Here is a 144,179-nt window from a genome sequence, read left to right on the forward strand (position 1 = left end):
AAAAGATATGATAAAAACAAAACGCGTGAAACTGATTATTAGCGCCTTACGCCAAGCATTAGCATCGAGTTTTATTCTCGTTGAAACTCTAATTCATTTATTTATCCATCCGACTGTTTTTCTCTATAAATAGACTCTTAAAATTTTATTTTCAATCATCAATTTCCATCAATTCTCATCAAATATCATCAATTCTCTAATTCTCTCTTTCACCAACTCTCATCAAGAATCTCTTGATTACACTCTCTCTCTCTTTTCTAAACAAGCCTTTTGCATACAAAATTCCGCATTCACAAGATCTAGAAACACCTAGCCAAGTTCGAAGTTGCCTTCGCCCTAGACATGAAAGGTTTTAATTTCTGAAGGTTTGGTCCCAAATCTCTATTTCAATTATTATTTAATTTATTTTATTTTATATTTTTCTTGAAGTTACTAACGCGTGTATTTTGTTATTAGAAAGAGGTGCGAGGCATCCAAGTAAGTGCTTTAATTGATTTTATTGATGTTATGATATAGAAATCTTGCTTGGATTGTTATTTTGATTCCTAGTATCATGTTTAGGATGTTCCTAGTATCATGTTAGGATGCTTTCTTCAGTATGATATTTAGGGTGATTTGTTTATATCAATTATGATTTCTAATTGTCAGTATAAGAAATATATTTCTACTAACAGCTAGAGCTTAATGACAAATATATATATTTTCTCTCTCTAACATTGAGAGTTTCTCTCACTTCTCGTGAGCTTTCCCCAAACAAAACCCTAACCCTAGCTTCTCTTCTTCTTCTATAGTAACTCTGCTCCTCGTTTTTTTATTCCAAGACAGCTAAAAGACAAGTATCTTTAGTTACTCCTCGTTTATTGAGGCATGCAACTGCCTTTCCCAGTTTCCTATGCCCATAAATCTTTCCTTTATCCAAAAATCTTTCCAAAAACTTCTCATATCCCCCCTTTTTTTTTATTAAGCCAATAGAATAGAGTTAGTGTTTACTCTTCTTTATCGAGCCCAACAAATAGGATTTTTAGTCTACTGGGGGAAGTAATCGTCAGATCAATGAATGCTCGTACACCTGTTCTACATGCATTCAACCTTATTGTGTAATCTGGGAGTTTTTCGGGTATAAATCAAGGTCTTGCCCGAACTTCTTACACATCCCTGTCTTCTCTACTTCCCTTTCTTTTCTTCCTTAATTCCCTCTGTTTTCTTCCTGCTATTATGGAGAATAATCAACCTCCTCCTCATAATGGTAATCTAAATCGACCACACAGAATGGGTATCCTTATCACTCCCCCTCCAAACTTTAATGCCCTAGGTGTTATTAACTTCAACCGATGTGTTATTGGGGTTTTCATAGGCCCCAATCCCCCATCAGTTGCTTTTGTTCAGCAAGTCATTAATCAGCGATGGACCACACGAGGGCATGTGCGTGTGCACCACTCGGTTGATTATTTTCTTTTTTAATGTTTGTTTCCAGGTGACATGGAAGGGCTTTTGCGACAAGCAACAACAACTTTTAAAGGGCGCCTTATCAACTTAAGGAGATATGATATCACCCTCATACCTCAGCAAGTTAACTTCTCTACAGCTAGCATTTGGGTCCGTGTTTATGGCTTGCCTTTCCAATTCCTGATGGAGGCATGGGCGCGGAGGATCTACTATCACCTGGGGTATATGGACCAGCTGGAGCCTATAACAAATGGGCGGTTACCTCAAACATCAGAGCTACGGGCTCTTATGGTCATTGATATGACTCAGCCCTTGATTCCGGGCTGCTATGTTCCGGTACAAGGGGGGCGGGTTATCTGGGTATATTTCAGGTATGAAGGAGTCTATCGATTTTGCAAGTGATGTGGTAGGGTTGGGCATAACTCCTCTAATTGTGTCTTAAGAATTAAGGTAGCTGCTAGGCGGCTTACCCGCCGTCTTGAGGCTATTGAACGGGATGGTCTAAGGGTGTTGCACGGGCCCTTAGACTACCCCTATCACACTAACTTCATTTAGGGCTTGCCAGATGTATACATGTACCGCAACCAAGCTGTTAATCTCACGAAACTAGAAGAGCCAGAGGACATGCCTCTAAACCAGAGGAATCAATTCGATGATGCCTCTGACTCTGATTTCAACTCGGATGATAGCAACGACACTGTTTATTTCACAGGTTCAGGGAGTTCTAGTGGCTCCGAGGTGGATGAAGAAATTGTGAGGGTGCAACAAACCACTCAGCAAACTGTGAGGGTGTCCCCGGGTAGACGCTTGGGGCTACGAAGGGATCCCTATGCTGAGTTCACAATGCCAAATTTAAATAACCCACCTTCACCCCTTATTAGTGGATTGTCTTCGAACACTCGAAATGATCAAACAAACCCTTTTCTCACCCCCTACAACCTCTAAAACTCAAACCCAAATCACAACTTTTCACTGTCCCCAACGTACTCCCCTATAAGAACAAGCTTCTAACAAACCAGAGCCGAGGATATGGCTCATGTCTCTCACCAATCCCCCCCTTTTAGGCCGGCTATACCTCCTCAAAACTCAAACTTTCCTTTATCAAATTTTGAATTAGGAGAATCCTCAGCTGCGGCGGAAAGAAGGGGAGAAATGGTATCTCAGCAAAGATCGCTCTTTGAGGTTCTGAGCATTTCAACATGGGCTAGTCCAGACCTTCCACGGCAATCAGGGGATGGGTCAAATGCCGAGTGAGGAGCCGATTAACTTGGCTAACCCAAGTTTGGGGGTAATCTCTGAGACTTATGAAGAGTTTTTAGAATCTAATCATATGAATTTTGTTGAAGCAGAAAGAAGTCTAGTTCGCTCTCTTGCTAATTCGAGAGCGAGGAGAGTGTACCCGGATTGTGCCCGTTCTCTGTTCTTGCCAGACTCCCCGGGCAGCTTTGGAGAGGAATTCCAGAACCTCCCAATGACGGAGTTCGACCCGCCTAATTCAACGGTTTCACAACCACCTTCACAAGATGTTAACGATTTTCTGAAGGATGTGGCTATGATTGGTGTGCGAAAAAGGACTCAAAGTGTCGAGCTATCTCCGCCTAACTCCTGTAATGATGAAAACATATGGGAAAGCTCTTATGAAATGGGATGGGCCGAGAAGAAGCATCTAAAAACACTGAATAGGTTGGTTGAAAAGGGAGGCTTTAACATATGGAAAAGAGATAAAAATGGAGCATTTGAATTCAAGTCGAAGACCATGTTGACACTGCTCGTCAGTGGGGAGTTAAGCCCCAGCCGGGCTTCTTTAGGTGTGGAAGAAAAAAGAAGAGGGGTGCCGCAACTTCCTCAGCGTCTTCAAGTCCGTCCAAGAAGGTGAAAAGTGATGACAAGGTTTCCTCAAAGTTCTATGATGACTTGGAGGACTTTGACATGGAGGTCCAGCAGATTCTCTCGCACTCCATGGTGCTTGACAAGGGTGAGGTGGCTGCACCGGATCAGCCCCCAAGTGACTTATGAAGCTTCTTTCATGGAATTGTAGGGGATTAAACGACACACTTTCCCCTACACACCCTTATTTAGTGTGGCTTATTTCTTCTAAATTACCTACGTTTTTATTTTTATCGGAAACCAAGATGCAATTTAGTAGTGTTAATGATTTAGTTGTATATTTCACCCCAAATTTTTCTTGTGGGGTGGATTCGGATGGGTCGAAGGGGGGTCTAGCCCTTTTTAGCTGGTTTTTAGGTAATGTTTCTTGTGTTGTTTCATCTCCAAACTACATCTTGTGTAAGTTGGAAGAAGTTAATGGTAATATTAGGCATGTTTTGTTTTTGTACGGGGCTTCAAAGATTGAAGATAGACCAAAAGTATGGGAAGAGGTGCTTTTACTTACACACTCCTTTCCATTTGTTTTGATTATGGGAGATTTTAATCAAGTTGAGTTCCTTGATGACAAATTGGGAGGCTCCCCTGTGATCAAAGGATTAGATGCCTTCTCTGATTAGCGTTTGCAAAGTGGTATGTTTGAAGTACCTTTTGCCGGTCCGCGTTACACTTGGTCGAATAAACGACTTTCGGATCAACTTATCCTAGAAAGGTTGGACCGAGCCTACTGCTTGTCTTTTTGGCTCAACGAATTTCCGAACGGCAGAGTTTTCCATGAGCCGATCACAGTCTCTGATCACGCAGAAATTTTGTATGATACCAACCCGACAATGATCCGGCCGAACAGGCCTTACCAAATGGAGCTTTGGTGTCTTTCTTTTCCGGCAGTCAAGGGTCTTCTTGATGATGCTTTTGATGCTCCTTGTGCAGGTTCAGATATGTTCAGACTTAAGACGCGATTATCTTGGACCCGTAAGAGTCTTAAGAAGTGGTTCCTTGATAACAAGCATACCAGGGGTGTGAACTTGAGGAACCTAACCTCAGAGCTTCACAATCAGGGGTCTTTTATTACTTCTCTGCAGGATGGAGTGGCTTATATCACGGCAATTAATGATGCTTTGCCCCTTAGTACTATGGAATTCCATTACTGGAAGCAGCGCCTCAAGGATAAATGGGTTAAGCAAGGTGACATTTCCTCTTCTATGATATTTAACAGAGTCAAAGTTAGGCAGAAAAGGAAGGAGATTATTACTTTGCGCAATGATGCTGATGAGTGGATTACATGCCAAAGTAATATTGAGCTTCTTATTAAAGACTCCTTATTAGATGTTTATAAGTTGGATGATAGTTTTATGGATGGCTTGGGTGAAAGGGTGGATTTAGTTCTGAGGGAACTTGAAATTCCTTGCTTATCGGAGGAAAACCGGGAGGATCTTTTGCGACCTTTCTCGCACCAGGAAATAAGAAAAGCTATGTTCTCTATCCATAACCTCAAATCCCCGGGCCCAGATGGGGCTATTGCTGAATTTTTCCATCAGAACTGGGACAAGCTTGGTAATGATGTTACAAAGGCGGTTTCTACCTTTTTCTCGACAGGGTATCTTTTAAAAGAGTTCAATGCCTCAATTTTAGTGATGATTCCGAAGGTGGATACACCATAATTAGCGTCACAATTGAGGCCAATTAGCTTATGCAATACTATTTACAAGTGCATAGCTAAATGCTTGGTGAATAGGATGAAGGGGCTACTTCTAGAGCTAATTACGGAATACCAACACGCTTTTGTTCCTGGGAGATATATGGAGGATAACATTCTCCTAAGCCATGAGCTGTTACACCTTCTCAATACTAATAAGGGGCAGGTGGAAAAAGCGGCTTTGAAACTTGACATGTCAAAAGCGTATGATAGAGTCAACTAGACTTTCTTACTAAAAGTTTTGCTTGCTTATGGGTTCCCTCAGCGATGGGTCTAGTGGATCTCTTGATGCATCTCTACGATTTCATACAAAATTTTAATTAATGGCCAACTTTCGGATAACTTTATTTCGGAGTGTGGGTTAAGGAAGGGAGATCCGTTCTCCCCTTACCTTTTCCTATTTTGCATGGATATCCTCTCAAGGATGCTGCTCATGGCGGAAAACCTATCCTTATTAAAACGGTTGAAGGTTACTAGACGATCTCCCTCTATCTCTCACCTTTTTTTCGCTGATGATGCTATGATTTTCTTTCAGGTGACGGAGGAATCGTGTGTTAGCTCGATGGACATTCTGGCCAGATTTGGGAATATTTCGGGTCAGCACTTAAACTTGAGCAAATCTTTTGTTAAGTTCGGCTGTCATGTTCTCCCAGCTAAGGCGGAGAGATTCAAAAGCATTCTCAAGGTGGGCTACGCCCCAACCATGGATAGACATCTTGGTGCACCTATTGATTTAGGCCGGGTTAGGAAGACTAGCTTCCATTATCTGGATGATAACGTGGCCAAGAGGATTACGGCATGGGGCTCTCTTCGAATCTCTCAATCGGAAAAATTAATAGTCATCAACTCGATTCTTATAAGTATTTCATCTCATGTCATGAAGTGCTTTAAGTTGCCTTCTTCGATTACAGGGAAAATTGATTCCCTTATAGCGCGCTTCTGGTGGATAGGTAGCGAAGGAAAAGGGATCCATTGGGTGAAGAAGGATTCTATTCACCTACCAAAAGGAATGGGAGGTCTAGGAATCAGATCTATGAGCCACTTGAATGACGCTTTGCTTTTTAAATAGGTCACAAGGATGCATTGCAACCCCCAGTTACTTGTTTCTCGAGCTCTCCACCCTAATCACTCCTGCATGATATGTGTTGGGCGTCCTGTTCCCTTCTTGAAGAAAAACCCCTCCTGGGGTCGAAGAGGTTTACATAATGTTGCTAATACTTTTGTTTCAGGTTATGCGTGGAAAATAGGAAATGGAGATTCTGTAAAGTATGCTAGTATGCCTTGGGTTAATGGGAAAATTCCCCTCGTCAACTCAAATCAGACTCTTAGGGGGATCGCTCAAGGCCGAGTTATAAATTGATCATGCAAAAAAGAATAAAATGTGAGCAAAATGAAAAGAAAAGGATCAAGCATTACCAGGACGATGGAAATTGTTAGGATAATGGGAGAAAGAGAGGGGTAGTTGTTCAAGGTTGAAATGCAACCAAAGAATAGTGGAATGCCTCTATTGTCAGACAACTGTTTGAGTGGGATACGGCGCAGCAGATACTGGCCATGGAATTACTTGCTAATAGGGAGGATGACTTCTTATTTTGGAGCCATCACCGATCGGGGAATTATACAGTGAAGACTGGTATGCTTTCCTCTCCCTTAAAGCATTGCCTAACCAGGTGCAAGGTCAACACCGTGAACTGTTTAGACTCATCTGAAGGCTTAACATTCCTCCAAAATGGAGCCTTTTCCTGTGGAAAATTTATATGAATGGATTAGCTGTGAAGGCTAATCTCCATCATAGAGGGGTTCCAGTAGATGAAGATTGTGAATTCTGCACCAATGAAATGGAGTCACTGCAACACTTATTTCGGTTATGCCCTATAGCCAAGTATGCCTGGAGATCCTGCTCTCTGGCTATTTGCTCTGAAATAGATGAGTCTACTCCGATAGGACAATGGATTCAGAGCTTTATCCTGCTTTTCTATAGCGAGGATGGTTTGGAAAGTAAGCGACTCCACACCTTTATTGGCGTTTTGTGGAGCCTGTGGTTAACAAGAAATGAAAGGGTTTTCAGAGGGGACCAAAATTGGATAGGAACCCTCAAGAGGGTTTAGGAGGAGTACAACAAGGAATTATCTACCTTTTCAAAACCAGATGATAAGCCTAGAGGTAGGGACAACAGCAAGGAAGGGGAGACTGGCCCACCGCCGGGTTTTCTCAGGGTCCATATAGGGTCCCATGGGAAAGATATCTCTCAACCACTAGGAAATGGCCAGGAAATAATAGTTATAACTGATGGTTCCTAGCAAAAACACACTAACACTGCTGGTATGGCTTGGACGTCGACTGTGAATGGCTACACTGTAATTAACCGTGGAGGATATTTTGGAAAGGCATCTTCAGCCTTACAAGCGGAACTTATGAGCTGCCTTGGAGGTTTAAGGTGGGCAAAGGGTGCAGGCTACTACAGGATTACAGTTTATACGGACTCGACAACTGTTATCCAGCTCCTTCAACGGCAAACTACTACAGATATTTCTCTTCTCTGGATTGTCAAGGATATTAGGTCAGCAGGAGCTTGTTTTGAAACGTGTGTGATCTAGAAGGTTAGTCGGGAACAGTTTGCTAGAGCTCATGATGTGGCTAATGACTGCATGGTGAACCTGTTCTCCTTTGGGGATAGTTAGGTTGGTTTGGTTTTCTTTTAGTGCTTTGTTGTAAATATATATATATATATATATATATATATATATATATATATATGTATATATATATATATATATGTATATATATATATATATATATGTATATATATATATATATATATATATGTATATATATATATATATATGTCTATATATATATATATACATATTATGATTTCTATGATGCTTCCTATTTTCTTTCCTAATAGCATGTTAGTATCATATTAGGGTTAAATATTTGATCTTTATTGTTTAATGACATGCTAGGGTTGTTATTGATCTTGTTAGTATCATGCCTAGATCTTGCTATTATTATGCTTTAACATGATTATGATTTATGATTATAATTTTATTATGATGATAATTATGTTGCTTGATATATATTATATTTATTATTATTGCTTGATCACGCCTTTTATGCATGTTTAAAGGGAATTGGTACTTGTAATCACGCTTAATAAGATAATTAATAATCTTGTTTAGGGTTAATATGATTATAATTCAAGTGATCGTGAATAATAGTTTTATTTGTGCATTAAATTCAACCAACATAGATTAAACAGGTTTAACATTTATCCTATTGATTGCATGTTAGTCAGAAAGCACACATGAATACGATCAGAATAAAGTAGAGGCATATTATTAGGGCAGTTTCAATCTCTTTTAGGTTAGATTTGTACCTTCATCCACGAACTACCAGTCATGGTTCCAGACCTATTGGAGTTGACGATCTCCTGGATCGTTAAGGGGTGTAACCTTCACCCTGTGAACGGTTTACATGTTCCTAAAACTTGTTGGCGACTCTTTTACTCTATCTTCTTTCCCTTTGGACGCCACCGTACTTAAGTGTATGATCACAGTGAGGTTCAAGTTTGGGATAATGCTTGAAATATTCCCTACAGTTTTTTGGCAACTCCACTGAGGAGGATTTCTATTTTAATTCCTGAAATTTATTTCGGCAATGATTTAGAATGAGTGGATGAGACTCGAAAAGTTCTAAGTATTTCATGTGCGTAATTTTGATTAACATTATTGTCATATGCATAAAAAAGATCTCATTGGAAAGACCATCCGTAATGAGTTAAAACATAGGATTTTTACACGTAGGAAATTTGAGGAATATATTTCACAACTAGGATCTAAATAATGCTACGCGAAATTGGATAATTTTATCGAGCACAGAAAGTTGCTGAGGTATGTAGGAACTAGCGTCAGAAAACAGAGTTTAGCGCCACTAATTTGACTCTGGCGCCAGGCGACAACTTCTGTTGCCAGGCGCCAAGCCAAATTGTTGGCGCCTGCCTCTGTTTGCTGGCGCCAAGTTCTTCCAATACCGAGCCAGAAATATGCGTTCTAATTTTGACCAGTTTTTAGCACTGTTTGCTCGATCCTACTTCCTGATTGAGTTTTTCTCACTTTTCTGAAACTCATATGTGTTATACATATGGACAATACCCTCTGTGAATTCATGCTCCATCTACCTGATTGAACGCTCTGTGCAACAAAGGGTACATCCGAGAATGTTGAATTCACCAAACCATGGAAGCGAGTTTTTCTTAACTCGCGGTGTCCCATCCACTCGCGCCAACCCTTCATGGTTAGGCTTCCACGCGGTGCATCCGGACAATTAACCATGCACCCTCTTTGACTAACCCATATCCCGAACTTTAGAGAACTAGAGCCATGGTTAGGTTGCAAACTCATTGCATCATGTTGTGACTACTTGACTACTTGTGCATCTCTTATTTGTGCATAATTATTATGTGACTAAACTAACCGTTTGGTTTGACTTGTGTTTGTAAATAAGTCTTAATTAATTAATTAATGACTAAAGGACTTTGCTTAATTAATTAATTAGAGCTAATAAATATGTCTAAAATCGAGTCATAGTTCCTTTAAGTCAACCCGGATTTTTATTCCCGTTTACTGCACAAGCATCAACTTGTTTTGGTCATATCCGGAGTTCTATGAAAAACTACGAGTTGTACAACCTATGGATCTGTAGCCCCGAGTTTTATCTTTAATTTGGCGTTTGTTTCATCCCAATCAAAGTCACAGATCAAAAGTTATGACTAAAGTACCACAGTCTGTCCAGTTTAATGCATATACATGAAGTCTTAACTTAGTCTTTGCTTGGGTTTAGTCACATAGTCTAGCCACATGGTCATGACACAAGTCTTAACATGTCACTTGCACTCACAATAAAGCACCCACTAATATATATATACACCATGACCATGTCTTAGGTTCATGCATGAGTCGGTTTTTTCCGTTATTTGAGTAGGGGGTACATTCTATTCCTAATTTTTTTTATATCTCTTCATCTACATCATCTTTTCATTCTCTACATGCTTTCTCCATATCACAACCTTCATTCTTCCTACCTTCTTCCATCCATGCATGTTGAATCGAGTTTGAGTCATGTGATTGACAAAAAAAAAATGAGGGTAATGATGAAACAAATGCACAAGGCAAGCTTCTCACCAAGATTTCATGCTTTCTTCTTCTTTTTTCAAACCCTTCCCCCAATAAGTCTAGCATAAGCACCCTTTATCCTCCTTGAATTTATTTCTTAAAGTTTGATTTTTACCCTTCACTTTTTAAATAAAATGAGCATTTATTTCCTTGCATATGATCATTGCATTGCATTGCATTAAAAAAAATAAAATAAAAATAAAAAAATCATTGTCGAATTAAGCACAAGGTATACCAATGATTTGAGGCACCCCTTGTAGCCACATCATATTGCCTTTCACCCTTCTAATTTACAATCCTTTCTTCATAAACCACTTTGAGCCTCGTCTAACGATAGACCTTTCATTTTTCAACCTACATCTACCTAACTTTGGGATGGGATGGTGTGTAACTTATGCAATTTTAAATTTCATAAAAAGCTTGGGTGTATCAAAGATTAAAATAGCAATAAAAAAATAAATAAAAGTGTACAAAAGGGCAAGTGTTCCAATGTCTTTGATATGAAAATATCTTTGATATGAACACGTCTCATATTGCGTCTCTTATCAAGTGCTCGGTACCGTGCCTGAGAAACATGAATGCCAAGTGAGTGATAGACCGCATGATCGGGATTGCCCACACTTATTAAAATAAAATAAATGCTAAAGCAAAAGAGAGAGCTAAAAAAGAGTTAAAAGCCTCAAGCATAAAAATATAAAGATTCAAAAGCAAAGTTGTTGCACACCTAGGGGGCTTATCTAGGGTCTTGAGCCTTTTATCCCCTTCTTCTTCAAACTTTAGCCTAACCACGTTACAACCCTTATAAAGACCTTTTTGAGGTATACACACACTTGTGCGAGGTTCGGCTAGAGCTACGTTCGGCTTGATTCCTAACGGATACGTAGACAACCTCACATCGAGGTGCGGCCGTAATAAACATGCATTCATATTCACATTCACACATCATGGTCATATCAAGGGATCTCCTATGCTCATCCCTATCTACTTAGAGCTAGACTTGGGGGCTTGATCCTTACATCATTATCTTACCTAGCATAAAGAGTCACCATCATTTGACTCTTCTTGAAATAATATTTTCCCACACACTTAGCCCTTGTGGCCTAACTTTAGTATCACTTTCACACACTGCACAAATACCTGACCAAATATACTTCCCTTAGGAACCCTTTGTCATGAAATCTTAACACAACGCCGAAACATGCCTTGTCTCATCAAGATCAATCATCATTGCATCACAGAGTATGAAGTACTTAGCCTCCGCGCCTAAGTCGCCTAAATACTTTCATTATCGAGTCAACTAGGATAGTTTAAGATGTTACAATCCTTGTACTGAGAGAGTCAACGTTAACGGATTAAGCTCATTCAACATGCACCTTTGAAAACTTCGCTTCTTTCTTTTTCGTGTCTTTCTTTTTCGGGAGAAAGTCGGTACCCTCCACAAAAATGATGGAAAATTTTTTCTTTTTTGCATTTTTGAGTCCCACTATCGCAATACAATGCACACACGAGTCATGTACACGTTGAGTCATGTCATGATATCACCTTGATTTGAGTCTAACACACGTGTCAAACACTTTGAGTCGAGTCAACCTCGAGTCAATCACAGCGAGTCAAGTTCATACCTTGAGTCACGACAAGTCAATGAGTCAAGCAACCCTAAACCTTAGGTCAACCCTAAATAAAGATAAGCAAAGTCCTATAGTCAAAGATATAAATGCAGGTGCATCCTAGCAAGCGAGGACATTCTCAAATTTCTTTTTTAAAAAAAACCGCGAATATGACACAGAAGATTCCTCCAAGATAAGAGGAGTTACATGGATCAGTAAATTAGAGATGAAGAGCTTTAATTTACAAAAGATTTGAGCGAATTTGGTTGAAAGGAAACGACCAAGCTCAAACTTTGGAGCAAAACCAAGCAACAGCGGCAGCAAGAGCAAAATAGGGAAGACCCGACTCTAGCACCAGACGACAAGGCTGTCGTCTGACAACAACATCTAGCGTCTGGCAACAGAGTTCAGCGCCTGACTCTAGATCCTAGCGTCTAGCGATAGAGCCATTCTTGACGTCATAGATATTTCAGCAGCGACAAAGCTCAAAGCCTCTCAGAATGGTTATTTTGACCTGATACAGCAATTTCGGGTTCCTTGGTACGCCAGTTGTAGACACCTAAAAATGTCTCCCCAAAACCAAATCCGATGATGAACAACTTTTCACCGCCATTATTGGTCGGGTTGAGTATTTAATCTTGGAGTGCATAAATACATATTCCCATTTCATAAACCAAACCAACTTCTAGCCCATTTCCTCAAACCATAACTTATTTTCCACTTTTCGTGTCTTTAAACCCAAAATAATTCATTTCGTGTCCTTTAAAATCATTCATTTCGTGTCCTTTTTATAAAAACGTTTAATATAGTTTATTTTGGTCCATAATCTAGGTCCAATGCTTAAATAGTTGGATGGGGCTTGAAAAGAGCTTTCCAACGATATATTATAGGCCCAAATCCGAGTTATAACGAATAAGTTATGGACAAAATACTAAACATAGCCCAAACCGAACCTAAGCCCACCTGACCTACGACCCAATGATCATGTGGAGGTTTCAAATGATTTAATCCAATTCTTAAACCAATTAGGATTAATTAGAAGCTTCTATAAGTTTCTACAAGATCTTAATTATCCGTTTTGAAAAGATAAGATTAAAGAGTTTGAAATTGAATAAAACTTCTTTTTTTGAAAATCCTATTTCTATCCGAATTGAAAGACATTCAAAGATAGACAAATATTATTTTCTTGCCTCATAGTTTTTATCCAAATTTTATATGGTTGGATAGCCCTTGAAACCATCTTTCCAATGATATATTATAATATCAATTCTGAGCTATAACGGAAAAGATATGAATAAAATGTCAAACTCTATCCAAAACTGACACCGTCTCACTATTTCGGCCATATATTTTTTTGTACAAAATATTTTAATCTGATTTTAATTAGGTTAGAAAGTATACTTCAAGAGATTTCCAACGATATCTTATTTATCTTATTCCGATTTCTGGATCAAAAAATATGATAAAAACAAAAACCGCAAAAGTTGTTGTCTATTGCAAGAGTTTTAATCCGATTCGAACTCGATCTTTTCTTGATTCTTCGACCCTCTTTTTTCCCTATAAATAGAGGTCATATCACCCCTTTTTAAATCATCAACAATCTTGATAATAAAATAATTCTCTTCTCTCTCTTTAGCCTAAACACTAGCCTCCCCATTCTTTCACTATTCCTTCCTTTAAGCACTCCAAGGAGTCTATACTAAACCCGAGGTTCCGTCCTTAAACCAAGGCGTGAAAGGTATTAATAACTGAGGGTTTGGACCAAATCAAATCTATATTTATTTAATTTAATTTTCATTTGTTTTATATTTTTATTGAAGTTACTAACAGTTTATTCATGATGTAGTAATTTAAAGGAACGCGCGGAATGTGAGTAATTAATTAATTTAATTACTCTTATTTTATTTTAATATTGCTAGTATCATGATTAGGTTTATTTGATTTGACTAACAATTTATTGTTGAATTGCTTCCAATATTAATGTTTATTCTATTATTTTTATGATCACCATATTGCATGATAAAGGGAATATATAATTGAAAATTCACGACTAATAAGATAACTTGGACAACCGGTTTAGGTTCCTTTTAATCTTGTTGCTTAATTCAAGTGATCTCAAATATTTTAGAATTATATGTTGCATTAATATTCAACCAATTCAGCCTAATAATAGTTTGGATCAAATTTAATATTTGTTTGCATGCCTTTGAGATCGCAGGAATCATTTTTCACTATAAGAATCGAGTAGAGGCCAATACGGGCGAATGTGACTCCATGACTCACTTCGTACCATCATCCCCGATCCTCCTTTCATGGTTCCGAACCATATGGAGTTAGTAATCTCGTGGATTATGAATGGGGTGTAACCTTCACGGGTCAATCGTTGTTGCCTATCGTGGTTGCCTTTTATGATCCGTGAACGGTTTACAAGTTCCTTAAAAACTTGGTGGCGACTCCCTACTTTCCTTGTCCCTAATCGTGTCCCTTATCGTATTATGTCAATTCCCACTTCCTATGAGTGCCAAGCATATTCACCACATGCTTTAACGTAGGCGCACTTCGAACGACGCCTACACCAGTTAGCCCCTATAAGCAAATTGACATGATTAGTAGTCAGCTCGATTATAATCGTAGTAAGTGATTGACCTGACAAAAAATCGTCTCACTTAGCTTAAGCGCCTAAAACACTGGCTCATTACAAGCACCAACGTATCGGTTTAAAAGCAAGCACTTAAACGACAATATTTCCAAATATGGATTGCCGCGCATTCTTCTTAAACGACAATATTCTCCCCTCATTTGCACTTGTTTGGCCCTTTTTCTAAGCATTTTTACTTAGTTTTGCTTCCTCTTTTCTTTCTCCTTTATCTTCCCTTTTCTTTGTCTTCTCGCTTTGTTCTTATTGTGATTTTCATGCTTATGATTTGTAGGAACCATCGAGATTTTCAAGAGCAGGAAGCTAAGCTCAAGGGAAGCTGAGGAAGCATGATTCAGAAGAGGTTCGGCCGAACCTCCTGAAGGTGTGGCCGAACCAAGGTGTGGCCGAACCTGCTCAGTGGTTCGGCCAAACGTCGAGGTAGGGGCAAGATGAAATTTGGCAGTTTTACAGGAGTGGCCGAACCACAGGAGTTCGACCAGACCAGGATCAGGGAGGTTCGGCCGAACCTACCCTGTAGTCCGGCCGAACCTTCCCATTTTTTCGGTCAGACCTCTCCTTTTATTAGCTGGCTTTGTACGGACTATATAAGTCCCATCTTAGAACGTTTTGGAGACTAGATTAACTTAGTTTTAATTTTTCTACATTTTTAGCTTAATCTAGAGAGAGAAACACTATTAGTCTTCATTGGTAGAAAGCGAAAGTGTGGTTTTCTTCATTGATGAACTTGGATTTTGAAGAAGGAGTTTTGTTCAATCCTTTGTAGACCTTCATCTTCAATTAATGAGTAATCTCTTACTCTTTCTCTTTACCTTTGTTTTTTATTTTGCTTATTTGCTTTGATTTTTCTTCTTTGCTTATTAATCATGTTGATGCTTATTGATTTGATGATTGATATTGTTTTCAATATGATTTGTGAGTAGTCACCTAGCCAAGGGTGTGGGGATGGTGTAGTTGCTAATTGTTCATGCATATAATGTTGGGGTTATGTTAATGGTGATTAAAGTCTTTGCATGCTTGATATTCTTTGGTCTTTCTTGCAACTGCACATTGTTAGTTGATCAAAGATGAGTCTTTACTAACAAGTAACGGAAGTTGACTTAGTTGAGATTCATTACTATCGATAATTCTTTGTTTGCACCTTCTAATATATGGTTCTAATGTGGAAACATAGAGGCTATGTTAGGAGAAACCAATTGACCCTAGAAGACGGTTAGATTGGACCCCTTTACTTGGGTATTCATGCATGTTTAGTTTACCATTGATATGCTACTTTGTTATTGCATGATCAAGCGTCAACTTCACCTACCCATTTCCCTTGGTGCCTAGCTATATTAATTTTAATCCATTTCGTTCTTACTTTAACCTTCTAGTTATTCACACTTCTTGTTCCGAGATAATGAATGCAGTGCTTAGACCCTAGGTAATGAATGCAGTGCTTAAGCATTTCTCCATGTGGTTCGACCCCTCTATTTACCCTATACACGTATTAGGTCGGTAGAGCGTTATAAATTCATTTTATTTAGGCGTAGTCACTCAACGACACGATTATTGCCTTGCCAAATTGGCGCCGTTGCCAGGGAGACGGTTTCCATTGCTATTTCATTGCTTGTTTGAGACTGTCTCATCTTTAATTGGTAGTGTTTGCTACTTTTGTTACTTGTCAGTGCTTACGTTCTTCTTAGCTTTGTTGTATGAACAGAGGACGAACCCGCTCAAGATCTTTGATTCCCATCGATCCAGAGCTAGAGAGGTCTTTGTCCCTACTTCGAAGAGAAGCAAGAGCAAGGAGTAGAAATTCCCACACTCCAGCGAGAGGAGTAAGAGAATTAGAAGATACTCCACCCTCTTTACCCTCAAGAGAAGAATTAGATAGCCCTAAATCATCTTCGAGTTCAGAAATCAACCCTTTCCCAACCTATAAGTTTGAGAGTAAAGAAGGTTCTAAAATGGGAGAGAATACGCCTTTGAGTCGTCTTGGGGCCCCCGAAGCTTTTAGAGCGCAAAGTGGGATCCTAACTCCTACTACTCAAGCCAACAATTTCGAGATCAAGCCTAATTTGATTGCCTTGATTGAGAGGAAACAATTCTCGGGTGGAAAGTTTGAGAGTCCTCATGAGCACCTAAAAGAGTTTGAGAAATATTGTGACACAATAAAGGCCAATGGAGTGACTCAAGAATATATTCGCCTCAAAATGTTTCCATTTTCGCTAATTGGGAGAGGTCTAGAATGGCTAGAGAAGGAGGTGCCCCCTAATTCTCTCACGACATGGGACCAAGTGACTACGGCTTTCTTGAGGAGGTTTTATAACCATAGGAAGACCGCCGAGGCTCGGTCTTTGATTCAAGGTTTTCGCCAAAAGAGTGGTGAGTCTCTAAGTGCGGCATGGGAACGATACAAAGAGCTTCAACGTCAGTGCCCACACCATGGGATACCCAAGTATCAACTTATTCACACTTTCTATGGAGGTCTCACACCTCAAGGAAGAACAAGCCTAGACGCCGCGGCCGGTGGTCCAATCATGAACAAAGGAGAGCATGAAGTGGAGTGTATTATAGAGGAAACCGCAAAGCACTATGATGATTGGTACAAAGGAGAAAAGGATGCTACTTCTAGCAAGGGCGTTTATGCATTGGAGCAAGCCAACGCAATCAACAACCTTTCTACCCAAATCTCCAAAATGACCAAGCAAATGGATTAATTGATGAAAGAAAGGTCCAACCCTCATGGTAATACCTCCCCTTCAACCAAGGGAGGCAATGGTATGGATACTTCCTCCCCCTCTTCTTACAATACAATGCCCCAAGGATGCATGTTTTGTTCTAATTGTGAAACCTATGATCATGATACCTCTCATTGTGTCTATGCTTCTGAAGTTCAACCCCCTTCCCATGAACATGATGGTAATATGGAAAATGGCAATGCTATGAATTTTGCTCCTAGAATGGGAAATGTAGGAAACTTGAGGCCAAACTCCAATCAAATGGGGAATTGGAATCAAGGTGGAAACTGTGGTTGGAACCAAAGTGGTGGTGGTTATGACAACCAATACCATGGTGGGGGAGGCCCTTCCAATTTCAATGGAAGAGGCTACTCTAACCAAAGAGGGTATGGTAATCAAAACCAACAACCTAATTCCCGATACCATGATCATCAAAATCAAAATTTTGGTGACCAAGGTAACATGGGAAATAATCAACAAAGCAATGTTCCTAACCAAGGCACCGGAGGCAATAGGGGCCAATTTGTTTCTAACTATGCCCAAACTAATAGGCCTCCGGGTTTCCATCAACCCCAACTTCCTCCACCTCAACAACCTCTTCAACTTGAAGCCCCTCCAATAGATCTCGTGATGGCTAAATTAGATGCTCTTTTAAAAATGTGTGAGGAGGATCAAAAGAAACATGAAGAGGCCCAAAAACGAACCAATGCTCATATGAAAATTCTTGAGACCCAAATTTCTCAACTTGCATCTAATTCATCCCCTTCTTCTTCTTCTTCTTCTTCTTCTTCTTCTTCTTCTTCTTCTTCTCACATCCCAAGTCAAGGAGTCAACCCAAAACCTTTGTATGCCGTGACAACAAGGAGCGGGAAGGTAGTAGGGAGTGACCCTTTAATTGAGGAAGAACCCCAAGAAGAGGTGGAGTTAGAGAATGAGGGTGAAAAACCCAATGAGCCATTGAGTGTTGCAAAAGAAAAACATGTTGAGGTGCCCAAGGAAAAAGAAGCCACCCCCTTTGCCCTTAAATCGCCAACCAAGAGAGGAGAAGCTACCCTTTCCACAACGATTTGTGAGAGCTAAACTTGATGCCCAATTTGGGAAGTTTTTGGAATTCATTAAGAATTTGCATATTTCCGTCCCTTTTGTTGATGCTATGAAGCAAATTCCCCACTATTCCAAATTTTTGAAAGATCTTTTGAGTGGGAGAAGGGAGTGTGAGACGGTGAGTTTGACCGCCAATTGTAGTGCAATTCTTTCCAACAAACTACCTACCAAATTGAAAGATCCGGGTAACTTTTCCATCCCTTGTTCTATCAATGGCATTGAATTTGATAAAGCCTTGTGTGATTTAGGAGCAAGTGTGAGTCTCATGCCCTATTCCGTCTACCAAAAGCTTAGTGTAGGAACCCTCTCTCCCACTAACATTACTCTCCAACTAGCGGACCGTTCCGTTAAGTTCCCCATGGGCAAAGTTGAGGACATTCCCCTTAAGGTAGGAAAGTTCACATTCCCCGTGGATTTCTATGTGCTAGAGATGGATGAGGATAAGAGGATTCCTATAATTTTGGGTAGGCCATTTCTAGCCACTTCTAGAGCTATCATCGATGTGAAGGAGGGGAAGATATCCTTGAAAATTGACAATGATTCTATTGAGTTTGATTTGAACAATGTCATGCAACAACCCTCCTCAAGTGGTGAATGCTTTAGGGTAGATGTTCTTGATACGGTTCTTGATGAATTTTCTCGCTCCCACTTGCATGCTACTAATGATCCTCTTGAAAGTGTGTTGTTGAATGAATCAAAGATAGGTGATCACAAAGAAGACATACAATTCTATGAGGATTTGCTTGAGGAAAGCAAGAATGAGTGCAAGGGCGCGAGCATGGAAGAAGAGGCTCCTTACATTCATGACCTCTTTTAAGTTGAAGAAAGAGAAGAGAGCCTCAATGGTAAGGGAGCACCAAAGGTAGACTTGAAACCTCTACCTTTGGGCTTGAGGTATGCATTTCTTGGTCCCGATGAGTCTTTCCCCGTGATTGTAAATTCTAACCTAACGGAGGAGCAAACCTTCCTCTTGATCAATGTTTTGAGAAAACACAAGAGAGCTTTGGGTTATACCATTGATGATATCAAAGGTATTAGTCCATCTTTATGTATGCACAAAATTGATCTAGAGGGAGATGCCAAACCCGTTAGGCAAAGGCAAAGAAAGCTTAACCCTTCCATGCAAGAGGTTGTGCGGAAGGAAGTGGCTAAGCTTCTTGATGCGAGAATTATTTACCCAATTGCTCATAGTGATTGGGTATCTCCCGTGCAAGTTGTGCCTAAGAAAGGGGGCATGATGGTAGTGAAAAATGATCATGATCAACTAGTACCCACTAGACTTGTTACCGGTTGGCGCATGTGTATTGACTATCGCCAACTTAACACAAGTACATGCAAAGATCATTTTCCACTACCGTTCATTGATCAAATGTTGGAAAGGCTTACAAGGCATTCCTTCTATTGTTTCCTTGATGGTTACTCGGGATTTTTCCAAATCCCGATTGACCCCAAGGATCAAGAGAAGACGACTTTCACATGCCCCTACGGTACTTATGCGTATCGTAGGATGCCTTTCGGGCTTTGCAATGCCCCCACAACATTCCAACGTTGCATGATGTCCATTTTCAGTGATATGATTGAGGATGAGATAGAAGTCTTCATGGATGACTTCTCCGTTGGAGGAGCCACCTATGAAGATTGTCTATCTAATTTATCTCGTTGCTTAGAAAGGTGTGAGAGGGTTAACCTCGTGTTGAATTGGGAAAAGTGCCACTTTATGGTGGGAAGTGGGATTGTTCTTGGGCACAAAATTTCCCATGCCGGCATTGAGGTTGATAGAGCCAAGGTTGAGGTCATCGAAAAACTTCCTCCTCCCACCAACGTGAGGGAAGTGAGGTCTTTTCTTGGCCATGCCGGGTTCTATCGGCGCTTTATAAAAGATTTTTCAATGATCGCTAAGCCTCTCACATCCCTATTGCAACAAGATAAGGAGTTTGTGTTTGATGATGCTTGTCATAAGTCATTTTGTAGGTTGAAAGAAGCCCTTTGCACCGCTCCTATTGTCCAAGGTCCGGATTGGTCTCTTTCATTTGAGCTCATGTGCGATGCAAGCGACGAGGCCATTGGATCGGTTCTTGGACAACGAAAGGATGGGAAACTTCATGTCATACATTATTTGTCTAAAACTCTCAATGATGCCCAACGAAACTACACAACTACCGAGAAGGAGTTCCTAGCGGTTATCCATTCATTCGAGAAGTTTAGAACCTACCTCATTGGTTCTAAGACAATTGTGTATACCGATCACTCGGCTCTCAAATATTTGATAGGGAAGAAGGAAGCTAAACCAAGGTTGTTGAGATGGGTTTTAGTCCTCCAAGACTTCGATTATGAGATGAGAGACAAGAAGGGAGCCGAGAATGTGGTGGCGGATCACCTCTCAAGATTGGGCGGTGCAAGGTTTGAAGATGATGGCTTGCCAATAGAGGACGCTCTAAGAGATGATGTGCTTTATGTCCTTGAAGTGAAATCGGAGCCGTGGTATGTGGATATTGTGAATTACTTAGCTTGTAGTGCCATACCGCCGGATTTCACTTCGCAACAACGTCGAAAACTCAAGCACGAGGCCAAGAGATACATTTGGGATGATCCCATTTTATTGAAAAGAGGGGTCGATGGTTTGTTGAGGAGATGCGTCCCCAACGACGAGGTTAAAAGTGTTCTCCATATGTCCCACTCTTCTCCTTGTGGTGAGCATATGAGTGCTCAAAAGACCGCCTCAAAGGTCCTTCAATCTATGCTCTTTTAGCCTTCTCTATTCAAGGATGCGTGGATATTTGTCAAAACTTGTGATAGATGTCAACGGATGGGGAATATTTCTAGAAGGGATGAAATGCCGCAAAACCCCATCCTTGAGCTTGAAGTTTTTGATGTGTGGGCTATAGACTTCATGGGCCCTTTCATTTCTTCACATGGGAACAAGTATATTTTGGTCGCCGTTGACTATGTGTCTAAGTGGGCGGAGGCCGTGGCTTCTCCAACGAATGACTCTAAGGTGGTGGTCAATCTTTTCAAGAAAGTGATCTTCCCGAGATTTGGTGTTCCAAGAGCAATAATTAGTGATGGAGGATCGCATTTCAAGCACCACACCTTCGTTCGACTACTTGATAAGTATGGGGTGTCTCACAAGCGAGGGCTTGCTTACCACCCTCAAACGAGTGGTCAAGCGGAGGTCACCAATAGATAGTTCAAGGTGATTTTGGAGAAGACGGTTGCTAGGACAAGGAAGGATTGGTCCTCCAAACTTATTGATTCACTATGGGCTTATAGGACCGCCTTCAAAACTCCAATAGGGACCACTCCCTACAAGCTTGTCTATGGGAAAAATTGTCATTTGCCCGTGTAGATGGAGCATCGAACGCATTGGGCAATCAAGCAAATCAACTTTGATCTCCATAGTGCGGGTGAGCAAAGGCTTCTAGAGCTACATGAGTTAGAGGAGTTGAGGATGAATGCCTACGATAGCGCAAGCATGTATAAGGCGCGAACTAAGGCTTGGCACGATGCTCAAATTGTCAAGAAGGAATTCGTCAAAGGCCAAAAAGTCCTCATATTCAACTCCCGCTTGAAGCTTTTCCCGGGCAAACTTAGGCCAAGGTGGAGTGGGCCGTACATTGTCACGGAAGTGTTTCCATATGGAGCCTACGAAATTTCCCAAAACGGCCACTCTCCTATCAAAGTCAACGGTCACCGTCTCAAGCCCTATTATGAAGGATTCCCAAGTGATGAACCGATTTTTGTGACACTTCTTGATGTGCATCGTCACTTCAACCCTCCTTGATCAACTCAAAGAACGTCGAGCTAACGACGTTAACCAAAAGCGCTTCCGGGAGGCAACCCGAGTTTCTAACCCTTTTATACTTTTTCTTTTCATGTTGCTTCTATTTTTCCATCTATAACTTTGGATTGTTGGGATTTTTGAGTTTTGATTGTGCTTGGGTTTTAGATATGCTTTGCATCTAGCATGATTGTATGGTGTTTAGATGTGTGTTAAGGACTATTTTTACTTGCGTGATTCTTTATGGGAGTTTGGCCGAACCACTTCATGTTCGGCCACTGCAGCATTTTCAAGGATTTATGGCAACATTCTGCCAAAAACAAAAATATTGCATTCTGGCAGAAGGTTCGACCGAACCCCTGGGAGGTTCGACCGAACTTATACTGTAGTGCGGCCGAACTTTCCTAGGTTCGGTCACTCCTTAATTTCTAGAAAATTTCAGCAACTTTCTGCCAGAATTTGCAAAATTGAAGTTCCAGCACAGGTTCGACCGAACCCCAGGATGGTTCGACCGAATTTAAACTTTAGTGCGGCCGAACTTTCCTGGGTTTGGTCACTCCTCTCTTTTTGCGATTTTGCTGGAACTTTCTGCCCGGATTTCAGAAAGTTGAGTTTTGGCAATGGTTCGACCGAACCAAAGGGGAGTTCGACCGAACTATCATTGTGGTTCGACCGAACATACCCTTGGTCCGGCCGAACCTCTCTTCAGATTTGAAAAAAAAAACTGCTACCATAAGTTCTATTTTGCTGTATTTTCGTGACCACAACTCCCATTTTCGTCACCTACTTCTTTCTTCTCCTTCTCACTCTAAACCTCCATTACACCTCCCCTTACAACCTCAAATCTCCATCAAAATCACTCCAATCTTCACCCTTTCTCACTTATTTTCCATCCTTTACTCAATTTCTACAATCTCCACCAAAAATTCCTCACAAAAAAAACCCATCTTTCCATTTTCCCCAATTTCAAGGGTTTAAGTGCTTTGGTGTTTTTGGGTTTTTACCTCCTTCCAATCAATTGTGGTATGTTTGTCCTAGCTTTTGCAAGTTTATTTCTTTAATTTCTTATAGTTTTACCATGTTTTACATATTTAAGTATGAATTGTGGTATTCTTGAAATTGTTAGTAATAACTTGTTTGATTCATGTGGTTCTTTGGATTGACTTGTTGCAATTGATTGGTTGTTGATAGTAGAACATGTTGTTATGATGATTATGCATGTTTGCCTTGGTTTTATTTTGATCTCAATGTCTTTGCTTAAGATTGTTGATTTCATACTAGGGTGTTCATGTTACCATTTTATGATTGAGAAATGCATGAGTTGGATGTTGTTGGAGATTGTTATTCATTGTTTTGGTTTGATTTTGATGGTTTGATGAATGGATATCATGAAAATTAGGGGACATCATGCCAAATTTCACCTAGACTTTGTTAGGACTAATATAGGAATGACATAGGAATTCTTATTCAAACCTTGGTTCAAATGTATTCATGCATGCCTTGAATCGTATACTCTCATGCATACACTTTTACCTTGGCTAGCTACTTGGCTTCTTATGTCATTTCTTATCAATTTGTTCTAATGATATGCTCTTGGTGAATTTGTAGAATCAAGATGTTCGGCAAGGGAAAAGGAAAGTCAAAGAGGAAAAGGGTGGGAGAATCTTCAGCACCGCAATTCCCACCTCCTCCCGGCATCAATGATCATGGCATTATTGCTTCGGACGAGCAATTTTGGCCTATATATGAATCACTCGTCAAGCGTCCGATTAGGTCTACAAGGTTCTTTTGCCCTCAAACTTTGAGGAAGCTGGGAATATTGGATGAGGTCACAAGGTTGGCCCAAAACTTTGGATGGGGTGACTTCATTCACCTCCACGCTCACACTTACGAGCGTGTGACTTTGGAATTCCTTGCCTCTCTTCGCAAGGAATTTTTTAAGCCGGAAGATGTCGATGAGGATCCTCAACTCATGATTCACTTCAGAATGTTCAACGAGGATCACTCTCTAACGGAAAGTGATCTAAATGAGATCTTCTTTTGGCACGCCACCGGCCTTGATCACCCGTCTGAAATGACCTCCTCCCATCGCATTCCTTACAACGAGCAAGAGTGGTGGAGGAGTATCACAAACAAGGATAGGTTCCAAACCAATACCTCAAAGGTCAACAACATCATTCATATAGCCTTGAGGTATTTTGTACGGCTTCTCCAATATGTCGTATTCTTCAAAGCCAACCTCGGCTCTATGGTAAAAGATGAGGTTGCTTGCCTATTCTTGGCCGATAATCCTCAACGGCTCAAATTTCAATGCTCCTCCACCTTCATCCAACGGCTCTTGGATACTAGGGACAACCGTCTCGGTGATGAGATATTTATGGGTGGCATGATTACTATCATTGCTCTTTCTTTGAAGGATGGAGCATACAAAGATCAAATTGAATTGCTCCCACCCGTGCACCAAAACCGAGAAGAGCTCACCGACGAGTTTCCTCCCTATGCTCTTTCCATAAGCGCCCTCCATCACAGCCGCTTCCTTAACTACACTACTAGCAAGCGCCGTTTCATCCTCTTGGTCGATAAGGAGATCGAATGGTGTGTCCTCCCGGACCCCGACCTCACTACGGTGGACTACTCCGCTCCTCTCAAATGGAAGATCCCTCAGCAAAACATCCCCAATGAGCTGAGGCGAACTAGAGCCCGGGGTGGAGTTCCTCAACCTCCACCGGTCCTCCATCAAGATCAAATCATTCCCCCCCTTAGCGGGGGAGGTGAGGCATCTTCTTCTTCTTCCATTCCTCCTTTTGATTTTAATGCCCTTCGTAGTACCCTCGATGATATCCGTCGAGACAATCAAGCTTCCATTGAGCAATAAGGGTACTACGCGAGGGCAAATTATGACAATCTAGTGCAAGCGGGCATTCAAGCGCCCTATGTGAACTACCCTTACCACCCTCCTCAAGAGGGTCCGGTCAATCATTGGGGACCCTATGACCCTCAACACCCCACCCCCCCTTGATACGCCTATTGAGAAGGTCCCATCGACCCTACCCAACGCGTTGGCACCCCCCCATACGACCCCTATCGTTCGGGTGGGTGTGATCCGGCTTATGACCCGGCATCCACATCCACCCCCGCTCCTTTTGATGGTGGTTGGGGTGCCCAAGGGTGGCCCTATGAGCACTTTAACCAACCCTTCCACCCTTTCATGGACACTCCCGGGTTTGATCCTAAAAACCCCCCTCAACCTAGGGGGCGAGGATATGATAACCAGTGATGAGGGATCTTTTCCCTCCCCCCCCCCCCCCCCCCCCGATCTTCTCACTTGTCACTTTTGCTCGGGACGAGCAAAAGAATAGTGTGGGGGAGGATGTCCTTTTGGTTGGTTGAAGTGTACATAGGAAGGTAGAGTGGTAGGGTAGTTGCTTGCACATAAGGAGGATAGTGAGGATAGTGGCCTTGTGGTATTGAAATGGCGTTGTGACGGTGGTGATGATGTTGGTGATGTTGTGATGGTGATGTGATGAGATGATGATGATGATGTTTTATGATTATTTTTGCTGATTTCTGATGATATTGATGTGGTGATGTGATGATGATGATGATGTTTTATGATTATTTTTGCTGATTTCTGATGATTTTCTTTGATGATTCCTGAGTTTTTGTAGGTGGAGATGCTCCCGAGAAAAAAAAAATCCAAATTTCCCGAAACTCTAAATCCCCTTAATCCAAACTTTGTAGATAGCTTTTTATTTATTTTTTCTTCTTTTTGTTTATTTATTTAGTCTTTTTCTTTGTTTTCTAACCTTTTCTTGTTTTGTTGTAGTTTCTTTTGTTAGGCTCATCTTTATTGAAGCTTGAAGCGGAGATGTAGGACTTTAAGGAGCAACACTAGCTCCCTTGGTGAGATTGGATATATTACCTTGTCTTATATTTCAAGCGGCATTCGGTGAGACCTTTCCTCTCTTTCTTTTTCTTTTTCTTTGAGTTCTTAGTTTAAGTCTAGTTTAAGAAGAGTTGAATGGTTCAAGGTTGATTAATTTTGGTTCTAAGGAACCTGGGATCGTTGATGTTGATATCAACGAGCACTTGTATGTCGATTGGGATTTATTTGATTTACATGCCTCGATTATGAACCTTTTTAATTTCTTCCTCCTTTTTGTGTGTTTTTCTTGTTCTCTTTTGTGTAACGAGCATGACTATGGCAAGTTGAAATATTTTTTATGTGGATTTGCTCATTCATTTGGATTCGAGAATTTGTGTGCCTTTTTGATGACATGACTTTGAATGCTTACCTTCCTAGTTGATGAGGGTTTACACGGTTTAAGAATGCTTAAGGTTGAGTTAGACACATTATAAGCTAAGGTAGCCCGGTTTAGAACTTTTGATGACGTTTGAACCCCCTAGTTCACGGGAAAGTGGTAAGATGGTGTTGCTCTCCGTAGTGAATAGGATTCCCTTGGTTGGTATTTGCTTATTTTTATCCCGTGTGAGCGTCATTTGTTCTAGCCTTCATCATTCTTGTGAGCGGCGCTTTGGATCCTTAACTATGCATGTCTTAATCTTTGTGTTGGTATTTAGCTCCCGAGATTGTGACCAAACAACTTTAAAGGAGGAAGAGGGCATTTCTTCTCATTTTTCTTTGTTTTCTTTGTGTTTTGTTACAAATTTAGTTTTCATTTTTACATCCACCCACTTGCTAACCAATTTGGGCCCCATTCCCCTTTCTTGATCTAGCCATATTACAAACCTATCGGCCTATGTTCTACCAACCCTTGTAGTTAGTGAAGCATTGGCTTTTGAGGTTCGAATTCGAGAGTGATGGTTTTAGGGCAAGAAAGTTGTGAATATTGGTTCAAGTGAGATTTTGAAAGTTGTTCATGAAAGAAAATATTTGCAAAAAGTTTGTGAGGAAGGATGCAACGTATGAAGTCCAAAAGAAAAAAAATAAAAAAAAAAGAAAAAAAGGAGAATATAAAAAAAAAAAAAAAAAAAGAAAGAAAAGTTGAAAAAAAAAAGAGAAAAGAAAGAGAAAATGATTAGAGAAATGAAGTAATGTTGTGAAATTTTGTTTTGAAGGTTGTAATTTGAATTTAGGTTCAATTCTTAGGTTGTTCTTGAGATATGGCCACTCTTTTGCTTCAATTAGGATTTGCCACCAAAATTTTCAAATTAATTCCCAACCTTAACCCCTAGCCATGACATTACAACCCAAGTTAAGACCCTTGGACTTGGAGAAGTGCGGTCAAAGAACGGTGGAGGGAGATAGATTTCAACCCTATGGAAAGAGTGTGCATAGTTGAGATGTCGGGATAACCTTATGACTCCACATAAAATTTCTTTTTCCAGTTCCCTCGAGGAATCATGAGGAGCTAACTTGGGGATGATTTGAAGCTAGTGGAGAGAACGCGGACCGTCTTGGTTGGATCTAGGGCAGAGGATGAAATCATTAGTTCTCTATGCTTAGCTTAGGTTTGTCTCCTTCAACAATGAGCATCTTAGAACGTGTTCCCCCTCTTTGAGTTGAGAAAAGTAAGCATTCTTTGATTCATGTCCCTATGTTAGAGTCCATTTGGAGCATTTCCCATCGTGAAGCTTGATTGATTTTCTTAACCCTTGTCATATTATGCTTGTTGTGTGTGTTGTCTTTTTGTTTTAGTATTCCTTGCTTGAGGACAAGCAAAAGGCAAGTGTGGGGGATTTTGATGAGTGGCATTTATGCCACTCTTTTATCCTTTTTCTCTAAGGATTCTCCCCTCATTTGCACTTGTTTGGCCCTTTTTCTAAGCATTTTTACTTAGTTTTGCTTCCTCTTTTCTTTCTCCTTTATCTTCCCTTTTCTTAGTCTTCTCGCTTTGTTCTTATTGTGATTTTCATGCTTATGCTTTGTAGGAACCATCGGGATTTTCAAGAGGAGGAAGCTAAGCTCAAGGGAAGCTGAGGAAGCATGATTCAGAAGAGGTTCGGCCGAACCTCCTGAAGGTGTGGCCGAACCAAGGTGTGGCCGAACCTGCTCAGTGGTTCGGCCGAACGTTGAGGCAGGGGCAAGATGAAATTTGGCAGTTTTGCAGGAGTGGCCGAACCACAGGAGTTCGACCAGACCAGGATCAGGGAGGTTCGACCGAACCTACCCATGGTTCGGCCGAACCTACCCTAAAGTCCGGCCGAACCTACCCTGTAGTCCGGCCGAACCTTCCCATTTGTTCGATCGGACCTCTCCTTTTATCAGCAGGCTCTGTACGGACTATATAAGTCCCATCTTAGAACGTTTTGGAAACTAGATTAACTTAGTTTTAATTTTTCTACATTTTTAGCTTAATCTAGAGAGAGAAACACTATTAGTCTTCATTGGTAGAGAGAGAAAGTGTGGTTTTCTTCATTGATGAACTTGGATTTTGAAGGAGTTTTGTTCAATCCTTTGTAGACCTTCATCTTCAATTAATGAGCAATCTCTTACTCTTTCTCTTTACCTTTGTTTTTGATTTTGCTTATTTGCTTTGATTTTTCTTCTTTGCTTATTAATCATGTTGATGCTTATTGATTTGATGATTGATATTGTTTTCAATATGATTTGTGAGTAGTCACCTAGCCAAGGGTGTGGGGATGGTGTAGTTGCTAATTGTTCATGCATATAATGTTGGGGTTATGTTAATAGTGATTAAAGTCTTTGCATGCTTGATATTCTTTGGTCTTTCTTGCAAGTGCACATTGTTAGTTGATCAAAGATGAGTCTTTACTAACAAGTAACGGAAGTTGACTTAGTTGAGATTCATTACTATCGATAACTCTTTGTTTGCACCTTCTAATATATGGTTCTAATGTGGAAAAATAGAGGCTATGTTAGGAGAAACTAATTAACCCCGGAAGACGGTTAGATTGGACCCCTTTACTTCGGTATTCATGCATGTTTAGTTTACCATTGATATGCTACTTTGTTATTGCATGATCAAGCGTCAACTTCACCTACCCATTTCCCTTGGTGCCTAGCTATATTAATTTTAATCCATTTCGTTCTTAGTTTAACCTTCTAGTTATTCACACTTCTTTTTCCGAGATAGCTTAGACCCTAGGTAATGAATGCAGAGCTTAAGTATTTCTCCCTGTGGTTCGACCCCTCTATTTACCCTATACACGTATTAGGTCGATAGAGCGTTATAAATTCATTTGATTTAGGCGTAGTCGCTCAACGACACGATTATTGCCTTGCCACATCCCCACCTGACAATATTTCCAAAAATGGATTGTCGTGCATCTTCTTCAACGACAATTTTTCCAAGATTGGATTGTCATCTCTGGCAAAGTTTCCAAGCGTAGATTGTCGTGCTCTTTCTCTGTTTGGTAATTTTTTCCAAGTTTGGATTGTCAACGCTGGCAAGTTTTTCGATATTGGATTGTCATACATCCAGTTCCGTAGGCACAAATTTCCCAAAGGATTTTTCTAGGTCTCTATTCATCATAAATTTCGGCAAAGGTTCCTCAATGTGGATTGTCATTCATTTCAGTAAGTGGGAAATTTTCCCGAAGTGGATTGTCGGTCGACTCTTTTTTGCAAATGTTCCAAGACGCAGATTGTCAATTGTGGCAATATTTTCCTAAAAGGATTGTCGCATAGCGTTGGCAAATTTCCAAGGTGGATTGCTTTCAAGAGTTATATTCCAAGATGTGGATTGTCAATCGTAGCAAAATTCTTATGACAGATTGTTACGAAGCATTGGCAACTTTTCCCAAAAATGGATTTTGGCAAATTTTCCAAGATACGGGTTGTCGCTTCATCGTGGCAACATTTCCAAGGATAGATTGTTACGAAGCATTGACAACTTTCCCTAAATAGGATTGTCATACATCATACAAGAGTTGTGTTGGCAACTATTCCCAAAGAAAAGAGGATTGTCATCACAGCGAAAGCACCGACATATTGGTTCACAAGCAGCAAAGCGCCGACGTACTGGCATAGCAGCATTAAGGATCAACAAGCAGTGATCTTTTCAAATACTATCACAGCGGGAATTGGAGGCAATTACAGGCGTAGTAGTCTTCAGGCGGTATTCTCTAGCTTGCGGAAGATCGTCACAACAAATCGGTTACCTCTAGAGACATGTGCTCGACGGTACAAGATACGCGTTTCTTAACTCTTTTACCTGTTTAACTAATGCTAGTTTGCAGGTATCGGTGTTACAAGAATGATTTAGGATCCCAGAACGTTCTGAATCATTCTCCGTCCCTATCGATACTTTGACTTTTGTTTTCGAAACCTGTGTTTCTCCAAACTCAGTCAAAGTGGGGGCTTCTGTAGATACCCAAATGTGTCTCTCCAAAACCAAACCCAGTGATGAATACCTTTCATGTCATTTAATTATCGAGCAAAGCGAAAGTGTGAAAAGTCTACTTATGAGGATGTTTTTATTAAAATATATCTTCTTTCTGTTTTTGAAAATGTTTCTTTTATTACCCTATTTTTGAAAAATGTGCATTCTAGTTTAGTTTTTTCCATGATAAGGGTCCAATAATGGTGTAGTTGGATGGGGCTTGATAAGACCTTTCCAACGATATATTATAAGCCCAATTCCGATGAATAATGAGGAAGTTATGGCCAAAATACTAAACTGGGCTCAAACCGGATCTTACCTACGACCCAATGATCATGTGGAGGGTCCAAAGGTCTAATCCTATTCCTAAACTAATTAGGATTAATTGGAAGCTTCTATAAGTTTTTATAAGATCTGAATTATCCTTTTTGAAAGGATAAGATTAATTAATTTGAATTAAATAAAAACTTTCCTTTTTTAAAACTTTCCTTTTTCTTAAATCCTAATTCTATTCAAATTTAAAGATGTTCAAAGACAGTTAGATTTTATTTTTGTGCCGCATAATCAAATATTATATGGTTGGATAAATCTTGAAATTATCTTTCCAATGATATATTATAATATTAAATCCGAGCTATAACGAAAAAGATATGAATGAGATACAAAACTCTATCCAAAACTGACACCGTTCCACTATTTCGACCAGATATTTTTATCTACAAAAGATTTTAATCCGATTCCAATTGGATTGGAAATTAGATTTCAAGGGTTTTCCAACGACATATTATATGCCTTATTTGGAATTCCGGATCAAAAGATAAGATAAAAACAAAACGCATGAAACTGATTATTAGCGCCTGACGCCAAGCATTAGCGCCTTGCTCTAAGGCTTGGCGCCTGGTGCTAACCTTCAGCGCCTGGCGCTAATGACCAGCGTCTAGCGCTAATCAAGTTTTATTCTCGTTGAAACTATGATTCGTTTTTTTATCCATCCGACTGATTTTCTCTATGAATAGCCTCTTAAAATTCTATTTTCAATCATTACTTTCCATCAATTCTCATCAAATATCATCAATTCTCTAATTCTCTCTTTCACCAACTCTCATCAAGAATCTCTTGATTACACACTCTCTCTCTTTTCTAAACTAGCCTTTTGCATACAAAATTCCGCATTCACAAGATCTAGAAACACCTAGCCAAGTTCGAAGTTGCCTTCGCCCTAGACGTGAAAGGTTTTAATTTCTGAGGGTTAGGTCCCAAATCTCTATTTCAATTATTATTTAATTTAATTGATTTTATATTTTCCTTGAAGTTACTAACGCGTGAATTTTGTTATTAGAAAGAGGTACGAGGTATCCAAGTAAGTGCTTTAATTGATTTTATTGATGTTATGATATAGAAATCATGCTTAGATTGTTATTTTGATTCCTAGTATCATGTTTAGGATGTTTCTAGTATCATGTTAGGATGCTTTCTTTAGTATGATATTTAGGGTGATTTGCTTATATCCATTATGATTTCTATGATGCTTCCTATTTTCTTTTCTAATAGCATGTTAGTATCATGTTAGGGTTAAATATTTGATCTTTATTGTTTAATGACATGCTAGGGTTGTTATTAATCTTGTTAGTATCATGCCTAGGATCTTGCTATTATTATGCTTTAACATGACTATGATTTATGATTATAATTTTATTATGATGATAATTATGTTGCTTGATATATATTATATTTATTATTATTGCTTGATCACGCCTTTTATGCATGTTTAAAGGGAATTGGTACTTGTAATCACGCTTAATAAGATAATTAATAATCTTGTTTAGGGTTAATATGATTATAATTCAAGTTATCGCAAATAATAGTTTTATTTGTGCATTAAATTCAACCAATATAGATTAAACAGGTTTAGGGTTAATCCTATTGATTGCATGTTAGTCAGAAAGCACACATGAATACGATCAGAATAAAGTAAAGGCCTATTATTAGGGTAGGTTCAATCTCTTTTAGGTTGGATTTGTACCTTCATCCCCGAACTACCAGTCATGGTTCTAGACCTATTGGAGTTGACGATCTCCCAGATCGTTAAGGGGTGTAACCTTCACCCTGTGAACGCTTTACAAGTTCCTAAAACTTGTTGGCAACTCTTTTGCCCTATCTTCTTTCCCTTTGGGAGCCACCGTATTTAATTGTATGATCATAGTGGGGTTCAAGTTTGGGATAATGCTTGAAATATTCCCTACAGTTATACAATACTCCCAACTTTTTTTTATTCACATAACACATTTAATTTAATTTTTTTTTAAACTGTTATGGTTCTACAATACTCCCAACTTTTTTTTTTTTGTAAAGTGTTCCATTAGGGTGTGTGAGGAGTTTTAGGCAAAAATATAAATCAATGTATAAGTGTGTATGGTTCCGAATTAAAAATTTGGAAGAGTAAGAGAGATAAATAAAATGGGGGACCACTAGGTATAATATAAGAAAAGAATTATATTAAAATGATGATATGGTAAAAAAGAAGAGAGATAAATAATGTGTGTGGGGTTTCTAAATTTGGTAATGGGCACTTATAAAAATATGGAGGGAGTATATCTTTAGATTAGTCACGATGTTTATTTTTATAGGTTGGAACATGGAAGATGTCCCTCGTCTAGGGTTTGTATGTCCCTCGTCTAGGGCTTGCTGTTAACCTCAATTTTCTTACTCTCAACCTCTTAAATATTCCTAAAATAAACTAATTTCCATCGCAAATTCTGTTTTGATCATGGCTGAGGACTTGTTGAACGATTTTGAGAGAATTAGATTAACTGATGAAGAGTAAAAAGTAATTGGTGCAAATTCTGGTGATACAGATCATGATGAGACAAAGTATCAGATTGCTTTGTCGTTGGTAGGGAAACTTATGAATACTAAACCCTTTAATGTAGAAGCGATGAAACGAACCCTAACTTTGGTGTGGAAACTACATGACAATGTCTTGATAAAGATGGTGGAGTCGAATCTTTTTGTGTTCCAATTTGTCAGCGAGGCGGATAAGGAGATGGTCCTTGATGGTTTCGCGTGGTTTTTTGATGGGAAGCTTCTTGTTCTCAAGGAGGTGAATGGGGATGAACAACCCTCGGAAGTTGTCTTCAAGCATGCTCCTATGTGGGTAAGGAACATTAAGCAAAACAAGAAGACTTTGATCGAGATTGGTGACTTTTTGGGTACGTTTCTAGAAATTGATGATTTGGATCCTCTGGGTTGGGGGGGGATTTATGCGAATTAAGGTGATGATTGATGTAAAAAAGCCATTGTGAAGGAGGTTGTTCTTGGCAGTGGGTGCGTCAAGCTCAAAGTGGGTGACTCTAAAGTATGAACGTCTAGAGGATTTTTGCTTCTTTTGTGGGAGGTTGGATCACACTGAGTTGGGTTGCTCTTATAAGGACGAAGCGAGTGAAACTGATGAAGAAATTGTTTATCAATATGGTCCTTGGCTGTGTGCTTCGCTTAGGAAAGCTTCTCGTAAACCTGCTGCTGAAATTGAAAAAGAGAAAAAATTCAAGGAGAAGTTGTCTTCTGCGAGAAAGGTGCGTGTGCCAAGCTACCATGATTCTGATACTGTTAAACTTGGTCCCCCAGGTGTTTCCAGAAAACTATATTTTCCCCCTCCTCGACCATGAGAAACTTCTTTGGTGAAGGTTATTGATGAGAAGACTTCGAAGTCAGTGCTAAGGATGAAGAGTGTGGTGGAGGAGGATAGTGATAAGGTATGTGGTGAGATATGTGAAGGCTTGGCTATCCCAGAAGAGAGAATTGATCCTAATTTGGGAGTTGGGAGGGTCGGTGATGAAGTTTCTGATATGGAGCATGACTTGATTGAAAATCCGAATGAAGTGGTAGTAAGAGAGAGGAAAATGATAAGGAGAAAGCCTAGTAATATTGTTGGGGGGCCGAAGGACTATTTACTGGAAACAAGGAAAGGGGGTAGGAGTTAAGAGAAATTTGGATGAGATTGTGCTCCCTGACTCAAATCTGATGGAGTCTCAAATAATAAAAAATAAAAAAAGAAAAAAGAAAAAACAAAATCTGGTAGCTTACTCGTTGCCAGAGACGGGATAAATCAAGTAAGGGGTGTTGGATCGAGCCAACCCCCTGAAAAGCCATGAAAATATTGTGTTGGAATTGCAGGGGAGCGGGCAACTCTCGTGCAATTCGTGCTCTTCGTTATTGGAGTCGTAGTATTTGCCCGGATATTATTTTTTTGTCTGAGACCATGATTAGTGAACATAAGTCAGATAATTTTAAAACAAAATTTAATTTCTCTAATTTTCTTGGGGTTGATAGTAGAGGCAAGTCGGGTGGGTTGTGTGTGTATTGGAGGGAAGGGGTGGATTTCTCTTTAGTGTCCTTCTCGGATCATCATATTTGTGGGGATGTTAAAGAGGTTTGGGGAAGAATTTGGAGGTTTGTAGGTGTGTATGGGTGGGCGGACAAGGCTATGAAGTGTAACACTTGGTCCTTGGTGCGTGAGCTGTATCTTGAATCCCCTTACCCCACTGTCTTTGGAGGAGATTTTAACGAGATACTCGGGAACCATGAGAAGTCAGGGGGTGTTTTGCGTGATCAACGAGCCATGGACACATTTAGGGAGGTTCTTGATGATTGTATCTTGAGGGATCTTGGTTATGAGGGGTCTTGGGTCACGTGGGAAAGAGGTATTCCATCAGGGAGGTGGTGAGGGAAAGGTTGGATAGATTTGTGGGTTGTACAAGGTGGTGTTCTTGGTTCAATCAGGTGCATGTTACTCATTTAACAAAGTTCAAATCTGATCATGTAGCTCTCCTCATCGACACTTATCCTAAAAAGCGCAAAAAGAAGAAAAAAAAAAGAAAAGTTTTTGGTTTGAAACCTGTTGGGTACTTATGGAAGGTATTTAGGATGTTATTCGTGACTCTTTGTGTGGAGCTCAACATCTTGATATGTCGAATAAACTGCTGGCAGTAGCTCAAGACTTGACAAGGTGGAGCAAGGATACCTTCGAGAACTTAGGTGAGAAAATAGCAGAGACAGAAGAGGCGCTTAAGGAGGCTTAATTACACTCGAATGCTCAGCCAAATTTTGACAAGTGTAATAGGTTGGAGCACTTCTTGATGATTTACATGAAAAAAATGAAGCTTATTGGTTCCTTAGATCAAGAGTCTCGGAGATTAAAGATGGGGACCGTAATACAAAGTACTTTCACCACAAAAAGTCCCAAAGAAAAAGCAAAAATTACATTAAAGGTCTCATGGAAAATAATGGAGAATGGCGATCCGAAAACTTGAAGTTGAGAAGATCATTCTTGGCTTTTATGGCTCGTTGTTCATAGGAGGTGACATTGATGATGGATTGCTCAATGAGGTGCTTTCCAGTGTGTCTCAATTAGTGTTTGAAGGTATGAATAACTCTCTATGCCGCCCCTATCCAAAAGATGAAATTGATGCCCTGTCACAAATGAGTCCTTGTAAGGTCCCGGGGCCTGATGGTTTCCATACTATATTTTTATCATAAATATTGGCATATTGTTGGAGATGATGTGACTTTATTCGTCAATAATATTATTTATGGTAGAGTGTCAATGTCTTATGTAAATCGAACTAATGTGGCTCTCATCCCGAAAGTTAAGGACCCTACTTGTATCTCTCAGTTTCGGCCAATATCATTATGCAATGTTTTGTATAAATTAGCTTCAAAATCTATGGCTAATAGGCTTAAGCCCCTCCTTCAAAGTATGGTAACTGAAAATCAGAGTGCTTTTGTCCCAAAACATTTAATTACTGATAATGCTCTCATTGCTTTGGAGCTCTTTCATACTATGAAGAAGAGATCAAAAGGTCGTAGGGGTTCGATTGCTATGTAACTGGATATGAGCAAGGCTTATGATCTAGTTGAGTGGAAATTTTTAAGGAGGTTGTTGACTAAATTGGTTTTTGCCGGAGCTTAGGTGGATACTATAATGACTTTTGTTTCTACAGTCATCTACTCTTTCATCATCAATGGAATTCTCTCAAATGATCTCATTCCCTCTAGAGGTCTTCGTCAAGGTGATCTTATTTCCCCTTATCTTTTCATTCTATTTTATGATGTTCTTTCTAGAATGTTACAGTTGGCTTTGGAGAGAAAATTGATCCATGGTGTAAGGGCTAGCAGAAATGGCCCGAGATTACTCATTTGTTTTTTGCAGATGATAGTCTCCTCTTTACTAGAGCTACTCGACAGGAATGTTCAGTCATTGTTGATATTCTTAACAAATACGAAGCAACTTATGGGCAAAAAATTAATTTGGAAAAGTCGGAAGTATCTTTTAGTAAAGGGGTTCCGTTGCCTTCCAGGATCACTTTTAGCTCTATTCTTGGTATGGAGATGGTTGAGAGCCATGTGAAATATCTTGGTTTTCCGTCTGAGATAGGGAGATCGAAGAAAGCGTTTTTTGAATTTGTGAAGGATCAAATATGGAAGAAGGTTCAAGGTTCGAAGGAGAAGCTATTGTCTAGGGCCGGGAAGGAAGTGCTTCTAAAATTAGTCGTCCAAGCAATATCTACTTACCTTATGGGGGTGTATTAGTTTCCATTTGGCTTGATTTAAGAGATTCATTGTATGATGGCTCGGTTTTGGTGGGAGTTAAATGATAAGGGTAGGAAGATCCATTGGAAGAGTTAGGATGCTCTATGTCAACCGAAATTCCTTGGAGGCATGGGTTTTAGGGACTTGGGAATTTTTAACCAAGCCCTCCTTAGGAAACAAATATGGCGCCTTGCTACCAATGAGGGTTCTCTTGTGAGCCGTGTTTTGAAGGCTAAATATTATCCGAATACTTCCATTTTTTAGGCTGCTCTTGGTCCGGTTTCAAGCTATTCTTGGCAGAGTTTATGGAGCTCCAAGGCCCTAGTTAAGGATGGTATGCTTTGGAGGGTTTGTGATGGATGAAACATTAACATTTGGGATGACCCGTGGCTCAATAATGATGGCAGCCGCTTTGTTTCCTCGGATAGCAGAGCTGAAGTTTGTGTAACAGTTGCAGAGTTGATTGATGGTGCTGCTTGTTGCTGGGATTTGGAGAAGTTAGAGAGCTTATTTAATGAGTAGGATAGGCAGGCTATTTTAGCCATTCCTATCAGCGAGAGAATGCCTAGTGATGCTCTTACTTGGGCTTACTCGAAGAATGGCTTATACGAAGTAAAATTGGCTTACTTGTTGGGTATGTCCCTTGCTTAGGATGATTTTGATCAATTCGGGGTTGAGATTTGGAAGGCGAAGACAACTCCTAAGGTACGACAATTTTTATAGAGATGTTGCTCCAATTCTTAGCCAACCCGCAGCATTTTGGCTCATAGACATCTAATTGAAGACCATACTTGTCCCTGCTGCAACTCGGCAAATGAAACAACAATTTGTGTTGTAATTTTATGCCCCAATGCTAATCAATTATGGCTGAAGAGTGGATGCAAGGAGGCTCTTAATTTTGCTGCTATAGACTCCTTTGGTGAAATTCTTCTCTCATGGGCAAAAAACTTGCAGGAGGATGTTTACCAGAAAAGCTTGTTCCTTACTTGGTTTATTTGGTTTCGCCACAATTAGTGGGTATTTAAGAATGAGTGGGACGCTGATGAGGTTGTTCTTCTTAGATATAGCAAGCTTGTACTCGATTTTGATGAGTATACTGAGAAAATTTACGGGGGCACGACCTATCCCTCTGAGCCTGCTGGTAGGACTGTGTGGCTGCCTCCTCCCCCTGGTGCCGTGAAAATTAATGTTGATGCTTCTATCTCCGAGGATGGATGGGTGGGACTTGGCGCAATAGCTCGTGACAGCAGGGGTCAAGTGATGTTTGCAGCAGTCAGCAGGTCCAGAGCTCGTTGGGAGCCTTTAATTGCAGAAAGTAAGGCTGCTCTATTTGGGTTAAAGAAGGCGGAATATCTAGGCTATATGGATGACATTTTGGAGGCTGATTCTTTGCAGCTTGTCTCTAAAATTAAGAAGAAATCTTTCTCCTTTGCATCAATGGATGCCATTTTGGAAGATATTGTTGCGGATAGCTCGAATTTTTCTTCCATTTTTTGGTCTCATGTAAAGCGTTAGGGTAATTTTGTTGCCCATCACCTAGCTAGGTTAGTGTCGTTTGGTCGTGAGCAATGATGGGAGTACCTTGTTCTAGATGAGGTTTCTCCATATGTACTCTTGGACATTCTTTCACTTAATTAATGCACTAGTGTAGGGAATATTTCAAACATTACCCCTAGCTTGAACCCCACTGTTATCATACACTAAAGTACGGTGGCGTCCAAAGAGAAAGAAGATAGAGCAAAAGAGTCGCCAACAAGTTTTAGGATCTTGTAAACCATTCACGAGGTGAAGGTTACACCCCTTAACGATCCAGGAGATCGTCAACTCCAATAGGTCTGGAACCATGACTGGTAGTTCGGGGATGAAGGTACAAATCCAACCTAAAAGAGATTGAACTTGCCCTAATAATAGGCCTCTACTTTATTCTGATTGTATTCATGTGCGCTTTCTGACTAACATGCAATCAATAGGTTTTACCCTAAACCTGTTAATCTATGTTGGTTGAATATTAATGCGCAAATAAACTATTATTGGCGATCACTTGAATTATAATCAAATTAACCCTAAACAAGATTATTAATTATCTCATTAAGCGTGATTACAAGTACCAATTCCTTTTAAACATGCATAAAAGGTGTGATCAAGCAATAACAATAAATATATCAAGCAACATAATAATAATCATCATAATAAATTATAACAATTATAATAAATTAATCATGTTAAAGCGTAATATTAATAGCAAGATCCTAGGCATGATACTAACAAGATTAATAACAAACCCTAGCATGTCACTAAACATATAAAAATCAAAGCTTTAACCCCAACATGATACTAACATGAATATTAGGAAAGAAAATAGGAAGCATCATAATAATCATAATTGTCATATTAGATAATAGAGATTATAGTTGTTACCCTAAACATGATACTAGGAAGATCAAAACGCCCTAACTGACACTAGGAATCATAATAACAACCTAGACATGATTTCTAAATCATAAATAACAATAAATCAATTAAAGCACTTACTTGAATGTCTCGTATCTCTTTCTAATAACAAAATACACACGTTAGTAACTTCAAGGAAAATAATAAAACAACAATTAAATTAAATAATTGAAAGAGAGATTTGGGACCAAACCCTCTGAAATTAAAACCTTTCACGTCTAGGGCGAAGGCAACTTCGAATTATGCTAGGTGTTTCTTGGTCTTGTGAATGCGGAATTGTATTTACAAAAGGGTTGGTTTAGAAAAGAGAGATAGAGAGAGAGTAATCAAGAGATTCTGGATGAGAATTGGTGATTAAAAACGGAGGTTCTAGGAGGCTATTTATAGTGAAAATATGCCAAACGGATAGAAAAACAAATCAAAGTTTCGACGAGGATAAAACAAGTTAGCGCCAGGCACTAAGGCTAGCGCCAGGCGCCAAGCATTAGCGCCAGGCGCTAATCCTTGTCGTCAGGCGCTAGAAATTATTTTCACGCGTTTTCTTAATTCTGATAAAATTTAGCCGTACATAAGGGCAAAATCGTATTTTTCTTAAAAACACTCTTTTATTCTGATTAAAACTCTAAAAAGTCAACCAAAGTCAATTTATCAATGCTAATTGAATTAGGAATGATAAAGAACCTTCTAGAAGAATCTAGAAGATTAAAATCAATTCTAATTGCATTAGTAATGATAAATCCATATTAGGCCCTCCTCTAGATCATTGGGCCGCATATAAAGATCAAACCGGACCCAATTTAGTAATTTGGCCATAACTTCCTCATTATTCATCGGAATTGGGCTTATAATATATCGTTGGAAAGCTCTTTTCAAGCCCCATCCAACTACACCATTATTGGACCCTTACTATGGATAAACCAAACTGGATTGGATGTTTTCTTAAAATTGGTTTTCAAAAACAGAGAGAAGAGAAAATAAATTAAAACTATCCACAACACTAGACTTTCCACACTTTCACTTCATTCAATTATGATTAGACGCGAAAGGTACTCATCACCGGGTTTGGTTTTGGGGAGACACAAATGGGTGTCTACAACTAGTCGTTTTCTTCAAAATAAAATGTTTATTTTTATAATTACATTTTATTACAATTTAATGGTCAAAATTGAATCTCGGCAAATATGCCAGTCAAACTAATGCATTTTAATATATATATATATATATATATATATATATATATATATATATATATATATATATATATATATATATATATATATATATATATATATAAGTAGTAAATCGTAACTCATAAAATCTATAAAGATATACATTCTCCATTTTTCCCTATGCTGAAGTTTAGGAGAAATAGTAGAAAGTAACAAAATATGAAAGAAGTAGGGTTAGTGGAAAAATGAAGTATGATAGTTGAGAAGAAAGAGAATATAGAAAATTTAAAATATGATAGTTGGGGTCTACTAGGAAAGAAGAAATTGGTAAATAGTGTGAAAGGTATACAAAATAAAAAAATGGAACAAGTAATAAATACGGTCGCAAAAGAAAAATAGAGCAAGTCATAAAATAAGAAGAGAGTACTAAATGTGAATAAAAAGTAACATGCATGTGTTAACATTTGGTTTATAATATATATATATATATATATATATATATATATATATATATATATATATATATATATATATATATTGAAAAACATCTTAGGAAAAAATTAGTTTACTAATTTTCTTTTCTTCCTACTCCAAATCTTCCACATCTTTTAATATTAGGAAAGAAATTACAATGTAATGCAATGTTTTCCTCCTTAATCAATATGTCTTTTAGCAACTACTTATAGAAAAATAAGTTGTTATATATTAAAAAGATATTCATATTGTATATTGGGTACAGTCTAAAATTTACTTTTTAGAAAAAAAATTTAAAATAAACTTTATCACACTTTTTTAAGGGAATAATTTTTTAATTATAAATTCTTGTAAATTTTAATAAAATATTGTGACTGAAACTAGTTTTATTATTATAGTTATACATTAGTATATCTTTAGATTAGTCACGATATCTACTTTTATAATTCAATTATTTCATATATTTTTTTACAAATATAAACAATCAAAGATATCAATGGCCAAAATTGAGTCTCGATAAATGTACATTTAAAAAAATTTAAGGAGTAATGCCCTTATCTATTCACCTTATTTTCAATTAAGTTCAGATAAGTTGTGATCGGGGTTAATCCGGGCAAAAAAAAAAGTTCTAATAAGTACTAATAAGTTCAAATAAAATCAGTTTAGTTCATATAAGTAAAAATCACTTGAATATAATAAATTGTAAAGCTGAAAATTGAATCATCCCCGTATTATCCGTGGAATTCACAAAGGCAATATGACAATAGCAAGACAAAGAAACCTTATCATAAAGTTAACTTCCAACATGACGATGATCATTCCATTCCATAAATATAGTCCAGAGATTCTCTTGAGGCCTCCAAAGCATCTTTCAAACTGTTTTTTTCACCACTCAATGTGCAACACCCCTATCTACTTTGCAAAAGCCAAATCTCACTATTTTTTTTTCTTCCTATTTTTATATTATTAAACTATCCAATATTACCAACCTTTGTTTTCTCACTTCTGTTCTTCCTCATTCAATCTTCTCACCAACTTTTTTTATTTCTCCAACTGATTAAGAGCTCAGGTAGTTACTACTTTTTTTTGGCATTACATTGTATTTAGTGTTGTACTTATATTATGTATTAAAAGTAGGGATTTAATAAGTTAATGACATGGAAAAGTTGGTTAATAGAAATTTAAAAGGTTGGCATCATTTTGTATTTTCTATAGTGTTGTACTGTAAATGACATTCTTTTTGTTCGTCGTAGAGATATTTGATCCCAGGTCTTAAGTACTACTCCAACGACTTTCTCGGGTCAGAAGCTTGATTTTGTTTATCTGATTGTTCCAAGAGTTTGGCATTGGCTAGATCCAATCAGGATTGTTATTGTTTTTTTGAATTTTGCGAAACGGAATCGTTTTCAATTTGTACTAAAATATTGGTCAAAGAAGTTATGATCAGCTGTGAAGATCAGTTGGCTAAAGTAGAAAGAAATTAGTACTGGTATTAATTTAGCAAAAAGAATTTTCTTGGATGTTTTTTGCTTTTAATTAGAGAACAAATAAAGAAAACAAAGTACTAATACCAATTTAATACTATATAAGCATTAGTGGCACAATTAATGGACTTCAATTGTGTGTGTTTATAGTTGTTCTGATGTCATTTTCTCATCTTAAGTACTTCTGAACATTTTGAGGTATGTTAATAATCCCTCGGTTATTCCAGACTTAAATGTGTCCCTTATCGCAAAAAGCATGTTTTACTATCCTAATGAGTGAGTTTAATTGCGTAGATGACTAGATCGTCCTGCTATCTTCTACCTGTACATATTATCTTACTCAGTTGTGGATACTCGAGTAAGAGATATATCCGTGTGCTAGTGTAGAGCTCAGCTATATTATGGGAAGCTTTAATGTTTGTGGTCCAAATTGAAATGTTAGTCCAAATCCAAGTTGAGATATTAAGGACTAACATTTCAGTTTGCATTCATTCTATATTTCAATGAACTCATATCAGATAATACAAGATATGATATGGTAGGCTGTTTTAAGTTGATTGTAAACTGAGACTGAATTTTAAAACATATGCTCACTGTCATTGTCGCTGATTCAGAGTAATTTACAGATGTAATCCTCTAATATTTGTTATTGATATGTTTGTTTCGTAGGGAGGAGTGACCAAACATGGCACAAATACTTGCACCTAGCATGCAATGTCAGATGAAACTCTCGAAAGGTTTGACAAGTTCAATGACCCCAAGCCCTTGGACTTCCATATTGTTAAAACAAGGTCAAAAGGGATCTATGAAGTGCTCAACCAAGTTTAGAGTATGTTCTTCTCTCAAGTCTGACAGCGGCACCATAAACAGGGTGGAGCAACTACTCAATTTGGATGTCAGTCCATACACTGACAAGATTATTGCAGAATACATTTGGTATATTGTTTTTCCTGATGTGAATTTTGAAACTTTGACGACTTTAGGCTAGATGATATTCTTGTAGCATCAAAATGATTATACTATAGTTGTACGGCTATGCTTGTTTTTTGTTCATTTGTAGCAAAGCTAGGCTGGTGGCTCGTAATGAATTATAGAACTAATTGAATTGGAATTGTGCTCTGGAACAGGATTGGAGGAACTGGAATTGATCTTCGAAGCAAATCAAGGGTATAGTGACATTGACAATGTAGCTTGATAGATAATCATAGTTTAAATATTGTAGCTATTTCACAATTTCTTCCTAAAAAATATTTCTTGATGCACCAGACTATATCGAAACCTGTTGAGCATCCATCTGAGCTTCCCAAGTGGAACTATGATGGCTCAAGCACAGGGCAAGCACCAGGAGAAGACAGTGAAGTAATCTTATAGTAAGATTTTTGGACAACTACAAACCTTCATAATGTTTCACAAATTTCTTGTCTTGTTTTCGAAGCAAGTATGTTCCCGGGATTGAGATTTTTAGTGTATGATGATTAAGTTATTGTTGTCACATATCTTTCGCTACAGCCCCCAAGCAATTTTCAAGGATCCATTCCGTGGTGGTAACAATATCTTGGTGAGTTAAATATAGACAGAACTAGATAATCATAACTATGATGTTACATGAAGTTTAATCATATAAGATTGCAATCCTAATTGCTCTATACTGTATTTTAGGTAATCTGTGACACATACACACCTGCAGGAGAACCAATCCCAACTAATAAACGACACAAAGCTGCTGAGATCTTCAACAACCAAAAGGTTGTTTCTGAGGTTCCATGGTATGAATTTTCCTTCACTGACAATACGTATTCTGATTACACTTATAGTCATCACTTCGAAATCAAATGTTGAAGTTACCTGAAAGAAGTTAGCAGCTGAAAATAAAATAGAAATGAAAGGGAAACTTGTTAGGAAATAGAGACTGCCACTTCCCTGTAGTTTTCATGAATCATTGCACAGATCTTCTTGCAGTAGGGCGGTGTTAGGGGACGAGAGGGTAGCAATATCACCATAAATTTCAGTAACTTTCAGAGGATTTCACTGTAAAGATGGTCCCATTAGACTTCAGGTCGAAGCATGCACATTGCAAAATTATTCAGGGCTGTCAACATTTATAGGATTCCAAATTGCTAGATAAAATTTCTTTTTACTCTGCCCTTTTTTCGTTCTATATACTAATTATGCCTCTACAGGTTTGGGATAGAGCAAGAATACACGCTGCTTCAACCAAATGTTAATTGGCCCTTGGGATGGCCTGTAGGAGCCTATCCTGGTCCCCAGGTCTGTCAATTACCTCAAACCGACATTTCTTTTAAACATGATGCGCTGTTCTGCTTATAGAACAATGTTTACTTATGAATTGTGATTTTGGCATTTTTAGGGTCCATACTACTGTGGTGTTGGTGCTGAAAAATCTTTTGGACGTGACATATCTGATGCTCATTACAAAGCTTGCCTGTATGCTGGAATTAACATTAGTGGAACCAATGGGGAGGTTATGCCGGGCCAGGTTTTCTTCTTACACCATTGTAACTTGGATATCATCAGTAATTCATCATTTTTTATAGCTAACTAGACAAATGCTACATTTACTTGCTCCTGCAGTGGGAATTCCAAGTTGGTCCTAGTGTTGGTATTGAAGCTGGAGATCATGTCTGGTGTGCCAGATATATACTTGAGGTATTCACCAATCACTTTAATGTTTGGTGTTTGATGACATAAAATTCCGGTTATAGTGGATACTTACAAGTAATTACAATAGGATAGTTATTGCCATACCCAAATCTCGAGAAAACTAATTTGTACCCAATTATCCAAAACATCTAAACTATATCAGTGGTGTGCAGGAAAAAATGTAGCCATTTTGTACTAGTCTCCGACTGAAAGTCTGAAACTGACTCGATCAGAACCAATTTGGTCCAGTAAATATGACCGACTAATCATAACATCAGAGACATTTTAATAGTATTTAACTGGTTTATTTTCCTTCAAACAGAGGATTACTGAACAAATTGGTGTAGTTCTGACACTTGATCCAAAGCCAATTGAGGTACTACTATTATGCTTTTGTATTAGTGATCAGCTCTTTGTTAAGCATATATATAATAAATTTGAACATTTCTCGAACACCCACCTTTTCGACAGGGTGACTGGAATGGTGCAGGTTGCCATACCAATTACAGGTAACTTGAAATTTTCATTACATTTTTCTTCTCATTTTTCGTACTGTTTGACATAGTCTTGTGATTGTTTAAATTTAACCTGTTGAAAATATTTCAAGTTTAATATTAATGAATGCAACTGTTGTTTTAACTTAGTACAAAGACAATGAGAGAAGAAGGCGGATATGAAGTGATAAAGAAGGCGATTTTGAATCTGTCTCTACGCCATGGAGATCATATCGTTGCATACGGAGAAGGGAATGAAAGAAGGTTGACTGGGAAGCATGAGACTGCAGACATCAACACATTCTCTTGGGTATAAGTCCATTTTCTACTTCACATTTTGTTTTGGCTGTATTTAGGTGAACATTTGCTTATTGTTAATCTGTTATTCAAAGTGTTAATATTATGCAAATAACCTGTTCAGGGTGTTGCCAATCGTGGTTGCTCAATCCGTGTAGGACGTGATACAGAAAAGGAAGGGAAAGGTAAGATAGTCATACAATCATTGTAAATGTAACATGGTTTAAAGGGGTTGTGAGAAAGTTGCACCAATGTAAAGCAACCGTCATAACATAAACCTTATTGTACTAATGTCCTGATTCTCTACAGGATACTTAGAAGACAGGCGACCGGCTTCAAACATGGACCCATATGTGGTAACAGGTTTGCTAGCTGAGACAACAATTCTTTGGGAACCCACACTTGAAGCTGAGGCACTTGCAGCTCAAAAACTCTCTCTCAATGTTTAGTTCCATTACCAACAAACCCTTTACTAATTATAAGGGCCAATATTGAATGTTTCATGAATGAACTTTGCTTAATTTTTTTAGTTTTTTAGTTTCCTGGGGAATGTGAATGCTTTCTCTCTTATTCCCAGCTTTTGAGCTGTTTGTTTTGGAGTTCATGAATAACACAATGTCATGTTATGATTTGAGAGCTACCTATCTAAATTTTGCTTATGAAGCTTCATAACGGTTTTCTTTTGGTTTGATTTGTGGTTGAATCGTTGGATGCACTTATAAATGCACCCAAAACGGTCGGATCAGATCAAGTCAAATTGTGTCAATTAATTTCGGTTAAAGTTCAGCTAGTTAATTTAAGGTTAAGGCATTTCGGGTCATATAATCAAGTATGGGTCAATTTTATCAGGTATACTAATCAACAATTGATCGATTTTACTTTTGTTTCTGCTTACGATTATTCAAGTTCTTGCAATAGATTAGACATCGGCATTTTAATTAAAATTAATATGCTTCTTCCCTATCTTCTTTGATGACCTTGTAATAAATAAATTAATTGAGCAAAGATAACCAAGCACGTCAATAATTGAGCAACTCTATATGGACCGTGTGTTGTCAGGATCATGAGATGAAGGTCAAGGAATTGAAGTCCAGGTTTTGTTACCCTGATCTTGTCAAGATTACAGTTTTTTTTTTTTTTTTGATTCAAAGGAGGAAAGAAATTCCAAAAAAGAGCAAGATAAAAGAACAAAAAATAAACAAACAAAGAAACTACCTACGGAGGGATGAGTCGTGGGAAAGCCACGCCTCTACAGTCCTCCTCCAAAATACGACTTAAATCTAGTGGAGCATTATTAATAAATTCTAAGGGAGAGTCTTGAGTAACTCCGCGGTTGGCCAACCAATCCGCCGCTCGATTGCCTTCACGGTATACATGAGCAACTTTCACATTCCATCTCTCATCATTCAATAGCTTTTGACAGTAAGCAAGTTCATGAACATTTTCACCTCGGGGAATTTTCTGCATGTTTAGAGCTTGAACACAAGCAAGATTGTCAAGCTGAACCTCCAAATTCTCAATTTGCAGATTTTGAGCCATTTCCAGGCCTCGAGTAAGAGCCATAATCTCTGCCCTATAAGCTGTGCAGTAGCCAAAGTTTGCGTGGAAGGCTGAGATGAGAGTGCCATTATAATCTCTTATTAATGCTCCTCCTCCTGCAGGCCCTGGACACCCTTTCACAGCACCATCACAATTCAGTGAGTACCAACCATAATCCGGAGCCCTCCAAGTGATAAAAGTCTCACTTCTCTTTGTCTGTTCTCTGTTTTCCCCTGCATTTCCTATGATGTTTTTAAGTGCCCTTCTTGCTTCCTCGTATCTGACTTGGAGAAAGGCACCAAAGTCAATTGGCAGCTCTTTTTGTCTATTATAGACATAGCAGTTTCGCCAACGCCAAATCCACCAAGTTGCCACTCCAAAATAGGTCACCCAATTTGGTTCATCATCCTGATCTGGATCGATTATATTCATAGTGATCCATTCCTTTGCATTGCCATGATAAAACTTCTGAGCTATTGAAGGATCAAGCGTTTTTCTCCACACCATACGAGCTCTAGGACAATCTCGAAGGATATGAATGGTGCTCTCCTCATTCGCACCACAGATATGACATTTAGGATCATCAGTTAACTTTCTTTTAAATCGATTCAAATTCCCAAGGATCCTATCATGGCAAGCAAGCCATAAAAAAGCTCTGATTCTTTGCTGAAAGGGAGCACTCCAGACCGCATTCCAACACTTATCATCAAGAATATCAGTTTCGTGCCTCATAATTCTTGTGGCAGATCGAATGGAGAATTTGCCTTTATTTCCATCTTTCCAATACACCAAATCCCCCAAACTGCTATCGATTCTCAACTCATGATTTTGGATGATCTTCAGCGAAGTAGACTCAAGGAACGGGCTAAAGATATTCCATCTCCATCCCATTCCTTCTTCCCACATGTCATGGACAGTGGCAGCTGCTAATTCTTCAGGAATTGGATGGGTTGCTAAGTCTCTTAATGGCTGATCCGTACACCATTTGTGATTTCAGAAAGATGTGTTTTTTCCATTCCCAGACGCAATCTTAACACCTTCCCCAATCACTTTTACATTTTCTGTGATTCCACTCCATACATTTGACATTCCAACTTTTGGCTCGAACATCTCAAGATCGCATCTACCTTTGCAATATTTGGCTCTCAACACACGTGCCCAAAGAGCATTAGGATCTGCTAGGACCCTCCATCCAAGCTTGGTGAGAAACGCAGCATTGGCTTGCTTAGCAGAATATATGTCAATTCCTCCTTGTTCTTTCGGCTTTTGAAGCAGTTCCCAGGAGAGTAAATGCACCTTTATTTGTTCATCACTTCCTCCCCAAATAAATTGCCGAGTTTTTTTTATCAATTTCTTCACAAGTCATTCTTGGAATTTTGGCAGTTTGCATAGAGTACATTGCCATCGTCGAGAGAGTCGAATTAACAAGAGTTATCCTTCCTGCTAGAGAAAGGTACTTAGATTTCCATCCCGCAAGTCTTCTGTCAATTTTCTCACACAAGTGATGAAAGGTATCCTTCGTCACTCGACTCGTTAAGGTGGGCATGCCAAGGTACGTACCTAGGTCCTCAGTTGCCTCCATACCAAGAGCCACACTGATATTTTCCTTTGATTCAGTGCTCATATTTTTTGAAAAATAAACTCGTGATTTGCTAAGGCTTACCTTCTGACCTGATGCATCACAAAATCTCCTTAAGCAATTATGGATTGTTTCGGCTTGGTCAATACTAGCTTCCGCAAATAATATAATATCATCCGCGAAAAATAGGTTGGAAAGAAGAGGACCATCGCGACTCGCCCGAATTGGCTTCCACTTCTTTTGAATTATTGCTTCTTCAATTGTTTGGTATAACCTCTCCATGCACATCACGAAAAGATAGGGAGACAAGGGGTCTCCTTGTCTAATACCCCTTGAGGGTCTAAATTTAGGAGAAGGTTCCCCATTCCATAAGACTTGAAGAGAGGCCGTCGTAATGCATTCCATAATTAATTCAATCATGAAGATAGGTAGATTCATTTGCACCATAGTATCCCTAATGAAGGACCATCGTAATCGATCATAAGCTTTTTCAAAATCGATTTTGATGGCCATGAAGCCCTTTTCTCCTTGTCAAGATTACAGTTTGTTGCAAAGACTACTAATTATAATGGAAATACTGCCTCCATTTTTCTTTAATTGCAATAAAAGGGTAGGTATTATTTTGTGAGATATAAAAAAAAAAGGAAATTCTCTTTGGTGAACTCCAACTTTTTCATTTTCTAAGTGGTAAACAAAGTTTTATAAAATTATCTTTGGTAAACTCTAACTTTTTATACTTATTACTTATGACATTAATTATTATATTTTATTAAAAATTTAACTATAGTTAGGTTTTTTTTTTTAACAATAATATTTAACTATAGTTAGGTTTTTAATTATTTTTAACAATTTAAAATTATACTAAAATTAAAAAAATCAACCACCCCTTCCCCCACCCACTGCCAAGCCTCCCCTCCCCCTGCCGGCGGCCGGCACCCCTACCAAACCCCCGGTGTCGACGACGCCTGACCCGAAACCTCTGACCCATCCCGACATCTCCCAAACCACCACCTCTAACCCCCCCACTAATGAGCCACCTCCCCACAACACCCACCTAGCCTCCTCGCCACCACCGACGCCTAACCCGAATCCCCTTCGCCGGCAGCCCAAGTCCCCTCCCCCAAGCCCACGTCGCCGCCGCCCAGCCAAAAATCACCACGCGAAACCTTAAAACCCCAACATCGAAGCCCTAAAAATCGATTTTGGGGCTTTTAATTTTGGGGTTCAACGTGGTGTTTCAGAGGGTGGAGATGGTAGGGGGAGGGGCGGTTTGGGTTCGCCGGTGCAGGGTTGAGAGTCTGGACACCGGCGGTGGGGAGGAAAGTGGTTTTCGAGGGAGTTGTTGGTTCATGTCGGGGAAATGGGATTGGGTTTTAGGAGAGTGTGGAGGTGTCATAGGTAGAGGAGAGGGAGGAGGTAGGGGTCGCCGGAGTAAGTGGAGGTAGTTCGCCGGTTTCCGGCCGCCGACAAGGGGCTGGGTTGGGGGAGGGGGCTGGGCAGTGGGTTGGAGGAGGGGTTGGTTTTTTTTTTAATTATTATTTTTTTAATATTTTCAATATAATTTTAAAAATAAGAAATTAACTATAGTTAAGGAAATAACACTTATCAATGGTAAACAATAATTTAGGTTTACCATTGATAATAAAATTTAAAAATGTTTACCACTTAGAAAATGAAAAAGTTGGAGTTCACCAAAGATAGTATCAAACATTAGCTCCTTAATACAGTAACAAGTATCAGATAAATGAATAGGATGTACTCCATGGCTAAGGTTCCGTACAACTACAAACAAGTACTTCAACCTTACATATAAAAACTACTGATGGTTTAGTACAATGGAAAGCCGGTGGTTAACTGCAACTTACAAAGAATTGGAGGGTGAACAAATACATAGTAATTTTTACAAAGAGACTCTTACACGAACATGAAGAAAATGTTAACACTAAATGAATGAATATTTGAGGATACCGCGAGATACATTATCCTACCATTTATACAAGAATTACAACTCCCGATAAATGTATCTCAGCTCCGCAAAATTTTCCTCCCTGCTCCAACCAACAAAGCTTTTCTAAGAACCCCTGTTTGAAGTCCACAAATCACTGCTACAGTTCCTCCTATAAGAACCCATTTCCAGTCTATGATGCCCAGCTTTTTACATGTTTGAAGGTCTAAAGACTGGCTCTGCTCGTTTTCACCAGAAGCTCCCTCAGAGGTATCCCCAAAGGAAATATTTGTAGTAATGCTTGCCATCACGGCACACCTGGAAAGGGATACCCCCGGTTTCCGAGCATTTTGATATGCTCTCATGCCGAAATGTAGTTTTTTAACAGCTCCCCACATTCCATGCCTCACACCCAACTTCGCCACATCTTTAGGGATACCCATGTCCTCATAATGAACCAAAGTAACTTCACAGGCAGTCACTTGTCCATCTCTAAGAGACTTTGCTGCATTTTCACCAGTAAATTATAAATTAATAAATATATCTGCAGAATATAAAGGCAATAATATTGACAAGATTTTATTTAAAGGTGCAAGATTGGATGCACTCACCAGGTTTGATAACCCAACTAGAAAAATAACGATCTACACGCCTTGGCTTATCACGCTTGGGCAAACTTGTATACGGGACCCCCTATATATTGCAATGAGCAAATGAATATCATTAATTGAACTCTATCACGTGACGAAAATTTCCATTTCAGGCATTTGATTTAAGTTAAGATTACACTGCACACAAATAAGACAGCATAAAGTACATGAAGAAGAACTACTAATAATATGCAGCACAGAAGGAATTCTTCTGAGTGACTTCAGATCTCTGTGAAACAACCAACAAATATAAAGCTCCACCGTTGTGAGGCTATTGAGGTCTACAAATGAAGAGTCTTACACTACTATCTTAAACCTGATGCACAAAAAGTCACAGCTTAAGTGACTTTACTAACATATCAAAGTTTCCTAAGCTTAGTTTTACAGGAGAAACCAAATTTAAAAGTAGATCTTGCTCACTTTTTACAGATAATAACAATAACAATAACAATAACAATAACAATAACAATAATAATAATAATATTATTAATCACTAGTTTTCCAAAGTTCAAAGAAAAATGAACAATAAAAAATATTACCTCCGTTACATGTTACGTGCACAAAGCCCAAGAAAAAAAATGGGAAAGCATAATTAACAAAGTGGGGGCATTTGAAACAGCACACACCACCACCCACCAGACCACACACACCACCCACCCACCAGACCGCCCACCCCGTCAATGACTTCCATAGCAGGGTTGCTGTTGAATTGAGAGGAATTGAGCAAAGAGAGAGAAATTTGTGTGTAGATGAAGATAGAGTAGAGATCGGTGGTAGTGGTAGTGGTGGTTGCCATTGAAGGTGGTGGTTGCCATTGAAGGTGATGGTTGAAGGAGATGGAGAAAAATGGGTGAAGAATGAAAGTACAATAGTTGATTGGGGTTGAAAAGGATTATTCTAATTAGTGAGGGGTTGAATTAAGTGAAAATCATTAGATTAATTTGAGTTAGGAAAAATGGAAACTAATAATCCCACCTTTGCTATTTCTGCTCAAAATAATCCTGCCTTTTCGAAATCTGGAAACAATTCCACCTTTACCCATCATTTGCTCAAAATGATCCTTTTTACTTGTAACCTCATTAACAGGTTAAATTTTTTTATTTTTAATATTTATTTTTTATTTCTTACATATCTCCTCCTACCTCCCACTTTTCTAATCCATTTTAGTGGTAACCCACCATAGCCACCACCAGACCTCCATAACCACCATCATCAGACCTCCATATAACCACCACCAGACCTCCATATAACCACCACTAAACCGCTACTTGAAACCACACCCTGAACTCCCAACCATATCCCTCACCTGACTTGAAACCTCATCTGCACCCGCACCTGGCCACTGTGCCCCATAAACTCGACACCCCCATCACCCACGAAACTCCCTATAAAATACAAAATTGAGCTTTTCCGCTAATAGTACTACCATAGGCAAAGACAGCAGCATTGCACCCATGAAAAATACCAGGAATCAAAGACTTCACTTCTTTTTTAAAAATCCATAAAACATTATCATCTTCTTCCCCAAAAATCCATCCAATTTATACCATTATTCTTGTCTACTGAACAAGACATTTCAGAAAAATTCCAAAAAAAAAAAAAAAAAAAAAAAAAAAAAAAAAAAAAAAAAAAAAAAAAACAATTGAAGCAGAGTAAAAGAGAGAGACCTCCAATTGATGGATTGAAGATCGATAAGATCAAATTGAGCAGCAACTTTATAAGCAAGTTCTTCAGCCTCAACACGGTTAAAGAGAGACCTCCAATTGATAAATACTTGTCTACTGAACATATAATTTCATAAATTATAACTTGATCAAATTTGACACCACTAGCCCACCATCCACGACCCCCCCCCCAACACACACACACACACCCTAATTACGACCTCCAATTTCAGACGACATGAGCATTACAATTATTAGTGGTTGACAGCGGGGAAGGGGGATGCTCCGGTTGGTGTGGGATTAGGGAAGGGGCTGGATTGTTATTTTTTGTTTTATATATTTTAAAAATTAAAAAATTTAAAAAACCAATTACAAGGTTACACGTGGCTAGTAACCTTTTCCAACAGGTTATCAACTTCATTATCCGGTAAAAGGCTTGTTTTAAGAAAATGATGTTAAAAGGTGGCATCGTTTTGAAAAGGTGAAATTGTTATGAACAGAATTGACAACAGTGGGACTATTAGTTTTCATTTTTCCTTTAAGTTATCAATAACTTAATAAAATTTGCTTTAATGTATTAATTGAATTTAAGTAAGGGGGTATATTGGTAATTTTATTTTTAAAAGTTTACTAAAGAAAGAAAGTTTTAATTTGTTTCATATAAGGTGTGGCTTCCGTTTTTGGAAAATGTTGCACAAAACATGTACCGAAGGTAGTAAATAATTTAAATAAGAATAATAAAGTAAATCATGCTGATTTTCACCAAAAACTTCCCCATTCAACTTATGAATTATCACCAAAAACTTTCCTAATCCACTATTGAGTACATGCACCCTCCCTAATGCCCTAACTATGTTTCTCTAACTATTTACTAAATGAATCACGCTTATGATAAACTCTCCTTTTATTAGACCATAATATCCTTACACGATCTCTAGCCAACACTTCACTCTCTAGCTATCTATTTATGGTGTAAAAGGCTCAATCCTAAAAGGTGATTTTAATGTTTAAATACCTAGCTCATATGGAGTAATCATCTAGGTGGTGACAAGGTTCATATCCTTCAATGTAATTGCCTACTATCCTCTTTATCCTCAACCTGTAGAGCTAGGTAAGAACAAAAGAAACACATGTTCTCTAAAAACAAATTCTTGTACGTAGTTTGTAGGCAAATATGCTACAGCCAAGTGGTTTGCATCTTCCCCTAAGTTTCGTCAAGTCTTGAGCAATGTATAAAAAAGCTCTAAGGCACACTGAAGCGAGAGGGGTTCTATGCCTAGGGGGTCAGTGCGCCTTTTTGAAGTAGGCGCGGTATATGGGCAGTTGAAAAATTTTGGTTAAATTTTTCCTCATGTGCAGTTGTGCACCTCATGTGCGCCTCGAGCGCTTTTTGTGTGCCGAACCCAAAACGTCTCGCCCAGACCTAATTAAGCACTCACTCCTTTAAAAAAATTTATTTTACCTTAAGCATTTTATAATTGCTAGAAAGATGACAACCCCAAAACCCCCGGAAGAAAAATCCAAAGATGAAAATGATCAACCAAGGACATTAAACAAAAAAAACTGCTAAAGATTAATCACACCCACCAAAGTTTTAACGATCACAAAACTGAACAATTTCCACCTTAAGTTGCATTTAAAATTTCATTTAAACTTCTTAAATTGTAATTTTATTTGGCACTCCTTTTTCTCATGCTTCAAGCATTTCGAACCCATAAGATGAAATTCTTGGAAACATCATTGTAAGAGAAGGTTTAGTTCTTTGTTGGCTAATACCTTTTGAGTAACAAATCTTTCTCAAAATAGGAATGACTCAAATATAAGATTAAATAAGTATCAAGAAAATTATGATTGTACTACCTCCGTTACATATTATTTGCAACGATTTGACATAAAATAGAGAGGAAAAATGTCTAATCGTTGCAAATAATATGTAACGGAGGTAGTATTTAATGTTTTTGACGAAATTTAGAAAGTCACCCATAATGAAAATCTTGGCTCCACCACGCCATGGCACCACTATTCCTCACCTTTGAACTTGTTTAACCTTCATTGACTTTTATGGCATAGAATTGTAGCTTGAGACGAATAACGAGAAGATAGAAGGAGAGAAAGACATAATATAGAAGCAAATTGAAAAGTCAAATCATTTGAACATAGATAAAAGACTTGAAAAAGGATAGCAGGTTTTGAAAGCACTTCCTTCATCTAATTTTTTTTCATACAGGTTCAAATACATGTCGAATCCCAAATTAATAAACGACTAATCCACTTTTATAACTTTATAGCAAACCAGTCCATGTGGCAAATTCTTATTACAAATAATTCTCTATCGACATAAATAGGGAGTCAGTCATAATGCATATGACATGATCCATTTCAGACTATTAATGTGCGGAAATAGAGTAGCAATTGAAATGAAGCAAGCCTTTTTTCCTTTGTTGGTCCCTTCGCTCCCCCACTTCAACTTTTCATTTAACCTAACCATACACCTACATTTCTTTCTAACCCCCCCCCCCCACACACACACACAATTTTTAATATTGATCCTTCCTCTAAACAAAGTTAGCTATCATCCAGTGAGAATTTCAATCAGAATTTGTAATGCAAGAACATCTCCATTAAAAGAATCTGTAGACACCTAAAAATATCTCCCCAAAACCAAACTCGATGATGAACAACCTTTCATTGCCATTATTGGTTGGGTTGAGCACTTAATCTTGGAGTGCTTAAATCCATATTCAATCTCAATACATTTCGTAAACCAGCCCAATTCCTAGCCCATTTTCCCAAATCATAACTTATTTTCCTATTTTTGTGCCTTTAAACCCAAAATAATTCATTTTGTGTCCCTTAAAATCATTCATTTCGTGTCCTTTTAAAAAAAAAAAACGTATATACCAGTTTATTTTGGTCCATAATTTGGCTCCAATGATTAAATAGTTGGATGGGGCTTGAAAAGAGCTTTCCAACGATATATTATAAGACAAATCCGAGTTATAACGAATAAGTTATGGTAAAAATACTAAATTGAGCCCAAATCGAACCTAAGCCCACCTTACCTACGACCTAATGATCATGTGGAGGGTCCAAAGGGTTTAATCCCAAGCCTAAACCAATTAGGATTAATTGGAAGCTTCTATAAGTTTCTAAAAGATCTTAATTATCCCTTTTGAAAAGATAATATTAAAGAGTTTGAAATTCAATAAAACATTTTCTTCTTGAAAGTCTTATTTCTATTCGAATTGAAAGACGTTCAAAGATAGTCGGATATTATTTTCGTGCCTCATAGTTTTTATCCAAATCTTAGATGGTTGGATAGCCTTTGAAATTATCTTTCCAATGATGTATTATAATATCAATTCCGAGCTATAACAGAAAAGATATGAATGAAATACCAAACTCTATCAAAAACTGACACCATCCCACTATTTCGGCCACATTTTTTATTTTACAAAATATTTAAATCTGATTTCAGTTGGGTTAGAAATTAGACTTCAACGGCTTTCCAACGACATATTATTTATCTTATTCCGATTTATGGATCAAAAGATATGATAAAAACAAAAACCGCAACAACTGTTGTATATCGCAAGAGTATTAATTCTATTCGAATTCTTATCTTTTCTTAATACTTTGACCCTTCTTTAACCTTATAAATAGAGCTCATATCACCCCTATTTCAATCATCAACAAGTTGATCATCAAAAATCATTCTCTTCTCCATCTTTAGCCTAAACATTAGTCTCCCTATTCTCTCACCATTCTTCCCTTAAGCACTCCAAGGAGTCCATACGACACCCGAGGTTTCGTCCTTAAACCAAGGTGTAGACGTTACGAATAACTAAGGGTTTGGACCAAATCAACTCTACATTTATTTAATTTAATTTCCATTTGATTTATATTTTTTATTGAAGTTACTAACAATTTATTCATGATGTAGCAATTTAAAGGAACGCGCAGAATGTGAGTAATTAATTAATTTAATAACTTATTTTATTTTAATATAGCTAGTATCATGATTAGGTTAATTTATATTTGATTTGACTAACGTTATTATTGTTAAATTGCTTCCAATATTAATGTTTGTTCTATTATTTATTTATGATCACCATATTGCATGTTTAAAGGGAATATGTAATTGAAAATCACGCATAATAAGATAATTTGGACAACCGGTTTAAGTTCCTTTTTAATCTTGTTGTTTAATCAAGTGATCATATTTTAGAATTATATGTTGCATTAATATTCAACCAATTTAGCTTAATATAGTTTGGAGCAAATTGAATCTTTGTTTGCATGTCATTGAGATCGCAAGATTCACTTTTCACTATAAGAATCAAGTAGAAGTCAATACAAGCGAATGTGACTCTATGACTCACTTCGTACCATCATCCCCGATCCTCCTTTAGTGGTTCCAAACCATATGGAGTTAGTAATGTCATGGATTATGAATAGGGTATAACCTTCACAGGTCAATCGTTGTTGCCTTCGTTGTCCCTTATTCGTGGTTGCCTTAAATGATCCGTGAACGGTTTACAAGTTCCTTAAAAACTTGTTGGTGGCTTCCTACTTTCCTTGTCCCTAATCGTATTATGTCAAGTCCCACTTCTTATGAGTGTCAAGCATATTCACACATGCTTTAACGTAGGCGCACTTTGAACGACGCCTACAGAACCATTATCCAGTTCAATTGTCCAATTATGACAAAACATCTCATTTTCCGATTAACCCTATGGAAAATTGGGCCGTTTGGCATATTTATAGATCTTTGGAAGAGTTTGAAGACTAGATAGGATTTATAGAGATGAAAAGGTAAATTTGATTATCCTCAACTTTTTCAATCTTTTAATCTTTTGGGTGTGAGGCTGGGACGCAACATACATGCATTTCATGCCTGCTTTACTTTTACCCCCTCCATATAGGTTTCACTAAGCTCTACTGCAAATGATATATAAGGTTTGGTTCTAGGACGGTGGTGGTCGGGGTTAATGGTTGCGGGTGGTGGTTAGAGTTGTGTTGGTAGTAGTGTAAGAGGCTTGAAGAAAGGGAACAGGGGGGAATCAGAGTAAAACACTTTGGGGGCATGAAGAGGGTAAAGAGATTAATTAAATTGTCCTAACAAACAAGGGAGTGAACCAATTTGATTCTCTACCCTTTCCACAATCCAAATACTCTCTTATAGAATACAAACTTCCACATGTACCTTTTCTTCAAAAATAAAAAAAATTAAAATAATAATAATAATATAAAATCCTTAAAAGACTTTGGCATCAAATCGATAGCGTAACATCATGACCGTTATTGATAGTATACTGACCGAAAATTAATTCACTAGACTATACCTTTGTAATGCAGTAATAAGCCTTTCCAGCCTCCCATATTCTCCGGCCAATAATATATTCTCGGTCACTACAGAAGAAGGGGAACTGCACACACAAGATACCAGTTTATAATATACTCTCTCAAAATTAGAGATCTTGGCATTTAAATTCAAATCAATTAAAAGAAACGAAAGATAAATATACCTTCTTGATCCAGTGAACAATCATTGTTCCTGTATGAGAGTAATCCTCTAATATCTTGAAATAAGTAAGCATAGGATCCCATTTCGGACGAAACTCATCATCCCAAAAAAAATCCCTCACCAGCTCAGCAGTTGCATCCTCAAATAATGTACGACTACGATATATTGTTGGAGCATTCTGACAAACATTAAACACTTAAACATATTCAAATCTTGTCTTTTATTTTATGAAGAAATAAAGAGGAAAAAACAAAATCATAACAAACGAAATGACTAGTATTAACTTATTGTAGGTTTCCGTATATTTGGTAAACTATGAGTACCTCCAACTTAGGTGTAGAAAGAAAATAAGCATCCAAGGGAATGTAAATTCAAAGGAGTAGATATTTCTCAAGCATACAAGAGCATACTCTTATGTACTTTTAAACTAAGGTTGTAGAGTTATCTCTCAAAGTGAAATGTCTCCGACTTGCCGGAGAAGCTTGTGAGACGGTTACGGGAGCAAAAACGGGTAGTGTGATAGAAACTCATCATCCCAAAACAATAAAATTATAGATAATTCACTATTAAAAAACAAGAAAATGGTTTTTAACACTACCAAAAAAAAAAAAAAAAAAAAAAAAAAAAAAAAAAAAAAAATAATAATAATAATAATAATAATAATAATAATAATAATAATAATAATAATAATAATAATAATAATAATAATAATAATAATAATAATAATAATAATAATAATAATAATAATAATAATAATAATAATAATAATAATAATAATAATAATAATAATAATAATAATAATAATAATAATAATAATAATAATAATAATAATAATAATAATAATAATAATAATAATAATAATAATAATAATAATAATAATAATAATAATAATAATAATAATAATAATAATAATAATAATAATAATAATAATAATAATAATAATAATAATAATAATAATAATAATAATAATAATAATAATAATAATAATAATAATAATAATAATAATAATAATAATAATAATAATAATAATAATAATAATAATAATAATAATAATAATAATAATAATAATAATAATAATAATAATAATAATAATAATAATAATAATAATAATAATAATAATAATAATAATAATAATAATAATAATAATAATAATAATAATAATAATAATAATAATAATAATAATAATAATCAATCAATCAATCAATCAATCAAAGCCTTAATCCCAAAAGTGGGGTCGGCTAACATGAACCAAATTTGATTATTCCGTGTAGTCATCAACATAAATCTTTCTCCTCCATCCCTTACGATCCAAAACTTCATCCTCACGTAAATCCATGCACTTCATATCCTTCCTCACTCCTTCCAACCAAGTCATCTTTGGTCTCCCTCTTCCTCGTTTAATCCCTCCATGGTCCCACTCTTCCACTCTTCGCACCGGTGCACCCTCGGGTCTCCGTCTTACATGTCCAAACCAACGCAGACGATTTTCCCTTAATTTATCTACAATGCCCGCCACACCTACTTTCTTGCGAATAACCTCATTTCTGATTCTATCTCTTAAAGTGTTTCCACACATCCACCTTAACATGCGCATTTCCGTAACCTCCATCTTTTTAATATGCTCTTTCTTAGAAGCCCAACATTCTGTACCATAGAGCAACACTGGTCTTATGGCAGTCCTGTAGAATTTTCCCTTCAACTTTAAGGGAATGCTGCGGTCGCATAGCACTCCCGTGGCCGCTCTCCATTTAAGCCACCCTGACTTAATCCTGTGGGTCACGTCTTGATCAATGTCACCATTCTTCTGGATGATCGACCCTAGGTACTTAAAACATTCACTCATGGTCAAATCCTTTCCATCCAAACTCACCACTTCATTGCTTGTCCCCCTCTGAGTGCCAAAACGACATACCAAATATTCAGTCTTACTCCGACTTAGCTTAAACCCTCTAGATTCCAACCTTTGCCTCCATTGCTCCAACTTGACATTAACCCCATCCTTAGTCTCATCCACCAAAACGATATCATCTGCGAACAGCATACACCATGGAACCTCATCTTGAATTGGTCTAGTTAATTCGTCTAGAACCGTTGCAAAAAGAAAAGGGCTTAATGCAGACCCTTGATGCAATCCGATTGTAATAGGGAAATCTTTTGTCAACCCTCCGCATGTCCTCACATTTGTTGACACATCCCGATACATATCCTTAACTAGGTCTACATACCTTCGTGGGATACCTTTCTTCAACATTGCCCACCAAAGTATCTCTCTTGGCACCTTGTCATATGCCTTCTCTAAATCAATAAAGACCATATGAAGATCTTTCTTCTTTACCCTATAAAACTCCATCATTTGTCTTATCAAATGGATTGCCTCCATAGTAGATCTCCCAGGCATAAAACCAAATTGGTTATCTGAAATGCTTGTGCATGCCCTCAACCTTTGTTCAATCACCCTTTCCCACAACTTCATAGTATGGCTCATAAGCTTAATTCCTCGATAGTTAGAACAATCTTGAGCGTCTCCTTTGTTTTTATAAACCGGGACCAAGGTGCTCTTCCTCCAATCTTGTGGGATCCTTGTAGCCGTCCATATCTTGTTGAAAAGGTTTGTTAACCAATCAATACCAATCTTACCCAAACACCTCCACACCTCTATCGGTACCCCATCAGGGCCAACCGCCTTCTTAGGTTTCATCTTCCTCAGTGCAATCTCCACCTCTACTCTCCTAATCCTTCGCACATACTCCATGTTGATTTCTTCATCACTCATAGAGGTATCTCCTATCACAACTCCATTACTTCCATTAAATAATTCATCGAAGTACCCCTTCCACCTGTCCTTGATGCCCTCCTCTTGCACTAGGACCATTTGGTTCTTATCTTTGACACACTTCACCATGCCAATATCCTTCCTTGCCTCTTGTCTTCTCTTTGCCATCTTATAAATGATCCTTTCTCCCTCCTTGGAATCAAGCTTTTCATAAACCTCCTGATATGCCTTTTCTTTTGCTTGGCGAACAGCTGCCTTTGCCTTACTCTTAGCCTCCTTATACGCTGCAAAGGTTTCATCACTCCTACATTTTCCTAAGGCTTGATAGCATTCCCTTTTTTGCTTAATTACTGCTTTCACCTCTTCATTCCACCACGAAGTATCTCTCTGTACCGAAGTTCTTCCCCTTACTTCCCCTAAGACCTCTTTGGCCACTCTTAGGAAACAGTTCTTCATTCGTAACCAGGTCATGTCCGGATCCACCTCTCCATCCCAATCCGCTTCTTCAATTACCTTTTCTGTAAAAACCTTAGCTTTTGCATCCCTTAGGGTCCACCATCTTATCCTTGGTTCTTCTTGTCTAACTTTTTTCTTCGCCTTCTCTTTCAGACGAATAGTCATTACCAATAGCCGGTGTTGGGTGACCACACTCTCCCCTGGGATAACCTTACAGTTTATGCAACTTTGTCTATCTATGCTCCTTGTGAGCAGGAAGTCTATTTGAGTTGCATTTGCTCCATTCCGAAAAGTTATCAAGTGTGAATCCCTCTTCTTAAACCAAGTATTAGCCAAAATTAAATCATATGATTGGGCAAAATCCATAATAGCTTCACCACCGGCGTCCCTCTGCCCATACCCAAAGCCTCCATGGACACTCCAATAATAATAATAATAATAATAATAATAATAATAATAATAATAATAATAATAATAATAATAATAATAATAATAATAATAATAATAATAATAATAATAATAATAATAATAATAATAATAATAATAATAATAATAATAATAATAATAATAATAATAATAATAATAATAATAATAATAATAATAATAATAATAATAATAATAATAATAATAATAATAATAATAATAATAATAATAATAATAATAATAATAATAATAATAATAATAATAATAATAATAATAATAATAATAATAATAATAATAATAATAATAATAATAATAATAATAATAATAATAATAATAATAATAATAATAATAATAATAATAATAATAATAATAATAATAATAATAATAATAATAATAATAATAATAATAATAATAATAATAATAATAATAATAATAATAATAATAATAATAATAATAATAATAATAATAATAATAATAATAATAATAATAATAATAATAATAATAATAATAATAATAATAATAATAATAATAATAATAATAATAATAATAATAATAATAATAATAATAATAATAATAATAATAATAATAATAATAATAATAATAATAATAATAATAATAATAATAATAATAATAATAATAATAATAATAATAATAATAATAATAATAATAATAATAATAATAATAATAATAATAATAATAATAATAATAATAATAATAATAATAATAATAATAATAATAATAATAATAATAATAATAATAATAATAATAATAATAATAATAATAATAATAATAATAATAATAATAATAATAATAATAATAATAATAATAATAATAATAATAATAATAATAATAATAATAATAATAATAATAATAATAATAATAATAATAATAATAATAATAATAATAATAATAATAATAATAATAATAATAATAATAATAATAATAATAATAATAATAATAATAATAATAATAATAATAATAATAATAATAATAATAATAATAATAATAATAATAATAATAATAATAATAATAATAATAATAATAATAATAATAATAATAATAATAATAATAATAATAATAATAATAATAATAATAATAATAATAATAATAATAATAATAATAATAATAATAATAATAATAATAATAATAATAATAATAATAATAATAATAATAATAATAATAATAATAATAATAATAATAATAATAATAATAATAATAATAATAATAATAATAATAATAATAATAATAATAATAATAATAATAATAATAATAATAATAATAATAATAATAATAATAATAATAATAATAATAATAATAATAATAATAATAATAATAATAATAATAATAATAATAATAATAATAATAATAATAATAATAATAATAATAATAATAATAATAATAATAATAATAATAATAATAATAATAATAATAATAATAATAATAATAATAATAATAATAATAATAATAATAATAATAATAATAATAATAATAATAAGAACAACAACAACAACAATAATAACAATAATAACAACAACAATAATAACAACAACAACAACAACAACAACAATAATAACAACAACAATAATAATAATTTAACAACAATTTAACACCACCAAAAACCTCAATTTTTTGTTTAGACCACCACTTAAACGAATTTTAGGATAAAATCCGTTAAGTGTGGCCACAATGCCACGTGTCTTCATATAGGTGGCTAAAAAATAAAAGAAAAATAAAAAAAAAAAATTAAAACCCAGCCACCTTACCGCCACCACAGGCACCCTTTCCCCCACCTGACGAGCGCAGCCAGCCCCCGATCCCACCTCCAAGTGAAACCCCTCCTCCCTAACACCGAAAACCTCCCCCGACCCTTTTCCACAACCCACCGATACACCTACAACCCACCCAAAACGGCCGGCTTTTCCCTAAAAGCGGCCACAAAATCAGCCACTAATGGCCGAAATCGGCTGGTTTAGGGTCGAAATTGACCACTCAGCCCCAAAACCGGCTGTTTTCGACCGTTGGTGGCCGATTTCATGACCATTTTGGGGTAGGGCAGCCATTTTGGAGTTACATTAGTGTGGCTGCGGGAGGTGATTCCAAGGTGCGTGTAGGTAAGGTTGGGGTGGGGGCTGGCAGGTGGGAAGAGATTTTCGGTGCCTCGGTGGGTGTCGGTGGTGGTTAGGTATTGGTGTTGGTGGTGATGGTGGTGGTAGGGTGGCTATATTAGTTTTAGGGTTTTTTTTTTTTAAAAAAAAAAAAAACTTTTTTTTTTAGCCAACAAAATTGTGACACGTGTACTTTACGGGGCCCACTTAACGGATTTAATCCAAAGATCTGTTCAGTGGTGGTAAAAGAAAGTCAACCGTGAATTTCGACAAAGCTGCAATTCTTAAGTTACTTTGGGCTGTTTTGTGAAATTTTTTTTTTTTTTTTTCGTAGTATTAAAAACCATTTTCTTGTTTTTTTTTTTTTTTTTTTTTTGTAGTATTAAAAACGATTTTTTTTTTTTTTTGTGGTGTTAAAATTCAAAATTTCCTAAAATAAAAAAAAAAATAGGGAGCTTAGTAGATGTAACAAAATTTATTCAAAAAAAAAAATCAGAAATTTTGGATAATTCTACAAAACAAATAAAAGGAATCACTACCATAAATTGTATTTGTAAGTGAGCTCCATTATTTAAGAGAGAATAAAAAAATAGAGCCTAATCATTTATACTACAATTAGTGAAGGTGGAAGTCAAAAGAGTAAGGAAAAATTAGCTTATAAGCAAAAGTACAACTATCAAGTACTATTGAAGCATCAAACAACTTTTTAGTTCACTATATCATACTTCCACCGTTTTGTATTAGTTGACACATTTTTGACACTATTTACAAACACTACTTTAAATAGCTTTTGTGATTTATAGTTAGGAAAAATTTTAAATTACCACCCATAAAACATACCTTATTTGAAATAACCACCCATTAAATTTTTTATATTATTTTACCACCCCTTAATTTTAAAAAACAAGTAAATCCCACCATTTTCAAAAAACCGGTGAGTTTTCCGTTAGTAGGTCCCACCTAACGACTATATTAAGCCTCTTTAATGTTTTCACCCCCAATATTTTTATCTATAAAACATCTCCCCCAACTCAATTTGTTGATTCTTCTCCAATTTCTACCAAATTCTCACGAATTTTGCTAAATTGTATTTGAAGACGAGCCCCCCACAAGTGTAGACGCACAATTTTGCAAATAGGTATGATCAATTCTTTGTTAAAATTAGGGTTCTTAGCACATTATAATTGGGAAATTGGGGGATTACTGAATTAGGATTCTCTGCACAAATTAATTGGGGTATTTCGTCAATTAGAGTTCCTGGTACTAATGAATTAGGGTTTCTACGAATTTTCATAACAAAAGTACAATTTTATAATAAATGTTTTGAAAACCCCTAATTGCATATTAAAAAAAAAAAAAAAAAAAAAAAAAACAATTTAATTGTGGGAAGAACCCTAATTTCATTAAAAACAAAAAAAAGCCCAATTAAATTGTGTCAAGAACCCTAATTTCATAAAACCCCAATTAAATTATGCCAGGAACCCTAAATTTAGAAAACCCCCAATTAATTTGTGTGAGGAACCCTAATTTGCCAAGAACAAAAAGAATTGAGCTTACCTAATTGGGACTTAAGTGAGGTTGGGTCAAATTCTTCAAATTAAAGCTTGTGAAAATTTGGAGAATTTGAGGTAAATGATTTCAATATTGTGGAGGAGTGTGAGAAGTTGTTTTATACAACAAAATAGAGGGAAAAAATGAAAATATAGGTTAAATTGGCCGTTAATAGCCATTATGTGTGCCCCAAGGCAGGAAAAGTGACCGAAAAGAAAGAAAAGGTGGTGATTTAAATATTTATTTATTTAAGGGATGGTAAAATAAAATAAAAAAAATTAATGGGTGGTAATTTCAAAAAAGGTGTGTGTTACGGGTGGTAATTTAAAATTTTTCCTTATAGAGCATATCATGTGGGACTTTGTTAGAATTGTCTTAAATTATATTTTCATAATATTAACTTTTTAGAATTTTTATTTATTGATTATTAAATATCAGGCCTCCAAAACTCTTTTTTTTTTTTTTTACCTTTATTAGTGACTAATAAAACCCCAGTCTAAGACTTTCGTTCCAAATCAAATACCTAAAATAATTCCTTATTTTTATTTCATAACATTGAATTGGACGAGTTCTAGTGGACTGAATAAGAGATATTTAAGTGCTCTGCTTGGCTAGTAGGAGAGAGAGAGAGAGAGAGAGAGAAGAAGAAGAAGAAGAAGAAGAAGAAGAAGAAGAAGAAGAAGAAGGTGAAGTGACCCTTAGTTAAATTTTCAATCCCCTTCACTTTTTAATTTTTGAGGTTAATTAGTGCAGGGGGATGGCAGTAAGCAGTACCCAAGGCGTGCCAGCCATACACCCACATGGCCACACCGTACCCAATTCTGAGCCGTCTCCATTAAGGTCAAGACGTCCCGAATACCTATTTCAGTCATACTCAGCCTGTACCAGACCCATCCCCCCGTGCAGGAAATGAAGGAACAACATCATATTAATAAGCAACCAGCACTTACAAAAAATGGGATGGTTGTGGGTAATTGTTATCTTCATTTTAAGGGGTGATGAATTATCTCAATGATTATCTCCCTCCATTCACATCAACCTAGGAATGCCTTAAGGTGTTATAAGCAATCTGACACAAAATTCCAGGTTCCCAACTCATGAGCTCATTAAAGAGGTAACTTGAAGTAGAATGGCAAGATTGACAACTTAAGAATATATAATCAAATAACCTACGTTAAAACTTTAAAAGTTTAAAGTGGATAAAGTGAAAGAAGTTTAACTACTGATGTGATCATGTTTGTGATTTGAGGTGTCAATTCAGGTATCCAGTTGGGTTCGCTAAGGTTGAGTTAGGTCTACTTCACATTTGAGTCATGCTAAATTATTGTGTCGATACAAATCGAAATCTTGATTGAGTTTTGTTCGACTAGTTTCAGGGTGGTTTTTTACACCTCTAGCTGTGATCCATAACTTTGATATAAACCCACCTTTTGCATCTTATAGTAGCGAACAATAAGTATTATGTTGTTTAGAGTACAAGATATGTTCAACACGATTATTAAGATTTAAGGCACTTTGAATGCACCTTAACTATAAAAGGCATCTAAGGACCTTTTCACCTCAATGTGCCTTGCGCCTTTTAGAACTAAGGTTTGACTTACATGTTAAAATGGCAAAAAATTTCCTTTTTGTTGTTTTGGAAAATTTTCAATCACAATGGATAAATTTAATTTCTTTATTGCCATTTAAGTTAGCTTTTTTTTTTTGGAAAGTGACTTTGGATTAAGTTAATTTCCCATTTTTGGGAACATTGCTGTGAGTTGACAATTTGGATTTTGTTTCATTAACATCAACAAAGCCTTAGTCCAAAAATTTGGGGTTTTGTTTCATTAACATTGAAAGTAATTTTTAGACAATTATACTGATTTAAACACATAGCCAAGAATCCTTTCTTCCCCTAGGAAGACAGATGGAAGTTCTTTTACTTGACATTCAAGATGTTTTGTTTTGTTTCTCTAACTTAAGTTAAGACATAAGAGTACTTTCTCAATCTTACAAGTCACTGCTTGATTATAGACTCTCCCTTTTACTTAAAATTATTTAGGGAATCTGAAATAAATTAATTGGCATTGAGGTGGTTTCTATCTATTAGACGTTCTCCATCAAAAAGTTAAGAAAAGTAATTTATACCTCGGGCTCGTGACGCCATGCTTTATATGACATATTTGATGTTGTGCGTTCCATCAAGCATTGCCAAGAAAATTTCCCATCCTTTTCTTCAAGAATATGCAAGAGGTGTTCTAGGTCATTCTCAGTGACAATACAATGTTCAAATTCTGAATCTCCAAGGGCTCCATTACTATTACTGCACTTAACAACAATATGAGAGAATATCATTATGATGAGTTTCATTAGAAGCACCACCAATTCCTACTTTAGACAGGTTACTCAAAACATGTAAAAGAAGCGTTCATATGTTGTATCTATAGCATAACATGTTAACTTCAACACTACATATTTACTAACTTTAGCATTCAATAATAACTCCCATAACAGAACCAAAAAGTGAAAGTGAATGAACATCCAAGCTCATATCTAAAAATTAATAGAACCGATTAATATAGACATGTTGATTTTCATCTTCGTATATATCAAGAAACTGTCTTTTACGTTCTTTAGCTAGTTTTCCAAATTTATTAACACCATAACAAGGGATAGCTATTAATTCAAAAGTAGAAAACGTGGTCAAGTATCCTCGTCTTTTTTTTTTCTTTTTGGAAAGAGCAGTCTTAATTTTTGTCTAGAACCAGTCACCACAACAATGCTTCAAATTATTTTTCAAGAAGCCCTACTCGCCGCTTTCAATTGCCATATACTCTGATTGCATCTCTGAAGCCACTTGAATGTTGTACCAGTTTGAACCCTACCCAATGAGCATCCTGTCAACACCGTGCCTGGCCTTCCATCTCACCCCCTACCTAATGCAAGTCCAATAACCTTTACCAAAGTTGAAGGAACCAAGGTTGCCAAGATCGGGATCCCACATTGGATCGATGAGGGGAGTAGGATCGAATCAGTAAAATCGGATTGTAAAATCGTAAGATCCTACAAAATTGATAAAAGGAGTAGTAAAATGGTTGCTACATAACTAGATACACATTTTTTTAACCTATAAAAGTTATAAAATTTATAGTTTAAGTAGTTAGATGGTAATTTTCTAGGCTTAGCGAAAAGTTTGATTGCTTTAGGCTCATTTTATTCGATCCTACTCAATTCTAACCGATCCTACATGATTTTGTTCAATATTGACCCATCTGTACAATCCAATAATAATCCAAGTGAAAAACAGGATCGTCCAATCATGTATAATCCTATGATCGATCCAATCCTGCTTGCCAGCAATTCCACACCCGAACAGAATCGTTTGTTTAAAATTGGATCGTATGATCGCACGATCCTACAATCCGAATTGCGATTCTAACAACAATGGAAGGAACCACCCACCTCAGCTTCACCACCTCCATTTATTTGTCTTTGTATGATTCCTGTGATAAACCCTATAGGCCTGAAACTTTGCTACCACACATTCATTCTACTTCCTCTCTCACATTACATCTAAATGATTGGAGATGCACTCAAGCAAAACTCTATCCATTCCCCAAAAAGAAAATGACAACACCAATCCCTGAAAAAATGTATAGGGATGAAGCAAGATGTAATTAATATCCAATCGTCATTTCCCTAGATATTCTTTAGTTGTTAAATTATTATTTTTTCCATCCATAAGAGCCTCTCCAATTCTCCATCCCTCATGTTTAATTGTGACTCGAAATCTAGTAGGGGTGACTTTGAATGCAGATATCTCTTAAACTACAAGTTATTTTGAGGCGATTCAAGTTGGAGGTGATAGCTTGGTTCAAAAGCTTTCTAGTGGTAGGTCATAGGCTCAATACGAGAAAGTTATGGCCGTTTTATGAAGACCTGGTGTAGCTGGAAAGTCGCGAAGAGGTTGCCAGCTATAGCTCGCCCCTAGGATAATTTATGGGATAGTTCCTAAAATTTTATCTTTTCTATGACGGCTATTTAAGTATACCTGGGGAACAACTTAGGGTTTTTATTAGGGTTTTTTTGCTTTATAAGAGGACTCTTTAATTGATGAATTAGATCATACCTTCTAAGCCATTATATTTAGGACTCCTTATATTATTCTCTCGTTCTTTCTCCATTATAGTGAAGAAGCTCTCGAATCCCCCACCCGTGGATGTAGGTCTAATTTGACCGAACCACATAAATTCTTGTGTTCATTGTTTATTTTCTTTATCGCTTATCTCATTCTTATTTTTCATTGACTTGTTCTTACATCTCGAGGTAACAATATAATCCCAAAACGAAAGAAACCCCTGACTAATTGGCTCACAATTGATCTTTACATAAAAAACGCTTCTATTGCTCATTTCAGCCACATGATTAAAAAAAAAAAAAAAAAATCGTCTTTCACTCCATTGTTTGAGAGTATTGAGACTGTTTGGGTGCTTTTATCTCCCTTGGGAGAGTTACGGCTCGAAGACTGGATCTGACAAGGGCGCTTGTACTTGCAAAATGAACGGAGCGCTCCGGATGGTCGGTGTTTAGGGAAAAAATGCCCTAGACAGGTGGACCAATGAGAGGAGGCCACGTGGTGAGCTCAGGATGGCCCAAGTGGCCCAATATCCTCTTAACACGTGGCCCCCTTAGATAAGCCTCTGAAATGGCGGCCTTCAAGGGCCCAAATCCCTAGAAGCGTCGTAAAACGGCGCAGCCCACTAAAATCTAGGTCAAGTGACCTAAATAGGGGCACATTCTCCAACGACCCTATAAATAGGGAGATATTTCCCCACTTTGTAGACACATTGAATCATTTATTACACCTACATTCTCTCTCATCAGAGCCTGAGCTTGGAATCCAAGCAGATCCGCACCTAAATTTCCATACTCTTTATTCTCTTGCAAGTTACTAACTTGATCTTCGGAGGCAGAGCTCCAACCACCCGGAGTCTCCGTTGTTTTTGCAGGTACAGCTCAGTCGAACCAATCTTTGTGACGTAATTCTCCCGAGGGACAAAAAACACCCAAAACATTTGGCGCCGTCTGTGGGGAGAGTACCTCGAAGATGGTTCAAGAGTCTGTACCACCTCCTAAGCGTCTTGGCGACGACCCGGAAGTTTTCACAGACCAAGAGGATGAAGATCCTGAGGTTGAAACTTATACAGCGATGATGGCTCTCTGATAACCAAGCGCATCCGGCCAGAGTGGAGCGGGGTGCCACCCAAGCGAGTACAAATCGACCCGGAAGGGGAAACCCATATGGCCAATGGATCAGCTGTTGTCACCCGAGACGAACTCATGAAATTCATGACAAGTTTCGAAGGTTGAAATTAAAGATCTGATCTCTAAGAGCCGGCTGGCCCAAGTAGGGGTCAATCGGCAAAAAAGATTCCTCTAGAGGAGGGGAAGTCAGTCAGAGATCGGCAGCCAACTCCTCATCCAAAGGAGAAGGCAGCCGGGACCATTGATTGGTCCAAAATTCTTCTGCCTAAGAGGAATGCCAATAATCCCTGCCGGATTCAACAGCCGGTGGGAAGCAAAAAATCAACTCTTGACGCCCGGAAGATCATCACCCGCAAGAGAAATCAGCAGTTGTCTGAGTCGGCTTTTACGTCGAACTTTCCAGACAGCTTCAACATTTCTGCAGGAATGTACCTTCCTTGCATGAGAGCCAAACAGGCGGTAATACCGTCCATCCTGGCCCTCAGATGATTTGGGACTGCGCCGTATATACTTTCTCAGGTCTACGGTCAGTATTCCCCCTTTTTCATGCAGTCGGCCCTCTTTGGAGGCCAGGCGACATGCGACAACGTCCAACCTCTGGACTGGCAACTTCGTCTGCTCCGCCAGGGTGAACAACCTTCTGCGTTCACCCGGGAGATAACCGAGGCGGCACAGCCGGCCAAGGTTAAAAATGTGTTGGTAGGCACCTATGACGGTACCTCCAACCCGGAAGATCATTCAGAATCCAAGAAGTCTGACAAACAGAAAGATAGCCGGCCTGCTTAGCCGGCCAAAAATAAAGAAGAGAGCAAGAAAAGAAAAGAAAAGAAGTTTGGGCGGTAAGTGATTCTGACCAGCCGTCTCAGAAGAAGAAGAAAGAATTTAAACCGTACGTTCCTACCTAAGTACGAGTTTAACAAGGACTGCAACTTCATCCTCATAGAGATCAAGGACCGGCTGTCCCTAGAGAAGCCGAATCCAATGAAAAGTTCTATTTAATCAAGGAACAAAAATAAATTCTGCCAATACCATGAGGATGTTGGCCATGACACCAACGACTGCTTCAGCCTTCAACGGGCGTTGGACCGTGTGGCTGATAAAGGGATGTAAAAGTCCTATATCTCCAAGTCCAAAGGGACTAATAAGAAGAATCCGGGGCAGTCGTCTAAGACACCCCATCCTGCTAGTAGTTCGGACACTGATAAGAAGCTGATCTACACCATAGCAGGCGGGTTCTCATGCGGTGGCCCTACCATCCGGGGCACCAAGAGCCATCTTCGAAAGATGGACAAAGATGATGATGAGCAGGCGTATGCTAGCTCCTCCTTCCCTGAGAAGGACAGGGGCAGCGTTCGTCGTCTACGACCCGGTTATCATGCATTCGGTTACCAACCCCTTGGTTGGCTTTGGGGTGGAATGGTTTACCCAGTCGGAAGGGTTGATTTACCAATCCGGCTGGGTGAGAAAGGAAAAGGACGACACCTCGTCAAGTTATAACATTATTCTGGCCGGCCCACCCTCAACGAAGCCAAGGCTGTAATCATCCCTTCTCTCATGCTCATCAAGTATGAGAGGGATGACGACTGTGTTGGTTCCTTGAATGGGGATCAGAAACGGCCCGGGAGCGCTACCTCTCAGTCGTCAAAGGATACTGTGGCCCCAGACAGCCAAGGGCAGGAACCAATAGACCTTGACAATGTCAAGAATGCCGCCCCAGCCCCACCAGCAGCCGGGAAGAAAAGAAAGGCCCCGCTGCTGGTGGAGGTGAAGAAAGAGAAAAAATAGCAATCACTGACCGGGGAGCGGTCAGCTGAGCTCCGTCCCCAGCCGGCTGGAGACCATATTGATTTACCTCTAGACGACAGCCGTCCAGAGCGTACTGTTAAGGTTAGGACGGCTACTCATGCTAAATTGGGTGCGGATATGCACCTCATGCTGAAAGAATTCAAAGACATTTTTGCCTTTGAAATGGAGGAGATGTCACGCGTTAGCCCTGATCTTGTTGTCTACAAACTCGCCGTGGATCCTAAAAAGTAGCCCATCCGGCAAAAGAAAAGAAATCACGGCGAGGGAAGAAGTCAGTCGGCAGCTGCCGAAGTAAAAAAGTTGTTGGACGCTAGGTTCATTCGGCCATGTAATTTTCCCGACTGGGTGGCGAATGTTGTGCTTGTAAAGAAGCCGAATGGTACCTGGTGTATGTGTGTTTACACAGACCTCAACAAGGCATTTCCTAAGGACAGTTACCCACTTCCAAAGATCGACAATCTGGTCGATTCGACAGTCGGGCATGCCTTGATGAGTTTCATGGATACCTACTCAGGCTTCCATCAGATACCCCTGTGGAAAAAAGATCAAGAGAAGACGGCCTTCGTCACTGATGCCGTTTGCCTTGAAAAAAGCGCCGGCTACATTCCAACGGATGATTAATACGGTCTTCATTAATCAAATTGGGAGGAATGTGGAGGCGTACATTGATGACATGATAGTCAAATCCAAGCAGCAGGCAGATCACCTTGCTGATCTCCGAGAAACCTTCACCACACTCAGGCGGCATAAGGTTATGTTAAATCCTAAGAAATGCGTCTTTGGTGTTCAGTCTGGGAAGTTTCTCGGATTCCTGATTGATCAAAGGGGGATAGAGGCTAACCCTGAGAAGATACAGGCAGTAATTGACATGAAGTCACCCCGCACTGTCAAGGAAGCACAGAGACTAACCGGTGGCCTGGCCTTTACTTCTTCCAAGCAATCAGGAAGAAGACCAGATTTGTATGGGGGAATGATGCTGAGGCGGCCTTCCAAAAGCTAAAAGAGCACTTGCACTCTTTGCCAAGGCTTGTTAGCCCTCTGCCCTAAAAGTCGTTATATATGTGCCTAGCCGTCTCGGATCATGCTCTCAGTGTTCTCCTTGCTGAGAGAGACGGCATTCAACTCCCGATCTATTTCATTAGCCATTTTCTGAAAAATGCTGAGCTCTGGTATCCCATGGTTGAAAATTTTGGCCTTACCTGTATATGGCCTTCAAGAAATTGAAGCCGTATTTTCTGGCCCATCCGGTGGTAATTTACACCGATCAGCCCCTCAAGCGGCCAATGTCTACCTTGGAATCATTCGGCAGAATGATGAAATGGGCTATTGAAATGCAAAGTCTTGAAATCACTTTTGAACCAAGAAAGACAGTGAAAGGTCGGGCGTTTGCCGACTTCATTGTTGAAATGACACGACCGGTTCAACCGGATAACATGGATCAGGTTTGGAAAGTGTATGTAGACGGGAGCTCGACGAAGAACGGCTGCGGTGCAGGAATCATATATGAGTCCCATGAGGGGGACAGATTTGAATATACACTGCGGTTTAAGTTTCAAGCCTTAAATAACGAGGCGGAATATGAAGCCCTGCTAGCCGGAATTCGCATGTGTAAGGCGGCAGGGGCAACTAAAATTGATGCCTACTCTGATTCAGAGTTGGTCGTTAGCCAGTATGAGGGAAAATATGAGGCAACTCATTCGGCTATGATCAAATACCTTCAAGCAGTCAAAGAAGAGGCCGGGGCACTTGAGGAGTTCCGTTTGAGTCAAGTGCCCAGGTCAGATAACAACCAGGCGAATGCGTTGTCCAAATTGGCTTCGTCTGCCTGGATACGCCTTGGTCAGTCTTTTGGGAAGTTCTTGAAAAGAGAAGTATATATGAAGAGCCCATTGGAATCCTGGACCGAAGCTCTACCTGGATGGATGGCATCCAGGCATATTTAGCACACGGCATACTTCCTGATTCACCACAGGAAGCAGCCGTCATGAAAAGCGAGCAGCAAACTTCGAGTTGAGAAACGGAGAGCTCTTCGAGGCGGGTTTCCTTAAACCTCTATTGAAGTGTGTTACCCCATAAAAGGGGAAAGAAGTTCTTAAAGAATTGCATGCTGGATACTGTGCCTCTCATATAGGCGGCAGGTCCCTAGCCGTCAGGCGGCATTACTTTTGGCCAACTCTTGAAGCAGACGCTAAAGAGTTGGTGAAGAGATGTGACAAATGCCAGAGGTTTGGCAAACTTATTCACCGCCCGGCTACTGATCTGACGGCAATCCCAGCCAGTCCCGTTTGTTAAATGGGGCATGGATATCCTGGGTCCTTATACGCGGAAAGCGCTACATTTAGTGTAAATATGATATCGCGTGGTCAATGGCCAGCTTGAAAAAACTAAGTACAAAAACGCTTAATGGCTATACAACCGGTCTCAAACAAGACCAAAGACCAAACCGCCTGTCCCAACATGGACAATGGCGTCCGGCGACACCCCTCCGGGTGCAATCGTCGCAGAGAACAGACTCTTCGTCAATTCTACGTACCTATGCATACGACAAAAATTGAACGACCAAATTGGTCAACTCATAGCCGTCTGAATAATCTACGAGAAACGGTTAAGTTACCGAATACCGGATGCCCCGAGGCATCAGTTGGTTGCCGGCAGAAGTTCCCACTTAGATTATTTATTCCAAAGTTGCACTCTTTCTCCCAATTGGGGCAAAAGATTTTGTGTAATGGCTATGTAATAATCCTAGACAAAATATTACCGTCCGGGTAAGAGACTCGAAGCACCCGTTCTAATGGCCGGCTGTGCACTTGGTTTGGGGCAATCACCATTGTGATTGATTGGCCTAAAAACACCTTATACTTCTCCAAGTATCAAGTGTTTTCAAGCCAATCAATCAATTTGAAATGAAACCAACCACACGGCCGTCCAGGGGCAAATGCACCCGGATTGCAAATTGCCGCATGCTTTTTTAAGTTAGGCAAAATATTAAAGAATTGCAAATATACGCAAAAGTCAAATTGAAAAAATTCAAACAAACACAAATATATATAAATAACCGACTGAGTCGGAATACTTCATAAAAATGGCACAAAGGCCAGAATAAATGTTAGCCGGAATAACTTCCGGCAAAGAAAAGTAGTCGGTATACTGCCGCAGAATTTGGGGAGGCTCGCCTAAGGCTGAGGTGGAAGCTGCTGCTCCGACTGGTCGTGGCCGGTTGGGAGGGCTTCAGATTGGTCATCAGCTACTTGAGGCTGATTACCTTTGTTTCGCGCTACCTCCGCCGGCTCCTCAATGTCCGACACTTCATACCCTTGCTCGGCAGCCAGTCTTGGAAGCGAGGCGCCTCACCCAGCACTTGGGCGTCATACACCTCAGTGGCGTAATCATACCTAAGTTTATAGACTTCAAAGTCTATATCTGGGTAGTGGAGGCTCCAAGTGATCTTCAGGCGGGTTGCCTTGTCCCGCTCATTTTCCTCCATCAGCCGCTTTTGCTCCTGAGCGATCTCGTCAGACTTGAGTTCAGTGGCGTAATCCCACCGGTTGTTGCTGCACCGGTTGCAACATTAGGTGGCGGGCCACCCTTGGACGTCGTGGAGGCATCCGGCGCTTTCTGTTGCGAACGCTCCAAGCCTTCGCTCAGAATCTTCATTGCAGCAGGAGATTTGCCACCGATCGTGGGACGATCGGATTTGGCAGAAGAGTTTGATCGGGGACGGTCCTTTCTAGCGGCCTTCGCAGTCGGAACCTTTTCTAGATCTTCTCCTTGCCTTTTGAAAAGCTTGGAGAAGGATCGTGGCACACGTTTTACAGAGTCCTGCAAAATGAAAAAAGTTAAGTATACCCAACCGGCAAACTGCCTTTGTAAAAAGAAAATATATATATATATATATATATATATATATATATATATATATATATATATATATATATATATATATATATATATATATATATATATATATATATATATATATATATATATATATATATATATATATATATTAATACTAAGACAGGCGGTCTTACCCCGCCCTTCCTGGACTCTTTCGCTTCAACGGCTGCTTTCCTTGCAATAGCAGCCTCCTTGCGCAGCAGCGCCGCCGACTTAGCCGGAGTTTTGGCCTGATCAACCATCTTCAAGGCGTCGGCTGCATGAATAGAATTAAAGTTAGAAGAAATTATGGAAAGTTTGTAATGAAAGAATAAAATCACAAACACTCCGGATGCAAGTGGATATACCCTTGGGAAACATGGGACTTAACCCACGGACAAGAAGCATTCGTCCTTGAAGTAGTCCGGGTGGGGGATCCCGTTTTTTGGAACTATAATATGAGTCTCATCCCCCATGGGCTCAGTAGTGGTTTCAAAGAAACCCGGCTCCATTATTTGCTCCCGGGCCTTAGTAGATAGCTCCGGGAGAGGGCATTTCCCGCCAAAAGAGCCGGTTCCATGTTATATCGGCGCAGTGTCCGGTTGTGTCTCAGAGTAGGAGAAGAAATCAAATAAAACTTATCTTTCCACCCGGACCATTTGGACACCTTGTCCAAACTCATCAAATACTGGGCAAGGTGGAAAGAGTATACCATGTCCCATGACCGCCTGGTGCCTTGCTTAAGTAATGCATATGAGCGAAGGCGGAGAAGCTGGGAGTTATGTTCTGAAGCTCACAGGCGGCGATGTAACTCAAAATGTTCACCCACGAGTTGGGGGTGAGCTGCCAAACTCCTAGATCATACCCCTTCAGGATTTTCCTAATCCCGGTATGGAGGGGGAACCGAAGGCCGGCTTTTATGACAGCCTCGTAGCAGACAAAGTCTGCATTATCAATGTCATCGTCCCATGCCATTACTGCGTCAGCAAGCGGGACGATAATATCCCACCCCTTTCCAAAGGGGTGCTTCTCTTTGAAAGCCCTAAAGCCGCTCTTTAACAAGGCAATGTCACCCGGCAGCATTCTAATCCTTTTAGGGTTAGGATTGTCAGCGACTTTAGGCGACTGCTGATAGTCAGCCGCAAAGTTATCCTGTGAGAGAGCCAGAAGTTTCAGCCCTTGATCTTTCACCAGCTTCATCATCGCCGGATCCATTTGAGGAAGCGGCTTCCTCACCGCCTCCCTCCCGTACACCTGAGCTCCCGGAAATAGGGAGCCTCTTCATCAGAACTGCTCTCCTCCAAATCCTCATGTTCCCCATCCGGAACAACCTCATCGACTGGCAGTGACATAGTGCGCCGGCTCCTAGACCTTTTGGCCGCCATTGTGTCCTGCCATAACACACAGAGAGGGAGGAATTCGGAGATGAGCACATCGATTCTAACAGTCCAGAAAAGGCACCCCCTGTTCTAAACTCAGCCGTTTCGAGGGACCGACTGAGTGTCCTAGGCAGTGCTGAGTGTGTGGATTGAGAACTCATTTTTATTTCTAAACTATGTATACAAGCGGAGAAATAATGTATACAAGTTGAAAAAAAGAAAAACTAAAGATGGTACAGGCGGTTACCTTACTTTAGCTCTGATAAATCTGAAACCAGCTACAGACGGTGAACCGGGTGTTGCAACGTTAGCACGCGGAAATCCGAAAAACTTTGACGCAGACGGAGGCAGAGAATCTCTCTTTAAAAATCTCTTTCTCTCTCTAGAAAGTCAAATGAAAATGAAGTGAGAGAAAAAGGGGGAGGTAAACGGGGGCATTACAGTTTGAAATTTAAATTTTACTATCCGTTGTTACTGTTCACCTCTGATAGGTGGACACGTGTCACAGGCCCCACGTGACATGCACGTGACCCCTGTGAGGGGCAAATGTTTAGGGAAAAAATGCCCTAGACAGGTGGACCAATGAGAGGAGGCCACGTGGTGAGCTCAGGATGGCCCAAGTGGCCCAATATCCTCTTGACACGTGGCCCCCTTAGATAAGCCTCAGAAATGGCGGCCTTCAAGGGCCCAAATCCCTAGAAGCACCGTAAAACGGCGCAGCCCACTAAAATCTAGGTCAAATGACCTAGATAGGGGCACATTCTCCAACGACCCTATAAATAGGGAGATATTTCCCCATTTTGGGGACACATTGAATCATTTATTACACCTACACCTACATTCTCTCTCATCAGAGAAAAGCATGGAATCCAAGCAGATCCCCACCTAAATTTCCGTACTCTTTATTCTCTTGCAAGTTACTAACTTGATCTTCGGAGGCGGAGCTCCAACCACCCGGAGTCTCCGTTCAGCCGGACCAATCTTTGTGACGTAAATCTCCCGAGGGACAAAAAACACCCAAAACAGTCGGAGGTCCACCTCCAAATTAAGTTGTAGATTCGGAATAAAACGTGCGGATAGTATCTTCTCGGATTTCGAGATCAGGTGTTTTGTTTTCGAGAGCAATAAATGTCCTAATGATAAAGACGTTGCCCCAATTATTTGGGGAATCTCCCTATTTATAGGGTGTTAGAAAAGTGTGCCCATTACTAGGGTTTGATGACCTAGGAATTAGGGCAGCACCGTTTTGCGGCTATGTTGGGATTTGGGCACCTGTCGGGGAGTCCATTTGGACGCCTCTTAGAGAGACACGTGGCACATGATCATTGAGCCACTTGGCGGGGTATAAATACCCAAATCAGAGACTACTTTGAGGATCCATGAGCTCTTCCTTAAATGTCTCTTGATGATTCCAATCAACAATTCACCAATAGGTTGCAAGCTTACAACTAATTCATTTATCCTTCCAAAATCTAGTAGTTCTTTCATCCCACACTTATTTCTGTACACACTTTTAAAGGCAGCAGCACTTCTAACCACACATTTGAAACAAAACAACCTAGGAAGTTCCACCTTGCCTTCAAAACCTCTTCAAGAATATAAGACTTATAGAGTGCATGAACCCTCAAAGCAGTTATACCAAGAGTTGTATCCTATTGTTTGTTTATAGGTAAGAATATTTTTTTAGGTAAGGAAAGGTGCCCTGCTGAGCCAGAAAACCTCTAAAAGGACCCCTTGTGAGTAAGGAAGAAGGGTAAGGAATGTGGGATCCCCACCTTCAAGGTGCCTTCAGCAAACATTGATCTCACAACCTCAAGGCTGTGGGATACTACCACTAAATTTAAAATTACTTGGTGATTTCATTTTAGTACTCTCCTAAAAGATATTGTCACTAATCAAACCTTTTATTTCGTAACATTTTCCATCATCACTACCCACTTAATTTGAACAAATTGGTTAGGAGATAACAGTACCGTAGGCCAAATTGAACCAACACAACATTTGAAAATTACAATTAACACAACAGCTACTGAGGCAAACACAGAAAGAGTAAACATAATCTTAAGATAATATATAATATAATGAACCACTACATCTACAAAAGATTGCAAATTTTTCAATAACTAATCTTTGACTGGAACCGAGCTCCAAATAAAAATTTAAAGCAAACCCCTTATCCATTATTTTCAAATTAAATCAGCAAATACCAAAATTCACAATCTTCATACTAATTCCCAATTTGAAAAAAAAAAGGAAAAAAAAAAAAAGTTCATTTAAATAAAATAAAAACAAAGAAATCGATTGTTTTTGTCCTAGTAGCATATAATTTTTTGGAGGGAATTCTTCATTTCCGTGAAAATAAACAATAAAATTAAAACTCCCAAAAATTAATCAATCAATCAATAATACTTTAAAATTTTCCAAAAGAAAAACTTACTTGGAAATTTCACGCCCTAAATCAGACACCAAATGAGAATAATTGTTAGAAGATGATGATAAATTAGAACCGACAGATTTTTTAGCATTCCCCTTCAAAGAAGACCAAAGAGTTCGAAGAACAGAAAAGGCAGAGAGCGCAGTAAACGCGAGCCAAAGCCGGCGAGCGCCGAACCCAGGTGGAGCAGCAGTCCATAAGAAACGAAGCTTGCTTCGAAAGCCGAGGAAGATTAAACCAGTCCAACGCGGACGCCATGACCAACCAATGAGCAAGCCGATCATTACGGCTAGCCAAATCGGAACTGTACAGAGTAAAATGTCGACGAATGTTTCGATTATGGCGGGTTGTTTTATGATCTGGAGGAGATCATGGAGGCCGTTGCCGGACTCCATGAGAAAGGGGCGGAATTAGAGGAATTGGGGTTTTCTGTGGGATGATCTGATAATTAAATTTGGGGGAGAGGGATGAAGGTCAAAGTGTGCTTGCAGTTGTTGAGTCGCACCAGCATGTGTCTGCAGTTGTTGGTAGTTGTACTCATTTCGCCACACGGCATATACTCTCTTGGTTCCATGAATATGTTTTTTTAATTGGCAATTCCTTGGAAAGTAACTACAGGTCTACAGCCCACTCGGACGTGTTCGGCGTTAGCGTTTAAGTAGCTTTTATGGGGCGTTTGGAATGTGGGAATGGAAGTTTGGGGATTAAAATCTGGGAATAGAATTGGGAAATTATTGTTGGCAATATATAAAATATGACAATACTTTGTTTGGATAGTGGATGAGAATAGATGGTGAATAAATAACAAAAATACAAAATTACCCTTACTAATCTTTCTTCTCCAATCTTTTCATTAATGGTAAAATTGTCATTTTCCACTTATTCCCATTCCCACCATTTATTACCTACCCTCCCTAGGTAATAAATTGGTGGGAATTCACCCCATTTATTCCCAATCTCATTCCCTTTTTTATTCTCAATCCCATTTAACAAACAAGAGATTTTTTTTAATTTGGGATTAAAAATCCCATTCCCACCCTCAATTCCCATTTACCAAACACCCCTTTAGTGGTTTGAATCGATCAAACCACTACTTAAAAAAATGTGAATGATTGGCAAAGTAGGGGTTATGGTGGCTGTTTTGGGTAAAAATACCCTATTCATGTGGACCAATCAAAGAGGGTCACGTATTTAGCCTAGGCAAGTCCATTTGGGCCAATTGCCAGTTGACACGTGTCAGCCTCAGATACCCTCTAGAATTGCGACCTTCAAGGCCCAATTCCTAATAACGCCGCAAAACGGCGCAGCCCACCAAATCTGGGTCAAGTAACCTAAGAGAGGGCACCTTTCCCAAAGACACTATAAATAGGGAGATATCCCTCATTTTTGGGACACATTCAATCATTTATTACACCTACCCTACATTCTCTTACATTAGAGAGAACACCTTGTTTTAGGTATTTTTGTCCCTCGGGAGAGTTACAGCTTGAAAACTGGTGAACGCGGCATGTACCTGCTAAATAATGGAGACTCCGGGTGGTTGGAGCTCCGCCTCCGACGATCAAGTTAGTACTTGAGTGAAAGTAGGAAAAGGTGCGGAAATTTAGGTGAGATCTTCTCGGGTTCCGAGATCAAGTGTTCTCTGATGTAAGAGAGTGTCGGGTAGGTGTAATAAATGATTGAATGTGTCCCAAAAATGGGGGATATCTCCCTATTTAAAAGGTCATTGGGAAATGTGCCCTCTCTTAGGTCACTTGACCTAGATTTGGTGGGTTGTGCCGTTTTGCGGTGTTTCATGGGAATTGGGCCTTCAAGGCCGCAATTCCAGAAGGTATATGTGGTTGACACGTGTAAGCTGGCTATTGGCCTAAATGGACCAGCCTTGGCTGTACACGTAGCCCTCTCTTATTGGTCTACATGAATAGGGTATTTTTACCCCAAAACATTTTCCCCTCACAGGTAGCAAGTGACGGGCCACGTGGTGCCTGTGACACGCGGCTGTAGGGAATATTTTAAGTCATCCCACACTTGAGCCCCACTGTGATAATACACTTAAGCATGGTGCGTCCAAAGGGAAGGAAGCTAGAGTAAAAGAGTCGCAAACAAGTTTTAGGAACTTGTAAACCGTTCACCAGGTGAAGGTTACACCCCTTAACGATCTAGGAGATCGTTGACTCCGATAGGTCTGGAACCATGACTGGAAGTTCGAGGATGAAGGTACAAATCCAACCTAAAAGAGATTGAACCTGCCCTAAAAATAGGCCTCTACTTTATTCTTCTCGTATTCATGTGCGCTTTTTTGTTAACATGCAATCAATAGGTTTACCCTAAACATGTTTATCAATGTTGGTTGAATATTAATGCACAAATAAATCTATTATTTGAGATCACTTGAATTATAATCATATTACCCTAAACAAGATCATTAATTATCTTATTAAGCATGATTACAAGTACCAATTCCCTTTAAACATGCATAAAAGGTGTGATCAAGCAATAACAATAATAATCATCAACATAATAATCATTATAATAAAAAATTATAATCATAATAATAATAACAATCATAATTAAAATAATCAAGTTGAAGCATAATATTATTACCAAGATCCTAGGCATGACACTAACACGATTAATAACAAACCCTAGCATGTCACTAAACATCAAAGATCAAAGTTTTAGCCCTAACATGATATTATGAAAGAAATAGAAAGCATCACAATGAACATACTTGATTTTAGAAATTTAGTTAACCCTAAACATGATACTAGAAATCAATAAAATAATCTAAGCATGATTTCTATTTCGAATGATCAATAAAACAATTAAAGTACTTACTTTGATGCCCCGTACCTCTTTCTAATAGCAAAATACACACGTTAGTAACTTCAAAGAAAAGTAATAAACAAAACAATTAAATCAAATAATTGAAATAGAGATTTGGGACCAAACCCTCAGAAATATCAAACCTTTCACGTCTAAGGCGAATGTAACTTCGAACTTGGCTAGGTGTTTCTAAGACTAATGAATGAGGAATTTTGAGAGAGGGAAGGTTTAGAAAAAGAAGAGAGAGAGAGAACTTCTAACTTTTAGAGAGAGAATAGAATTAGAGAATTCTGGGTGATTTGAATACAGGGAAATACGACCCCTATTTATAGGAAAAATAGCATAAGATCAAAGAAAATCATATTTGGAATAAAATACCTCTTGTTACAAACGACATGAGCCAACGTCAGACGACAGGCGCTGTCGCCAGGCGACGAAGGTCATCGCCAGGCGACGACTCTATCATCTCGCGCTGCTTCAAAAGTACAACGCGCTTTTACACGGGTAATTACCTTTTAAACCGGTTACAAGTAATTATGCGTCCAAGTAGTTTTAAAATCAGATTTAATATATTTTATTCAGAATAAAACATCTTTATAAATATAATTATCAATCCTAATCCCTTAGAATCAAAGAGAACCTTTTAGATATTCCTAGAAGACTATAATCAATCCTAATTACTTTAGGAATAATAATTAATAAACCCTCCTCTAGATCATTGGTCCACATTTAAAAATCATTGGGCCTAATTCAATTTAATCCATAACTTCATCATAATTCATCGGAATTGGGCTTATAATATATCATTGGAAAGCTCTTTCCGAGCCCAATCCAACTACACTGTTATTGGACCTTTATCATGGACCAAACCATATTGGACTGGCTATTTTTCATAAATAGAGTAAGAAAAAAAATATTTTTGAAAACAGAAAGAGAAATATTTTAATAAAAACATCCACATCATTAGACTTTCCATACTTTCACTTTGTTCGATAATCAAATGACGTGAAAGGTATTTATTACCGAGTTTGGTTTGGGGGAGACACATTTGAGTGTCTACAGAAGCCCCCACTTTGACTGAGTTTGGAGAAACGCAAGTTTCAAAAACAAAAGTTTCGAAAACAAAAGTCAAAGTAGCGATAGGGACGGAGAATGATTCAGAACGTTCTTGTAGACACCCATTTGTGTCTCCCCAAAACCAAACCCGGTGATGAGTACCTTTCACGTCGAATCATAATCGAATGAAGTGAAAGTGTGGAAAGTTTAGTGTTGCGGATATTCTTAATTTCTTTTCTCTTCTCTCTGTTTTTGAAAACTTATTTTAAGAAAACAGCCAATCCAGTTTTGTTGGTCTATGATATGGGTCCAATAGTAGTGTAGTTGGATGGGGCTTGACAAGAGTTTTCCAACGATATATTATAAGCCCAATTCCGATGAATATTGAGGAAGTTAGGGCCGATTTACTAAACTGGACCCGGTTTGAGCCTTATATGCGGCCCAATGATCTAGGGGAGGGCCTAATACAGATTTATCATTCCTAATTCAATTAGAAATGGTTTTAGTCTTCTAGATTCTTCTAGAAGGTTCTTTTCATTCCTAATTCAATTAGCATTGATAAATTGACTTTTGTTGACTTTTTAGAGTTTTAATTAGAATCAAAGAACATTTTTGAGGGAAATACGATTTTATCCTCCTGTACGACAATTTTTATTTGATTTTAAGAAAACGCGTGAATTTCTGAATCAGCGCCAAACGTCAGCTGTGGCGCCTGGCGCTAATGTTGGCGTCTGGCGCCAATAGCCAGCGTTGACGCTAATCAGATTTTATCTGCGCCAGAACTCTGTTTTTGATATTTTATCTTTTTGGCTGATTTTCTTTATAAATAACGTCATAAAAACTCCGTTTTGATCATCAACATTCACCTACAATCATCAATTTTAATCAATTCTCATCAATTCTTATTCTTACCAATTCTCATCAACTCTCATCAAGATTTTCTTAATTACTCTCTCTTTCTCTTTTCTAAACTAGCTTTTTCTAAAATACAAAATTTCGCATTCATTGATCTAGATACACCTAGCCATATTCGAAGTTGCCTTCGCCCTAGACGTGAAAGGTTTAATTTTTGAGGGTTTGGTCCCAAATCTCTATTTCAATAATTATTTAATTTAATTGTTTTGCTTATTATTTTCCCTGAAGTTACTAACGCGTGTATTTTTTTGTTAGAAAGAGGTATGAGGCATCAAAGTAAGTATTTTAATGTTTTTTATTGATGTTATGATGTAGAAATCATGTTTAGGTTGTTATTATGATATTCCTAGTATCATGTCTAGGGTAACTTTAATATTAAGTATGATTAAAAGTATGATGCCTTTTATGTTCTTCCTAATATTTATGATTATTAGTATCATGTTAGGGCTTAATATATGATTTTTATTGCTTAGTGACTTGCTAGGGTTTGTTATTAATCTTGTTAGTATCATGCCTAGATTCCTGCTATTATTATGCTTTAACATAATTCATGATTATTTTTATAATTGTTTTTATTATGATTATTGTTATTATTTTAATGATTATTATTATGTTGCTTGATATATATTTATTGTTATTGCTTGATCACACCTTTTATGCATGTTTAAAGGGAATTTGTACTTGTAATCACGCTTAATAAGATAATTTAATAATCTTGTTAGGGTTAATATGATTATAATTCAAGTGATCGCCAATAATAGATTTATTTGTGCATTAATATTCAACCAACATAGATAAACAGGTTTAGGGTAATCCTATTGATTGCATGTTAGTCGGAAAGCGCACATGAATACGATCAGAATAAAGTAGAGGCCTATTATTAGGGCAGGTTCAATCTCTTTTAGGTTGGATTTGTACCTTCATCCCCGAACCCTATTTGGTTCAAGACCTTATGGAGTTGACGATCTCTTGGATCGTTAAGGGGTGTAACCTTCACCTCGTGAACGGTTTACAAGTTCCTAAAAAAACTTGTTGGCGACTCTTTTGCTCTATCTTCTTCCCCTTTGGACGCCACCGTACTTTAGTGTATGATCATAGTGGGGTTCAAGCTAGGGGTTAACACTTGAAATATTCCCTACAGTTTTTGGCGACTCCGCTGGGGAGGATTTCTATTTTAATTCCTGAATTTATTTCGGCAATGATTTAGAATGAGTGGATGAGACTCGAAACGTTCTAAGTATTTATGTGCGTAATTTTGATTAACATTATTATCATATGCATAAAAAAGATCTCATTGGAAAGACCATCCGTAATGAGTTAAAACATAGGATTTTACACGTAGGAAATTTGAGAAATATCTTTCATAACTAGGACCGAAATAACACTGCGCGAAACTGGAAAATTTTATCGAGCATAGAAAGCTGCTGAGACATGTAGGAATTAGCGTCAGCGAACAGAAGCTGGCGCTAGACATTTAACCGTAGCGCCAGATGACAGCCATGTTGCCAGGCGCTACAACTAAATCCTGGCGCCAACCTCTGTTTGCTGGCGCCAAATTCTTCCAATACCGAGCCAGAAATATGCGTTCTAATTTCGACCAGTTTTTCGCATTGTTTTCTCGATCCTACTTCCTGATTGAGTTTTTCTCACTTTTCTAAAACCCATATGTGTTCTACATATGGACATAACCCTCTGGGAATTCATGCTCCATCTACCTGATTGAACGCTCTAAGCAACAAAGGGTACATCCGAGAATGTTGAATTCACCAAACCATGGAAGCGAGTTTTTTCTAAACTCGCGGTGTCCCATCCACTCGCGCCAACCCTTCACGGTTAGGGTTCCGCGCGGTGCATCCGGACAATTAACCATGGACCCTCTATTGACTAAACCATATCCCGAACTTTAGAGAACTAGAGCCATGAATAGGTTGCAAACTCATTGCATCATATTGTGCCTACTTGACTAATTGTGCATTAATTGTCGTGCATATATTTTATGTTTCTCTTAACCGTTTGTTTGACTTGTGTTGAGATTAAATAAATTAATTACTTAAAGAACTTTGCCTAATTAATTAATTAATTAATTTGAGTCAATAAAGTCTATTTTTTTAATCAAAATTGACCTAGTACGACTTTAGGCATACCCCTGTTGATTAATAACACCGAAAATAGTCTCAGATTGAAGCTCCAGCATTGGCGCCAAAATCTGAACTGTAGCGCCACTCTGTGGAGTGTGGCGCTGATGAGTGGCATTTATGCCACTCTTTTATCCTTTTTCTCTAAGGATTCTCCCCTCATTTGCACTTGTTTGGCCCTTTTTCTAAGCATTTTTACTTAGTTTTGCTTCCTCTTTTCTTTCTCCTTTATCCTCCCTTTTCTTAGTCCTCCCGCTTTGTTCTTATTGTGATTTTCATGCTTATGCTTTGTGGGAACCATCAGGATTTTCAAGAGGAGGAAGCTAAGCTCAAGAGAAGCTAGAGGAAGCATGATTCAGAAGAGGTTCGACCGAACCTCCTGAAGGTGTGGCCGAACCAAGGTGTGGCCGAACCTGCTCAGTGGTTCGGCCGAACGTTGAGGCAGGGGCAAGATGAAAATTGGCAGTTTTGCAGGAGTGGCCGAACCACAGGAGTTCGACCAGACCAGGATCAGGGAGGTTCGACCAAACCTACCCATGGTCCGGCCGAACCTACCCTGTAGTCCGGCCGAACCTTCCCATTTGTTCGGTCGGACCTCTCCTTTTATCAGCTGGCTCTATACGGACTATATAAGTCCCATCTTAGAACGTTTTGAGGGGGAGATTAACTTAGTTTTTAATTTTTCTACATTTTTAGCTTAATCTAGAGAGAGAAACACTATTAGTCTTCATTGGTAGAGAGAGAAAGTGTGGTTTTCTTCATTGATGAACTTGGATTTTGAAGAAGGAGTTTTGTTCAATCCTTTGTAGACCTGCATCTTCAATTAATGAGCAATCTCTTACTCTTTCTCTTTACCTTTGTTTTTGATTTTGCTTATTTGCTTTGATTTTTCTTCTTTGCTTTTTAATCATGTTGATGCTTATTGATTTGATGATTGATATTGTTTTCAATATGATTTGTGAGTAGTCACCTAGCCAAGGGTGTGGGGATGGTGTAGTGTCTAATTGTTCATGCTTATAATGTTGGGGTTATGTTAATGGTGATTAAAGTCTTTGCATGCTTGATATTCTTTGGTCTTTCTTGCAAGTGCACATTGTTAGTTGATCAAAGATGATTCTTTACTAACAAGTAACGGAAGTTGACTTAGTTGAGATTCATTACTATCGATAATTCTTTGTTTGCACCTTCTAATATATGGTTCTAATGTGGAAACATAGAGGCTATGTTAGGAGAAACCAATTAACCCCGGAAGACGGTTAGATTGGACCCCTTTACTTCGGTATTCGTGCATGTTTAGTTTACCATTGATATGCTACTTTATTATTGCATGATCAAGCGTCAACTTCACCTACTCATTTCCCTTGGTGCCTAGCTTTATTAATTTTAATCCATTTCGTTCTTAGTTTAACCTTCTAGTTATTCACACTTCTTGTTCCGAGATAGCTTAGACCCTAGGTAATGAATGCAGTGCTTAAGCATTTCTCCCTGTGGTTCGACCCCTCTATTTACCCTATACACGTATTAGGTCGGTAGAGCGTTATAAATTCATTTGATTTAGGTGTAGTCGCTCAACGACACGATTATTGCCTTGTCAGGCGCCTGGCGACAGCTCTGTCGTCTGGTGCTACACTACACAGTGCGATGCCAGTCCTGTCGTTTTGACCACAGTTCGGATTATTGATTGAGTCATCACCTAGTGTATAATTAACCAGTTTACTAATTAATTCGGTTAAATTTCGCTGTCAATAACACTTTGTTAAGTCATTAATTGAGTCTAGTCACATAGTCTAGCCACATGGTCATGACACGAGTCTTAACATATCACCTACACTCACTAGTCTTAGCACACACTTTGAGTATATGTCACCATGACCATGTCTTAGGTTCATGCATGAGTCGGTTTTTTTCCGTCATTTAAGTTGGGGGTACATCCTATTCTTAATTCTTCATATCCCTCCATCCACATCATTTTTCTTCACATTCTATTCCAATCTTTCTTCACTTCCTCCATCCATTGCATGTTGAATAAATTTTGAGCCAAATAATTAACAATAGATATCCCCAAATTCCTTTTTCACAGTACTTGGTCGAGGAGAGAAGGGCGATTAATCAAGGACAACCTCTTTATTCAAGACTCAATTTTTGATAAACCAATTCGTCAAAAAGAGGAAGGCTAAAAAGATAATGGCAAGTCAAGAAGAGGTCAATGAACTTAGGAGTCAATTGAATAACGTGACTGAGGTGTTAAAGGCTTTAACCCTCAAAATTGATGACCCAGTGAAGCAACAACAAATGAACCTCATACAAGAAAGCTTGAGCAAGCTATCTAGTGACTATAAATTTCAGGGCATTAGTTCACAAGGGGTCTCGCTGGATAAGGAACTTTTTCCGCATAAGTTCAACGCCACTGACATCCCTAAATTCAAGGCAACAGATAACCCTTACTTTCATCTAAGAGCTTTTGAAACTATGATGAGCATTAATTAAGGGTATCGATAAGAAGGTTTTCCCCCCTCTATTCCCACTATCTCTCGACCGTTTGTCAACAATGGTTCTTTTCCCTTGACAAAGAGAAAACCTCTTCTTGGGAGTCGATAACAAACGCTTTCATAGATAGATATAAGTGTAACATCCAAGACGAAGCAGACCATAGACAACTCGAGATGTTAAAACAAAAAGAAAACGAAGGGTTCACATCTTTCTTCAATAAATGGAGGGAAACTTCCGCTAATATGGTCAAGGCTCCTACCGAAAAAGAATCTGTGAGGATGTTTATCAAGAATCTCCAAGGGAAGTATTCAAGACACTTAAAGTACCAATACAACTCGAATAATTTCAAGGCTATCTATAATATAGGCATTGACATTGAAGATGACCTTCTGAAAGATAATAATGCGAGAGGAAAGAAGAACGACCATCCTTCTTCTTCCTCTCCCATTAATGAGGTACATGCTACGAATGCCTCTAAATCGCAAATCCAAAGGTCGAAAAGAGTGTTCACTCCACTTGGTATGAGTTATGAAACAGCTTTCGAGAAGCTACATCATAAAGGACTAGTCATGCCCATAGGGCCCATCAAAGATCCAGTTACAGAAGGCAGGCCACCTAAGTGGGACCCTAATAAGCACTGCAAATATCACCAAGGAAAGGGTCATGACATTGAGGAGTGTTGGAAACTCAAAGAAGCTATTCAAGATCTGATCGATAACAATGGAACTTCCGAGATTCTAGCCATCGAAGATGATCAAACATCCTTCGATCCATCACTTCTTATCACACCTGTAGGAGAGCCCATGATCGAGACAGCTTATATAACCTCTCCCAATGAAGTGGCCATGATTGAGGAGGATGAAAGTCTTTTCTTAGATAATACCAGGGAAGACTCGTGAAGTCTAAAAGAGGACGTTCGAAAACTGCAAGATGTCGTTGCCATGCTCTTGAACGTGGTAGAAGGATTAGCAAATCGGGTGATGGTCATCGAACAAAATTCTCGCCAAGAGTTTAATGAAGAACTCAATGCTCCTAAGCCACGGGCAAAACGGACCATTGAAGAATACACACCAATAGGAATGACTTACAATGAAGCTTTTGACTGTCTTCATAATCAAGGTCATATTCACTCCATTGGTCCCAGTCAAGACCCTCCATCTGAAAAACGTTTTCCCAATTGGGATCTAAATTCTTATTGTCGATACCATAGAGGTTGTGGTCACACCACCGAAGTATGTCTCGCCCTCAAGGGTCGTGTTTAAGATCTCATTGATTCAAATCTCCTTCATGTTCCTCCGCGACAAGAAGGCCAAGATTAGTAACGATAGTAACAGTGGCTGTAAAGGGAAGAAGAACGAATATCCTTCTTCTTCCGAAAACACCTACTCTAGCAACATTGTTGGTACTTTCAACCTTAATGAGATCTTAGGATTTAGAAAGCAACCGAAAAGGGATTTTACCCCTATTGGAATTAGCTACGATGATGCTTTCGATCGACTCTATGCCAAGGGACTCATTACTCCTATTGGACCTCTTCAAGATCCCCCGCTTGAGAAGAGGTCGCCTAGTTGGAATCCAAATATACGCTGCAAGTACCATCAAGGTAGGGGTCATGCTACTGAGAGCTGTTGGAAGCTAAAGGAGGCTATCCAACATTTGATTGATAATAACAAGCTTCCCATACCTCCAGTTAACAAGAAGAGCGAGTAATGATAAAGCAAACAACACAAGACAAGAGGTGAGCTTCAACCACGAGATTTCATGACATCCTTTTTTCTTTTTCTTTATTTACCCTTTCCCTAATAAGTCTAGCATAGGCATCTTTATTTTCTCTTAGATTAATTTTGTAGATTCTTTCTTTTCCCCTTTTTAATAAAATGAGCATTTATTCTCTTACATATGATCATTTCATTACATTGCATAAAAAAAAAAATAAATTCCATGTCGAATTAAGCACAAGGTATACCGATGATTTAAGGCACCCCTTGTAGCCACATCATATTAGCTTTCACCCTTTAAATATGCGATCCTTTCTTCATAAACCACTTTGAGCCTCGTCTAACGATAGACCTTTCATTTTTCAACCTACGTCTACCTAACTTTGGATGGGATGATGTGCAACTTATGCAATTTTCAATTTCATAAAAGGCTTGAATGACTTCAAAAGATCTAAATAAATAAAATAAGCAAAAGCAAAAATATAATAAAAGTGTACAAAAGGGCAAGTGTTCCAATGTCCTTGATATGAACATGTCTTTGATATGAATACGTCTCAGATTGCGTCTCTTATCAAGTGCTCGGTACCGTGCCTGAGAAACATGAATGCCAAGTGAGTGATAAACCGCATGATCGGGATTGCCCACACTTATTAAAATAAAATAAATAAAGCGAAAAAAAAGAGCTAAAAAAGAGTAGAAACTCAAGCATAAAAATAAAGATTCAAAAGCGAGGTTGCACACCTTGGGGGCTTATCTAGGGTCTTGAGCCTTTATCCCCTTCTTCTATAAACTTTATCCTAACCACGTTACAACCCTTAAAAAGACCTTTTGAGGTATACATACTTGTGCGAGGTTCGGCTAGAGCTACGTTCGGCCTGATTCCTAACGGATACGTAGGCAACCTCACATTGAGGTGCGGCCGTAATAAAAATGCATTCATATTCAAATTCACACACTTACACCATGATCATATCAAGGGATCTCCTATGCTCATCCCTATTTATTTAGAGCTAGACTTGGGGGCTTGATCCCTACATCATTAGCTTACCTAGCCTAAGAGTCACCACCATTTGACTCTTTTCAACAATATTTTCCTACACACTTAGCCTTTGCGGCCTAACTTTAGTGTCACTATCACACACCGCACAGATACATGACCAAATATACTTTCCCTTAGGAACCCTTTGTCATGAAATCTTAACACAACGTTGAAGCATGCCTTGTCAAAAAGCCCAACATCACTCATAATCATTATTGCATCGAAGTATGAAGTGCTTAGCCTCCGTGCCTAAGTTACCTAAGTACTTTCATTATCAAGTCAACTAGGATAGTCTAAGATGTTACAATCCTTGTACTGTGAGAAATAACATTTGACTAAGCTCATTCAACATGCACCTTCAAAACTTCGCTTCTTTCTTTTTCATGTCTTTCTTTTTCGGGAGAAAGTCGGTACCCTCCACAAAAATGACGGAAAATTTTTGCTTTTTTTGCATTTTTTGAGTCACATTAGATCAACACTATGCACCCACGGGTCATAAGTCACACGTGTTATTTCACTTCGAGTCGAGTCAACCTCGAGTCAATCACAGCGAGTCAAGTTTATGCCTTGAATCGTGTCAAGTCAATGAGTCAAGCAACGCTAAACCTTAGGTCAACCCTAAGATAATTGAAGAGATTGGCAAAGTTCTATAGTAAAAAATAAATACAGGTGCAGCAGAATAGGGAAGACCCTACTCTAGCGCCAGATGACAACATCTAGCGTCTGGAAATAGATTTCAGCGCCTGGCGCTAGATCACAGCGTCTGGCGACAGAGTCGATTCTTGGCGCGAGAGATATTTCAGCAGCGACAGAGCTCGAAGCCTCTCACATGGTTGATTTCGACCTCATGCAACAATTTTGGGTTCCTTGGTACGCCAGTTAACCCCTATAAGCAATTTGACATGATTAAGTAGTCGGTTTGATTACAATCGTAATAAGTGATCGACCTGACGAAAGATCATCTCACTTAGCTTAAAGCGCCTAAGAGTTGGCTTATCACGAACATAATGGTTCACAAGTAGCAAACCGCCGACGTACTGGCATAACGGAAGCAAAGTTCAAGCAAGCTTTAGAGATTGGTAGGCGTTGGTCTTCGGAAATTTTTTCTTCGGAATATTATCATCAAAGCTCTTTTGTTCAGAGACGCGTGAACATTTCCATCAAGCTCTTTTGTTCAGAGACGCGTGGACAATCCTTTCAAGCTCTTTTTCTCAGAGACGCGTGGGCATCCTATTATCAAGCTCTTTTGTTCAGAGACGTGTGGACAATCCTTTCAAGCTCTATTGCTCAGAGACGCGTGGGCATCCTATCATCAAGCTCTTTGTTCAGAGATGCGTGGACACATCATTCATAAGTTCATATAAAAAAAAGAAGCTCTATTGTTTAGAGACGCGTGGACATATCAAAAAAGAAAGAAGCTCTTTGTTCAGAGGCGCGTGAACATATCCAAAAAAGAGAAGCTCTTTGTTCAGAGACGAGTGAACATCAAAACAGCAAGATGGTGTTCCCTAGATTGTGGAGAGTTGTCAAAAACAACTGAGGATTGTTTCAAGCGAAGCAATCTTCGATAGTATTCCCTTGGACGTGGAATATTATCAAAGCGGAAGAGGATTGTTTCAAGTGAAGCAATCTTCGATAGTATTCCCTTAGACGTGGAATGTTATCAAAGCGGAAGAGGATAGTTTCAAGCGAAGCAATCTTCTATATTGGAGGTAGTTACAAGCGTAGAGATTTTCAAGCGGGATGGCATTCTCTTGGCAGGAGGTTGTCAAAACAACAAGGATACAGCAGCAAATCGGTTATCTTCAGAGACGTGTGCTTGACGGTGCAAGATACGCGTTTCTTAACTCTTTTATCTGTTTAACTAACGCTAGTTTTGCAGGTATCGGCGTTACAAGAGTGATTTAGGATCGAAGAACGTTCTGAATCATTCTTCGTCCCTATCGATACTTTGACTTTTGTTTTCGAAACTCGGGTTCTCCAAACTCAGTCAAAGTGGGGGCTTCTGTAGACACCCATTTGTGTCTCCCCAAAACCAAACCCGGTCACGAGTACCTTTCACGTCGAATCATAATCGAATGAAGTGAAAGTGTGGAAAGTTTAGTGTTGCGGATAGTTTTAATTTCTTTTCTCTTCTCTCTGTTTTTGAAAACTTATTTTAAGAAAACAGCCAATCCAGTTTGGTTGGTCCATGATATGGGTCCAATAGTAGTGTAGTTGGATGGGGCTTGACAAGAGCTTTCCAACGATATATTATAAGCCCAATTCCGATGAATATTGAGGAAGTTATGGCCGATTTACTAAACTGGGCCCGGTTTGAGCCTTATATGCGGCCCAATGATCTAGGGGAGGGTCTAATACAGATTTATCATTCCTAATGCAATTAGGAATGGTTTTAGTCTTCTAGATTCTTCTAGAAGGTTCTTTTCATTCCTAATTCAATTAGCATTGATAAATTGACTTTTGTTGACTTTTTACAGTTTTAAATAGAATCAAAGAACATTTTTGAGGGAAATACGATTTTATCCTCCTGTACGGCAATTTTAATCTGATTTTAAGAAAACGCGTGAATTTCTGAATCAGCGCCAAACGCCAGCTGTAGCGCCTGGCGCTACGCTTGGCGCCTGGCGCTAATGTTGGCGTCTGGCGCCAATAGCCAGCGTTGGCGCTAATCAGATTTTATCAGCGCCATAACTTTATTTTTGATATTTTATCTTTTTGGCTGATTTTCTTTATAAATAACGTCGTAAAACTCTGTTTTGATCATCAACATTCACCTACAATCATCAATTTTAATCAATTCTCATCAATTCTTATTCTTACCAATTCTCATCAACTCTCATCAAGATTTTCTTGATTACTCTCTCTTTCTCTTTTCTAAACTAGCTTTTTCTAAAATACAAAATTCCACATTCATTAAATCTAGATACACCTAGCCATATTCGAAGTTGCCTTCGCCCTAGACGTGAAAGGTTTAATTTTTGAGGGTTTGGTCCCAAATCTCTATTTCAATAATTATTTAATTTAATTGTTTTGCTTATTATTTTCCTTGAAGTTACTAACGCGTGTATTTTGTTGTTAGAAAGAGGTATGAGGCATCAAAGTAAGTATTTTAATGGTTTTTATTGATGTTATGATGTAGAAATCATGTTTAGGTTGTTATTATGATATTCCTAGTATCATGTCTAGGGTAACTTTAATATTAAGTATGATTAAAAGTATGATGCCTTTTATGTTCTTCCTAATATTTATGATTATTAGTATCATGTTAGGGATTAATATATGATTTTTATTGCTTAGTGACTTACTAGGGTTTGTTATTAATCTTGTTAGTATCATGCCTAGAATCCTGCTATTATTATGCTTTAACATAATTCATGATTATTTTTATAATTGTTTTTATTATGATTATTGTTATTATTTTAATGATTATTATTATGTTGCTTGATATATATTTATTGTTATTGCTTGATCACACCTTTTATGCATGTTTAAAGGGAATTTGTACTTGTAATCACGCTTAATAAGATAATTTAATAACCTTGTTAGGGTTAATATGATTATAATTCAAGTGATCGCCAATAACACATTTATTTGTGCATTAATATTCAACCAACATAGATAAACAGGTTTAGGGTAATCCTATTTATTGCATGTTAGTCGGAAAGCGCACATGAATACGATTAGAATAAAGTAGAGGCCTATTATTAGGGCATGTTCAATCTCTTTTAGGTTGGATTTGTACCTTCATCCCCGAACCCTATTTGGTTCAAGACCTTATGGAGTTGTCGATTTCTTGGATCGTTAAGGGGTGTAACCTTCACCTCGTGAATGGTTTACAAGTTCCTAAAAAAACTTGTTGGCGACTCTTTTGCTCTATCTTCTTCCCCTTTGGACGCCACCGTACTTTAGTGTATGATCATAGTGGGGTTCAAGCTAGGGGTTAACGCTTGAAATATTCCCTACATTTCTGCGATCCTAAATCATTCTTGTAATACCGATACCTGCAAACTAGCGTTAGTTAAACATATAAAAGAGTTAAGAAATTCCTATCTTGCACCGTCGAGCACACGTCTCTGCAGTAACTCATTTTATTGACGATCTTCCTCAAGCTAGGGGATACCGCCTGAAGACTACCATGCTTGCAGTTGCCTTCAATTTTCGTTGTTTTATGACCATCTTCCGCATCCTAGGGAATATGATCGAAGATAACTTCTCTTGAAATCATCTCCTGCTTTTGACAACCTTCCACATCCTAGGGAACGGCGTCGAAGATAACTTCGCTTGAAGTCATCCTCAGTTTTATGTGACAACCCTCCGCAAGCTAGGGAACGCCGTCGAAGATAACTCCGCTTGCAGCCATCTTCAGTTGTTGCGATAATATTCCGAAGAAAATTACCGTAGACCAACGCTTGTTGATCCTTAAAGCTTGCTTGAACTTTGCTGTTGTGATATTTGCTGAAATTTTCACGGTGCAAGTACGTCAGCGCATTTTGCTGCTTGTGAACCATTACGTTGGTGCCTTTGCATGCTTATGAACCATTACGTCGGTGCCTTTGCGAAAAAATCGAACCCAAATATGCTTAATTCACTTTGTTTGTCGAATTTTATGCCTTGAAATTGCTGGATTATGTATTTATATCATGTTTAGAGCCTTTTAAGACTTTTTTTACTCAATTTGGTGAAGAGATAAGCAAATTGCCATTGTTGAACCCCTTGAGTTAATGAGAACAATATGACTTGTTCTTCATGTTTTTGCTAGCCATTCTTGTCAAAATTTGTCACAATATTTGACATAGTATTGCAAGAAATTGTTTGGTTGTTGAAAATTGCCATTTATGCTTGAATTGAAATCATGCTCTGTTTTAGTACTACATACTCTGTTTTTTGCAAACATAATATCATGCGACTAGGCGAACCTTAGATACTATAAACCCTTAATTTTCTAGTATTTTTCATAATATAGCATGGCTAGACGACGAGGTTCGGGTTCTCGTTCTCGTTTTAGGGAGGCTCATCGGGAGGACGATCCTGTTGACGCTGGCGTTGGGATCTCTTCTTCCCTAGGGAGGTTTCCAGAGTGGGACGAGCGCACTCCGTATTTTGCGCCTGAGTTCCATATTTCAGAGCACGTCCGACAAGGGATTCAGAGTGGGAGGGTCCATAGCCATGGTTCTGGCAACACGTACATCGACTCTTTGTACGATACTTACTTCCGCAACCATAACGGTCTGCGCCTTCTGTGGGAGTCATGTGGCTTGACTCCTTTGCTGCGAGCCACTCAGGCTATGTACTCTTTCGAACAGAGTCACTATGTAGTCCGAGCTTTGGTGGAGTTCTTTTGGGACACCACCAACACCTTCCATTTTCCTTGGGGTGAGATGACTGTTACCCCTGCTGACTTCATTCTCATCACGGAATTGGAGTTTACTTCGGTCCCGCTTCTTTTCGATAGCGAGATCACTGTCTTTTCTCCAGAAGTACTGGAGCTGCTGGGCCCTACCACCATTCGGACTCATGCTGAGGCTGATCTGACGCAGCTTAGCACTAGATGCATTCGCCGGAGCACGCTTGCGGTGGCCTTTCAAGATAGTGCGACAACCCCACATCAGCAGGTGCACATTTTTGCTCTAATCTTGTTGTCAGGGACCTTTTCACCCGACAGAGGAAGACGAGTGCTACTCTACTACCTGCCTTTTGTTCGCGACCTTGCTACGGTCAAGTCGTATGATTGGGCCAGCTTGGCCTATGCAAACTTCCTAGTCGAACTGCGACTTGCTAGTCGTTATAGCTCCTTCGAGGGAGATATCGCGCTTTCCAGCTTTTGGAGAGGCGTAGAGGTACACTTTATTTCTTTTAAAGTTAGCTCTAGATCTATTTTGGCATTTGTTGACATTTCTTTGTTTTCATAGATCTGGTTTTACGAGTTCTTTATTTTCATAGACCTTCACCTCGCGAGCTCCCCGTTGATGCCGGTTGGGGAGGTTGTCACAGTGCGGATGTTACTACTAGGCGCATTCGAGAGTTGATCCTCTCGGTATGTTCCTTAAACAATTGCCTTTTTATATCTTTAGAAGGATTTTATCTTATGAGTATGCATTTTATAGGAGCCGGCCGTGGTGTTTCGACTATGGGCCGATTTTAACATTTTCTGCGCTTGCTGCACAATACACCGCTCAGCGTCGGTACTTCCATGGGACGTATGAGGCTGCAGTGTATCTAGGCGAGAGAGTGGCTATTCAATACTCCTCAGAGGCCTTCGTTGTTCAATCTCTCCCTCCTCGGCATTTATTCGATAAGACGAGGTTGAGGACTTTGGCGAGTAGGGCGCCATAGGGCACGCCTTGGCGGACGTACGCTTGTTCGGAGCTATGCTACATAGAGGCACTGCTGCCGCTCTTGGCTCCACCACTTGTTTTGCTAGAGGGAGGAGAGGAGGTATTCTTTATCTTGTGTATTTGTCTCTTGTATAGCCCCCAAGTAGATATTGATTACCTAGTTTATTTTGTAGGATGTGCGCGCGGAGCTTGTTGCTCCTCCTGTGTCCATTACTTATCAGGGGATGTATGGTCCAGTTGAGGAGATGATTCCTCAGGCTCCTCCGGATCACCGCTTTATTGAGCAGTCGATACCACGACACCAGACTTGGGTGAGTCATTTATTTGCCTTTTGTACTTGCACATATATGTTTGATTGTTACTGACTTATCTCTTGACATTTCTCTCGCGAGGTGGTAACGAGGATGGCAAGAGGTTTGGATGCCTTTCGTTACCAGCTGGTGAGATTGAGGGATCGAGCTTCTTGTCGTCGTGACGACACTGCAGAGGTATTTCTCTTATCCTTATCTCATGCTTTATTTACTCATATATCATCTGACATGGTTTACTTTTGCAGGGACCTCCTATTCATCCTCCGCACACTCGGGCGAGACCTGAGGCTAGGAAAGAGAGGTCTGACTCGAGGCGTCGTCGTACCTCTTCCAGAAATGAGGGTGGCCGATCGGAGACGACTCCACCTAAAAGACAGGAGGGTTCAGGCTCTTCGTCTGAGGGTGCATATGCTAGGCCGGCAGGCCAAGGAGGCGTGCCATCGACTCCTTCAGGGGGTGGTGGGACGTACGAGGTTGGCTAGTTGTCGCGGCAGCCTCAGGCGTTGGCTATTCAGCTCTAAAGTGAGCCTGGATGGGCTGGCCCTACTCTGTCGATCCCGACTGTCGACGATCCGAGAACCGGTGAGAGGCATACTTCATGATCTACCTTATTCTTTGACACTTTGGGAGTGCCTCCCCATTTGCGTCCTCCGGCACTGTAGTTGTACCTGTGTTTATTTTATTTGACTTGTCGGACTTTGCTAATTTGTATTATACAACTTCTATGTTAGACACATTGTATATACAACTTTATTATGCTTATTTTATATTTGCATTTTATTTTTTATTTTATGTGCATGTGAGTGTGTGAAAAAATTATGACTAATTTATGCGCAAAAAATTTCCATCATTTTTATTATTAATGGAAGTTATCCGACTTTCTTCCCCAAAAAGAAAAAATGAAAAATAAAATCTGACTAACTGTAGGCACCTAAAAATGTCTCCCCAAAACCAAACCCGTTGATGAACACCTTTTACCGCCATTATTGGTCGGATTGAGTATTTAATCTTTGGAGTTCTCAAATCCATGTTCTATCCAATATATTTCATGAATCAATCCAATTTCTAGCTCATTTCCCTAAACCATAACCTATTTTCCACTTTTCGTGTCCACATCGCAAAACCGAGAGAAACTGATTTTATGGCTATACAATTTTGATCCAATTATTATTTTGTTGGATAGTCCTTTAAATAAGCTTCCCAACCATATATCATAAGCCCAATTCCGAGCTATAACAAAAAAGATATGAGCAAAACACTAAACTCGGCCTAAAATCGACACCCTTCCACTAAAACGAAAATATCTTAAAATATACAAATCATTTTAACCTGATTCTAATAGGGTTGGAAAGTAGTCTTGATAAGATTTCCAATGATATATTATATGCCTTATTCCGAGTTACGGATCATAAGTTATGATTATTTTAAAAACGGGTAAAAAACTGAAATTACCGCGCAGCAGCTAAAACGCTGCGACGCGGCAAATGCTGACGTGTCACGGGGCTCATTCCCGTGACACGATGCCCTTTTGTGTAATTCTTCACATTTAACCCACCGTGTCACGGGATTTTACACCGTGTCACGGGATTTTGCACTGTGTCACAGTGCAATTTCCCGTATCACGGTGCCCATTCCGTGTCACGGGGATATTCCGTGTAATTTTCGCGTACTTTCTACACCGTGACACGGCATAATTCACTATGCCACGGTGGACAATACCGTGTCACGGCATGTCTTCCCGTGTCACGGTGCACATCCCGTGACACGGGATTGCTTCGTGTTTTCTCTGCATAATCTCTAAACGCGTTTTCACTTCCCATAACCTAATTATTTCCCGCGTCACTCAGTTTTCCCCCGTGTCACGGGATCTTCCCCCGTCTGACGGTGCCTGGCACCGTGTCACGGTGCTCTTTGCTGTGACATGATGTTATTTTTAGGTTATTTTTTTTTATCTTTTTAGGGTTCCGCGTGTTCCCTCTGCTCATTTTCCCTATAAATAGGACCCCCCTTTCTGCAGTTCGGGGCACCAATAATCATTCTCTCTCATCTTACACCAAATATCATTCTCTTCTTCCTCTTTAACCTAATTTCTAGCCTCCTTATTCTTCCATAATAATTCCCCTAAGCGCTCCAAGAAGTCCATACTTAACCCGAGGTTCCGTCCTTAAACCAAGGCGTGATAGTTACATATAACTGAGGGTTTGGACCAAATCAAATCTAAATTTATTTAATCTAATTTTCATTTGATTTATATTTTTTATTGAAGTTACTAACAGTTTATTCATGATGTAGCAATTTAAAGGAACACGTAGAATGTGAGTAATTAATTAATTTAATTACTCTTATTTTATTTTAATATTGCTAGTATCATGATTAGGTTAATTTATTATTCGATTTGACTAACATTATTATTGTCGAATTGCTTCCAATATTAATGTTTATTCTATTATATTATTTACGATCACTATATTGCATGTTTAAAGGAAATATGTAATTGAAAATCACGCCTAATAAGATAATTTGGATGACTGGTTTAGGTTCCTTTTTAATCTTGTTATTAATTCAAGTGATCACGATATTTTAGAATAATGTGTTGCATTAATATTAAACCAATTTAGCTTAATAATAGGTTGGAGCAAATTGAATCTTTGTTTGTATGTCTTTGAGATCGCAGGAATGCTTTTCACAATAAGAATCGAATAGAGGCCAATACGGGCGAATGTGACTCCATGGCTCACTTTGTACCATCATCCCCGATCCTCCTTTTGTGGTTCCAAACCATATGGAGTTAGTAATCTCATGGATTATAAATGGGGTGTAACCTTCACGGGTCAATCATAGTTGCCTATCGTTGTCCCTTAATCGTGGTTGCCTTTTATGATCCGTGAACGGTTTACAAGTTCCTTAAAAACTTGTTGGCGGCTCCCTACTTTCCTGGTCCCTAATCGTATATGTCAATTCCCACTTCCAATGAGTGCCAAGCATATTCACACATGCTTTAACGTAGGCGCACTTCGAGCGACGCCTACAATTTGGCGACTCCACTTGGGAGGATTCTTGGTTATTTATCGATTTGAGTGATCGGTATTTAATTAAGATGAGTGGATGAGACTTGAAAGATTCTTGAAAAAATTCCTGTGATTAATTTGGCATTGTTGCATAAGCATAGACGTTTTAACGTCGCATTTAGGTCTGTCCCGTAGGAAAAATTGAATAACTTGATTGCGTACGAAGGAAAACAGGGCACCAGTCAGATTGTCTGACTGCCGTGCCACGGCAGAATCTGCCGTGTCACGGTGCAGTACACCGTTTGACGGTGTGCAGCACCGTGGCACGGTGCTCTCTGCCGTGTCACAGCACTCTTAAAATCAGTCCGGTGGCTTGTTTTATCTTCTCACAGTCAACTTCCTTCGATTTTTCTGAAAAAACGTGTGTGTTCTACATACGTCTTAGCCCCGGGGGATTTAAGCTCTATCAACCCTAAAACGCTCATGGCAATAAGGGTTCATCCGAGTTATTAAATCCACCCAAACCATGGAGTTGAGTTCAATTTCATCACGAACTCACGAAGCCGCCCGTTGGCGTACACCCTCAAGGGAGGCTGCCTTGCTAACGCGTCCAAACTCTTAACCATGGTACCCTATTGACACCAAATAAATCTGGCCATAGTCGAACATAGAACTTGACCTTAGGTTGCGAACTATTCGTTGCATAATTGTGCCTATGTGTTTTATGTTTTGTCGTTTTGATCCTAACCTTAACGATCTTTCTTTGTCTATGGCTGATTATTTTATGACTAACGTTTGCCAATGGACCGTACTCACTTAGTAGTTAGCGCCAAAAAAAAAAAATCCCGTGCCACGTTAGCATTCACCGTGGCACGGCAGTTTCCACCGTGGCACGGTGGATTTCCAAAAAAAAAAAAAAATCTCGTGCCACGGTGAACTTTCCCGTGACACGTCAGCATCCACCGTGCCACGGGAAAGTTCCCCGTGTTACGGCAGTTTCCACCGTGGCACGGTGGAAACCCAACACCAAAAAAAAACCACCGCGTCACGGCAGCTTGTACCGTGACACGGTACAATTTTCCGTGTCACGGTGCCCTTGAAATAAGTCCAGTCAGCTTTTTTTTAGTCTTCCATGTTAATTTGGTCCTCGCGTCAGTCATTTTGGTTATTATTCACATGTCTAGCCATACGATCATACCACGAGTCTTATAACATCACTTAGTCACTCACGAGTCAAGTATAGTCCACACAGTTTCTTTATGTTCCGTCGTGCACCATGTCGTTTATGATCATATACTAGGTTCATGCACCTTTTTTTCGTCATAATAAAAATATGAGTGGAGTTTTCTCACCTGTTTTCAAATGTCTATTTTTTCCTTCCTTTCCTATCTTGAGCAATGAGTGAAACAATTAAGTGAATTATTTTATTTCACAGTACTTGGTCAAGGAACAGGGATAGATTAATACGGTTCGAGTCATTACCGCAACAATCTCTCAGATCTAATAGGCGTTCAAAGAGAACTTTCCCATCTCCACATTACTTATCACATTTCAATGGCCACTAAAGAAGATATTGAGAACATCAACAAATCCATCGAGGCACTGTCTGCCATGATGCAAACCCTTACCACTAGGGTCACTACCATGGAACAAAACAAGGTCACTGTTTCCACCCTTGACAAATTGAAGGAACAAATTAGTAAGATTTCTAAGGATTTCACTTATGTGGAACGGCCTCCCACTCCTTTGGATGTGAAGGACAGACTCCCTGAAAAGTTCTCCACTGCTGATATTCTAAAGTTCAAGCCTATTAACAATCCAATATTCCATTTGAAGGCGTTCTCTGCAACCATGGCTCTTAAGGGATTGGATGTAACACTCTTCCCTACGGTGTTCCCTCTCTCATTAGAACATGCTTGCCAACAATGGTTTTATTCCCTAGATTCCAAGCATACTGCGACTTGGCAAGATGTCACCGACAGTTTCATGAATCGTTACAAGTGTAACATTCAAACTAAAACTTCTGAACGTGAACTCTCCATTCTCAAACAGAAAGAGAATGAAGGCTTCACCGCTTACCTGAAAAGGTGGAGGGAAATAGCTTCACTCTTGGTAGATCCTCCCAAAGAAAGAGAGATGGTTCGCCTCTTTATCCAAAATCTGACTCATAAATATAGGGAACATCTCAAATTTCTTCCACTGAACACTTTCGAAGCTGTATACGACATCAGCATCAATATCGAGGATGAGCTAATAAGACTGCTGGTAGTAACAATAATAACACTTGGAAAAACAAGAAGAACGACCATCCTTCTTCTTCGTCTTCTAAGCACGAAAATACTACCAACAATATAAGCCAAGTTGATCTCAATGAAGTGTTAACTCTTGATGCTCCATTTCCCAAGAAGAAAAGAACTTACACTCCTTTAGGAATGACTTATGATGCGGCCTTTGATCGCCTTTACGGTCAAGGCTTGATCACACCTATTGGGCCATTTCCAGGGCCAAAACCTGAAGAAAGGAGCGCCAAATGGAATCCTAATGCCCATGCAAGTACCATCAAGGAAGGGGCCACACTACGGAGCAATGTTGGAATTTGAAGGACGTCATTCAAGACTTGGTGGATGCAAACAAACTCCCTGTCCCTCTAGGCGGCAAGAAGTAATGAACACAAGGCGCACAAGAGATCCTTCGTGCAAGATTTCATGATTTATTTCTTTATCATTCATCTCCATTCCCCCATTCATGTCTAGCATAGGTTTTCCATTTTGAATTTTTATATGTTTCATGTGTTTCGTTCACCTTTTCCATTAATAAATTGAGCAAATTTCCTTTACATCTCGATCATAGAATTTTTCATTCATTCATTTATTCTAAAAAAAAAAAGTAAAAAAAAAAATCAATTATCGAACTAAACACAAGGTACACCAATGATTTCAGGCACCTTTGCAACCCTATCATTCCCTGTTAGCCATTTAATCACATATCCATTTCTTCACCAACCATTTTGAGCCTCGTCTAACGTTTAGCCTTCATTTTTTAACCCACATTCACTCAACCCTAGGATTGGAAGATGTGTAATTTGTGTAACATTAAAAAAGCAAGTAAAAAAAAAAGAAGCAATAAAGCAACAATAAAACAATGAGGGCAAGTGTTCCAATGTCTTTGATATGAACACGTCTCAAATTGCGTCTCTCATCGAGTGCTTGGTACCGTGCCTGAGAAACATGAATGATAAGTGAGTGATGGACCGCATGATCTGATATTGTCCACATTGATTCAAAAGAATGAAAATAACAATAACCAAAGCGAAAAAAAAAGTTGAAAATAAACTTGCAAAGTCCAATTTTCAAATACACAATTACACATCTTGGGGGCTTCTCTCGGGTCTTGATCCTTTTACCCTTTTCTTCCTTAAACCATCAGCTTAACCACATTACAACCCTTGAAAGACCTCTTTGAGGTGTACATACACTTGTGTAAAGAGCTACTTTTGACCTAATTCCTAACGGATACGTAGGCAACCTCATATCGAGGTGCGACCACATTCATATTCATATCCATGCATGATCGATTCAAAGAATATCTAATGCTTACCCCTATCCATCTAGAGCTAGACTTGGGGGCTTGAACCCATATCATTTAGCCTACCCAGCCTAAAGAGTCATCATCTTTGACTCTTCTCACATATTTTTCCATCACCATAACCTTTGCAGCCAGCCTTAGTAACACATTCACACACTTCACTCACACATCCATATCCATATCATCCTCCCTTTAAGAACCCTTTATCATGGAATCTTGTTTCAACACTGTGCATGTTTCATCATCTTTCAAGACAAAATTCATTAGAAGAAACGTTGAATACTTGCTTAGCTTCCTTACCTGAGCAATATTCATTGTTTCACGCATCGCATAATGTGTTGAGAAACATTTTTTAATCATACAAAGCATATCGTGCTTAGCTCCTTGACCTAAGCAACGTTCATTATGCAATAATCACTTTATCTGTATACGTGCTTAGCTTCCAGACCTAAGTGACGTTCAAGATCGTTTCTTTACACCATATATGATGTTTATCTCCATGACCTAAGTTCATTCATCATGTCACATGATGTAATTGTCCTTAGCCTTCTGGCCTAAGGACATGCATCATGCATACATTACTTTTAAGAAAAGCAATTCAATCCATGCGATTCATTTTGTCTTGCTGAACGAGGAAGTTCAAAACTTCTTTCCTTTTCTTTTGGAGAAGTTCGAAAACTTTTTCAAAATTTTCTCATCGAGGGAAGTTCAAAAATAGAAGTTCAGTTTTCACGTCTTTCTCTTTCGGGAGAAAGTCGGTACCTTCCACTAGTCTCATGACAAAAAATGACGGAAAATTTTTGCTTTTTCATTTTCGGTTGCTTGTGTTTGCACACGCACACACCATATACACACACGACCACAAGTTGTACACATGTCATGTCATGTCGTGTCAAGTCAAACTTGGTCAAGTCAGTTGGTCAAGTCAATCATAGTCTATACGAGTCCTAATAACAGCCCACGTCCGGGGACAAGCGAACCATCTATAGCCCACGTCCGGGGACAAGCGGACCATCTATAGCCCACGTCCGGGGACAAGCGGACCATTTACAGCCCACGTTCGAGGACAAGCGGACCATCTACAGCCCACGTCCGGGGACAAGCGGACCATCTACAGCCCACGTTTGGGGACAAGCGAACCATCTATAGCCCACGTTCGGGGACAAGCGAACCATTTACAGCCCACGTTCGGGGACAAGCGAACTAACTATAGCCCACGTCCGGGGACAAGCGGACCATCTACAGCCCACGTTCGGGGACAATCGAACCACCATCATTTCATGACGCAAGGTTCTCGATACACAAAGACTTGCAATCACATCATCCGTCGACTTTCCTCAAGCATGGAAAGTATTTTAACAGAACGTCATTTGGTGGATTCCTTCAAGCATAGGAAGCTACCAAGATCATTTGCCACCGATACACTGGTGTTAGATAAGCATTCTATCCCTTTACTCTTTTATCTGTAGAACTAACATTTTTCTACATGTATCGGCGTATACAGAGTGATTTAGGATCGCAAAACGCCTTAAATCATTCTCTGTCCCTATCGATTACTTTGACTATCGTTTTTGAAATTGACATTTCTACAAACTCAGTCAAAGTGGGGGCTTCTGTAGACACCTAAAAATGCCTCCCCAAAACCAAACTCGTTGATGAACACCTTTCACCGCCATTATTGGTCGGGTTGAGTATTTAATCTTTGGAGCACTTAAATCCATGTTCTATCCAATATATTTCATGAACCAATCCATTTTCTAGCTCATTTCCCTAAACCATAACCTATTTTCCACTTTTCGTGTCCACATCGCAAAACCGAGAGAAACTGATTTTATGACTATACAATTTTGATCCAATTATTATTTTGTTGGATAGGACTTTAAATAAGATTCCCAACCATATATCATAAGCCCAATTCCGAGCTATAACAAAAAAGATATGAGCAAAACACTAAACTCGGTATAAAACCGACACCCTTCCACTAAAACGGACATATCTTAAAATATAAAAATCATTTTAACCTGATTATAATTAGGTTGAAAAGTAGACTTGATAAGATTTCCAATGATATATTATATGCCTTATTCTGAGTTACAGATCAAAAGTTATGATTATTTTAAAAACGGGTAAAAAACTGAAATTACCGCGCATCAGCTAAAACGCCGTGACACGGCAAATGCTGACGTGTCACGGGGCTTATTCCCGTGACACGGTGAAATTTTGTGTAATTCTTCACATTTAATCCACCGTGTCACTGGATTTTGCACCGTGTCACGGGATTTTGCACTGTGTCACGGTGCAATTTTTCGTGTCACGGTGCCCATTCCGTGACACGGGGATATTCCGTATAATTTCCGCGTACTTTCTACACCGTGACACGGCATACTGCACTTTGCCACGGTGGATAATGCCGTGTCAGGGCATGTCTTCCCGTGTCACGGTGCACATCCCGTGACACGGGATTGCTCCGTGTTTTCTCCGCGTAATCCCTAAACGCGTTTTCACTTCCCGTAACCTAATTATTTCCCGCGTCACTCAGTTTTCCCCCGTGTCACGGGATCTTCCCCCGTCTGACGGTGCCTGGCACTGTGTCACGGTGCTCTTTGCCGTGACACGGTGTTATTTTTTAGGTTTTTTTTATTTTTTTTTTATTTTTTTTTTATATCTTTTTAGGGTTTCGCGTGTTCCCTCTGCTCATTTTCCTTATAAATAGGACCCCCTTTCTGCAGTTCGGGGCACAATTAATCATTCTCTCTCACCTTACACCTAAAATCATTCTCTTCTCCCTCTTCAACCTAATTTCTAGCCTCCTTATTCTTCCATAATAATTCCCCTAAGCGCTTCAAGGAGTCCATACTTAACCCGAGGTTATGTCCTTAAACCAAGGCGTGAAAGGTACATATAACTGAGGGTTTGGACCAAATCAAATCTACATTTATTTAATCTAATTTTCATTTGATTTATATTTTTCATTGAAGTTACTAACAGTTTATTCATGATGTAGCAATTTAAAGGAACGCACAGAATGTGAGTAATTAATTAATTTAATTACTCTTATTTTATTTTTATATTGCTAGTATCATGATTAGGTTAATTTATTATTCGATTTGACTAACATTATTATTGTTGAATTGCTTCCAATATTAATGTTTATTCTATTATATTATTTATGATCACTATATTGCATGTTTAAAGGGAATATGTAATTGAAAATCACGCCTAATAAGATAATTTGGACGACCGGTTTAGGTTCTTTTTTAATCTTGTTATTAATTCAAGTGATCACGATATTTTAGAATAATGTGTTGCATTAATATTAAACCAATTTAGCTTAATAATAGGTTGGAGCAAATTGAATCTTTGTTTGTATGCCTTTGAAATCGCAGGAATGCTTTTCTCAATAAGAATCGAGTAGTTGCCAATACGGGCGAATGTGACTTCATGACTCACTTCGTACCATCATCCCCGATCCTCCTTTCGTGGTTCCGAACCATATGGAGTTAGTAATCTCATGGATTATGAATGGGGTGTAACCTTCACGGGTCAATCGTTGTTGCCTATCGTTTTCCCTTAATCGTGGTTGCCTTTTATTATCCGTGAACGGTTTACAAGTTCCTTAAAAACTTGTAGGCGGCTCCCTACTTTCCTTGTCCCTAATCGTATATGTCAATTCCCACTTCCTATGAGTGCCAAGCATATTCACACATGCTTTAACGTAGGCGCACTTCGAACGACGCCTACACTAACGTAAGTCTAAAATTAATTAAGCCTAAATTAATCGAAAAAGTGTTTGAAAGTGATAAAAAACGTAACGTCAATGTACAAAATCGAGTCGTAATCAAAGAAAACATATGATTTGCATAGCGTGGAGAAACTATCGTTGAACCAACTTTCTGTCGCCAAACGATGATGTCGTCGCCAAACGCTGACCTTGTCGCCAGGCGACAGGCCTCGTCGCCAGACGCTATCCTTGTCTTCTGGCGACACACTTTTTTTTTCTCTGAATCCTTTCGAGAAACAAACTGTACCAGTTTGTGCATAAATAGCCCCCAAATATGCCGAATTTTGTATATTTTGAATAGATTAAAATAATAGTTATAACTTTAATTCTCTTTAAGCAATCATGTCTAAAAGTTTTAGTGATTTTACTCGTGAGTGGTGCCGTTCTTTGACTGCTAGGGAGAGAATAGAGCTTGATTTCTTTCATCTGGAAGGTATTTATGGCATTAAGGGGGTAGACATAGATATATATTTTATTCATACAGCCTTAGAATATGGGGATCCAGACACTCATTGCTTTAGATTAGGCTATAATTAAATTAGTCCTTTACCGGAAGAATTTGGTGATATTCTAGGCTTTCCTTCCATGGATCTTGCGGTAATTCTTTATATTAGCGAATACTATTATAAAAATTTTGAGCGTTTCTTTTATCTGAAAAACAGGGATCTAACAAATATTGTAGATGGCACTGTAGTAAATCTGAAAGAATTTGCACGTCACTACTTTGATAGACCATATTCTGAGTCTTTTCCTGTTTATAGGAGAAGAGCTTTTCTCTTTTGCATGTTTAGCCAATATCTCCTAACTACTGGTAATAATCGTGAGGGTCAAGTAATTTAAGTGTCTGTGATGGAACAAATCGAATAAGGGAGGAATCCAATGCCATTAATTGTTGGGGAAACTATGCTTAGTATTGATGAATTAAAGAAAAATCCAAAAGCACCTTTTCGAGGCTCTCCAATTTTATTACAGGTAGAAAAATAATATTTTAAATTACAGAAATATAATTTTTTTTGTATAGTAATACTAATTATTTGGATTGGAGAGGCTATTAGTTAGTCCTCCTGACAACATTGAAAAATATACACCAAATTGCTTTGTTAGGCGAAAGAAGCGCTTTTCCATAAAGATGGGTCGCCGGGAGTGGAGCAAAATATTCGCTTCTTGTGATTTTGCTATCAAATGGATCATCCCATGGTGGAAAATTGAGAATATGGTTGGTGTCAACAAGCAACCCTTCTGCCGTCTTCCAAGCTTATCCAAGTTGACTTTTTATTACCCCTGCAGGGTAAAAAGGCAGTATGGCCTTGCTCAAACTATTCCTTATGGAGATCTTTGTCGTCTTTATGAATTTCCTGTGTCATAGAAAGTAGAGAGGTTTGATGCGTATTGGAGTGCTAGGCCTTTATGGGAAGTTACCCAAAAGGTTCCTCCTTCTTTGTCCAAGGATGTGACGCATTGGCTACTTGATAGACCTAAAAAGGACAAGAAGAAAGATCAAACTAAAACCAATGTGAAGAATCATCTGGGAGACAAGATAGCTTCTGTTAAGGAACGCTTAGGTGAAAAGTTGAGTTTAAAACACCTATGATGCCTAGAAACAAAGACACTACTAAAAGCAAAGAGAAAAGGAAAGCTGACTCTACAGAAAAGAAAATATTGGTAGAGAAGAAACATGGTGTAATAGCTAAGGGCAAAACTATTAACACCAAAATTGAATGCAGATCCTCTAAAGGATGTCTGCTAGCAAAAGTAATGGATGATGAAGAAGAGGCTGACAAGAATTGGAAGAGAGAAAAGAAAGAGAAGAAAGAATAGAGCATTGCTTAATGTAGGGAATATTTCAAGCATTACCCCAAACTTGAACCCCACTATGATCATACACTTAAGCATGGTGGCGTCCAAAAGGAAGGAAGATAGAGCAAAAGAGACGCCAACAAGTTTTAGAAACTTGTAAACCATTCACAGGGGGAAGGTTACACCCCTTAACAATCCAGGAGATCGTCAACTCCAATAGGTCTGGAACCATGACTGGACGTTCAAGGATGAAGGTACAAATCCAATCTAAAAGAGAAAGAACCTGCCCTAATAATAGGCCTCTACTTTATTCTTCTCGTATTCATGTGCGCTTTCTGACTAACATGCAATCAATAGATTAACCCTAAACCTGTTTATCTATGTTGGTTGAATATTAATGCACGAATCAATCTATTATTGGCGATCACTTGAATTATAATCAAATTAACCCTAAACAAGATTATTAATTATCTTATTAAGCGTGATTACAAGTACCAATTCCCTTTAAACATGCATAAAAGGTGTGATCAAGCAATAACAATAAATATAATCAAGAAACATAATAATAATAATTAAAATAATTATCATAATTAAAATAATAACAATTATAATTAAAAATCATAGCAAGATCCTACGTATGATACTAACAAGATTAATAACAAACCCTAGCATGTCACTAAACAATAAAGATTAAAGCTTTAACCCTAACGTGACACTAATATGATATTAAGAAAGAAAATGGGAAGCATCATAATAAGCATACTTGATATTAGAACTTTTATTTATTACCCTAAACATGATACTAGGAAGCAATAAAATATCCTAACATGATACTAGGAATAACAATCTAAGCATGATTTCTATATCATAATATCAATTAAACAATTAAAGTACTTACTTGGATGCCTCGTATCTCTTTCTAATAACAAAATACACACGTTAGTAACTTCAAGGAAAATATAAAACAAACAATTAAATTAAATAATTGAAAGAGAGATTTGGGAAAGTTTAGACTAGCACTACGTGAAAAAATGAAATTGGCATCGGTTCAAACCCGACCTAAGGCACCGGTTTGAACCGGTGCCAATGTGGGGGGTGTCAATAAGTGGTTTAAAAAGGCATCGGCTCAAACCGGCGCCAAAACTCGTAATTCACTGTTTTTGGCACCGGTTAATCGGTGCCATAAGTGCCAAAAAATTAATTTTTTTTTAGTTAAAAATAAAATAAACTAAAATTAAATGAGAATACAAAATATAAATCGAACATCACAATCAATATAATCAAATCTGTTCAATATATATATAATAAAAAAAAATCTACAGTATAGATCAATAAAAAAATTACAACATATAAATCAAAATAAAAAAATTACAACATATAAATAAAAAAAAAATTACAATATAAATCAAAAAAAAATTTACAACTTCACAATAAAAAAACCCATACAACATCTAAATCAATATACTTGCATCTTGATTCTTCCATTTAAGATCTAAATCCATAAACCTGCGCCAATTAAAACAACCAAAATGAATCGATTAACATGATTTAGCTGCGAAAAAAAAAACCCAGAAAATCGAAAAAAAAGAAAATCAGTTAAAAACCCAGAACATCAGTTAAAAAGAATTGAACCCAGAAAATCAGTTAAAAAGAAAATAAAAAAAACCATGAAAAAAAACCGATTAAAATAAAAACCAAAACAAAAAATATGAAGAAAAAAAACCTAGTAAAGAAAAACATTTCGAGAGAAATAACCCAGAAATTAAAAAAAGTTCGAATTAAAATAAGTTTAAAAATTGATTAACCAAACTAGAAAATCGAAAATCACTTAAAAAAACAAATTAAAATTGATTAAAGTAAAAAATAAATCGATTAAAATAAAACAAAATTCGAAAATCAGTTAAAAACCCAGAAAATAAAAAAAATCAAATTAAAATCAAGAAATTATACCCTAACCTTGCTCATGCATGTGTTCGTGGTAGATTAAACCAAAATTTTTTGAAGAAATACATAAAAAATTTCGAAGACACTCATAAAATCAATTAAACCCAAAATCAACTTCGAACAAACCCAAATCAACTTGTATTAACCCAAAATAATCAACTTCGACCAAACCCATAAAAAACACCCAAAAACGCATGCATTAACCCAAAATCGATTATTGTAACCAAAAATTAACCCAAAAATCGAAAAACAAAATCAAAATAAAAAAAAAACAATCGAAATCCAAAAAAAAAACCCAGAAATAGAAAAAAAAAAATCAAAATCGAAATCGAAAAAATTAACCCAGAAAAATCCACAAATATAAAACAACAAAAAAAAAAGAAATAATTGAAATCGAAAGAAAAAGCAAAAACCCAGAAAAAAATTGAAATCGTAATAAAAAAAACCGAGAAATCGATAAAAAAAAAAATCAAAATCGATTGAAAGAAGGGATTGAAAGAGAACGAGAAAGGGATTGAAAGAGAACGAGAAAGGGATTGAAAGAGGAGATGAGAATGAGAGCAGATGAAAGAGAAAGGGATGAGAGAGAGAATGATAGAGAGCGGCGAAAATTTTGTGAGTGAAATAGCTTAGGGTTTGAGTGGTATAACCATATAAATGGAATAAAAAAAAATGCCGGTTTTTTTTTTAAAGGATTGGCACCGGTTCAAACCGGTGCCCTTTGTATTTTTGGCACCAGTTTGAGCTGAACCGGTGCCATTTCTCTTTGTCTAAAAACCCGCCCATTTTTAGGCCGGTTTTTGCCACCGGTTTAGCTTGAACCGGTGGCATTTGGGGGTTGCCTTTTTGTATTTTTCTACTAGTGTATATTTGGGACCAAACCCTCAGAAATATCAAACCTTTCACGTCTAGGGCAAAGGCAACTTCGAATTATGCTAGGTGTGTCTAGATCTTGTGAATGCGGAATTTTGTGTTTTAGAAAAGGTTGGTTTAGAAAGAGAGAGAGAGAGAATCAAGAATTTCTTGATGAGAGTTGGTTCTTAAAAACAGAGGTCCTAGGAGGCTATCTAAAACGAAAATCAGCCGGAATATGATAAAAAAGGATCAGAATTTCGAAAAACATAAAACACGATGTTGTCACTACACAAGCCTCTATCGCCGAGCGACAGAGCCTGTCGCTGAGCGACAAACGTGTCGCCGCAGCGACAGGCCTGTCGCCAGGAGACAACCTGTGGTGCGGCGCTGCAGACAATTTTTTCACACGTTTTCATATTTTGATAAAAATTTAATCATACGAGGGGTAAAACTGTAATTTCCTTTAATACACTTCTTTTATTCTAAATAAAACTCTTAGAACTCAATTATCAATGCTAATCACATTAGGATTCAAAAGAACCTTCTAGAAGACTATAATCAATCCTAATTGCATTAGGATTGTTAAATCATAATAGGCCCTCCTCTAGATCATTGGGCCGCATATAAAAATCACACCGGGCCCAGTCTAGTAATTTGGCCATAACTTCCTCATTATTCATTGGAATTGGGCTTATAATATATCGTTGGAAAGCTCTTTTCGAGCCCTATTGAACTACACTATTATTGGACCCTTTGCATGTTCCAAACTAAACTGGATTAGATATTTTCATAAAATAGGTTTTTAAAAACAGAGAGAAAGAAGAGAATTAAAACTAACCGCAACAATAGACTTTTCACACTTTCACTTCATTCGATTATGGTTCCACTTGAAAAGTATTCATCACCGGGTTTGGTTTTTGGGTAGACACAAATGGGTGTCTACAGGAGCCCCCACTTTGACTGAGTTTGGAGAAACGCAAGTTTTGAAAACAAAAGTCAAAGTATCAATAAGGACGGAGAATGATTCAGAACGTTCTGCGATCCTAAATCACTCTTGTAATGCCGATAACTACAAACTAGCATCAGTTAAAATAGATAAGAGAGTTAAGAAACGCGTATCTTGCACCGTCGAGCACAAGTCTCTAGAGGTAACTGATTTGTTGCTGCATTTGTCGTTGTGACAACCTTCCACAAGCTAGGAAACGCCATCTTGCTGTTTTGATGTTCACTCTTCTCTGAACAGCGGAGCTTTTTTGATATGTCCACGCGTCTCTGATTAAAGATTTTTGAATGATATGCCCACGCGTCTATGAGCAAAGATCTTCGATGATATGTTCATGCGTCTCTGAACAAAGAGCTTCTTTTTGTTTGTCGATCTTCCTCAAGCTAGGGGATACCGCCTGAAGACTGCCACGCCTGTAACTGCCTCCAATTCTGCTATGGTAGTCTTCTACAAGCTAGAGAACCCTATCAAAGATTGCTTCACCTGAAACGATCTTCTAGCGCTTTGTGACCATCTTCCGCAAGCCAGGGAACATGATCAAAGATTGCTTTGCGTGAAGCCATCCTCATTTGTTGCGATAATACTCTAAAGAGTATCACCGAAGAACAACGCCTGTCGATCCTTTAAAGTTCGCTTGAACTTTACTTTTGCTATGCTAGTGCGTCGGCGCTTTCGCTGCTTGTGAACCAGTATGTCGGTGCTTCTGTTGTTTGTGAACCAGTATGTCAATGCCTTTGCTGTTTATTAACCATTATGTCGGTGCCTTTGCGGTGAGCCAATGTTTAGGCACTTTAAGCTAAGTGAGACGATCATTTATCAGGTCGATCACTTAATGCGATTGTAACCGAGCCGATTACTGAATCTTGTCAAATTGCTTAGAGGGGCTAACTGGCGTACCATGGAACCCAAAATTACTGTACGAGGTCGAAATAATCGTTCTAAGAGGCTTCGCGTTCTGTCACCGCTGCAACGTCACTAGCGCCGCGATTTTTCCCTGTCACTCGACGATAGAGCTGTCGAGCGATCGTCGAGCGATGCTGCTGTCGAGATTTTTGCATAAATCCCCTTTCTTCCTCATTTTGCTGCGACTGCTTTTGTTCATTCGAGTTCGCCGCGAAAAACTTCGAATTACTCATTCTCGCTCGTTTCTCAACCAAATTCGCTCAAATTTGTTGCAAATCAAAGCTTTGTTCATCTAGTTTGCTGATCTATGTAAGTTTTTTCCAAAATCACTCGAATTTTGATGAATTTTGCACATGTTTATTCACGAATTTCTTGAAAATTTGAAATTTATATTGTTCAATTTGCTTTGTTTGTCAAATTTTATGCCATGAAATTGCTTTATTATGTTTATACATTGCCTTGGGAGTATTTTGAGACTTGTTTGACTCAATTTGGTGAAGAAACGAACGATTCATCATTGTTGAACCTCTTAAGGTCCGGAGAACAATGTGGCTCTTTCTTGATGTTTTTGCTAGCAATTCATATCCAATTTGTCACAATAATTATCATAATATTGTAAGAAATTGTTTGGTTGCTTGAAAAATGCCATATATGCTTGAATTGAAATTGTGCTCTGTTTTAGTACTACGTACTCTGTTTTTTGCGAACATAGTATCATGCGGCTAGGAGAACCTTAGATACTATAGAGCCTTAATTTTTGTCAAATTTTCACAATATAGTATGACTAGAAAGCGAGGTTCCGGTTCTCGGTCCCGAGACACACGACAGGATCATGAGCCCGTTCAGGAGGACGCCAACCTGTCCACCTCTCTTGGTCCTTCCTTGAGTGGGACGAGCGGACGTTGTTCTTTGCCCCCGAGTACCACATTTCAGAGAAGGTGCGTCGCGGGATTGTGAGTGATAGGACGCGTAGCCATGGCTCAGGCAATGACACCATGGGCAAGCTGTACAATAAGTATTTCACCGGTGATGAGGGGCTGCGACTTCTTTGGGAGTCTTGTGGGATGACTGCCCTGTTCCGGGCCATAGAGGCCATGTACTCGTTCGACACAGGCCACCACGTGGTTCGCGCTTTGGTGGAGTTCTTCTGGGACACCACCAACACGTTTCACTTTCCTTGGGGTGAGATGACTGTCACCCCAACCGACTTCAGTCTCATCTCGGGACTAGAGTTCCGCTCGATCGCGCTGCCGTTCTACAACTCTATTAGTGTTTTCTCGCCTGTAGTCGAGGAGCTGTTGGGTCTGATTGCTTTTTGGGCCCGTGCTGAGGTGGAGCCATCACGATTTAGCTCCAAGTGCATTCGCCGGTCGACTCTGGCGATGGCTTTAGAGGACGATGCGACCACCCGAGAGTAGCGGGTGCGCATCTTTGCGCTTATTTTGCTATCAGGGACATTTTCCCTTAACAAGGGTAGTCGGATGCTGCTTTACTACCTACGTGCTCTCTGCGATATTCAGCTGATCGGGACCTACGATTGGGCCAGCTTGGCCAATGCTGACTTTCTGCGAGGATTGCGAGACTTCTATCGACATCGGTCTTACACAGGAGACATCGCTCTCTCTTGCTTCTGGAGAGTCGTAGAGGAATACTTCATCTCTTTAAAAGTTAGCTCTAAACACTTATTAGCACCTGCTGATATCTCTTTGTCTTTGTAGATTTGGTTCTACGAGTATTTTCATTCGCTTGCGTCGACGAGACCATCTCCACGCGAGCTCCCTATTGGCGCCTATTGGGGAGGTCGCTTTAGTAACCAGGTGACTACTGCCCGTGTCCGAGAGCTGATCCTCTCGGTATGTTCTCTTTGCATAGCTGACATATTTGTATTGCTTTTGGTAGAGCTTTATCTTATAGACATTGTTTGTAGGAGCCTGATGCATTATACAGGCCATGGGGCGGTTTGGTTATTCTTGCGCTGTCTGCGCAGTACACTGCTGAGTGTCGCTACTTCCAGGGGATGTATGAGGCGGCAGCGTACCTAGGAGAGAGAGTTACTATTCAACACTCCTCAGAGATTTTTGTCGTCCCTGCTCCTCCGCCACTCCGCATGTTCCATGACAAGATGCTGCTCAACTTATAGGAGAGGTCGCCTGCTGGTACCCCTTGGCGATCTCAAGCTAGCTCGGGGCGATGCTACGAGGAGGATTTGCTGCTGTTGTTAGCTCTGGCCCCTGTTTTCTCTAAGGAGGCGGCGCTATGATTTTTATTTTTTATCTTTTTGCTAAGTAGCCCCCAAGTGGTATTTTATTCACTTTGGTTTGCTTTTTGCCAGATCGAGCCTACTGAGTTCGTTCCCCCTCGTATGTCCATCCACTATTAGGGGAAATACGGGCCTACTAAGGAGATGATCGCTCCAGATCTTGAGGATCAACGTTTCGTGGAGTGATCTATCCCTCGCCACCAGACTCGGGTGAGTTATTTATTTGCTATTTGTTTATATCTTTCTTGTATTGTTACTGACTTTATTTCTTTGACAGTTCTCGCGCAAGGTGGTTACAGCGATGGCGAGGTGCATAGACGCCTTTCAGAGCCAGCTAGTGCGGATGAGGAACGTAGCTTCTTGTCGTCGCGATGACACTGTTCGGGAGGTAGCTTTTCCTCTTTATTTTTGCATTGTTTATGCTTCTATTTTCTTTGCATCTGACTTGATTTTTTTTGCAGGGACAACCTATTCCTTCCCGTACTCGGACGAGACCTGAGGTTTGGAGAAAGTCGGCTAGGTCTCGCTCGAGGCGTCGCCGCACTACTTCCGGTGGTCGGGGTGGCTGATCTAACGCTGCCCGGACCGAGGCGGGCTCGGGCTCTTCATATGAGAGTGCACAGGCTGGCCGATGGGCCAGGGAGAGGCGACATCGGCTCCGGTAGGTGGTGGGACGTACGAGGTCGGCTCGTCGTCGCAGCAGCCTTCGCAGCCTTAGCCTTTGCTGATTTATCACCAGGGCGACCTTGGGTGGATTGGTCCTGAGTTGAGTTTCCCTCATCCTGGTGAGACCGGAGCTGGTGGGGAGAATACTCCTTGATCTGTGCAGTTCTTTGATATGATGAACATACTTCATCATCTGCGTCCTCTAGCGCCATAGTTGTACCTGTGTTTATTTATTTTGACTTTTATAGGACTTTGCCTGACCGATTCATTTGTTAGACACATTTGTTAGACATATTTTGTATATACAGACTATTATTCATTATGACTGTATTATCTTTGAATTTATTTTTCATTTTTATGTGTATATGTGTGTATGTGCAAAAATTATGATTAATTTTGTGCAAAAATTTCCGCCATTTTTATTACTAATGGAGGGTATCCGACTTTCTCCCCCAAAAAGAAAAAATGAAAAATAAATCAGACTTAAAACAAACCTAAATTTAATTAAGTTTGAATAAATCCAAAAAGAAAAGAGAAGGACAATATATTAAATTAATATATATGGGGTATTTGAACAAAGGGAAAAATTGTAAAGTCATTGTACGAATTCCAATCATAGCCAGAAAAACGCGGTTTGCATAGCACGTTGAGGAAGCGCTGCAGCGGCGCGTGTCGCCACGCGTTTTGCGCTATCGCCGAGCGCTGCTTCCGCGTAGGCGACAGACTTTGCCGCTAGGCGACAGGCTTGTCGTTTGGCGCTGCAGTGTGCTTCCTCTGAATCCTTTTTCGAGTCAAACTGCATCAATTTTGTATATACATAGCCCCCTAATCTACCGATTTTCTGTATAATTTGAACAGATTAATTATAATCTTAGTTTCTCAACAAATAATCATGTCTTTAGCTACTAAGAGTTTTAGCAATTTCACTCGTGAATGGTGTCGGTCTTTAACTGCTAAAGAAAGAAAAGAACTCGACTGTTTTCACATGGGAGGTATTTATGGTATTAAGGGGGTAGATCTTGATATAGATTTTATTCATACTGCCTTAGAATATTGGGACACAGATACACATTGCTTTAGATTAGGGTGTGATTAAATTAGCCCTAAACTGGAAGAATTTGGTGCCATCCTAGGCTTCCCTTCATTAGATCTTGCAGTAATCCCTAGAGTAAATGAATATTATTATAAAGATTTTGAGCACTTCTTTAATTTAAGAGATAGAGATCTAACAAATGTTGTAGATGATAGTGTAGTTAGTCTAAAAGAATTTGCACGCCACTACTTTGATAGACCTTATTCTGAATCTTTTCATGTTTATAGAAGAAGGGCTTTTCTCTTTTGCATGCTTAACCAATATCTTCTCACTAGTGGTAGAACTAATGAGGGTCAAGCAATTATATTAACTGTTTGGAGCAAATAAAATCTGGAAGAAATCCAATGCCATTAATTGTTGGAGAGACTATGCTTAGTCTTGATGAATTAAAGAAAAATCCAAAAGCACCTATTCGGGGCTCTCCAATTTTTTTACAGGTAGAAAAATAATATTTTTAATTATAGAAATAAAAAACATATCATTGTATAGTAATACTAATTTATTTGCATTGAATTTTTTGCAGATATGGCTAATGGAGAGACTAGAATTAATTAGTCCTCCTGACAATATTAAAAAATATACTCCAAATTATTTTGTGAGGCGAAAGAAACCCTTCTCTAAGATGGGGCGCCATGAGTGGAATAAAGTCTTTGCTTCTTGCAACTTTGCTATCAAGTGGGTCGTCCCATGGTGGAAAATAGAGAAGATGGTTGGTGTCAACAAGCAACCCTTCTGCCGTCTTCCAAGCTTAACCAAGATGACTTTTTATTATCTCTGTAGGGTAAAAAGGCAATACGGTCTTGTAGGCGTCGTTTGAAGTGCGCCTACGTTAAAAGCATGTGTGAATATGCTTGGCACTCATAGGAAGTGGGAATTGACATATACAATTAGGGACAAATAAAGTAGGGAGCCGCCAACAAGTTTTTAAGGAACTTGTAAACCGTTCACGGATCATAAAAGACAACCACGAATAAGGGACAACAAAGGCAACAACGATTGACCCATGAAGGTAACACCCCATTCATAATCCATGAGATTACTAACTCCATATGGTTCGGAACCACGAAAGGAGGATCGGGGATGATGGTACGAAGTGAGTCATGGAGTCACATTCGCCCGTATTGGCCTCTACTTGATTCTGATAGTGAAAAGTGATTCCTGCGATCTCAAAGGCATACAAACAGAGATTCAATTTTCTCCGAACTATCATTAAGCTAAATTGGTTTAATATTAATGCAACACATAACTCTAAAATATTGTGATCACTTCATTTAACAACAAGATTAAAAAGGAACCTAAACCGGTTGTCCAAATTATCTTATTAGGCGTGATTTTCAATTACATATTCCCTTTAAACATGCAATATGGTGATCATAAAAATAATAGAATAAACATTAATATTGGAAACAATTTAATCACAATAATTCCAACAATATAAAATCGTTAGAAAAATAATAGAAATAAAAGGAACATGATTCTTACTTTGATTCTGTTTGTTTGCAACTACAAAATAATAAATGAGTTAGTAACTTCAAGGAAATACTAAAACAATAATTAAATTAAATTAAATAAAGTAGAGTTGATTTGGGGCCAAACCCTCAAACAGTTCTACCTTTCACGCCTTGGCTTAAGGACAGAACCACGAGTAAAGTATGGACTCCTTTGAGTACTTGAAGAAGGAATTTTGAAATGAGAAGGGTAGGCTAGTGTTTAGGCTAAAGCATATAAGAGAGAAAAATAAACCAGAGAGTTAATTCTTGCCCCGTACATTAGAAATGAGGGGGTATTTATAGGGAAAATGTGCTGAGGGAGCACACGGAACCCTAAAATGATAAAAACCCTAAAAAAAGTATCCTGTGACACGGCAAACTGTACCGTGACACGGGACGTCCCACCGTCAGACGGGAAACATTCCCGTGACACGGTGCAATTTTGGTGTGATGCGGGAAATTTTCATAAAACGGGAAAGAAAACGCGTTAAGGGTTTACGCGAAAAAGACACGGAATATCCCGTGTCACGACAGACTTCCCATGTCACGGGAAATCCCACCGTCAGACGGGAAGGATTTCCGTGACACGGTGGCTGTCTACCGTGGCGCGGGAATTCCCAGCCCACTTTTCCGTCTAAATACATTTTTAACCCTAATTTCATTCGGCATTTTAAGTGCCGATTGATAATTTCGAGCCTTTTTTGACTTATTATTATTTGGGCTAAAATAAGAAAATAATTAAATAAACAAAAGGTTCGGACCAAAAATAAAAGGGTTTGGGCTAAAAATAAATAATAAGTTTGGGCTGAAATAAAAACTATGCTTTTACCAAACATCAAGACTAGTCCATGGACTGTTCAAAAATATGAATTTAATCAAATACGATTTTTTAATCACTCTCGGGATTAAATACTGAACCTGACCAATAGTGGCGGTGAAAGGTTGTTCATCATCGGGTTTGGTTTTGGGGAGACATTTTTAGGTGTCTACTTGTAGGGAATAATTTCAAGCCTTTAAAATCCCACTAGCTTGAACCCCACTGTGATCATACACTAAAGTACGGTGGCGTCCAAAAGGGAAGAAGATAGAGCAAAAGAGTCGCCAACAAGTTTTTAAGGAACTTGTAAACCGTTCATAGGATGAAGGTTACACCCCTTAACGATCCAAGAGATCGTCAACTCCATAAGGTCATGAACCAAATAAGGGTTCGGGGATGAAGGTACAAATCCAACCTAAAAGAGATTGAACCTGCCCTAATAATAGGCCTCTACTTTATTCTGATCGTATTCATGTGCGCTTTCTGACTAACATGCAATCAATAGGTTTAACCCTAAACCTGTTTAATCTGTGTTGGTTGAATATTAATGCACAAACAAATCTATTATTGGTGATCACTTGAATTATAATCAAATTAACCCTAACAAGATTATTAATTACCTTATTAAGCGTGATTACAAGTACCAATTCCCTTTAAACATGCAATAAAAGGTGTGATCAAGCAATAAATAATAAGCATCAAGCAACATAATAATAATCATGACAATAATGAATATCATCATAAAATTATAATCATAATTATAACAATATTCATGTTAAAGCATAATAAAAGTAAGATCCTAGGCATGATACTAACAAGATTAATAACAAACCCTAGCATGTCACTAAGCGATAAAAATCAAATCTTTAACCCCAACATGATACTAACATGAATAAATATTAGGAAGAGAATAAAAGGCATCATAGCAATCATATTTAATATTAAATATAACCTAGACATGATACTAGGAATATCATAATAACAATATAAACATGATATCTACATCATAAAATCAATAAAAGTACTTACTTGGATGCCTCGTACCTCTTTCTAATTACAAAATACACACGTTAGTAACTTCAAGGAAAATAATAATCAAAACAATTAAATCAAATAATTGAAATAGATATTTGGGACCAAATCCTCAGAAATTAAAACCTTTCACGTCTAGGGCGAAGGCAACTTCGAATATGGCTAGGTGTTTCTAGATCTTGTGAATGCGGAATTTTGTATGTGAAAACTAAGTTTAGAAAAGAGAGAGAATAATCAAGAAAATCTTGATGAGAGTTGGTGATTGAAAAAGGGGAGATATGACCTCTATTTATGGGAAAAAAGAGGGTCGAAGAATTAAGAAAAGAATCCAAATTCGAATCGAAATAAAACTCGTAGACAGCAGTTTTTGCGGATTTTGTTTTTATCATATCTTTTGATCCAGGAATCGGAATAAGATGAATAAGATGTCGTTGGAAAGGTCTTGAAGTCTAATTTCTAATACAATTAGAATCAGATTAAAATATGTTTTAGAATAAAAGATATGAACGAAATAGTGAGACGGTGTCAGTTTTGGATAGAGTTTGATACCTTATTCATATCTTTTCCGTTATAGCTCGGAATTATTATTATAATATATAGTTGAAAAGATAATTTCAAGATCTATCCAAACATATAAAATTTGGATAAAAAATATGAGGCACGAAAATAATATCTGACTGTCTTTGAACATGTTTAAATCCAAATAGAATTAGGACTTTAAAAAAGGAAAGTTTTATAAAAAAGGAAAGTTTATATTTAAATCAAATTCCTTAATCTTATCTTTTCAAAAAAGGATAATTAAGATATTTTAAAAACTTATAGAAGATTCTAATCAATCCTAATTAGTTTAGGAATAGGATTAAACCTTTGGACCCTCTTCATGATCATTGGGTCGTAGGTAAAATCCGGTTTGGGCCCAGTTTAGTATTTTGGCCATAACTTCCTCATTATCGATCGGAATTGGGCTTATAATATATCGTTGGAAAGGTCTTTTCTAGCCCCATCCAACTACACCATTATTGGACCCTTATCATGGACCAAAATAAACTGGAATGGACGTTTTCATAAAATAGAGTGGGTTTTCGAAAATAGAAAGAAAGAATTTTAACAAAAACTAACCGCAACACTAGACTTTTCACACTTTCACCACATTCGATTATGGTTCGACGTGAAAGGTATTCATCCCTGGGTTTGGTTTTGGGGAGACACAAATGGGTGTCTACAGAAGCCCCCACTTTGACTGAGTTTGGAGAAACGCGAGTTTCGAAAACGAAAGTCAAAGTAACGATAGGGACGGAGAATGATTCAGAACGTTCTGCGATCCTAAATCAATCTTGTAACACCGATACCTGCAAAACTAGCATTAGTTAAACAGATAAAAGAGTTAAGAAACGCGTATCTTGCACCGTCGAGCACACGTCTCTGAAAGTAACCGATTGTTGCTGTTTTACTGTTGTTTTGATGACCTCCTGCAAGCTAGAGAATGCCATCCCGCTTGAAAACCGCTACGCCCGTAACTGCTTCCAAATTAGAAGATTGCTTCACCTGAAACTATCCTCTCCGCTATGATAATATTCCACATCCCAGGGAACATTATCGAAGATTATTTCTCTCGAAACAATCCTCATCCGCATTAATAATATTCCGCGTCTAAGGGAATACTATCGAAGATTGCTTCTCTTGAAACAATCTTCAGCTGTTTGTGACAACTCTCCATATTCCAGGGAACGCCACCTTGCTGTTTCGATGTTCACTCGTCTCTGAACAAAGAGCTTCTTCTTGATATGTTCACGCGCCTCTGAACGAAGAGCTTGATAATAGGATGCCCACACGTCTCTGAGCAAAAGAGCTTGAAAAGGATTGTCCACGCGTCTTTGAACAAAAGAGCTTGATTGATATGCCCACGCGTCTCTGGAGCAAAAGAGCTTGAAAAGGATTGTCCACGCGTCTCTGAACAAAAGAGCTTGATTAATATGCCCACGCGTCTCTGGAGCAAAAGAGCTTGAAAAGGATTGTCCACGCGTCTCTAAACAAAAGAGCTTTGATGGAAATGATATGCCCACGCATCTCTGGAGCAAAGAGCTTGAATGAAATGTTCACGCGTCTCTGAACAATAGAGCTTCAGTACTTGAACGTTTGTTGCGATAATGTCTTGAAGAAAAAATTTCCGAAGACCAACGTTTGTCGATCTCTAAAGCTTGCCTGAACTTTATTCCACTAAAACCAGTATGTCGGTGTCTCCGTGATTAGGCGCTCAGGTCAATCACTTATTGCAATTGTAATCGAGCCGACTACTAATCATGTCAAATTGCTTATAGGGGCTAACTGGCGCACCAAGGAACCCGAAATTGCTGTATGAAGTCGAAATCACCTTTCTGAGAGGCTTCGAGCTCTGTCGTTGCTGAAATATTTCTATCGCCAGGCGCTGGAGTAGGGTCTTCCCTGTTCTGCTGCACCTGTATTTATTTTTGACTATAGAACTTTTCCAATCTCTTTAGCCATCTTAGGGTTGACCTAAGGTTTAATGTTGCTTGACTCAATAACTTGACACGACTCAAGGTATAAACTTGACTCGTTGATCGACTGACTCGAGGTTGACTCGACTCAAAGTGAAATGACACATGTGTTAGACTCAAATCAAAGTGATATGACATGACATGACTCAATGTGTACATGAATCGTGTGTGCATTGTAATGTGACCGTGCGACTCGAAAAAATGCAAAAAAGCAAAAATTTTCCGTCAATTTTGTGGAGGGTACCGACTTTCTCCCGAAAAGGAAAGACGCGAAAAAGAAAATCAAAAGTTTGAAGATGCATGTTGAATGAGCTTAGTCAAATGTTGTTTGATACTATCTCTCAAGGTTCAAGGATTAATTCATCCTAGGCTATCTCAACTGTTGACTCCATGATGAAAGTATTTGGGTAACTTAGGCACGGAGGCTAAGCACTTCATACTTCGTGATGCAATGATGATTATGAGAGGTGAGTGAATTTTAATATGACAAGGCATGCTTCAACGGTGTGTTAAGATCCCATGACAAAGGGTTCCTAAGGGAAGTATATTTGGTCATGTATGCGTGATGTGTGTGATAGTGACACTAAAGTTAGGCCGCAAGAGCTAAGTGTGTGAAAAGATATTATTTATTAAAAGAGTCAAATGGTGGTGACTCTTAAGCTAGATAAGCTAATGATGTAGGGATCAAGCCCCCAAGTCTAGCTCTAAATGAATAGGGATGAGCATTGGAGATCCCTTGATATGATCATGGTGTAAGTGTGTGAATGTGAATATGAATGCATGTTTATTACGGCCGCACCTCGATGTGAGGTTGCCTACGTATCCGTTAGGAATCAGGCCGAACGTAGCTCTAGCCGAACCTCGCACAAGTGTGTGTATACCTCAAAAAGGTCTTTTAAGGGTTGTAACGTGGTTAGGCTAAAGGCTGAAGAAGAAGGGGATAAAGGCTCAAGACCCTAGATAAGCCCCCAAGGTGTGCAACCTCGCTTTTGAATCTTTATAATTTTATGCTTGAGTTTCTACTCTTTGTTTTAGCTCCTTCTTTTGCTTTAGCATTTTTTTTTTTTTATAAGTGTGGGTAATCCCGATCATGCGGTCTATCACTCACTTGGCATTCATGTTTCTCAGGCACGGTACCAAGCACTCGATAAGAGACGCAATCTGAGACATGTTCTTATCGAAGATACTTTCATATCAAAGACATTGGAACACTTACCCTTTTGTACACTTGTTTTCGTTTTTTATTATTGCTTATTTTTTGCTATTGCTTTCTTTTGAATTTGCTCAAGCTTTCTTTAGAATTGCATAAGTTGCACGCCATCCCATCCCAAGGTTAGGTAGATGTAGGTTGAAAAAAAGAAGGGTCTATCGTTAGACGAAACTCAAAGTGGTTTATGAAGAAAGGATTGTATAATTGAAGGGCGAAAGGAGATATGATGTGGCTACAAGGGGTGCCTCAAATCATTAGTATACCTCGTGCTTAATTCGACATGGTTTTTTTTTTTTTTTTTTTTTTTTTTTTTTTTTTTCTTTTTTAATGCAATGTAATGAAATGATCATATGCAAGGAAATAAATGCTCATTTTATTAAAGGAAAAGAAAGAAAATAATCTACAAAATTAATCTAAAGGAAAAGAAAAGGTGCCTATGCTAGACTTATTGGGGAAAGGAAAAAATGAAAAAGAAATAGAAAAAGAGGTCATGAAATCTTGTCATTGAAGCTCGCCTCTTGTCTTGTGTTGTTTGCTCCGACATCATCCAGTCTTCTCCCTAGCTAGAGGCGATGGGATCTTATTTGCCTCTATGAGATCTTGAATGAGATTTTGAAACCTGTAGCATTCATCAGTGGTATGACCGTTTCCTCGATGGTACTTGCAATAGGAATTTGGATTCCATCTCGAAGATCAATTTTCTGGTGTTGGATCCTCGGTAGGGCCAATAGGTTTGATTAATCCTTGATCATAGAGACGATCGAAAGCAGCATCGTAGGTCATTCTAATGGATGTGAACTCCCGCTTGGGTTTCCTTTTAGGTCCTTGATTGTGAAGACAGTCGAAAGCTTCATTGTAAGTCATTCTTATTGGTGTGTATTATTCAATGGTCCGTTTTGCTTGTGGCTTAGGAGCATTGAGTTCTTCATTAAACCCTTGGCGAGAATTTTGTTCGATGGCCATCACCCGATTTGCTAATCCTTCTACCACATTCAAGAGCATGACAATGACATCTTGCAGTTTTCGAATTTCCTCTTTTAGACTTGACGAGTCTTCCTTGGTATTATCTAAGAAAAGACTTTCATCCTCCTCAATTATGGCCACTTCATCGAGAGAGGTCATATAAGCTGTCTCGATCATAGGCTCTCCTACGGGTGTGATAAGAAGTGATGGATTAAAGGATGCTTGGTCATCTCCGATGGCTAGAATCTCGGAAGTTTCATTGTCATCGATCAGATCTTGAATAACTTCTTTGAGTTTCCAACACTCTTCAGTGTCGTGACCCTTTCCTTGATGATATTTGCAGTGCTTATTACGGTCCCACTTAGGTGGCCTAGCTTCTGGAACCGGATCTTTGATGGGCCCTATGGGCATGACTAGTCCTTTGTGATGTAGCTTCTCGAAAGCCGTTTCATAACTTATACCAAGTGGAGTGAACACCTTTTTTGATCTTTGGATTCGTGATTTAGAGGTGTTTGTAGCATGTACCTCATTAATGGGAGAGGAAGAAGAAGGATGGTCGCTCTTCTTTCCTCTCGCACTATTATCTTTCAGAAGGTCATCTTCAATGTCAATGCCTATATTATAGACAACTTTAAAAGTATTCAAGTTGTGTTGGTACTTTAAGTGCTTTGAATACTTCCATTGGAGATTCTTGATAAACATCCTCACAGATTCTTTTTCGGTAGGAGCCTTGACCATATTAGCAGAAGTTTCCCTCCATTTGGTGAAGAAAGAAGTGAACCCTTCGTTTTCCTTTTGTTTTAACATCTCAAGTTGTCTGTAGTCTGTCTCGTCTTGGATGTTGAACTTATATCTATCTATGAAAGCGTTTGTTATCGACTCCCAAGAAGAGGTTTTTTCTTTCTCGAGAGAAAAGAACCATTGTTGACAAACGGTTTCGAGAGATAGTGGGAACAGGGAGGGGAAAACCTTCTTATCGATACCCTTAATGTTCATTATAGTTTTGAAAGCTCTTAAGTGGAAGTAAGGGTTATCTGTTGCCTTGAATTTAGGGATGTCAGTGGCGTTGAACTTATGCGGAAGAAGTCCTTTATCCAGCGAGACCCCTTGCGAACTCATGCCCTGAAATTTATAGTCACTAGATAGCTTGCTTAGACTCTCTTGCATGAGGTTCATTTGTTGTTGCTTCACGGGGTCATCGACCCTAAGTGCGAGAAGTTTCAGTGTCTCAGTCATAGTAGCCAGTTGATTCTTAATATCATTGACTTCTTCTTGAGTTGCCATTATCTTCTTAGCCTTCCTCTTTTGACGAATCGGTTTATAAAAAAGCGAGACTTGAATAAAGCGGTTGTCCTTGATTAATCGCCCTTCTCTCCTCGACCAAGTACTGTGGGAAAGGAATTTGGGGATACTTATTGTTAATTATTTGACTCAAACTTTATTCAACATGCAATGGATGGAGGAGGTGAAGAAAGATGGAAGAATGTGAAGAAAGATTTAGATGGAGGGATATGAAGAACTAGGAATAAAATGTACCCCCAACTTAAACGACGGAAAAGACCGACTAATGCATGAACCTAAGACATGGCCATGGTGATGTGTACTCAAAGTGTGTGCTAAGACTAGTGAGTGTAGGTGACATGTTAAGACTCGTGTTATGACCATGTGGCTAGACTATGTGACCAAGACTCGATTAATGACTTGACAAGGTGTTATTGACAGCGAAAATTAACCGAATTAATTAGTAAACTGGTTAATTATACTTTAGGTAACGACTCGACAAATAATCCAAACTGTCGGCCAAGCGATAGGACTGGCGTCACACTATGGTGGTTGGCGCCAGACAATTTAGTTAATTCCTGGCGCTACACACTATAATGTGGCGCTACAACTCAGACTTTGGCGCCAATGTTGGAGCTTCGGTCCGGGACTTTTTTCGGTATTATTAGTCAACTGGGGTATGCCTAAAGTCGGACTAGGTCAATTTCGATTAAAAAAAAAACTTTATTGACTCAAATTAATTAATTAATTAAGCAAAGTTCTTTAAGTCATTAATTTTGGTCTCAACACAAATCAACAAACGGTTAAGAGAAACATAGAATATATATGCACAATTAGTCAAGTAGGCACAATATGATGCAATGAGTTCGCAACCTAACCATGGCTCTAGTTCTCTAAAGTTCGGGATATGGTTTAGTCAATAGAGGGTCCATGGTTAATTGTCCGGATGCACCGCGCAGAAGCCTAACCGTGAAGGGTTAACGCGTGTGGATGGGACACCGCGAGTTTTAGAAAAAACTCACTTCCATGGTTTAGTGAATTCAACATCTCAGATGTACCCTTTGTTGCTTGGAGCGTTCAATCGGGTAGATAGAGCATGAATTCCCAGAAGGTTATGTCCATATGTAGAACACATATGGGTTTCAGAAAAGTGAGAAAAAAATTCAATCAGGAAGCAGGATCGAGCAAACAATACGAAAAATCGGTCGAAATTAGAACGCATATTTTTGGCTCGGTATTGGGGAAAATTGGCGCCAGCAAACAGAGACTGGCGCCAGATTTTAACTGTAGCGCCTGGCGCCAATGCTGGCGTCTGGCGCTACGGCTAAAAGTCTGGCGCCAAGCTCTGGCCCCTGACGCTACTTCCCACATGCCTCAGCAGCTTTCTGTGCTCGATAAAATCTTCTAGTTTCGCGCGGTGTTATTTCAGTCCTAGTTGTGAAAGACATTCCTCAAATTTCCTACGTGTAAAATCCTATGTTTTTGACTCATTACGGATGGTCTTTCCAAAGAGATCCTTTTTATGCATATGACAATAATGTTAATCAAAATTACGCACATGAAATACTTAGAACTTTTCGAGTCTCATCCACTCATTCTAAATCATTGCCGAAACAAATTCAGGAAATAAAATAGAAATCCTCCCCAGTGGAGTCGCCAAAAACTGTAGGGAATAATTTCAAGCCTTTAAAATCCCACTAGCTTGAACCCCACTGTGATCATACACTAAAGTACGGTGGCGTCCAAAAGGGAAGAAGATAGAGCAAAAGAGTCGCCAACAAGTTTTTAAGGAACTTGTAAACCGTTCATAGGATGAAGGTTACACCCCTTAAAGATCCAAGAGATCGTCAACTTCATAAGGTCATGAACCAAATAAGGGTTCGGGGATGAAGGTACAAATCCAACCTAAAAGAGATTGAACCTGCCCTAATAATAGGCCTCTACTTTATTCTGATCGTATTCATGTGCGCTTTCTGACTAACATGCAATCAATAGGTTTAACCCTAAACCTGTTTAATCTGTGTTGGTTGAATATTAATGCACAAACAAATCTATTATTGGCGATCACTTGAATTATAATCAAATTAACCCTAACAAGATTATTAATTATCTTATTAAGCGTGATTACAAGTACCAATTCCCTTTAAACATGCAATAAAAGGTGTGATCAAGCAATAAATAATAAGCATCAAGCAACATAATAATAATCATGAAAATAATGAATATCATCATAAAATTATAATCATAATTATAAAAATATTCATGTTAAAGCATAATAAAAGTAAGATCCTAGGCATGATACTAACAAGATTAATAACAAACCCTAGCATGTCACTAAGCGATAAAAATCAAATCTTTAACCACAACATGATACTAACATGAATAAATATTAGGAAGAGAATAAAAGGCATCATAGCAATCATATTTAATATTAAATATAACCTAGACATGATACTAGGAATATCATAATAACAATATAAACATGATATCTACATCATAAAATCAATAAAAGTACTTACTTGGATGCTTCGTACCTCTTTCTAATTACAAAATACACACGTTAGTAACTTCAGGGAAAATAATAATCAAAACATTTAAATCAAATAATTGAAATAGATATTTGGGACCAAACCCTCAGAAATTAAAACCTTTCACGTCTAGGGCGAAGGCAACTTCGAATATGGCTAGGTGTTTCTAGATCTTGTGAATGCGGAATTTTGTATGTGAAAACTAAGTTTAGAAAAGAGAGAGAATAATCAAGAAAATCTTGATGAGAGTTGGTTATTGAAAAAGGGGAGATATGACCTCTATTTATGGGAAAAAAGAGGGTCGAAGAATTAAGAAAAGAATCCAAATTCGAATCGATAAAACTCGTAGACAGCAGTTTTTGCGGATTTTGTTTTTATCATATCTTTTGATCCAGGAATTGGAATAAGATGAATAAGATGTCGTTGGAAAGGTCTTGAAGTCTACTTTTTAATACAATTAGAATCAGATTAAAATTTGTTGTAGAATAAAAGATATGAACGAAATAGTGAGACGGTGTCAGTTTTGGATAGAGTTTGATATCTTATTCATATCTTTTCCGTTATAGCTCGGAATTGTTATTATAATATATCATTCGAAAGATAATTTCAAGATCTATCCAACCATATAAAATTTGGATAAAAAAATATGAGGCACAAAAATAATATCTGACTGTCTTTGAACATGTTTAAATCCGAATAGAATTAGGACTTTAAAAAAGGAAAGTTTTATAAAAAAGGAAAGTTTATATTTAAATCAAATTCCTTAATCTTATCTTTTTAAAAAAGGATAATTAAGATATTTTAGAAACTTATAGAAGATTCTAATCAATCCTAATTAGTTTAGGAATAGGATTAAACCTTTGGACCCTCCTCATGATCATTGGGTCGTAGGTAAAATCCGGTTTGGGCCCAGTTTAGTATTTTGGCCATAACTTCCTCATTATCCATCGGAATTGGGCTTATAATATATCGTTGGAAAGGTCTTTTCAATCCCCATCCAACTACACCATTATTGGACCCTTATCATGGACCAAACTAAACTGGAATGGACATTTTCATAAAATAGAGTGGGTTTTCAAAAACAGAAAGAAAGAATTTTAACAAAAACTAACCGCAACACTAGACTTTTCACACTTTCACCTCATTCGATTATGGTTCGACGTGAAAGGTATTCATCACTGGGTTTGGTTTTGGGGAGACACAAATGGGTGTCTACACTATTAAAGCCCCCACTATGACTGAGTTTGTAGAAACGTCAGTTTCGAAAACGATAGTCAAAGTAGCCGATAGGGACGGAAAATGGTTTAAGATGTTCTGCGATCCTAAATCATTCTGTATATGCCGATACCTGCAGAAAAATGTTTGTTCTACAGATAAAAGGGTAAAAGGATAGAATACGTATCTGGCACCAGTGTATCGGTGACAAACGAATTTGGCAGCTTCCTATGCTTGAAGGAATCCACCGAGTGACATTTGTTGAAACGCTTTCCATGCTTGAGGAAAGCCGACTGAAGAGCTTGGTTGCTTTCTAAGCTTGAAGAAACCTACCGGATAATACTTTCCATGCCTGAGGAAAGTCGACGAATGAATTTGGTGTCATTCTATGCTTGAAGAAGTCCACCGATAATGCCTTCCATGCTTGAGGAAAGCCGACAAAGGAATTTGGCGGTTTTCTATACTTGAAGAAAAATCCACCGATAACGCTTTCCATACTTGAGGAAAGCCGACTTGGCGGTTTTCTATACTTGAAGAAAAATCCACCGATAACGCTTTCCATGCCTGAGGAAAGCCGACTTGGCGGTTTTCTATACTTGAAGAAAAATCCACCGATAACGCTTTCCATGCTTGAGGAAAGCCGACTTGGCGGTTTTCTATACTTGAAGAAAAATCCACCGATAACGCTTTCCATGCTTGAGGAAAGCCGACGACTACTGTATCACTGAAATTTGCAAGTATATAATGGTTCGATTATCCCCGACCGTGGGCCGCAGATGATTCACACCTTCAAATCGATTATCCGATCATATTAGGTGTTTAAAATGCCGAAAAATAGACTTTGATGCTTGCTAGGGGTAAAATGGTAATTTCAGTCCCCTTTAAGTATCAGTTAGAATTTTCTGCGTAATTCCAGCGAAAAATAACTGTCCAGTTTACGCAAAAAATTGTGCAACCTTAGTCAAAATGTCAGGAATATTCGCAAATAACTGTACAAAGCCACCGTGTCACAAAAAATATTCCCGTGACACGGAACGGGTCCCCGTCACGCGGAGCTGTTTCCCGTGACACGGCAAGGGGGTCCCGTGGCGCGGGAATTTGTTGGCTGAAAAATCGGTCAACTGGCATCTTTGACCAGTCAAAGCTTGTGCACCACACAATATATGACCGTTACGTGGGAACGGGGTCCGTTGCACGGGATTTTTTGGTTTTAAATATCAAACATTTTTCTCATTTTGCTCATCCCCCATTCCTCTTTCTTGTCCGATTTTCACCCAAAGAATTTTTTTTTTTCGGTTTGCCGTGTCTCGGCGGCTTCTCACCGGCGCTCGGAGCTCGTTCCCGTCAGCCGGCATACATCACCGTGTCACGACGGTTCTGCTTCCCCTTTTTTTTTTATTCTCGCTGCAACTCGCTGCTAATCACTGCTGCTTGTCGTGCTGCTGTTGCCTGAAGCTGCCGCCGGTGTCGTCGGAGATCCGTCGCTTCTGAGGCTCACCGTGACACGGAACACACTCACCATGTCACGGCATTGACTGACCGTGTCGCGGTGGTCTGCTGGTTACCGGAGTTTTTTCGAGCTTTTGTTGCTCGATTTTTCACCAAATTCACTACAAATTTTTGCCATACTCCTCATATTCGAACCTCTACAAGGATCTTTGTAACCTCTTAATTTTTGTCTCAAATTTGCTTCAAATGAGTAATTTCATGAAAAACCCTTAAAAATCAATTTGGGGATTTTTGATTTTGAGGTTTTATGTTGAAATTCTTGCCATGATTTTACTTGTATATGTATGTATGTGTGTTTGTGAGAAATTTGAGACAAAAATTGCATGATTTGATGGAGAATTGAGCAAATCACCATTTTTGGGTACTACTTTTTGTGAAATGATGTTCATGTTACTTCTTTGCACTTGAAATGGTGAAAATATGGTGGTAGATCTTGTAAAATATTTCATGATATGTTGATTCATTGTTTTTGTGCAATTCCGAAACATATTTCATTTATGTACTATATCGTCATGGAGAACATAGTATCATGCGGCTAGGAGAACTATAGTACTAGTTTGTCATGGAGAAACTAAATACTATAAATATTTCCATAATTTTGCCAATTTTTAGCCTTGAGGTAAAAATTTAGCGTATAATGCAATAAACAACTAAATAACTTAGGAAATGATGCTAAGCATTTAGATTTTTTATTAAAATGCAACTCGAATTAAATGTCTTAGGAAATGATGCTAAGCATTTAGGTTTTTTATTAAAATGCAACTCGAATTAAATGTCTTAGGAAATGATGCTAAGCATTTAGATTTTTTTATTAAAATGCAACTCGAATTAAATGTCTTAGGAAATGATGTTAAGCATTTAGATCTTTATTTATATAATAGCATGCCTAGGCGACGGGACCGCGATCTTTCCACCCACGGCCGGCGTCAGGCTTTTCGGGAGGACACTCCCACTATTCCTGAGGGTATGGACGACGATGCTTTAGAGTCTGAGCCTCGGGCTTCTACGAGTAGAGGTAGGTGGCTTCCTCCTTTGTGGACTCCAGACCAGTTGGTTTTCTGCCGTGAAAACCATGTTTCTCATCGCCCACTCTCTGGCATAGTCGACGGCACGCTTCGACACCACGGTTCTGGAGCCGGCGATTTGATTCCTTGACTTCACCAGATCATTACGAGGGATCCTGCTACGAACGCCTTATGGGAATCGGCTGGTTTAGTAGATTTCTATACGGCAGTTGTAGGGTTTCGCAGCCCCCGGGGTTGCGGTGCGACGGTCGTTCGCGCATTGTTGGAGTATTTTTGGGATACTACCAACACTTTTCATTTTGCTTAGGGGGAGATGACAGTGACCCCTCTGGACTTCAGTATGATTAGCGGGCTACGCTTCACTGACCGAGCCGTAGCTTAGATGTCTGATCTGTCTTGGGGATCGACTGAGGCAGCCGATTTGTTAGGTCCGATCGTTCAGCATATCAGGACCCGACCAGTGTCTCAAGGTAGTCCTAGGAGCGAGCGATCGAAGCTGGCTTCAGTTTTAGCTCGTGGCTTCGACATGGAGGATACATCGGCTGAGCAGCGAGTGCGGATCTTCATTCTGATTCTGATCTCCATGACCTTTTCTCCTGATAGGAGTTCACGCGTACTCCTTTGCTACTTCCCCTCTCTGGTCAGGATCCATGAGATAGGATCCTATAGCTGGGCCAGCCTCGGATACGCCGACCTTCTCTTATCGCTACGCCATGGCCGTCGGCAGCTGAACGACGAGTCTCCCATCACTGTCTATGGTTTGTGGAGAGTTGTAGAGGTGATGATCTTTTCCTCTTCTTGTTTCACTTTTACTTGTTCGACTCATGTGCTCAAAAATTACTTTTCATTGCAGCTATGGTTTTACGAGTACTTCCCAGGCTTGGCTCCTCGCCGGCGTCGTGGAGCGGTTCATGATTTACCTGTCGGGGCCAGCTGGCGTGATCGAGGAGAGTCACGGGTGGACTTTGTCCCTGCGCTGCGTGGGCTGCTACGCCGAGGCACCTCTTCTGTTGGTGTAAGAATTAGTTTTGTTGCCTGTTATATTCCCTCTGACGTTGTTTCCATTGTTTCACGCCAACTTTTTATGGTTTTCAGGTTGCCATTGATGTCCAGTATCGTCCCTGGGCCGGGATGACTGATCTTCCTGAGGCCTTGCGTCTTTCAGCGCACTGCACCATTTTGGTTGGTACCGGACGCTTTGTCTGGTATTTGGGGGAGCGTGTCGTTCGTCAGCGTAGCGGGGATCGCTTTGTGGTGCCCTCATCTCCACCAGAGCCGATGCTGGACTCACGCTTGATTAAGGAGTTGATAAACAGGGGATAGCGCTATACTTTTCCATGGCAGGAGCTTGTGCACATGGAGAGTGATTATGTGCAGGACTTGCTTCCCTCTCTGGCTCCTCCACCCCGTCTTCCTGAGGTATGATTTCTTTTGAGGATCTTTGTTACTAGTCTCTATTTTAAATAGTCGAATAACTTGATTATTCGATCATATTTTCTGACGACTATTCGCCCTGTGGGGAGGATTGAGATTCCGCCTCAGTCTGTCCGCTATCCAGGGCCGATTAGTATCACCGAGGACCATATTGCTGAGGCGCTAGAGGGTTACAGACAGGCGCAGGAGTCTCTGCCCGAGGTTTTTGAGCCGGTAAGTTTTTTGATGCATTATTCATCCTTTTAACACCGCTTGTTACTGACTTTTCTTTGTTTTATCCTCAGCCTAACCGCCCGGAGATGATGGGATTCATGAAGCTGGTTGACGCCCTGAAGTACTGCATCATCAAGCTTCGGCGTGGTGCGAGTTGTCGGAGTTCTAGCGACGTTCTTGAGGTATCATTCATTTTTTTTCACTTCTACCATTTGTTTTATTTTGCATTGTTGACACCTTTTGATTTTGTATCTTTCAGGAGCAACGGAGGTCCCGCTCGCGCTCGAGGCATAGAGGCTCGGACGAGGAGGAGCTTGGTCGTGGTAGACGATCTCCTGAGATTCACCGGCGTTCTCGTTCTCATCGAGAGCCTTAGATTACTCTGCCGTTTCAGGAGGCTCAGTGGCAGTAGCCTTAGTCTTCCCAGCGCTTTCTAGGCTAGAGTCAGGGGCAGCGGCAGTCGTTTTCACAGCCTCCACAGCCTGAGCTTGGGTCTGTTTTAACTCCCGTGGATCCTGGTTCATTTTCAGCTCCATTGTTTGGGATTCCTCCACCGGTGTCGGGCTTGTTCTCAGTTCCGATGTATGGGACGATGCCTTCACCGACGATTCCTGCGTCTTTGAGTCAGTCTACACCGTTTGCCGGTTGGACGGGTCTTGCCTTGAGTTTGACTACTGCTGGGGTCACAGGGACTAGTAAGGACACTACACCCCGTACTCGGATGATGGAGGGACTCTTTGGCTCACCGTTCCCATATTCACAGGGTGGAGATGATACTGATTCTGGTTCTAGAGACTTTTGACCGAGGGTTTTTATTTGTACATACTATGATGACACTTGACACTGTTTATTTATTGTGACTCTTTTGTACATTATTCACAGTTTATGTGTTTATTATTGTGTGTTAGTGTGTGCTTGAGACTCATTGTGTGTGATCGTGTATTTATTAATGACGCGACAAAAACGTAAGTGGAGTAATGGAGGGTACCGACCTTCCCCAAAAGAAAAAGAAATGAAAAGACAAGTAAAAATAAATCGAATAAGTAAATAAAATGATAAAGAGAACAATAAAAAATAAAAAAAATAAAATATTAAAGTGATGAATAAATAAATAAATAAAATAAAGATAATAATAAAAAAGAAAAATAATAAAAATAAAAAAAAAAGTTGAGAATTTTATTAGAAATAAAACTCTCAGAAAACTGAAAAATAAACGGTGAAGATAAAATACTAAAAAAAATCCGGATAGATACGGTAAAGGATGAAAAAAGAAAACGCGTGGGGTGCCGTGACACGGCACTGTACGCCGTGTCACGGCAAAAACTGCCGTGTCGCGGCAAAAGTTCCCGTGACACGGTGGGATTTTCCGTATCACGGTACGCATATTCCGCAGCGGTGTGTTTTACGCGTATGAAAAGATAATTTCTGAACAGTTTCGAGCGCTTTTGCTATAAAATAGGACCATTATATGCATAATTAGGAAACACAAAATAATTTAGAATTTCATATTTCAATAATCATGTCTCAGAATTTTGATAATACATTGCGCGACTGGTCTTAATCTTTGACCAATGCTGACAAAAGAGAGTTAGAATTATTTCATGTCAGGGGTTTGCTAGCCCTGCGACATGTAGCTATTGAACATGATTTTCTTAGGGCAGCATTAGATTATTGGAGTCAAGAGACACACTGTTTTAAATTTGATTATGATGAAATCTGTCCCCTGCCGGAGGAATTCGGTGCAATCTTTGGATTTCCTGCTAGAAATCTTATTGTCATGCCTACCCTACGTGAATATTATTACCAAGATTTTGAACGCCATCTGAATCTAATAGATCTAGATTTAAATAGAACTATGTGTGGTAATGAGGTAGACTTAGAAAAACTTGCAAATTTATATTTTAATCGCCCTATCTCTGAGTCTTATCATGTATATCGTAGAAGGGCATATATTTTTTGCATGTTTAGCAAGCTTTTATTTGCAAACGGTAGGGTAGGACATGCTTGTCTAGCGTCTGTGCTTGAACATGTCGAATCTGGAAGATCTCCTATGCCGACGTGCCTTGGAGAAACATTTCGTGGCCTTGACGAAGCAAAAGCTGACCGGAAAGCCATCAGGAAGGGCTCTCTGGTACTACTGCAGGTAAAAATACGCTCCGAGTAGCCCCCGTGACACAAAACAGGCACCGTGTCACGGTGGGTGTCTGCCGTGACACGGTGAAATCTGCCGTGTCACGGGAATCTGCAATTTTTTTTTATTTTTTATTTTTTATTTTTATTTTTGCAGATTTGGTTGATGGAGCGTTTAGAACTATTTGAAGCCCCCGACGATGTTGAAAAATATGGCCCTAACGACCTAGTCCGCAGGAAAAATAATTACTCTGCGAACATGTCGTATGAAGACTTGAAAAATTTCTTTGCAAAGAGAGAATTTTCCATTCGTTGGGTGGTGCCTTGGTGGAGGCTTACTAGGATGGTTGGCACGAATGATACTCCATATTGCCGTGTTCCTAGTATCTCAAAACTGACCTTTTATTGTCCTTCTCGACTGATGCGGCAGTATGGACTTGAACAAGTAGTTCCACGCTATAACGATAGTCCTCGTGAAGTATCATTGCATGAAAGTAACATTCACAAGTACGAGACTTATTGGATTGGAAGACCTTTGTGGTCTGTTTCTGCAAGTGACCAAGATCCTCCTCCTTTGTCTAGTGCATACAAGGCATGGTTGAACCCTAGAAGTAGGAGGGAACGATTCGGATCACGCAAGTATGATGTGAAGAGTCATCTTGGAAATAAGAAAGCCCCTCCTAAAGATTGTCTAGGTCCGAGAACACAAGGGATTGAGTTTAAGACTCCTATAATGCCGAAAAAGAAGAATTATGTGAAAGGGAAGGGTAAAGAAAAGATGGTCTATAGAGAGAAACAACCGAAGAATTTCAAGAAAGGTGAAAGGGGTGAAAGTTCGACTAGGGGTGTGACGGTTCGGGCTACAAAAGACACGTTAATGGTGAAGGCCGACCTAATTGACCAAGAGAAGGATGTTCCTAAAGTGAAGAGAGATTAGATCAACATTGCTTTGCTTTTTATGATTTATAATTTTTTTTATTTAAAATAAGGCATATGATGCCAATAATTGTAGTCACATTTATTTCAATAATAATAACATATTTATTTCAGCCTTAAATAAAAAAAAAAATACAATGACTTTTATTTATTATTTGTTTATCCGAGTCAAGGAGTCAGACGCGATGGAAGAACGAAAATAAAAAAACCTCGAACAAACAATGAATTCGCAACGGTGAAAAAATCGGAAAACCTGAAATTCCACCGTGTGACGGTGAAAAAATCCCGCGACACGTTACAAATTCCCGCGTCACGGCAATTCCTTTTTTTTTTTTTTTTTTTTTTTTTTGTGCACTCAGGTCCACCGTGCCACGGTGGACTGTACCGTGACATGGTGGAATGTCCCGTGTCGCGGCAAAACCCCTTTTTTTTTTTTTTGTCGTGACGCAATGCTGAACTGACGCGCATATTTGATCGACAGAGGGAGGATTTTTAGTTTTTTAAGTGGCCAGGCCTCCTTGAGGGGTTGCCTACGTATCCTAAAAAGGAATCAGGCCAAACGTAGCTCTATTGGGTCATGAACCCATGCGACTAGGCATAGAATTTCTTGAGTTGATCCAAGTTGGTTAAATTGTGGAAGCCGTTACCGTCCATGTCTACCAATTATGCCGCTCCGCCAGACAGGATGGCTTTAACAATGTAAGGGCCTGACCAATTCGGTCTGAATTTTCCTCTTGGATCGAACACATTTTTACGAAGTGCTTTAAGCACCAGGTCACCCTCTTTGATGTTCCTAGTCTTGACTTTTTTATTAAAATGTTGCGCCATACGTTGTTGGTAGATTTGGACATGATGCAAAGCTGCCAAGCGTTTTTCATCAAGTAAGACTAGTTCATCGTATCTTGCTCTAATCCAGTCGACTTCATCTAATTGGCTTTCCAATGCGATTCGAAGAGAAGGGATTTCGAGTTCTATTGGTTGTACAGCTTCAACTCCATAGACCAAAGAGAAAGGAGTAGCACCCGTTGATTTACGAACAGAGGTTCGATATCCCCAAAGGGCGAAATGTAGCTTACTTGGCCAATCCTTGTAATTTTCTGTCATTTTTTCGATGATAGTTTTCACATTTTTGTTGGCCGATTCGACTGCACCATTTGTTTGTGGTCTGTAAGGTGATGATCTGTGATGCTTGATATGATATTTCTGTAATAATTCCGCGCATTCGACTTGGAAATGTGTTCCATTATCACTGATCATCTCATGTGGTACCCCACAGCGGCATATGATATTTTTCTCAATGAATTGAGCTACATGTTTCGCCGTCAGCTTAGCATATGAGACAGCTTCAACCCATTTGGTGAAATAGTCGATTGCTACGAGAATGAATTCATGCCCCCTTTGTCCTGGTGGTGTTATTTTTCCAATGATGTTGATGCCCCAAGTGGAGAAAGGCCATGAAGAAGTATATGTGTAGAGAAGCGAAGGTGGAACATGCTGTAGATTTGCGTAGACTTGACACTTCATACATTTCTTGACGTATTCGTGACAATATCTCTCCATAGTAGTCCAATAGTAACCTTGTCGTTGAATCTTTTGGACTAACATCTTTGCATTCATGTGTGTTCCACATATACCGGCATGAAGGTTTTCCATGGTTTTATGTGCTTCTTTCTTGGCTATGCATAAGAGATTTCTTCCCATTGCGGTTCTCTTGTGGAGTTCTCCCCTGATGAGCACATACTGTGAGGCCAGGAGCCTCAAAGCACGGCGTGCCCTTTTATCAGTATTAGGAGGGTATTCTCCTCTTGTCACATAATTAAGGATATCTGTATACCATGGCTCTTCATCTTCTTCTTGTGGTTCTTGTTCATCGTCGAGTGCGTGAACATAAGTCGACTCATATCTTCTTTCTATGGTCAGTGGCATTCTGATTGTATCAGTTGGAATTCGCACCATTGATGCTAATTTAGCTAGTGCGTCGGCGAATTGGTTTTCTTCTCTTGGAAAATATGTATATTCCACTTCATCTAGTTGCTCCGTGAGAGTTTCTAAATGAGCTTGATACGTAGCGAGACTTTCACTTCTCACTTTCCATCTCTTGGAGATTTGGTTAATGATTAGTGAGGAATCACCGTAGATTATGAGTTTCTTAATTCCCAAGGCGACAGCTGTTTCTAACCCCAAAATGCATGCTTCGTATTCTACGGCATTGTTGGTGACATCGAAGTCGAGCTTCATGTAAATTGGGATGTGCTCTTCATTGGGTGATACAAGCAAGACCCCTACACCACATCCTTTTTGGTTTGAAGCTCCATCGAAATAGAGCGTCCAACTATCATCTTCGGTCATGAGTAAATATTCGTCAGGGAAATCGTACTCATCTTCTTCTTTTTCAACTTCTTCTAGCGGAAAGTCTGCTAAGAAGTCAGAAACCGCAGAACCTTTGATTGCTTTTTGTGGCACAAATCTCAAGTCAAACTGAGCAAGATTGACTATCCACCTTGATAATCTGCCATTGAGTGTCGCTTTTTCGAACAAGTATTTGAGAGGATCCATCTTGGACACGACATGCACTGTATGAGTGAGCATGTAATGTCTTAGTTTCTGTGCGGCCCACACAAGTGCGAGACACAAATTTTCAAGCGGTGTGTATCGCGTCTTGTATCCTTGAAGCTTCTTACTCAAGTAGTAGATTGCATTCTCCTTGCTTTCGATCTCTTGTGCTAGCATTGCCCCCATCGTTTCTCTTGTGACCGTAAGGTAGAGTCGAAGAGGAAAGTCAGGTATTGCTGGCGCTAGCACGGGTGGGTTTTCCAAGTACTCTTTGATTTTGTCAAAAGCTTTTTGGCAATCGTCATCCCATGTGATTGGGACATTTTCCTTGAGTTTCTTGAATATAGGTTCACATATCGCTGTGAGCTTTGATATAAACCTACTTATATACTGCAACCTTCCAATGAAACCTCGAATCTCCTTCTCATTTTTGGGTGGTGGCATGGCCATGATCGCATTTACTTTTGTAGGATCTATTTCAATCCCTCGAGAACTAATCACGTATCCAAGTAATTTGCCTGATGTGACTCCGAATGCACACTTTGCTGGATTTAATCTCATATTGTACTTGCGGAGTCTTTCAAAGAACTTGCGAAGTGCAATAATATGGCCTGGGCGATCTTTAGACTTAACGATCATATCATCGACATAGACCTCC

The 144,179-nt window shown here is 38.7% G+C and overlaps 2 protein-coding genes and 1 non-coding gene across 3 annotated transcripts; 1 reads left to right on the forward strand and 2 right to left on the reverse strand.

Annotated features, from left to right (window-relative positions):
* Positions 1 to 16,791: 16,791 nt before the first annotated feature.
* On the reverse strand, positions 16,792 to 16,897 carry LOC145633530 (small nucleolar RNA R71). The gene has a single exon (XR_014112850.1). It is a non-coding gene; the product is annotated as a small nucleolar RNA R71 (small nucleolar RNA).
* A 25,002-nt stretch (positions 16,898 to 41,899) lies between these two features.
* LOC145632093 (glutamine synthetase, chloroplastic) lies at positions 41,900 to 46,626 on the forward strand. Its single transcript, XM_081684371.1, has 14 exons — positions 41,900 to 42,125; positions 43,210 to 43,476; positions 43,668 to 43,707; positions 43,807 to 43,910; positions 44,050 to 44,098; positions 44,200 to 44,306; positions 44,721 to 44,808; positions 44,909 to 45,037; positions 45,133 to 45,207; positions 45,524 to 45,577; positions 45,673 to 45,710; positions 45,846 to 46,005; positions 46,117 to 46,177; positions 46,302 to 46,626. Exons 2-14 carry the CDS (start codon positions 43,226 to 43,228, stop codon positions 46,439 to 46,441), a joined length of 1,296 nt encoding a protein of 431 aa, XP_081540497.1. The 5' UTR covers positions 41,900 to 42,125; positions 43,210 to 43,225; the 3' UTR covers positions 46,442 to 46,626.
* A 4,184-nt stretch (positions 46,627 to 50,810) lies between these two features.
* LOC145630729 (uncharacterized) lies at positions 50,811 to 81,502 on the reverse strand. Its single transcript, XM_081682906.1, has 6 exons — positions 80,950 to 81,502; positions 68,335 to 68,509; positions 58,898 to 59,074; positions 58,715 to 58,798; positions 51,667 to 51,748; positions 50,811 to 51,560 (listed from the first exon to the last, which is right to left on the reverse strand). Exons 1-6 carry the CDS (start codon positions 81,339 to 81,341, stop codon positions 51,136 to 51,138), a joined length of 1,335 nt encoding a protein of 444 aa, XP_081539032.1. The 5' UTR covers positions 81,342 to 81,502; the 3' UTR covers positions 50,811 to 51,135.
* Between the last annotated feature and the right edge of the window lie 62,677 nt (positions 81,503 to 144,179).

This window comes from Chenopodium album, chromosome 5, assembly GCF_948465745.1.
Source record: "Chenopodium album chromosome 5, dcCheAlbu1.1, whole genome shotgun sequence".
Lineage (NCBI taxonomy): Eukaryota > Viridiplantae > Streptophyta > Magnoliopsida > Caryophyllales > Amaranthaceae > Chenopodium > Chenopodium album.

Excerpts from the sequence above, each read along its gene's own strand:
- LOC145632093 (XM_081684371.1), top strand. The coding sequence starts at position 43,226 with ATGGCACAAATACTTGCACCTAGCATGCAATGTCAGATGAAACTCTCG. Across the intron at positions 44,099-44,199 it reads GTGGTGGTAACAATATCTTG|GTAATCTGTGACACATACAC; the intron begins GTGAGTTAAATA and ends ACTGTATTTTAG. Across the intron at positions 44,307-44,720 it reads GTTGTTTCTGAGGTTCCATG|GTTTGGGATAGAGCAAGAAT; the intron begins GTATGAATTTTC and ends ATGCCTCTACAG.
- LOC145630729 (XM_081682906.1), bottom strand. The coding sequence starts at position 81,341 with ATGGAGTCCGGCAACGGCCTCCATGATCTCCTCCAGATCATAAAACAA. Across the intron at positions 58,799-58,897 it reads TTGTTCACTGGATCAAGAAG|TTCCCCTTCTTCTGTAGTGA; the intron begins GTATATTTATCT and ends TTGTGTGTGCAG. Across the intron at positions 51,749-58,714 it reads CTTATTACTGCATTACAAAG|GGGGTCCCGTATACAAGTTT; the intron begins GTATAGTCTAGT and ends TGCAATATATAG.